This window comes from Manis javanica, chromosome 10 (assembly GCF_040802235.1).
Source record: "Manis javanica isolate MJ-LG chromosome 10, MJ_LKY, whole genome shotgun sequence".
NCBI classification, from domain to species: Eukaryota; Metazoa; Chordata; class Mammalia; order Pholidota; family Manidae; genus Manis; species Manis javanica.
The window spans coordinates 11,399,533-11,543,711 of NC_133165.1; the positions used below are offsets into that span (position 1 = coordinate 11,399,533).

General features: G+C 37.7%; 1 long non-coding RNA gene across 1 annotated transcript; it reads left to right on the forward strand.

The window, feature by feature from the left end:
- The first annotated feature begins 356 nt into the window (after positions 1-356).
- Positions 357-65,168, forward strand: LOC108398825 (uncharacterized). The gene is made up of 5 exons (XR_001853518.3): positions 357-544; positions 3,160-3,288; positions 59,384-59,567; positions 60,715-60,778; positions 61,636-65,168. It is a non-coding gene; the product is annotated as an uncharacterized lncRNA (long non-coding RNA).
- Positions 65,169-144,179: the final 79,011 nt, after the last annotated feature.

Sequence of the window (144,179 nt, forward strand, 5' to 3'; positions counted from 1 at the left end):
TCTTTCTATATCTCTTAGGGTTCCTTCAGGCTGATGACTTTATATCTGCTAAATGTTGAGATTTAAAGCTTTAAGCTAAAAGGATAAAGCTCCATTTAAGATAACTAAAATTAGTAGATGCTAAGTGTGGGATAAAACTGCAGTAGTTTCAGAATTTCTCACCTGGCTTTAGTCCATTTACATATTAATAGGTGTTTCTTCTGGCTGCCTCTGGCTCATGGGGTGGAGAGAGGCTGTTCTCTCCTCACCTCTGTTGCATAATTGGTCTGGCGCCTGTCCATCCCTGGGGATCTGTGGGAGGAGTTTCTCCCAGAAGGGGTGGGTGGGGAACTGGGCACTCTGTGGCTGGCGGGACAGGGAGCAAGAGTGGTGGCCAGAGGGGACGAATGAAGCTGGGCCTCATCATGAGCAATAAACCACCTAGCCTTTCCTTAGACTGATTTTGGACACACTGGTTTATTTGTCTCGGCTGGGAACATGCTTCCTGCCCCAGAGCTACGCTAAGAGCCAGGCAATGTGGGTCAAACTGTGTCTTCCAAAAAAGGTATGTTGAAGTCCTAACTCTCTGTACCTGTGAATGTGACCTTATTTGGAAATAAAGCCTTTTGGGGTATAATCAAGATGAAGTCCTAATAGAACAGCGGAGCCCCTAATCCAATGACTGGTATCCTCATAAAAAGAGGGAATTTTGGACACAGAGACATATACAGAAACAGGGAAAAAACTTATATAAGGACTGGAGCAAAGACTGAAATTATGGTGCCACAAACAAAGAAATACCAGATTGCTGGCAACCCCCAGGAGCTAGAGGAGCCAAGGAAATAGTCTTTCCTAGATCCACTGGAGGTAGCATGGCTTTACAGGCACTTTGATTTTGGACTTAAAGCCTCCAGAAGAGTGGGAGAAAAAATTTGTTGTTTAAAGCCACCCAGTTTGTAGTACTTAGCATTCATTAACTTCAAATAACAGAAACAGATAGTGACAAAATTTTGAGTCTTAGAAGTCTGCAATTTTAAATTAAAACAGTTTAGAAAGATACAAGATTTCTAAACAATTGACTTTAATTCTTATACATACTTCATTCTCTAGGTCATCTGTCAATCATGCTTAGATAATAAAAACAGAAAACCCTGTTTTCCTTAAATTTCAAATGTGTCATATAAACTTTTCACCCCCTCCCTAGAATTACTCAATTGAAATAATCAGATTTAAAAAAGAAATTAATTTTTATTGCAGTATTTCTTAATTTGTGACAAAAAATAAGGAACTAAATTTTGGAAATAACACTTCCACTAAATTTCTTGACCAAGCATATGCAGTTCTTTTTAAGCACTTCTATTTAAGTGATTTATGCTACTTTTAAATTCCTGTCTTAGACTTAAATAGTAGCATAAAATTCATAGAAGCGTGTGATTATGATTGATGATTTTAGAGAATTACATTCAAGGAAGTACTTCTCTTTTTTTTAAAGTAAAGTAAGTTTTTAAAGAAAACTTACAAGAATTGAGCAGGTCAGACTTCCTCAGAGTAATAGGATATTAAAAGCAAGGTATAAGCAAATCTAATTACTGTAGGAAGAAAAGCAATGCCATTGATATAAAAAATCTCCCAGTCAATTAGTGTTAAAAGTATCATAGTGAGTCATTATTATTCATGGTTACTGAGAGACTGAATATATAAATGGACAATGGCCATACCATATACAAAAACAGAATTCTACATTCTGCAGCCACAAGTCCGGGAAACCAACTGATTCTCTACAGTAAGCAGCTCGGGAAGCCAGGCTGTTGTCTATATGTCAGACTTGTAGGAAGTCAGACCGCTATCTCTAGTAACAACGTAGGAAGCTAAACAATAACTCCTGTAAAAGTTGGCCCCAAATGGCCAGGACTTGATTAATAACTGACAGCTTCCCTAATTTTTGCTCCTTCAAGTTAAAATCAATCAGAGAAAGCCAGATACGCATCTCTAAACTATCACACAGGATGCCCAGCCCTGGCTTGCCCACCTGCAGCTTCCCCACACCAACCCTCTAATCAAGGCATCCGCCTTCCCTTTTCTGTGAAACGTTCTCATTCCTCTGTCTGTCTTTGATCTGCCAAACAACAAGTGCCGGTGCTCACTGTCGCTGTAGCAAGCTCTGAAGAAATAAACTTCATGTGTTCTCAAATAAACCTTTTAGGTAGAAGAGCCAAATATAGAATGAACTCCTTAAAACTAGTGGCTGATTTTATGAATTTACTTCCAATAGCCAAGTCTAGGCAACCATTAGTGCTCAACATATATAATTGTCAAACAAGTTATTGACAATGCAATTCTAAACTTAGGTAGCCATCATTCACTTACATGTGGAGATAATGTAGATAGTATAGGGTATATTCAATGATGAGCAGTAACTGGGGTGTGTGAATATATTCAGTTTGGCACAGATTGAAGACATACAGATGATTATTCTCTAACGACAAAACAGAATAGCTGCAACATTTTATTCTAGTACATAAAAGGTATGCAAGTAACTGGTGAATAATTACAAGTGTGTAAGGTATGCTTTCAATCCACTGAGACTAAAGTTCACCTGCAAAATCAAGCAGGCAAACTTTATATTTCTCACTTGGTTTTCAGAGGCCCCGCCTTCTCTCTTCCCATCCAGGCCACCTCACCTGCAGCCCCACTCAGTGTTCCCCTGGGAGCCACACCCAGACTGGGCAGACATGGGGGAGAGGAGGGCAGCAAGAAGGGCACTAAGGTGCCCTTAAAAACTCACTTTTATCAAATCAATGATGATGAATAAATGAGTTAATGAATACATTTAAGAGTTATTAATGGTGGAGTTTTTAATGTTTGAGCAATTCAAAGTAATTACTTCTCTTCTAAATTTCAGTTTTTTGTGCTGCTTAGTTACCATTTTCATAAATATCAAGGACAATCAAGGACAAGAAAGGCAAATTAGATAATCATATGCTAGTAATTTAGTTTTCATTAATTGTTACCTGATTATATCAGAAGGACCCTGATAGTAATTTAGTGCCTATTTATTTACACAGTCTATGTAGAAATATTTTTGACTATAAGAAACTGACTGAATCATTTAAACTCACTTCAGGGGTTAAGTGAACAAGGACCATTAATAGATGCTTTTTTATTTTAATGATGTTTCAGAAATACTCTTTTACCAAACAAACCTCAAGCAACAACTTTGATGATTGCTTTTAAAAAAAATGAGCAGTTGATCCTAAAGAAAAAAGATGCTTGTAGTCATCAGGAAATAAACCAGTTGGGAATTTTCAGGTAAGATTGCTTCTCTACTTAATTAATTTAACAAATGGTTAGTGAATGTCACTGGCGTGAGGTGATACTCTCTGAAAAGAGACACGTAAACAGAGGACAATCCTTGATCTCGAAGACTAAGAATTTAGCAACTAGGATGGGTTATTATGTGCTTGGGTGAATTATAATACATGTGTTGTGTTTTTCCTTGCATAAATTCAAAGAATTTCCTTTCTCCCTGTGTATCAGTACTGAGTTCCTCGAAGTTCCAAATACTAGGAAACTGCAAACCCTTACCCCGGTAGGTAACAGTCCTTTGTTACAGGCCCATTTTGGAGGAAGAAAACTGTATGCTCTCAGAAGGTTAGAAAAAGAGGCTGGGCTTTGTGGTGAATGGTTGGAAATGCCTCTACCTGTGAGCTAAAATACGCAAGAGGGATAGAGTAGAGGAATCAAAACCCCATTTCCATGCTACACCTCCCCAAATGTGAGGTAGATAGGATTTGCTCCATTTACCCCACAACGACACAGACTCTAGAGAGAAAAGATGAGAAGTGGGTAGAAGAAGGAAGGGAAAAAAGGAGAAGACTGGGACCACTTCTCCTCCTCACAGGAACTGAGGTGAACTTTGTGTCCAGCCCAAGAGCTGCTGGGATTGAACCTGATTATTTCTGATTTGGAAAAACAAAGACATGCAACAGTGCTAACATCCAAGGCTGACAAAAAAAACTCACTCGGCCACAGGCTGATAACCAAGGCTGATAGTCAGCCGGTAGGCACTGCTGCCATCTGTTAATAAATAACTGCTGTTTCAAACCCACGAAGTTTTCTTTCCATTGCTTCAGCTACCCTGGCTCAGTCTCCACATCTCTGGAATCCCTGCATGCTTCTGAATCCAGCAACTTAAGAGGGAATGCTTGCCTCATCAGGAGCCCCAGGGCCCAACCCCAACATTAAAGCAGCCACCCTTTGATTGGCCTGTGCACATTCATTCACTCACGGTATTCATATTGTGACCTCTCCCTTTTTTTAACCCATTGAACTTGCCAAAAATTGGATTACCGAGAATTATTTAGACAATTTGACAAAAAAGTCTATTACTGTATTACATAAACATGTTGAATATTATCAATTACGCCCTCATTTTGAAAACTGTTCAAAATTCCTTTCATTTTTTTCATGTTTACTTGTGTTTAACTTATGTTGAAGTTTATGGGAGAGTTATACATTTAAAAGAGAGGGAAATAATAACTAAATACTATTCAAAGAAGTTGACAATTTGTGGGGTAATTACAACCACTGCATTATTACTACTCAGGGTTTTTGGTTTGTTTTTTCTATGACACACTAGTATGTGTAGTGGGAGAATTTTGTTATGTATTAACCCATTTATCCTTCCAATTCTTTTTATTATTCTTTTTACTGTTATTATTTTTTTACTATGACATGCTTTCCCTATTAAAATTAAACCTTTAGGGTAGAAAATGTAGAGCTCCTACAGGGTGGACATATAGACTATTCAAACTCTACCTTTGGGTGCCAACATGGGCTTTTAAAACTTACAGCAGAGACAGTAATCTTGAAGGCAGATTTCTCACTGGTAAGAGCTGGGTCTTTTGGAATTCAAAAGGTGAAGTCTTGAGGAGAGCAGAGCATAAATATTATGCCAAATACAACAAATTATAAAAGCAACAGTTAAAGAACCGAACCATTGTTGGTGGACCAAGGAAGGAAAAGAAGAGATGAGACCCAGGAGAGGGACTCAAGGTGAGGAGCCCAGACCTGAAAATCCTGAGTCAGCACTGAGACCACCAAGTCCCCCTCTCATGGCCCATGCCAAGGCGCTCCTCTGCAGGCTGAGCCTGCCTCTGGGCACCACCCTGTCATCATTCCCATGAGGACAGCCATCATCCCAGGTAAGGACACACAAATTCTGTACTTCTACGTGATGTGTACCATCGGCTAATCAGTTAAGCAGGAGTGATGTCTAACCCGTACCGTGTGGGAAACGTCCATGTGATAAACTGCCTCTGTCAATGTCCCAGGATATTATTGAACCCTCCCACCACACAGGGAGCCTCACTACCCAGAAGGGCAGTGATGCTATGAAGCCGAAGTGGTGGTGTGGGAGAACCGTCAGCACCTTTACTTGGTTGGGACAGAAAGGATCACGTTCACAGTTCTAACCTTTCTTCATTTGAATATAGACTGATTACATATAATTTCTGCTTTGAATACTTAAAAATAACTGAACTTTCAGCAAAAACATTTTTCCGTTCCTAAGTTTGCTTTATAAACTAAAGGTTTCTTAATATGAAAGATAAAGGAGTCACCAGATACAGTTAGAATCTTACTTCTCGTAGATATACCTAGGCAGTTTTTTTGTCTTTAAAGTTCTAGATTAGGTTTCTCATTAATCTCCTTATCATTGAAATATGGAGATGAAATTACTCAAAGCTCTTTTTTTAGCATGTTTTAACCGTTGGGGAATGTCTGTCACATTTTTTTAAATTAGAGTCACTTTTTAATACAAAAAGGTACTGTGAAGAGAGAAAAAAACAATTTTAGAATTTGATGATTAATGTACTGCCTAAAGGTGTATCCTCATCATCGTTCAGCAGGCCTGGAAAGGGAACAGATGATTCCGATCATGGGTTTCCTCTCAGTCTTCCGTTCGTTTTTTTGACAGGCTGAATTTGGGGTATTTATCACTGTTAGTGTGCTTAGTAATTGCTATTCTTCAGAGTCACAAAAATATCTTTTAAAGAGATCCAGCATCACTTTCACTATGGCTATCTATCATGACAACTTGTAGTCAAAATCTCAATCAAATAGGTTTATTGAATAAACTTTAATTTTCCACAATATATGCATGTTCAAATTAGCTATGCAGACCGATCTCAATTTTCCACATTCTTAAGATGCTTTACAACAGAAAGGATTTCAGGCATTTTCCAAGCATACATAAAAACAATAATAAAGCCTAAGTAAAAATAGTTGCATTTTAAAATAAATATAATTATTTCATCTGGAAGACATGCAATAATATTTTTTATGTTATTATAATAAAAATGGTCATGGTTGTAAAACACATGTTCATGTATTTTGTAATTTACTAAGAACTCATAAGTTTCACCCTTATCCCATCATTCTCTTGTGACAACCTGATGAGTTAAACAGAGTGGACATTAACAATCATATTTAATCAATGTCCAAAGAGACAAAGAAATGAAAAGATCTAGCCAGGATACACCACAAAAAGCTTCCTTATTTTTATGCTAATTGTTATTTTAATGTACTAGAATTATTGGTATTCTTCGATTTGAAGCAAACCGTGTCATTCTTATATATGCCACGATCTCAGAGAGATGGACATAGGGTGGGAGCCTTCATAGTACTGAGGAACCAGGAGAAATCACATTCTTGATACACTCGTATAGCACCTGATGCCACAGACACCTGGTAATTAGGATCCTGGCATTTATTTGTTTCTCAATTTCTCATTACCAGAATGACTCAGCCGTATTTTTAGCAGGAGATGTGATGGGTGCCTGGGGGAAACTGATCTTTGAGGTAAAACTGTGTTTTTTTGCTCTAAATAGTTTTTAAATGAAATCAATTATCCCATTGATGTTTACTTTCAACATTCAGGTCCTATTCTTTCCAAGTCTATCTAAAAGGGTACATTTTAAAATGAAGAGTGATCTCCCCTTAGTTTTTGATTATAAGAATTTCTTGAGGTATAGAGATATGGCAAAGTCAAGTTGGTATAGTCCTTGCATATATTCCTGGGTAAAAATAGTACATTATCCTGGGAGTGTACAGTCCTTATCATATGCGTTGATGAGAATCCCATGTTTAATCCATATTGATAATGTCCTTAATTCTACATAACTTCCCCCTATTACCCCTCTCAACCTTTACCTTTTCATCCTCCATAGAAGCAGGGGTCTTGTCAGTCTTGTGTACTATTGTATCCTCAGGATCTACAATAATGCCTGACACAGGACAGATGCTAAATTTTCTTTATTTAGTAAAAAAAGTGAGTGAATAATCCCTGAATTTGAGAAAAATATGCCCTGCAATGAATTCATCTGACTTTTAGGTGACAAGAACTATAGCCTTGCCTAGACAGGTATAAATTGAATCATGTATCCTCATTAAAATTTTAGCCATTTGAGCATCCTGGTTATTAGAATAATTATGATCCCACAACTACGCAGTCTCCACTTGTGCCTGAGTCTTGAGCATAGATATAATCACAAAAGTAGCTAATGAGGGAATCAAAAAAGGTATAGCAAAGAGAGAGAGGGAAAAAAAGGACCTTGGTTTGGGGTGGGAGGGGAGAAAACAGATGTATGTCTTAAAAACATGGGAAAGGTAGCGTTCAAAAGAAGGACTGACCAAACTATGAGTGCTCAGAGGAAAGTGCTCTTTGCCCTTAACAAAATGGAGATGGAGTCAGAGGCTAGACTGGGGGACTGAAGAGAGTGGGAGATGAGGAAATCAACTTGCCATTTGCAGACCCTGCTTTTTCAAGAAGCTAGATATTGAAGGGAGCAGAGAAATGATACAGTAACTGGAGGGAAACGTGGGGTCAAAAGAAACTTTTTTATGGGAGATAATTAGAGATTGAATATTAACAGGAATAACTGATTAGAGAAGGGTAGACTGAAGTCTCAGGAGAAAAAGGGTTAACTAATGGAAGGAGGTTCTAGAGAAGGTGAAGGCAGTGGGGGACTGTACACACTGGCTTTTCTACATTATTGGTTGTACCTCTTTTATTACCATTGCTTCCTTCTGACCTTTTGTTTACTATGAAGACATTTCAACAATTCTGGTAGATAATGAGTTTGTTGAAGATAAGAATATCACTTATCTTTCGGTCTGTTGTTTTGTATCCTTCAAAACTAAAGCAAACTTAGGGACCTCTACCAAAAATGCAAATAGTTTTTGAATGAGCAAATAAACCTCCTGATTATACAGATTTCAGGGACTCACCTGGCTGAATTCACCTTTTACAAGTATTACTCTTGTGATATTTTAAAACATCAATACAGGAAATGTAAGACTACTTATTCTATTTATGACTTACTATTTCTGAAAAGAAAGTGCACTGATGTCTGCACGGCATTTATATGTGACTAGGAAAATTGATTTCTCTCTTTGAGAAGGTGAATAAATTGAACAAACAGCTGTTTCTAGGGAACATCAAATCCAGGCTTACCATCTGAATAAACAAGAAAAATAGAATCTGCAAGATCAGCAGCTTATACCTGGGCTTATATCTGTGTATGGTGATCATTAAAATGTCCTTTCAATATTTTAAGGCTAGAGGACACAATATTCTAAAAATAAATATGGATTACAGTTTCCAAATCATTACCCATTTCCTTAAATACTCATCTAGGGAGTGACAGGTGTGCCACCCTGACTATATAGAGGGAAACAAACATATTCTTTAATTAGATAATTACTACATTATTTCAAAAGTTTGATTTTAAAATGTAATTGACATACACCATCATATAAGTTTAAGGTAGACAACATAATGACTTGACATATGCATTTATCACAATAAGTTTAGTTAATATCCATTCTATCCCAGTTACAATTTTTTCCCTTGTGATGAAACTTTTTAGATCTACTCTCTTAGCAGCTTTTAAATGTAACATACAGTATTGCTGACTACAGTCACCATGTTATACATTAAGTGCCCAGAACTTGTATATCTTATAACTGGAAGTTTGTACCTTTTGACCACCTGCATCCATTTGCCCTATCTCCCACCCTTTGCCTTTGACTATTGCAAATGTGACCTTTATGAGTTTCTGTGATCTCTGTTCCCATGATTTTTCTATGAGTTTCTATGAATTTTTTTTAAGATGTCACATGTAAATGAGATCATACCGTAGTTGTCTTTCTCTGATTTATTTCACTTAACATAAAGCTCTCAGGGTCTATCCATGTTGTTAAATAGCAGTATATCCTTTTTTTGATGGCTAGTGTTTCTTGTTTGTGTATTTTATATATATAAAATTTTATTTATCCATTAATCCATCAAGGGGCACTTAGGTTGTTTCCATGTCTTGACTAATATAAAAAATAAGCTGCAGTGAACATTGGGGTATCTCTTTGAGATAGTGCTTTGATTTTCTTTGGATACACACCCAGAACTGGAATTTCTGGATCATATAGTAGCTCCATGTTTCATTTTCCGAGGAACTTCCACACTGTTTTCCATAGTGGCTGTAACACTTTGCAGTCCCATGAGCAGCGCACAGGAGTACCTTTTCTGCACATCCTTGCTGGCGCTTGCTATCTAGTCTCTTTGATGATAGCCATTCTACCAGACTAAAGACATAATAAAATAGGGAAATGTCTTTGATCAACAATAAAAAAATGTTTTGCTCATATTATTTGTATAGCATCAGTTTTTCCTCTTCTTATGTTAATCATCTTTTATTTTAGAATTTATTTTATAAGACTGATACAGGTAATGTGTCCATTTTTTAAATTTAAACTCCCTAAGAGAAAGAATTTTGTCTTACTTATTATTATACGTCCAGCATCTAGTCTACATTCAAGTGATGCCATATAACATATAAAAGCATAAAATGTTCTTCCATGTCTCCTCTCCAGACTTTGTTTCCATACAGTTTATTTCTACATAGATAATACATCCTATATACTACATTTTTATTATTTTATTTAAATAAAGTATGTCTTAAGGAATTTTTGTAGTATAAAATACATTTACTACATAGTTATCACTTCTACTGCTCATTTTTCCTGTCTGAGGATTCATATCTCCATGTGCTACTTTCCTTTTGCCTGAAACATTTCTGTTCTCATTTCTTAGGCAGCCCTGCTGCTGATGCATTCTTTCATCTTTTGTGTATCTTAAAATGTCTGTATTTTGCTTTCATATTTGAAAGATATATTCTCTGGTAGAATTCTATATCGGTAGTTGTTTTCTGTTTTTCAAATTTCAGTACATTATAGTTGTTGCTTTATTGTCATTTTACTTTCATTGTTTCCTTATCTTTGTATCACTGATGGTGTTTTTTTTTTTCCCTTGGGTTGCTTTTAAGATTTTCTCTTTATCACTGGCTTTGAGTAAATTGATTAGGATGTACCTCAGCATAGCTTTTCCAAGTTTCTTGTACTTGAGCTTCATTGAGCTTCTTGTATATGAGGGTTTATAGTTGTCATTAAATTTGTAAAAAATTTTTGGCCACTATTTTAATAAAAAGATTGTTTTCTGTCTCCCTCCCTCGCTTATTCAACATGAACTCAAATTACATGTGTATCAGACAACTTTAAGTTGTCCCACAGCTTAGTGATGACACTTTGGTCTTTTATGTATTTTTTCTCTTTCATTTTACATAGGTTCAATTGCTACTTTCCAAATTCACTTATCTTTTCATCAACATCTCATTTACCTTTATTATCATTCAGTGTATTTTTCACTTTAGACATTATAGTTTTCATCCCTAGAGGTTGAGGTTTTTTTAAGTATCTTCCATATTTCTATTTAATATTTCCAACTCTCCTCTAGCTTTCTGAACATTTGGAATACAGTTATGATTGTTTTAATGCCTTTGTCTGTCCATTGCAAACATTGGTCTTAGTTCTGTGATGACTTTGATTGTTTTTTCTACTCGTTATGTGTTGCATTTTCCAGCTTCTATTTTTTATTGGATAACACATTTTGAGAATTTTACCTTGTTGGAAGCTTAACATTTTGTAGTCCTATAAAAATTCTTAAGCTTTGTTCTGGAATTAAATTAATTGGAAAAAGTTTGTTATTTTTAGTTTTACTTTTCAGATAATGCTAGACAGGACTGGAATTTTGGACTAAGTAAACGCACTGCTCAGTCGAGACCCTTCTGAGTATTTTTTGTAATGTCCTATAAATTATGAGGTTTCCCAGTCCGGCAGATGTGAAAAGGTGTTATGTTCTGCCCTGTGTGAGCATTGGGTAATGTTCCTTCTAGCCTTTCGGGTGAATTCCCCCCAGCTGTGTAGTTTCCTGCTTAGGAGTGTGAACAGCACTCCGCAGCCCTCATGGAAGGCCTCTGCAGTTCCTCAGGGGGCTCCGTGCACAACTCTCCTCGCTCAAAAGTCCAAGATAAAAGCACTGGAAAAGTCCGTTTCTGGTGAGCCCTCTCCTCCTGGCTTGCAGATGGCTGCCTTCTCCCGTCTTCATGTGGCCTTTTCTCTGCACACATGTGCATGGAAAGAGAGAGAGAGAATCCCTGGTATCTCTTCCTTTTCTTATAAGGACATCTATTCTATGGGATTAGGGTCCCATGCTTATGACCTTGTTTAACCTTAATTACCTTCTTAAAAACCTTATCTCCAAATATGTAGTTACATTGGGGTGTAGGACTTCAATATATAAATTTGGAGGGACACCAATTCAGTCCATAACAGCATATATAATTTTCTTATAAAGACTCAATTATTAACTATCTCAGGACACACACACACAATCAAAAAAACATGGACTTATGAATACCTTCAAAGATCAAAGAGTTTAGTCAGTCACGTACACATGTGTATGTTGTTCACATATCTCATGACTACACTTAAAGGAAAAATATGGGATTATTTAATTTACTTATGAAGTATCTTATTATTGAATCTATATATGAATTAAGATTATAAACTTTAAAATTCAAAGGTTGAGTTTGGTAAAACTTTTTATAAAGTGGCACATTTGTAATATATTGAGTTATATATTCTGTGAAACTCATAAGTCTTTCATCCCTTTGATCCTTTAACAACTGGAATTTTGTCATTAATTTTGCACTTGTGAGAAGAGTAGGGCTGATTTAATCATGGCGTAATTATAGTACTTGGCAATATAATTTTATTCTTTAACTGTTGGAATGCGATCACATTTATTTTAAAAATTTGACATGAAGTCTCTTAATGACATGACTGTTTTTTTTTCTTATCTTTCTCTAATTTTAGCTTCCTTTTCTATATTTCCTCTCTTCCACACTATTCTCTAACTCCCCTTATTCTCTGAACTTTTTTACATACTTAACATTTTTTTATTATATTTGAATATTATTTTTAATTTCTTTTTTTGTTCTTATGCTTTATCTTCCTATAATGGATAGGACTGTTAGCATACAGCTTGATGTGCCTGGTATTTTTAACTATCTTGCTCAAAGTATAATATTCAAGCTCTCCTGAGACTGTGGTAGCCATTGGCAACAATATCTGCATTTATCTACTTTCTCAGCCTTATCAACTCTGAAACAGCTGTCTACCTGATTTTAATAGCTACTTTAAAAGACCACGCTCAGGAAACATTTCCTAACCATGATAAACATAATGCACAAACACACACAGAGGCTCTTGTAAAAAAGTGTTGTACTCAAAAATTCTTGGCAATATTAAGACCACATAGCTTGGGGTGGATTTGGGGAAAATGTCATGACTCCACCAGGTTGAAAAGGGTTAATGGAAGTTATTATGAGCAAATCAGGAAGGCAAATTTTATTCTGTCCCAGAATGTAACAGGAACCGTTCTGGATGGCTAGCATTCTCTGTAAGTTGCAGGTGGCTATTGTTACTTCTGTTCTGTACGTCTATCACTTTTCTATTTTTACCTAGATGAGCAACTTTGCAGTTTTATATGGAGTAATGCATTATTTCCCCATCATTTCACCTCCGGACTCAAAAGGTGAACTATCCCAGTTTCACGAGGCAGGTATTGTGGCCTAACCTCTGCTTTCTCTATAAAACATGCAGATGTGAGTTTATTAATTTATTCATCCAACAAATGTTTATGAGCCAGGCACTGACTAGCTGTTAAAGCGGATACAGTCCCAACTCTCCTGTAGCTTTCTCTGTTGGAGGAAACAGACACTAAATAGATCATCAAACAAATGGCAAATTTCAACCCTAACAAATATTGCAAAGGAGAGGAACACAGTGCTAGAAAATCCTTAAAATGAGGGACTGACCTAGAACAGAAGTTCAGTGAAGCCTTCCCTGTGGAATTACCACCTGAGCCAAGATCTGAAGCTTGAGCAGCAGATAAGGTGAAGGAGGAGAAAAGCACTTTTAGTAAGCGCACCAGTTTATTATCTTAATGAAGCATGTCAACTATGAAGGAATAAAGTCATTCGTATGGCTGTAGTACAAGTTGAGAGCGGGCAGGGTGTGAAATCAGAGTGAAGAGGGAGATGGGAGCCAGCCTTCTCCTGAGAAAGGGAAGATACAGAGTAACAGTTGCATATTCCAAAGGTAAGTGATGTAGAAATTGATTGGCTGCAGTGGGATGTGAGTGCAGAAGCCAAAAAACCTGTTAGAAGTCTAAGAATTCAAGGGGATACTGTGATGAAGTAAGAGGCAATATTTAGACTGAAGGATTACTTAGGAATTAAAATCAACTAGATTTTATGATAAAGTACATATGAAAAGGGAGAGGAGGAAAGATGTCAATGCTTAGGGTTTCTGTGTTTTGCTCCTGGATAGGTGGGTGGTACCAGTTTTTAAGATGAGGAACATTAGCAAAGGACATATTTGGAGTGGGGGTTATATTACTTTGACATTAGACACAACTCTATGGAGATTTCAGTCCAGAGAAAGAAAGAGACACCAACAGATATCAATCATAATTACGTTGAGCACTATAAAGGAGAAGGATAAGATGTTCAAGAAGGAAAACAGGCAGACCAAATATAACCTAGGTGAATAGACATCTCAGTAGAATGAAATCAAGATCAAGGCCGAAAATAAAATGCACAATGAGACCATCACTACATTAATTGCTTCAGTTCCTTAATTAACACTTATTTTTTTTTAATTAAAAAATTTTCATTTCCATCATTATTCTTATGTGAATATTTCACATGGTACAATATAATGGCCTTATATTTTCTTTAACTTCAATTTCAAATCTACTCATGATCTTTTTACTAGATTATAACAAAATGCAGAAATCACCTGTTTGTTTATAGATTTAAACAAATCTCCTTTGTTTAAAATGTGCTTTACACTTGTCTGAGACATTTTAAAAGCTTTTTCTAATTTGGCTTCAGTTTCTCGTCTTCTCAATCACTCCTTTGATAGACGACAGACAGACAGACAGACAGATAGACAGACAGTAACACAAAAGCATTCAGTAGATCCCTTGACTATGCATATCCATGTCCCACCATGGATTTTGACTCTTTGATAACTGCAGTTTGGAATTTTGGACATTTCTATGCCTCACGAGAGAGTTGGCCTGCCCAGAATGATTATGTAGCAGAGCATCGCATAGAATAAACAGAAGAGTTGCAGTTTGGTTTAAAAACGGCCCACAAACAAAATCCAATCTGTGATATGAGACACATAAAAGATCCAAAACTTAAAAGCAAGCTAGATAGCCAGACAGTGGATAGCTTTTAAAATAAAAACATTGCCCTTGATTTTCAATATAACTGATTTTAAACAATTGGTTATTAAACATCCAGACAAAGTTAGCTGTGTTTTTTCTATGGTAATGCTGTCACTTCAAATGCTCTATCTGAATATTAAGATTAGTCAAAAATAGAGTAAACAAGTTACTCATCACCTACCTGTAAGCTTACAGTTTTATGCTTAAATTGACTGTGGATAGTTGCTAGGACGCAAGAAAATAAAATCTCTCAACATTGAACTTAGCATCATTTTAGTTGTACTTACAGATATGGGTTAGCACGTTAATATTTCACAATCATTTTCACTTTTCAAGAAGCCATCATCACTTATTAAAATGCCCTTTGAAATACTATTGAATCTTTTAAATTTTCTTGGAATTGTAATAACTATAAATGTATGTTTATTAGTAACCAAGCAAATTCTCTATAGCTCTCTTTTTTCCTCTACAGCCATTCAATCCCAAGTTTCTGATAATGTAAAAAGTATCTGAAAATTGTTAGATTTCTATAATGTGATCTGAATCTCTATCTGTATTTCCATGAATAGTATTCCGTTGTACATTATACTAGTCTGATTTTGCTTTTTTTAAAATCACTAATGTTTTAACAGGTGTAATGAGAAAAATGGCATACAATACTTTGAAGGAATGTACTTTCAAAAATTAATCTATTTAAGACAGACAATTTGCATATTTACTTTCTTACTTATGATTTAGTTTTGATAGCAAAAGTTCCTGTATTTATGAATAACTGGCTTGTTTTGTATTTGTTTTTTAGATGATGCCTAAGAACACAATTGTAGAAATTAGTTGAAGTAACAGTTATTTTCAGGTTGCTAACAAAGATTGGTAAATGCCAACAAAGAGGAATTGCCTAGAATAACTTCTTTCCTTTATTAAATACTTATTATCTACAAAAAGGGAGAAAGAAAGAAAATGGACATTCCTCACTATACCTTCTAACATCCTGAATCTCAGATCATAAGGCTACATTTTTAAAAAAAAAGCCTTTTCTACATGAGTGTAAGCATAACTAAGTTATAGAAGCTGACGAAAGAAACAAAAAGCAGAAATGCAACCTTAAAGAGACATTTCTCTACTAACTATTCAAGTTACATTATCATCAGCTGTATGGTGAGAAAACTCTAAAGTGAGTTACTCTAAAGATATTTGCATTCAAGATGGTCCTGTTAATTTGGACAGAATAGAAATGTTGACCAGTCCAAATCTTGGTATATTGAAAATAAAACTTCCTACGTGTGCTTTTGCAATTTTTTTTCTGTGATGTTTATTAGATATTTCAGGAAGTTCCTCCTTAATTTTTCCAGATTAGCCTATGTGCCATCATATAGTAATCATACAATTTGCTGTTCAAACTCTGACAATTTTAAGAGTGAAACAGACACCTCCTAATAATTAAGAAGTAAGGCAAGAAACAAAAAGTGAGTCTGTCCCAGGCATGTAAGGATAGTTACAGTAGCTATTTTGTAACTGTATGTACCTCATCATGAAATGACCTTCTAAGATTTATAACTTCCTGACTTACTGTTCATTTAATATACTCTGTCACATGGTTCCTATTGTATTTCCTTTATCTTATTGTCATTTCTATTAGTCTAATTTATTATTAATTAAAAGCTATAATGCCCACATTTATAATATATGTAAAAGTACTATATTTAATCTAGTCTAATCACTGGACTAAACTCCTTACATATATATCTATTACTTCACAGCAATGTTATGAAATAGGCATTAATCAAAAGAAGAGTTTCTGAAAAATTACATACCTTACCTAATGATCCTCTGTCCATAAGAGGACTCACATGCTAACCTGGGTCTTTCTCACATGGAAGACTGAACAGTTAGCCACCAGCTGCCTGTTTCATTCTTTCATTCATCTGGAATTTTAGATTTAGTTCTTCTGTGTGACCCTGTATGTCAATGAACTTCTCTGTATTTCAGATTTATTTTATCTGTTAAATAATCAGACTGGAAAACCAAACCATCTTGAAGACGATAGAATAATAACTGTCCTGAAGAGTTGGTTGGGTTAAGTGAAGGAAAGGAGTGCCCAGCTGAAATGATACCATCTCATTCACTCACCCACCCATTCAAGCAACATTGCAAAGCACAGAGATGTATTAACTAACTCAAATTACTGATAGGAGGTAGTGACTCTGCATCATAGAATAAAACATATACTTCCTGCCCTCAAAGAGCTCATTGTCAGTGTGGGACTACAATTCAGTTAAAATGTATTGATAGGATGTTACGAGAGAAGAGAGAAAAAGTAGTTGGGCGGGAAAGAGTGTGAGCAGTATGGCCAGTGGGAAAGACAGGTTAGGGAATAATTTCTGCAGGAGCTAATGCCTTGACTGAATCCTGGATACACTTGCTTTTACTTGCATATATGAGGAACTGGCACTCTTCACTCTAGTATACCGATTAAGGAGTCCCCTCGAGGTCACCTATAGGCACAGTCCGGTTTTCATCTCCCAAAAACTTTAGTTACAAAGTCAACAATAAATAATTCTACACACAATTTGTTTAAGTACTATTGGAATTCCTTTTGTTGGATTCTCCTGTTTTAAAGTGATGAATAAGGCATGCTCAGTGCCCTCAGGAAAGGTCTAATCAAATAAGTACAAAAATGAGTCAGAGGATAAGGTGATGACTTTACCATTCTTGCCAAACAAGCGATGCAACCCACTGCAGGTGGTGAAGGATGCTGTGAAAAGACTGATGGTTCAGGGATGCTGGGAGTTTCATCTGGCCCTGTCCATGGGGACTTACACCAATATTTCAGGCCAATGCAAAAATAAGAGCTATTTTACACACATCTGACATCTGAATTTGCTCAGAGGTTATGGGTATGGTATATATATATATATATTCTGCACTGACTTTCATGAAATAGATTGTGTCACAAAGAGATGGGGAAGGGAATAAGAACTCTATGAATTGTAAACTGTGTATTACCTGTTTTGTCTGTATAATGAAGAAACAAACCACCTTCAGAAAAAAAAATCTTATGTTTGCTTTCAAATAATTTTAAGAGATGAATTTAAAATGGGCAAAAGGTGTGTCCTGGAAGAGGAAAAAGGTTACATTAAATCACTTTGAGAAAAAGTCCAATGTCCAGAGGAAAGTTAATGCATTTCCAAAGCAATTGGTCCTTTCCATTTAATTACACCCACATATCCTAAGTCACCCAAAGGCAGGAAGTTTATTTCTTTCTTCTTGCTGTGATATTAGTATCAGACGTATTCCCAATACAAAGTCAGCACTCAATCAAAATTTAATGAATGGGCTAAACAAAATACAGTTATAAAGAGTCCCAAATTGCTTTCATATGTGTTTCTTAAGAAAAAAGATTTGCAAATGAAAGATACCGTTAACAAAGTATTTCTAAGCTTTAGAAATTTGAATCCAGCCTAATGTAATTAGTACCAATATCTGCCTAAATTGAGTATCAAAACCTTAGAAAGTGCACAGAGATAACAATTTTAATAAATGCTGCTTAGAATACAAATATTTTATATAAAACATTGTTATACCATTTTATTTTTGAAAAAGAAGCACTATGAAAATTAATACACTTATTCAAATGTTGGTAGATGTTTTTTTTTTAAGTATTTTAGTGAGTTAAACAATATTTGATCATTTTACATATAGAATTAAGTAGACATGCAAACAGAAAAATAATTAAGAGAAGTAAATGGAGAATATGATGTATACTAAGGCACTTTTGTAGGCATGCAAATAGAAAGATAAGAGAAGTACACAAAGAATAAGATGTATACTAAGATGGGTCTACGTCTAAAAATAGTTGGGTAAAAATAAACATTGCTATCAAGATAAATTTCAAATATTTTGTTTTATAATGTATGATATTTAAATATATAATTTATCTTGTTTTAAAAAAATTAATTCTATCTAGTTTGGGAAAGCAGAGTTTGGGGTGTTTTTCCAACCCACAGGAGACAGAATTTGACAGGGCAGGAAATGTGCTGGCACTCCCTATTGTGTAGAAATAATCCTCTTTATAAGGAATGATCTTGGTAACTGTGTTCAGGTAGCTGTGAAGACTGATATGTGTTTCCTTACCAAATCAGAACAAAAGAGAAGAAAACACATTTTAGCTATCAAGCTGCAGATAATTTAAATGAAAAATCACAAAGCTAATTGTTTTTGGCAAGACAGTTTCCTCCAGAGAACTGAATATCAAAATATGCTTTCCATTTTTCCACTAATATGTCACAAGTTCCACTCTAGGTGACGTCTGGGATCCTGATTCAGGATGTGGACTAGGGGGGCCCAGGTCATGGTGACAGTCACCAAAGTTAGATTTATTCATGTATTAGTCATCTTGCTAAAAAAGTTTATAGAAAATGGGTGTACAGCATTTCCTTAACTTCTATTTTATTATTCTCATTGAAGTCCAATTACATAGTCTAAGCTGATTGAATCCAAGAAAATACAATAATTGAAGAGTAGTTGTAATTTTCTCTGCCAGATAAATTGAAAAAAAAAATAAAAGATACCTGAAAGGCCAGTGGAAACTCAACTTTCAAAATTTAACCATCTTGAATTTAAATGAAGCTCTAAACTTTCCTTTATAGACAAAAATAGTGATGGCTAGAAGGTCATTAGGACTATGCTCTAGCTTCAAGTATCTCTGCCCTATACATTTCTTTACATTGAAGTTTACTTACATCCAACTTATTTATCTTTCAACTATCACTAGATTCAAATAGATTAGTAAAAGGGACAACTAGAGTCCAATGGGAGATTGCTTTAATCATGAGACAGTACACAAAGGCAAAAAACAAAAACAAGAAAAAAATTAAGGCTAACAGCCCTATATATCCAAGTTTATGTATCTTTAAACGACCAGCAGATTAAAGTAGGTTAATTAAAAAGCCATGTGGTGCCCAATGAGTGGTTACTTTAATCAGAAAACATTAGATGAAATGAAAAAATGTGAAAGTAATAACTTAAACTCATGCTAAAATAAACTTTAAGTAGATAAAGCTATTTTTTAAAGCACCACTTGTTTACAATGGTAGTTGGTATGCATCAATCAGTATGAGATAACCTTCATGTATGATGACTGAAACTAATACTGCTGCCAAAATGTTGAGGTTTTCTTTAAAAAATGATTACAATAAACTTCCAGTGGTGTTCACTGCAATTTTTGCAGTGCCATCAAAACACTATTTGGCTCAATGTAAACATGTAAATTATAGGAACATGTATAAAGTTGATGTCCTTATGGCACAGTAGTAGAGTGAAAATTTGGTTGAGACATATATTTTATGGTACAGATATCAAATTGGCTGTAAGGTCTTGGCATGGATTGAGAAGGCATAGAACATTGCAAGCCATTTGAAGGACTTCAATCTTTTATTGTTAGAAGAAGGGTGAATGTCGTAATATTTTTGAGCAGAGGAAAATCTACTTTGATGTGTGCTTTAATAGAATCAAACTGACTGCTGTGTTGAGACATCAAGCAGAGACACAAGCAATTTAGTAACCACAGGGTGGCAAGCTTGTATGTGGGGACGTGAAGAGAAATGGTTAGATGCTGCATTTACCTGTATTTTTAAATTATAGAAAAGATTTCCTAGCCAGTCATATATGTGTTGTGACAAAATGAAAGATGTCCAAGATAACAGAGGTATCTTGGCTGAGGACTGGAATCATGAGGTTGCCACTGACAGAGAGAAGGAAAACCATAGAGGGACAGGGTTGAGGAAAAGGGGAAGAGTTTGTGTTCATACCCTGAGGTTGAGATAATAATTTGTCGTTCAGTGTATGCATTACTTCCTAAAACCACTGTAGCAGGTGTTTCTTGTAGTTGTTTATTGTTTATTATATTTTTGGTGGTCTTGCTTTTCTGCTACACAATCTGCTTCACATTTGCCTGCTTGTTCTTTATTGTTTTCTATGTTCAATATGCAGATACGTGGAAAGAATTTAAGGTCTATGGGGATTTTGTTCCCTCTGAAGCAGATTTGTATTTGTGCGGGTGGCTAGGGTCTCAACAGACTAGATGACCTTAAACTATCAGGAATTGAAATTAGAAGTCTCACTTCAATCCCTGCTAATGTGTTTCCCCCTCATATTAAGGGGTTTTATGAATTTCTATTTTTTAATAAATTTTTTATTTTTATTCCTGTAAATTTTTCAGAATTTACATCGGCTTCTTTACCTCTCAGTCACTTCTTCTGTAACTGGCAGATCCCACTACAGGAACACTAGAACTAAGTGCCAGGCTTGCATCTCTAGGTTTCAGGTCTTTTCCTTTGGAATTTGGCCCTGTAGTTGCTTAGTTAGCATCCCAATGTGATAGCAAACACACACACACACACACACACACACACACACACACACACACACTTTCTTAATCTACCTCAGCATAAAGGTTGAACCATTACCACCACCACTCCAAAATTCCTGGTCTGTTATATTTTTAAAGAAATCTTAAATTTGTATTTTATACCTAATATTAGTAGGAAGGTGGAAAGATAGAAGTTTAACAAGTGCATAAACAGAAGTGTGTCTTTTATTTAAAAATACTGTTTTCAATCTGATTCTGGCTGGCGGGATGTAGCAGGACAGCCAATATACCTACCCTCCCAGAATTTATGTTCTACTGAAGAAAGACAGAAAAGGCCAACATGGCTGTCAGATATCACAGGGCAGGCAGTGGCCACTTCACATTTAATGGTCAGGGTAGGATTCTCTGTGGAGAGGACACTTAAGCTAAGAAAAGAAAGACAGGAAGAAACAAGTCATAGGACAATCTCAACCGAAGCACAGGGCAAAGTTGGATATGCTTGAGGAATACAACGGAGCAAGTGCAGGAGAGAATTATGGGAAAGAGTAGGAGGTCAAGTGAGGGCAAATCCACATAGAGTTTTAGACATCAAGATAAATAAAATGCATGTCTGACAAGTTTTATTTAAGACATCAAACTCCCAACTGAAAGAAGAGTATAAGAAATTTAAACTCTTGCCTGTTAGAAACTCATCAAATATACAATGGGAAAGGTTTGTTTAAAAAAATTTTTTAATTTAAAATATTTTTAAATTTTATTTTCAAACTGAGGAATATACCTGTTTCAGGTTCCTTCTCTTTAGAGACCTGGCCACCTCTTTCACAGCACATGTGGATCTGAACATCGGCTCAGGTCCACGAACTAAGCAGTGGATTGTGACTTTTTTTGTTAAAAAAGAGGGTTTTAAAAAATTTCCTTTCAACTTAAATGTCTCTTTTCATTCCTTCTCCTAATGACCTCTAAAATGTTCTGATATCAGGCTGAGCCAAGGGGTTCATGTTTAAATTTTTATAAATATCTGCTTGTTTATTTTATTTTTTCCTCCTGGAGCCAAAATAAAATGAGAGGAAATAGAAAAGCATAAACCTACAAATGGAAATCATCATTTGATAATCTCTAAAGTAACACTAAGTTAATTTAGGCAAGATCAGCAATGCATGTAAAAGTAAAATACTGCTGCAAAAAAGAAAAAAAGACTTTTATTGAAATTAACATAAGATTGTATAACAACTATACTTCAATTTTTAAAAAAGCACTTTTATTTTGGAGATATCTGGCAGCCATCCTCCGTTGGTGATCCATGATATAGCAGGAACAGAATTTTCCAGATCTGGAAAATACTACAATGCATGTGTTGTCGATGATAGTTCCATGTTCCATTGCGATGCTTGCAAATCATGAGAAACTACACTAAAACACACTACCTGCTCTTTTCCCATGTGCCACTGTACTTCAAAAGCACTTTTACTCTTGACAAATTGGACATTTATTTAATCTTGGTGTGTGTGTGTGTGTGTGTGATCATGTCCTCCCAAGCAGTTACATATCTAGAACACCCTTCAAGTAATACCACTTTTGGAATACATGGTTTTAGGAAGTGAAGGGGATACCAAAAAATCACAATATCACAATGGCAAGTGATGATTAAGGAAAAATGTTAAGTACAGGGTTGCAATATGACAAGGTTTATGAAATGACGAGGGCTAGGCTGCACATCTAGCGGGATGCGTGGTCCGGGAGTCCAACTGTGTAATCGTCACCTGTCCAGGGCATGGGTGAGGCTTGGTACCATCTAATGGCAGTTTTCTGCTCTAGCCAAATAGCAGCGGAGATGATTCTGGATCCTTGGGTTGGAGAAAACGGTACCTCATGTTCAGTGTGGAGCCCAAAGTGCTGCAGGGCTCTTCTGGAAGGTTTTTGCCCCTCTTTGCTCAGCTTTGAGCAAGACCTGTGTGGGCGTGACAGAGACAGGGACTCTGTGCTCCTGCTGGCCAGCCCTGCAGTTGCTAATTATTTGGTGCAAACTTCGTGGTTTGTGCTGGGAGGTTTCTCAGTTGGATTCCAGCCTCATTCACAGGTAAGCCTTGTGCACTTCACTTCGGGGTGAGGTTTACCAGTTTTCCTTCCATTTCGTCTGCTTTGTACCAATGGGGGGCCTCGGGCAAGTGAGTTTCCTGCCCCTCCGCCAGCACCTTTGCTTTGCACCGTGCATAGTATCTCCACGAGCATTCCTGCCTCTGCAGAGCAGTGGAGGGACTGTGGTTCCAGGGATGGAACGTGTGGAGTTCTTGCCTATCTTCCAGCAGCTGCCTCCTGGGTCCCCTTGCCTGGTCCTAATCTTTCTGTTATGCACCCAGACAGCAGCCGTGTTAAAAAGCTGGTGAGGAATTACAGATGAACTTCGTGTCTGGGGTCTCTAGAGATTCTAAATTCTCTTGATGACCCACACTTAACCTCTAAAAATTTATTGAAGTTTCGGTTGTCTCCTTGTGGATGTTTATGTCAGCTACGTCTTCCCCCCATACTCTGTCAAAGACAAAACAGTCTGTATGTTCGGGGCTCCTGGAGGCTGGTCTCCTTTGGAACTTGGTTGACCTAGTTGGCTCCCTAGTGGGTTCAAGAAAAGTTAATGGTTTTGTAGATTTTTTTTTCTTTTAATGTTAGAATAGAAGTTATATTTTCTTAAGATCTTTTACACCCTGAGTGGAAGTGGAAATTACAATAATTATATTGACCTATCATTATGTATATGTTAGTTTCACCTCTATAAATTCCTGCAGACAGGGCATTTTTATATTCTCAATGCCAGGTGGAAAATTTATGGTATTGTTGTAATAAATTGTTCAGAGGCTTTTCTCTCTAAGAAAATTATGAAAACTTTTGAGAGAGTGACTATTATATATCATTATAATAATACAAGGACCAATATCTATTGAGTGTTTTTATGAACCAGACCCTTTTGTAAGTTCACCTATATAACCTTATTTAGTACCACCACCAACCCTACAAAAGTAGGTGTTATTATTTTAATCTTTTAGTTTAGCAAGCAAACACAGGACAGGCGTTGAGCCTTTCTCTCAGAAGGGCCCTGTACTTGGTTTAGCGCTATGATGTGGCCCCCTGGAATTCTTAGTAATTTTACCTTGTAACTTCAGGTGAAGTCTCTGAGACAATGGAGCCTTTGGGTGAGCAGGAGAGAGAAACCTGGGGCTGTGAGTACAAGTTCCAGCTCATGATCGCGGGCCCCACCAGCACATGGGCTTTGAGCAGTTGCCCTGGTGGCCCAGAGCTCAGGCACAGGCCGCAGCATAGTTTGGGGCCCCTTGGGGCCCCAGAGTGGCCAGCTGGGAGCTGATGTGAGATGAGAGGTGAGGCCCCACATGTAGGCAGCACCGGGCCCCATGGGGGAATGGATGGCTTGACTGTCCAATCCCAGAGTCTATCCCCCTGGCACAGGCACCAATCTTAATCCTCCTATAAGAACTGCTGGTGGTCAGACCAATTGCAGTGTCAGTATATTATCACAAAATAAAGGGTGCACATGGACAGTGTACTCAACCTTATCAGGACGTGACCAGAATTCTTCAGAGGTTAGAATATCCAGCTTTGAAAACTGTTGTAATATTGGAAAACAAATATCCACAGCATTAAAAATAAGAATTAAATTTAAAGATCATCACACCGGCCAGAAAAGAACATGATCTCTATGTGATGCTTTAGATAAACCTATTATTAATGAGGAAAACAATTTTAAAATGAATTGTCCCTTCTAATCGAAGACTCAGACATAAAATGCATTAATGGGTATTCTGAATTACATATCCATCATGCATCCACTTCTAGTTTCTTAATTTGACTCTACAAATTATGGGCAGTATGAGAGGAAGCATTAAAATATTATGTTTATTTAAATTTAAAATTAGTGTGATGTGAATTTATTTGCGTTGAGTTAAATCTTTTTAGAAAAATGGGTCCATGAGAATCATGAACTCTAGATCCACTAACAATTATATTTCTAAATAATTTATCAGAAATTTATCCCAATGTTACCATGGTCTATAAAGTATTCTTACCAGCTCTCACAGTTATATCAGCAAAAAGATTCTTCTCAAAATGAAAAATAACCAAAAATTATTTGTGATCTTGAATTCGTTGATAGAAACTGGTACCACTTTCAAATATATTGCTGGAAAAATAAGTTGTTGCAAACATACTTTTTTTATGAAATAACAATAAATGAATCTGCGGAAGAGTGAGCTAGAATAATCTAATGGCCAATCAGTATAACATAGTAACAAAGTATTATTATTATTATTATTTGTTGCATTATATGAACATAAGATAACAAAATGTTATATTTTGCAGTTTGTGACTTTATATATTCACATATTACTATAACTCTCTTTGCATTTTATGTTATAAAATATTTTTAAAGAACAAAGTTTTCTATTTTACTATTTTTAACAGCACCTCTTTCCAGTCTAATTTACAAGGTGACCCACATTATCATTTTTCACTAGGCCCCATAAATTATGTAGCTAGTTATGAATACAGATAAAGTAAATTATATAAAACCATGCAGCTAGCAAATAATGGGATCAGAATTTAAACCCAGGGAGTTTGGCTACAAATCTGAGCTCTTAATTCCTCAGTTAATTCACTCTACATTATGGTATCAAAACTGAGGATGGTTGATGGAATGTAGGAGGTGATCGATATATGATCATAAAAGTAAAAGGTAAGACTACCCCTCACTGGCCAACACAAGCTTTGTCTCTTGTTGCTTCTGGTCCCACCCTAATGACTCATTGTCACTTGATTATTGCCAATAATCACCAGTCAATACTAAGAAGCATAAGACAACATAATTTTAAAGTACTTGTACAGTTTTCTAGGGATACATAACAAAGTACCACAAACCGAATGGCTTAAACAGTGGAAATTTATTGTCTCATAGAACTGGAGACTCGGACTGTGAGCTCAAGGTAGCAGGCTGGTTCCTGCTGAGGGCTACTGAGGGAAGGGTCTGCACCAGGCTTCTCTTCCTGGCTTGTCAGTAGCCATATTTTCCCTGTCTTTTCATATTATCTTTCTTTTATGCATGTCTCTGCATCCCAGTTTCCATTTTAAAAGGACACCACTCCTATTGGATTAGGGCCCACCCTAATGACTCATTGTCACTTGATTATTTCTGTAAAGACCCTGTCCCCAAATAAGGTCACACTGTAAGGTACTGAGAATTAAGACTTCAACATATAAAGTTATGGGGACACAATTTAATCTATAACAGTCCTATATGTTTTAAAGTGCTTTCACAGCCTGCTTTTACTTTTGCCCATAATAGGACCAAATGAAATACAGAAATATAGAAGAAAAGACAGTATTTTCTACATTTTGCAAAGAATTTTGCACATGGAATCCTGGTGAATATAGTCCTTGATATCCCTATTCTAAAGACAATTTTCAGTCTTTAGGGCTCTGTTTCTGTTATAGTTAAGTCTGTTTTTCAATATTCTGCTTATTATTTACTATTGCCAACATCAGTAAAATTCAGTGTTTTGTAACAATAGCATTTCTAAAAGAAGAAAAATAAACGGAAGCTCCAATTTCATTGCAAAGTGTTGCCTTAGGTGAAGAAGAGACCAACACTGAAAATTAGAAAAAAAAATTTACATATAGCCAGAAAACACTGGATTATCAAGAAAAAAGATGTCATTAAAAATAGATTGGCAGTAAATGAGATAGAAAAAAATTGAGGAGCAAGAAACATTCAAGTACAGCTATATTTTACTAATAACTACCCATGTGGTGAGAACTCACAGAAATCAAAGGTTTTCCTAGTGTACTTACATAAGGGGAAACCATCTTAAATGGCATTTTCCATGTAAAGAAGGTTTTTCCTTTTATTCTTTTCATCAAAGTAGGGAAAGGAAGAAAACCACTTATTTTCAGAATACTTTAAATCAGCTACTTTCTGGAACTGAAAACAGACCACCTTGGAATAGACTAAACTGTTCAGCTGTGTAACGTAAGGCCCAGAACGGGAGGTCCAGGAAATTGTACAAATCTGTACATGTAACCGTGAACTTCACCTTAGCGTCTTACATATTTTCTTTTGTGTTTGCACTGTAATACAATTTCTAGGGTTCTTCAGAGGGGTTGTAATAGTGACAAGGAATTATTTATCTGTACATGAAAAAGGCCCATTGTGGTTTATCCAAGTACTCAAACTATGTATTCAAGGGTGGAATGTTGTAGGTTTTTGGAAGAAAATCCTCTAAATCTAAGGATTTGCGTCGAAGGAGAAAATGTGCCAGTGCCCCAGAGGACAGTTGTTGGGGTACAGCTTTTATTTCTGCTCTGTATATTTGCAATTAAGGTTTTAGAGTGCCTGTCTTTAAAAAGAATGACTTTTCATAGTATACTGATAACCTCCAGTTAACAAGGTTAATTATTTTGTTTACTTAACTAGGGCCCAAACTGGTGTTAACAAACATATTTAAATACCAGTGAAAACTTTTATGAATTTTAAATAAAGCACATTTTTTTCCTGTACGTTTCTTAGGTCTTTGTAGAAAAGTAAGTCTGAGTCATTCATTAGAGTATCTCTGTAGAATATTTTGCTTATAGTACAGTTATTCATTTGAATTAATCAGTAGTTTAAGCTATAATGAATTTTACATAGTAATAGAAATTTAAACTAGAAAAAAATATCAGGGACTGAGAGTTTATATTTCATTTTAGAAGAAATCAGCGCTCAGCTATTGCTTTTTTCTGCCCTAATATACACAGCAGATAAGCAGAGTAAACAGGGTGATTTTGCATCAAAGCATAGAGAGGCAGGTCCGTTAGGCTGCGTGAATTTGTGTAAGTAAGCCAGATTCCAAGACGAGCCTCATGACTCCCACTGTGGTACACCTTTGTTTACTGCCCTTCCCTTAAGAGCAGACAAAAATTTTGCCTTGGGTTTGTTTTAGAGCAGTTTTAGGTTCACAGAAAAATTAAGGAAAGGTACAGAGATTTATCATACACCCTCTGCCTTCACACATGCATAACATACCCAGCATCAACACCCCTTTTGTTAAAATTGATGCGCATTTGTTAAAAATTGATGGACTACATTGATACATCATGATCACCCAGAGTCCATAGTTTATGTAGGGTTCTGTGTTGGTGTCATATAACCTATGGCTTTGGAAAAATGTATAAAGCCATGTACATATTAGTATGGTATTTAAAAGAGTATTTTCACTGCCCTAAAATGCCTCTGTGCTCCACCTATTCATTCCTCTGCTCACCCACACCCAACCTCTGACAACCACCGATCTTTTTACTGACTCCATGGTTTTACTTTTTCTAGAATCATATGGTTGGAAATATAGAGTGTATACAGCCTTTTCATGCTGCTTCCACTTAGTAATATGCATTTAAAGTCCCTCTGTATCTTCACACTTCATAAATCAGTTTTTAGTGTTGAATAATATTTCATTGTTTGGATGTACCAGAATTCTTCCATTCACCTACAGAAGGTCATCTTGGTTGTTTTTAAGGTTTGGCAGTTATGAATAAAGCTGTTATAAACATCTATGTGTAGCTTTTTGTGTGCAAATAAATTTTCAGCTCCCTTGATAAACTTCAAGGAGTGTGATTGCTGCATTGAAGGGTATCTTAGTTTTGTAAGAAACTGCCAAACTGTCTTCCAAAGTCGTTTTGTATTCCTACCAGCTATGAAATAGTTTCTTTTGCTCTACATCCTCGTAGCATTTAGTGTTGTCGATGTTCCAGGTTTTAGACATTCTAATAGGTATGTAGTGTGATATGTCATTTTATTTTCATCTGCATTGCCTAATGACATATGGTGTGGATGCATCTTTTCACATGTTTACTTGACATCTGTATCTTTTCTATGGTGAGTTGTCTGTTCAGGTCACTCTCCTATTTTTTAATTGATTTGTTTTCTTGTTGTTGAATTTTAGGAGGTCTTTGTATACTGTTGGCAGCCACGCTCAGAAAATAGCGCCCAATGCAGGGCAGCCGGAAGGCCCCGAACTTCCTAATGACAAATCATCCCACACCACTAAACTACATGCTAATTGCGCCTTGGCATAAGGACCAATGAGACCCACCAAATGGTTATGCTAATAAGGCATATGGAGCCGCACCAACCAGGTCAGAGCATGAGAACTATATAAGCAAGCCTCTCCTTCCCCTCTGGGTCCTGCCCAACTCATTTGTTTCACAAAGAGCTGAAGAATAAAGCTTTCTGCAGAAGAATCCTGCTGTTGTTGTGTGCTGTTCTTGCCGGCGAGGACAGGGCACGCGACAAGTGGTGCCGAATCCCGGGAACCAGAACATCACCGGCACAGGGAGGACCCTTCAGACATCTGGAGAGGATTCAGAACTGCAGGTCAGAAGAAAGCCCGGAGGGGTAAGTTCCGAGAGGCCCCTGCTTTTTAGGATGATGGTTGATGGTTCTCTGTAAATAAGGAGGCACCATGGGGAATGCACCGTCATTAGTCACGGCGCTGCAGACAGCTCTCAAAGAGCGAACCTTGAAGGTCTCCAGCAAAGTCTTAGGATCTTTTGTGAAGGAGATAGACCGTGTGGCCCCCTGGTTCATTTGTTCAGGGTCCCTCTCAATCCCGAGCTGGGACAAACTGGGGAAAGATCTTGATAGAGAGGAGGAGGAGGGTAGCCTGAGGGGAGGCACCAGGCCCCTCTGGAAACTGATTAGAGCTTGTCTGCAAGATGAGAGATGTGAAAAGGTAATAAAAGAAGGTCAGAGAGCATTGACAGATATCCAAGAGAGCATGTCAGAAACGGAACGGGATACAGAGAGCGCGCGCGGCCAAAAAAAGGCCACAAAAACGAAGGTAAAGAAACCTCAGAGTGAGGGAGAAAGCCCGCCTAGGGCAAAAGCGAAAGAGCCCCGAGAAGCGAGTGACGATCGCCTCGGAGAAAATAGTAAATACCCCTGGAAAGAGTTGAGGGACCTCCAACTCTCCAATAGGGAATCTGAGGAGGAATTAACGTCCGCAGAGGAAGGGGAAGAAAATAAAACCGCAGAGTGTAGAAGTAAGGGAACCAGCAAAGTTGAAAAGCGGACCAAGGAAAAAATGAAAGCAGGGTGTCCCCCGACGCCCTTTGCCCCGCCACCTTACGTGAGTGGCGCACTCTCCTTTTGCCACCCAGATACTCTTCAGGCAATTAGACAAATGTTTCCTGTATTTGAGGATAATGGCGTACGCTCTCACCAGCCCCTGAGCCATAAACAAGTTAAGGTGTTAGCAGAATCCGTTCGGGCTTATGGAGTCAGTGCTAACTATACCATAGCACAAGTTGAGAGATTAACAGAGACAGCCATGACACCCGCAGACTGGCAATATGTAACTAAGGCATGCCTTTCTAGTATGGGGCAATACATAGAATGGAAGGCATTGTGGCATGATATCAGCATGACCCAGGCACGCGCAAACGCGGCCGAAGGACAGCCTGCGTGGTCATATGATATGCTGACGGGCCAAGGACAGTGGGTAGCTGACCAGACCGCCTTCCCCTTACAGGTATACGCACAAATAAACACGTGCGCCGCCAAGGCATGGAAAGCCCTCACCAACAAAGGAGAAGTATCAGGCAATTTGACAAAAATTATTCAGGGGCTGAGCGAGCCATTTTCTGACTTTGTCGCTCGTATGATGGAGGCCGCAGGCAGAATATTTGGAGATCAGGAACAAGCAATGCCCCTAGTGGAGCAATTAGTATTTGAACAATGTACCAAGGAATGCAGACAGGCGATAACACCCTGGAAACAAAAAGGGATACATGCCTGGTTGAAAGCCTGTAGAGAAATAGGAGGGCCACTCACCAATGCGGGCCTAGCCGCGGCCATATTACAGAGCCACAAACAAGCCAGGATCACTAACAGAAGTATCAAATGCTTTCAATGCGGGAAATTAGGACATATAAAGAGAGAGTGTAGGAGCCCAGCTTCAGAACAAACAACCCAAAAGACCCCTGAGTTGTGCCCTAAGTGTAAGAAAGGCAGGCATTGGGCTAATGAGTGCCGGTCTATTAAAGATATAGAAGGGAAACCCTTAGAGTTGCCAAAAAACGCCCAGAGGGGCCCCCGTCACCAGGGCCCGCAAATATATGGGGCAACCAGCACGCAAGTGTCATTCGGGAACAACCAGGCCCCCCAAGGAGAGCCACTTCAGGTTCCGCGGGATTGGACATCCGTGCCACCACCAGAATAGTGTTGACTCCACAGATGGGAGTTCAGCCTATCCCTTCAGACTTTAAAGGCCCCCTACCACCAAATACCATTGGGTTACTCCTAGGGCGCTCTTCTGCTGCATTGAAAGGCCTGGTAGTTCATCCCGGAGTCATAGATCAAGATTATGAAGGACAGGTAAAAATCATGTGTTCGGCTCCCAGAGGAATCTATCCTATATCCCCGGGAGACCGCATAGCCCAGCTCTTAGTTTTACCTAGTCTCCACGCCAATTATCCTGCTACCAACACAGAGAGGGGAGAAAGGGGCTTCGGCTCCTCTGACTGGGATTCAGCCTTCATAGTATTAGATTTAGCAGACAGACCAAAATTAACTCTTCAAATAGAGGGAAAGAGCTTTGAGGGAATCCTAGACACTGGAGCAGATAAAAGTATTATCTCTGCAACCTGGTGGCCCTCCAAGTGGCCTGTGACCCAATCCTCACATTCATTACAAGGTTTAGGATATGAGTCAAGCCCTTCAATTAGTGCCAAACCATTGAAATGGCGAGCCCCTGAAGGACAAGAGGGTACAGTCACCCCTTATGTATTCCCTCTACCGGTCAATTTATGGGGGAGGGATGTCATGAGAGACTTAGGCCTCAAACTCATTAATGAATACTCCACCCCCGCCCAAGGCATGATGATGGACATGGGATACATCCCTGGCAAGGGGCTGGGGAAACACCAACAGGGACACATAGAGCCCATCTTGCCCAAAGTAAAGAATGACCGTCACGGCCTGGGTTTTTCATAGGGGCCATTGAAGATGCCATGCCCATACCTTGGCTCACAGAGGAGGCCGTATGGGTTCCTCAGTGGCCCCTATCCTCTGAAAAATTAGAAGCAGCTCATTGCTTAGTGCAAGAGCAGCTCCAAGTGGGACACCTAGAACCCTCTGTGTCCCCATGGAACACACCCATATTTGTAATCAGGAAAAAGTCAGGATCATGGAGGTTGCTTCATGATCTGAGAGCAGTAAATGCTCAAATGAGAATGCTTGGACCCATACAACGGGGACTGCCACTCCTCTCTGCCTTACCCAAAGAATGGAAAGTGCTCATAATAGATATTAAAGATTGTTTCTTTTCTATACCTCTAAGCTCCAAGGACAGGGAAAGATTTGCTTTTACTTTGCCAGCTATTAACCATGAACAACCCGATGCCAGATTTCAGTGGAAGGTCCTCCCTCAAGGAATGGCAAATAGCCCCACCATATGTCAACTGTACGTTCAGCGAGCGCTAGACCCAATTCGTAAGACCTATCCCACGCTAAAGATCATCCATTACATGGATGACATCCTTCTTTGCTCCCCACAACCAGCGGAAATAGAAGAAGCATATATAGATCTCACTAGATCCCTAGAAAATTGGAGACTGAATATAGCAAGCGAGAAGGTCCAAAAATCTAGTGTTAGCAAATTCCTAGGAGCAACCATTTACACAGATGTAATTTGCCCCCAAAAGCTTGAGATAAGACATAATCAATTGCGAAATTTGAATGACTTCCAAAAACTCCTAGGGGATATTAATTGGTTGCGCCCATACTTAAAGATACCCACCACTGAATTGACTCCACTATTTAAAACCCTAGAAGGAGACCCACAACTAACGTCACCGCGCTCCCTCACACCTGAGGCATTACAAGCCATTCGCAAAGTAGAACAGGCTTTGATGACAGCACAATTAAATAGAGTGCAATCGAATGAACCCTTTGAGTTGTGTGTCCTTCCCACCCCAGAGCTGCCAACAGCAGTCTTATGGCAGCACGGCCCACTGATCTGGATTCATCCCCAAGCCTCTCAGGCTAGGACAATAGAGTACTATCCAGCAGCCGTGGCCAAACTTGCTTTGAGAGGAGTAAAAACCTCCATGACACATTTCGGAGAGGCTCCAGCTAAAATTATAACCCCTTACAGCGTAGAACAGATACAAGTATTATGTGCTATGAACGATGATTGGGCCATACTTGCTTACAGTTTCTCAGGAACCTTTGATAATCATTTCCCTAAACATCCCCTCATCAACTTCGCCAAAAATCATCTCCTAGTATTCCCTCAGGTCACTAGCCTAACCCCGCTGCCTCATGGAAAAACAGTTTACACGGACGGGTCTAAGACAGGCACAGGTGCCTATGTCCATGATGGCAAAGTTGTGACAAAAGGCTACACGCCTGACACTCCACAAATAGTGGAATGTCGCATAGTCTTAGAGGTCCTACAAATCTTTCCTGAACCTTTAAATATTGTGTCTGACTCCTGTTATGTAGTTAATGCAGTCAAATCTCTAGAAGTGGCCGGGCTAATTAAAGCATCCAGCCCAGTAGCCACTTTGTTCAAACAGATACAATCAGCACTACTTCATAGGCAATCTCCTTTGTATATAACTCATATCAGAGCACATTCAGGCCTTCCCGGGCCTATGACCCAAGGCAACCACCTGGCAGACCTCGCAACCAGAAGCATAGCCTTTCCCCTGCTAGACCCTGTCACCACAGCTTCAAAATTCCACACACAGTTTCATGTCACGGCCGAAACGCTGCGCAGGCGGTTTAGCATAACCAGGGCCGAAGCTAGGAACATTGTCCTTAGCTGCCAACATTGCTGCAGCTTCCTTCCCACACCTCATGTTGGGATCAACCCCAGAGGTATTAGGCCTTTACAAGTTTGGCAAATGGATGTGACGCATATTTCGTCTTTTGGGAAACTGAAATATGTACATGTATCCGTGGATACTTGTTCAGGAGTCATCTTTGCCTCCCCATTGTCAGGAGAGAAAGCTTCCCATGTCATCCAGCACTGCCTTGAGGCTTGGAGCGCATGGGGGTTACCACAGATTCTGAAAACAGACAATGGCCCAGCCTATACCTCTACAAAATTTGCTCAATTTTGTCATCACATGGGGATAAAACATATCACTGGCCTTCCCTACAACCCACAGGGTCAAGGGATTGTGGAACGCGCGAACCGCATGCTCAAATCCTATTTACTTAAACAAAAAGGGGGAATTGAAGATATACCCCCCACACCAAAAACTGCCATAGCCCTAGCACTTTTCACTATAAATTTTTTGAATCTGGATGCTCAAGGCCATACAGCAGCGGATCGCCATAATCAGTGGCCAAAAGACCCACAAGAACTAGTAAAATGGAAGGACGTGTTATCTAACCAATGGAAGGGCCCGGATCCAATCATAATCAGATCCAGGGGAGCTGTGTGTGTTTTCCCCCAGGGTGAAGAAAATCCCTTCTGGATCCCGGAGCGCCTAACGAGGAAAGTCCTAAACAAAGGAGATGACTTCGCTGTACCTCCTGACCCTGCTCCTGACACTGGAGACCCCGACTCAGGGAGTATTGAGATGGGGAATCCTGTCTGCCTTTCCTAAGCCTATGCCTGTCCGTTTCAATGCAGCCGTTTTTCCACGCTTTTTCACTACCAATGCTAGTATGAACTTGCCCTACTTAGTTAAAGACACCCTAGTAGCTCCCCTGGGAGAAAACCGATCCTTCGTAACTAATGGGTCATTATGCTTCACCACTCAGAATCTAGCTGGCTGTATCTCCCTGAAACGGAGGAAATACGGATGGTTCAGTGACATAATTCTAGAGGCCAGTAGCCTCCCCGTTATGTCAGCTAAATTTGAAGGGCCTAATAAGGAAGGGAGCCCGTCCTATAAGAACATGACTATCCACCAGATGGTTCTCTGGATCAATGGCACATTTGTACACTCTCCCAGGAACAATTCCACCGACAGGCCTCGTCAACCCAAATATGCCTCCCATTGTGTGGGCGACTATGAGGGAGAGCTGTGGCCCTGGACTGACTGTCAGTCAACTGTAGTAATGTGGGCAACTGAGAGGCAGGAGTTTACCATCTCCCCAGATATGGAGGGACGGCCAGCCAATGAGGCTTGGTGGCCAGTAAAGGTGCTCGAAGGCGAGTTTCGTCAGCAGCTGAGCATGAACCCCTTCCATAAATGGATGCTGTGTGGAGTCAATGGCTCGTGTACCGACCTCTCCCCCTTTTCCGCCCTCCAGGGTGGGGGAATCGGTGTAAAAAATATCACCTTTTGGTGCGAGAATAACCACATGCGCGCACACTGGAACATGATCATGACCCATAACAATGAGAACTACACGTGTTCAGCAAAATCAGGTCCAGAGTCACCTAATTCCCTTTTTCCACCTTCTCCAGTATGCATATACCCCCCATTTCTGTTTATCTTATCCAATAGTAGCTTTGACTCCTGCTCCAATGAAACCTGCTTTCTGTCTCAGTGTTGGGATGCGCGTAACTTTACCAATGCTTTGGTAGTCCGCATCCCCCGTTGGGTCCCTGTTCCCGTAGACGCCCCTAACACCATGACTCTGTTTCGAGAAAGGCGCGATTTCGGCGTTACAGCCGCCATAGTGCTCCTGATCTCCGCGACCGCGGTCGCAGCCACCGCCGCTGGTATAGCTTTAGACACCTCCATCAAATCGGCTACAGAGCTCAATAACCTTGCAGCCTCAGTAGCTTCTGCCCTGGACCAACAGTCCACACTTGATGGCAAACTGAAAGGAGGAATAATGATCCTCAATCAACGCATAGATCTCGTGGAGGAACAAATAGAGGTGCTCTGGCAAATGGCCCAATTGGGATGTGAGCGGAAATATCGTGCCCTCTGCATCACTAGCATTCAATATAAAAATTTTACACGGGCAGCTAATCTGTCACGAGACCTGTCCCAGTATCTTTCAGGAAACTGGTCCCAAGACTTCGATGGGACACTAGAAGAGCTGCGGCGAGAAATTATCCACATCAACTCCACCCATCTAGATATCTCCGTAGCGGAAGGACTCTCTTCCTGGTTCCTCAGAGCTCTCTCCCACGTCAAGGAGTGGGCGGGCATGGCTGGGATGGGCGTGTTCCTGCTTGGAGGTCTCATGCTCTTACTCTGGTTGTTATGCAGACTCTGCAACCAACATAAGCAGGACAAGGTGATCCTTGCTCAAGCCCTAATGGCGATAGACGTTGGCGCCTCTCCCCAAGTGTGGCTCAACATGCTTAAGAAGGAAGCTCGGCTTTAGCTTGAGGTAGCTCTTGCACCCTGAGCCCATGTGGCACTGCACCAGGCCCGAGTACCTCAATGCTTAATCACAGCTTTCTTTAAGAAGCTCATGGTGCAAGAGGGTTGAGAAAAAGGGTCCAAACCCTTTGTACCAAGCGGTCCCAACGCCAGCCAGAGGATGCGAGGCAAAGCACTGCAAGAGGTCTTGGACCCCTCTGAGAGGCATGCCTGACTGCATAGGGGTAGATGCCCAGAACCCCTCTCCAAAAAGGGGGCATCAAGAAGTATGATGGAGGTCAGGCCTCTGTCTCCGCCTCTGCTGGCAAGTTCCGCCTTGAGCTTCTGTTAGACAAAAAAGGGGGAGATGTTGGCAGCCGCGCTCAGAAAATAGCGCCCAATGCAGGGCAGCCGGAAGGCCCCGAACTTCCTAATGACAAATCATCCCACACCACTAAACTACATGCTAATTGCGCCTTGGCATAAGGACCAATGAGACCCACCAAATGGTTATGCTAATAAGGCATATAGAGCCGCACCAACCAGGTCAGAGCATGAGAACTATATAAGCAAGCCTCTCCTTCCCCTCTGGGTCCTGCCCAACTCATTTGTTTCACAAAGAGCTGAAGAATAAAGCTTTCTGCAGAAGAATCCTGCTGTTGTTGTGTGCTGTTCTTGCTGGCGAGGACAGGGCACGCGACAGTATACCTTGGATAACAGACCTTCCTTTATTAGATGTGTCTTTGGCAAATACTTTTTCCCAGTCTGTGGCTTGTCTTCTCATTCTTTCAACATTGTATTTTGCAGAGCAGACTTTTTTACTTTTAATGAAGTTTCAGCTTATTAATTATTTATTTCATGGATCATACCTTTGGTGTTGTATCTAAAAAGTCATCATCAGTCACCATACCTGCCATACCCAAGATCATCTAGGTTTTCTCCATGCTATCTTCTAGGAGTTTTAGAGTTTTGTGTTTTCCATGTAGGTCTGTGATGCACTAAAATATGATTACAATGAGGTCATTATAAAAATGATATTGGCCACAGCTTTTATATAGAATTTACAATCTAAATATTCAAATACTTACTTTCAGTTGCTTATGATGTTTATCAAGTTACAAAATCCAACATAGCTTGGCTGCAAGTCAGGTTTATCCCAAAATTTATACGTATTACAACTTGTAGCCACTTGCTCATTTAAAAAAAAATGACTGTAACAGCATGCCCCCTGTTTTACCTTCCCCACTGTCAACATCACATTGGAAAGGTGCATGTATTGACTCAGTGAACCTGCACTGAAACATCCTTATCACCTACAGTCCATAGTTTACCCTAGGGTGCATTCTTGGTGGTATATATTCTATGGATTTTTACAAATGAATAGACATACATGTACCATACAGAGTAACGTACACATACAGATAACAGAGTATCATATGGAGTAGTTTCAAAGTCCTAAAATTCCTCTGTGCTCCGCCTATTCATCTTTCCCTCCTGCCCTAACCCCTGGCAACCACCGATCTTTTCACTCTTCCCATAGTTTTGCCTTTTCCAGAAAGTCACATAGTTGAATTATACAATATGTCATCTTTCAGTTTGGCTTCTTTCACTTAGTCATATGCATTTCAGGTTCCTTTGTGTTTTTAGTGGTTTCATAGTTTTTTGATTTTTGTTTTTTTGTGTGCTGAATAATATTCCATTATCCATTCACCTACTGAAGGTCATCTTGGTTGTTTCTAAATTTTGGCCATCATGAAAAAAACTGCTATACACATTCATATGTAGGTTTTTGTGTGGATGTTTGTTTTTTATATGCTTATTTGCCATCCATATATCTTCCTTGGTGAGGTGTCTGTTCAGGTCATGCATCCATTTTTAACTGGGTTGTTTGTTTTCTTGAGCTTTAAGATTATCATTGAGCTTTAAGAGTTCTTTGTATAGTTTGGTAACAGTTCTTATCAGATATGCCTCTTGTAAATATTTTCTCCCAGTCTGTTGCTCTATGAAAGAGCAAACATTTTCATTTTAATGAAGTCTCGCTTCATTAGTTCCTTCTCTTATGGATCCGGCTTTGGTGTATCTAAAACCCATCATCATATTCAAGGTCATCTAGGGTGTTCTCCTATATTATCTTCTAGGAGATTTAGAGTTTAACATTTAGGTCTGTGATCCACTTTGACATAATGTTTATGCAGGGTGAAAAGTTTGTGTCTAGATTCATTTTTTTGCATTTGATTGCTCAAGTGGTCCAGCATCATTTGTTGAAAAAATAGTCTTTTCTTCATTGTATTCTTTGCTCCTTTTTCAAAGATCAGTTGACTCTATTTATATGGTTCTATTTCTGGGCTCTCCTTTACAGGAGGAGAAAAAATATATCAGATTCTTTTTTAAGGAATTTTTCTCCCTTGTACCCATTTGTTCATTCAATCAATTATTTCTGTATATAAACGTGTGTTCATACCTATTTATTTTATACTTTGAGATATAATCCAGTACGACAGTGCTAATTTATGTTTGGTACAAATATCCCAGTTTTGGCTATTGATTTTGTTCTTTCAAACTGACGTCTGTGTTGCCTTGACATGCCCCCATCCTTTTTTTTTTCGTTTTTCAGCTTTTCCTTACTTTCTGACTTCATGTGAATGATATGCCTTAGTGCTAGAATCAGCCAGTTCTTTAAGAAGCTCTGGTCTCTTTATTGGAAAATAGTATTCATTGCCTTTTGGACATTGGTAGTTTGTTTTCTCAATGGAAATTCAAATTAAGCAACTCAAAGCCATTTCTGCTCCCTATGACTCACCCTGAAACTCTGGTCATAGAGGTCTGTTCCTCTGCATTTTATCACAGTGACGGGCATGGAAATCTATACTGTTGCCCAAATTAAAACCTTGACTTCCTCACTGAGGTTCATACTACTCTAGGACACATATAAAACAAATTTTCTCTATCATAATTCACTGTAAAGTCATCTTGTATTGTTACTCTGCCTCACGACTTGCCCAATTCCAATCTATTTGCACATTACAACACAATATGGTAACCTCTAGTATCAAGTGATGGGTGAGACCCAGAATAGTCGGTCCCACTTACTTACCACTCCCACCGGCCTTTACCTCCCACCTTCCACCCACCCAGCCAGCAGCACTGAATTGCTTTAGGTCCCCCAGCTGCCCCAGTTATCATGCTCTCTCACCTCAAGTTTTACCCATGCTGTTCCCTCTGCTTGACACTCTTTACAGAACCTGACTTAGCTAAATAGCATTCACCTTCGAAGTTATAAATATAACATTTTATGTTAAATTTCATTTTCATACCTACCGTATATATTACTGTAGCAATCCAAAAAGAAAAGCAATAATTAAAAACCATTTGAAATGTGTATTTTCATCTTCCATTAGAACTTACAGTTAAAAAAATGATATGTATATCAGAGACCAAGAAGACTCAAATTTTTTTAAAAACAAGAGCCCTTTATGTACTTATGACCCTTTAAATATTATGTACATATTAATTGACTATGAAATCTAGTTATAATATGAGGTAGAACTAATATTACTTTTAATTTCTTTCTGGGAGTCATATTATATTCTCTGATATAACACAATAAATGAGAACATACTATCTTATTAGTAATAACTGATTATTTCTGGCAAATGACAGCAGTTCTCTGAATAAAACCTCAGCATCATACAATATATCATTATCTAGGGAGTGAGAAATCAACTTAGTCATTCTTCATGAACATGTATAATCTTGTGATTTGAAAATTAGAAAAAAGACACCTCTATTTTCTTCAGAAGTCAGTTGAGGTACACTGATAGGACAGGCACATGGTTATTATTGTGCTGAACTTTCCTTTTAGTTGGATGTTTAGGTAAATAATATATACATACATATTTATTCCAGGGTATGTACATAATCCAATGATATATATTCCAATTCTCAAGTTTCAGTAGGCATCCAAGAAACAATAACATAGTACAGTTGACAGTAAGCAAAGACTTTTCTGAAAAATGTAATTTCTGCATCAAACTTCCGTAATATCCAAGATTTTTTCCACTATCATGATCTTTAAGTCTTAATAAGAAGACACATGTCTTATAAATATGTTCAAGGCATAATGTCCCATTGAAAAGTAGCTTCTTAGGTAAGAGGAAAGTATCATGATCCAATGGCCAACCAACCAACAAGTTCCTGAGGGCACGGGCTTGGGGTGTGACATTTCTGTACATTTGTGAGTGAATATGTGTGTGTGGAGAGAGAGGACAGAGAGGAAGAATTAGAATGTATGTTTATATAAAAGCTATCACCAAAAAAAAGAGAGGTTAACAGGAGCAGACTGAAGGGTTGGCTAAACCCACTAGGGTTAAAATAGTTTTCCAGTAAATAACTCTTAGTATTTTATCATCCAAATACCAGTACAGAACAACTAAAGACAAATAGAAAGTTAATCAGTCTTGCAATATATGTGTGCCTGGAAGGGTGAGTAAACAGACAGAGAGGGCCAGAGGGGAAAGAGAAAGATATTTATATGAAAATAAAAGCATACAGAAAGGCATACAAAGAGAACTTTAAACGTGGCAAGTTTATAGAATGTGAAACTTAACTTGAAACAGCCTTGTAAAGCTTGCCAAGGCCAAAATAGAGTTACACTAAACTTTGTGTAATTTATCCATAAATTCCAGTGTTCTTTGGAGACATTGCTTGCCTACTTCAGATTCTAGTATCAAACTCTTCTAATTATTAACTCTAAGTGGTCATTTACTACACCTAAGCTTAACAATTTGCACTGAAAATTGCAATATAAATATTTCCTGCTAGTCTGGCAAGATAACTTGTGAAAGTTATATAAGACTACATCTAAGATGTTCTGTATGCCGTAATTTAAGTGTATAACACTAAAACAGTGAGCTATTATTTATTAATTCTAACTGATCCTTTCATATATACATATTCAATCTTTCAAATATGGAAATCAAAATAATGTGCAAAGATACAATTAAAAAGTAATAGAACATTTTATGAAAGCATAAGTGAAGTAACTAGTATTTCTGGGGTTTTTCTTCCTCACTCATGGGTTGCTGTCAATCTCCAGGTCTAGAACTGAATTTGCACAGCCTACAAAAGTGCCTTTGCAAGTGGCTATAATGAAGATTAAATCATGTCTGGGTAAAAATTAGTTTTGCTTGATCCAAAAACCATCATGGAGAATTTTAGAGATTGTAAAAGCATGTTTGAAATTAATATACCTTTAATAAGTGATTCAACATAATGATGCTCTGTATCTACAATATTTTAGTTTCTTGAAATGTAGAGATTTCCATCTGAAAATTTAAAACTATGATATTAGCTTTAATTGAATTTCAGTCTGCTAAAAATATGATCATATCATTTCAAATACATTTCTTTCATCTCAAAAAACAGTTTGTCCAGAATTTGAATTCGTTTAGTGGTAAATAGTTTTTGCAGAGAGATTGTACATTAATTAATTTCAATTGTGTCTTATGTTGGCTAATTTATCTTAGTAAAAAGTTACTTCTCTTTATGCCAAGTATTCCAATTGCTCAACAAGATTGCATAATTTTTTGCCTGAACCAGAGCAGAATAATCAATCTGTATAATACAAAAATAGTGTATTCTACGATATCTGACTAAAGTTTTCTCTGAGGTGAGCTCTGAGACAATTGTTTCTTGGAAGAAGAGTTTTTGAGAATTTCTTTCTCCAATTTCTAATCATTTTCCTTTTCCCTTTGCACAGGAATTCTTATAAATTTTGTGCCTCTTTTATTTTTATTGTTCTCTCATTTTTGTACAGATATCCTCTAACTGTCTACTTGAAGGCTAACCTTTTATGCACAAAAGAAAAATAAATTCTCAAAAGTAACTGCATTAAATCAAATGCACATGGCAAAATTTCATATGGCAGAATTCCTTGTATCTTGATCTAGACTGATGTAGTTGTTATACTTCACGTTCATTAATTCCATTGTATTTACCTACTAAATATTTCCCATAAATATGGTATATATCCTTATCATCCGGTTAGATAATGATGCTAATTAATAAATGAAGCAAATATATGTAAGTAAAACAATATGGACACACCTGTGATTTAGGACAACTTATATTGCATAGTGATTCTCAGCTAGGAACATTTTGTCCCCTATGTGACATTTGCCAATGTTTGGAGACATTTGGTGGTCACAACTGATGGTCACTACTGGAATATAGTGAACAGAGTCCAGTAAATATCCTGCAGTGCTTGGCAGAGTCCTGTACAACAAAAATTATCCACTCCAAAATATTAATAATAATGACAAAATTGAGAAATCCTGATACAGGGGGAAATTTATGGCTCTCATAATTCATCAGACTTCTATTTTTTTCTTGATGAGGAAGGAGTCTCACATTTGATTTTCAGTTCCAATAGCTCCTTTATGCATTAGTCTAAATTGAGGTGGACAGTTTTCCACTCAGCCACATCATCCACTGCATGAAACATACGGAACAAGAAAGCTGTCTGTTACCTAATGACACGGGTCACTCTAATGTGTCTACAGAGAAGAGGGTTGGGAGCATTTCCTGGCATCACATCTCTGGTAAATGATGGCTATTACTGCTCTATAAATTGTATTAGTGGGCAGAAAAGAGAGATGAGTGTATTCCATATAATTTATACATTAATGTAGTGCTTAGCATCCAACAGATTCAGTTTCAATTTTAATGGCAAAAAAAGAACGATGGTTATTTTCCTCCTACTGAGTCTAAGTAAATATTCTTGTTTCTGTGGGAAAATCTTGGTTTAAGCTGATCTTTCATAACACATGACAACATAAGCATGGCAGATACTATATCATCATTATGTCATATGTGTACTATACTTAGATGTTAACTATAGACTTTGAATTAGGTGCTCCCACAAATGATCAAAATAACTATGACTAATCATGATTTGGGTTGAGGAAGTCTATTAGGTATACTAACTAATTTGGGAAAATTCATGAACAATATATGAAAGTTCCCACAAATACATTAGAATTTCATAGAATCTGAACTGATAACCTTTAAGTAGATTTACGGGGATTATATTATATTTAGAATCATCTGTTTGTTTCACTTGCTAGAATTGTTTAAAAGAGTCGACAACCTATATTACTATGGAAAAGACAATTAGAAAAATTGCCATCTACAGATGAGATTTTACCTGATTTTTCTCCCCTGAATTCAACCTAGAAGGAAACTATTTTGCATATTATACTGAGTTCAATCTGTGTAGTAATTAAGAGTGTTGTTTCTGGAAACCAACAAATCTTACACTTGAATCACATATTTGCCATTTACAACTTTAATAAGTTTGGCATGTTATGTGATCCATAAACTCTTCAGCGTCTTATTAATAATATAGCAATAATAATAATAGTAATAATAATAATATCCTGTGGGTTTTGCAAAGATGATTTAAAGATAGACTAAAAGCTCTCGGTAAAATGCTTGACACATAACATGTTCTTAGCAAATTTAATCACAATGAATTTCTAAAACACTGTGTCATATGGAAAATTCAGTAATCCTGATCTCTTCTCTGGCATATCCAAAAGCCTATTTGTTATGTTTACCTGAAAGTCTAAACGCACATGAGACTCAGTATGTCAAGACCAAACTTTTCCTACCAAACCTGCTTCTCTTCTTCCTGTTCCCTATGTCCTGAAGACAGCCACAGAACTTGTTCCGATCAGAAACCCAGGAGTCACCCTTGCCTCAATCCTCACAAGTACTTTCCAAATCCAGTATATCGCTAGGGGCTTTCTAATCTACGTACGCTGCAATTCTAGGGGTGAGTCATTTTCTATTCCCACTGTACCTCCTTTGTTTCAGGCCATTATCGTCTCTCCAGTGGAAAGTGATAGCAGCAGTCCCTGAAGTCATATCCACGTGGACATCAAAGTGGTTTTTAAAAAATGAAGGTCAGATTATGTGTTCTACATGCTTAAAGGCTTTCAGTGGCTCCCTTTTGCCCTTAAATTGAAATCTAAAACACTTAACCTAAGTTACAAATTGGCCTAAATTAAAATTTTAGGGACACCGATTTTTTTAAATCTTCTTGTCCATACAAATTTAAAACAAATAGCATATAAAATGAAAACATAAAATCTTAGGAAATATAATAACATGCATTTTATTCTTATAATGATTAATTTAATTATTAACAGCTTTCCTTGAAAGGTAGTCTCCTCTACTCTTTACTCCGCAATTGCCTGTCCTTACCGGTACAATAAGCACATATGCAATACACCTACATGGTAACTAGACACCAAGGCCATTCTTAAGGGTCCAGCTTTATTTTCTACCCCGTCTTCCAAGTACACTTGACCCTTGAAAAACACAGGTTTTATGTGCGTGGGTCCACTTAAATGCAGACTTTTATTCAGTAAGTAAATTTGAAAATTTTTTGGAGATTTATGACAGTTTGAATAAATTCACGGATGACGCCTATAGCCTAGAAATACCCTCCAAAAATGGAAAGTTAGGTATGTCATGAATACATAAAATATATGTACATACTAGTCTATTTTATCATTTTCTACCATAAAATCAATAGTAGGTTATTAGTAGTTAAGTTTTTTGAGGAGTCGAAAGTTATACATGGATTTTCGACTGTGTAGGGGGTCAGCTCCTCTAACCCTGACATTGTTCAAGGGTTAACGGTACTTCCTTCACACTTTCCAGTATATGTACCCAGCCATTTTAGGTTGAAATTATCTGCCTTTCCTTTGAACATTAGTAATTGCTATTCCCTCTGATCTGAATGTGCCCTTATCTCCTTTTTGTTTAGGTTATTCCTGCTCTGCTCTCAAAGTACAGGTTAATGTATCTCCTCCATAAACTCCTGCCCAATTCTTTCTTCCTTCAAATACTGAGTTAGGATATCCCTCTACAATGCCATGCTATCTTGTATTTACTATGAAGACAGCCCTCCTTAACCAATTTTTACCACTTAACTCTACTGCTTACAAGTAACTGTTTTTCTGTGTTCTTTTCCATACAGAAATCTGGTCCATTGCCTATTTCTGTATGGCTCACAAGCTAAGCATGTTTCTTAACTTTTAAAAGATAGTTGACAAAATCAAAAGAAAATTATTTTCAGACATAGGAAAATTTTATGAAGTACACATTTCGGTGTCTCTAAATAAAGTTTTGTTGTAACACAACAACTCCCATTCAGTCACATATTGTCTGTTACGGCTTTTGTACCATACCTTCAGAGCAGCTGGAACAGAGATGGCCCACAAAGCCTAAATTATTTACTACCCATTATATTACAAAGAAGTTTGTCAGCTGCTGGTCTGTCTCATCAGATGTCAGATTCCATAAAGGAAGCGCTCAGTTGCATTTCGGACATCTGCTGTTCGAATGAGTGAATCAATGAAAGAAACAGTGAATGGGGTAGTGATGAATGAACATAATGGAGAAAAAAGTTAAATTGCTCTAGTTGAAAGTGAAGAAATTCAACTCTCTAGCTAAATTCAACAGTAGGAAGAAGGAAATTATTGAAAGGAAATAAGTTATGTCACAAAATTAAAGAAGAAATTGAGGAACTCGGTCTTAGAAACAGGAATGAGGACAGCTATGGAGGTCTTGGTAGCAGAAACCACTGGATAATCTCACGGAAACAAAATAGCCAACCTTGCACCTATACTTGACTCAAAGTTCATATTCTCAGAAGAGATTATTTGATCACACTTTCCCTAGGGAAGTGATCTCTGTTTGCCAGTATCATTCAGATATACCACCTTAGAGAAAACATTCTCGAAAACTGACAGGATACGCTCTATAATAGAGAAAAAAATGGGAGTCAAAAGATCATTTTAAATGGAAATACCTGGAAATTAGACAATAGCAGCCTGTTCTAGGACATCTTCCTTTCTATCAGATTGAAACACAATTTAGTCATGACTGTCTTCCTCAACTCTTGTGGATTAACTAGCTGGGTTTCACTATAATGGGTGAAAGTAAAACTATAAATGGTATGCCTCATAGTTATACTGAACATAATATGACCACCTGCTAGTTTAATAAGAGAAGATAAAACATTACTCAAAACGGCTTCCATAATGCCTAAAAAAAAACAAGGGCTGGATTGTGACTTAATTTATAATGATAAACATACTGACTAGCTCTTAAATATGAAATTCTCCAAATCACAAACATTTTGGTGATAGACATTAATGTAGCACACCACATTAGTAGCATTATGGTAGATGAGATGTTGATAATAATGAGAAAAATACAAAGGACAGGCACAAAGAAATAGATATTAATAATCACAGTGTTGCTTATCTTCTAGTATTGCTCTTTTAATTCATCCAGGGAGCACTATTTGTTCTCTGGGCTCAGGATGACCCATCTCACATTAAGTGACTGTGTTATAAGCCGCTAAGCTTGAAGTTCTTCTCCAGATGAGGCTGTACTGACAGCATTCTGGGATCATTTAGGCCATCATCTCAATTATGTAATCCTCACTCCAATGGGGTATTACATATTTGAATCTGTCAGCTTTTACATCTCCAGTTCATGTGTCCTGAGTTCTGGAAGTGTATACTTTGAAAAATCCCCAAAGAATTCATATGTAGCTCCAACTGCCATTGTGTTCACTATTATTGAAATTTCCCAGATAAATTACTATAAATTTTACGCTCTCTTCTCACAATGACTTCACAAGAATGTATCTTGTGCAAAAGCTTCTCCCTTTATGAGAAAAATACAGCCATTTAAACAACTTATGTAAGGAGAGGAAAAAAGATGGTAGAGTGAGAAGTGAGGCAGAAATCTCCTCCCATAACTACATACAATATGAAAATACAGCAAATACAACTATTCCTAAAAAATTGACCAGGAACAAGATTGTACCAGTCAGTCTACATCTGGGAAAAAAGAACACCTCACGGAAAAGGGTAAAGTAATAAAACTGTGACCCGGCGGGACCCAAGCCCTTCCCCCAACCTCAGCTCCCTGGAGGGAGGAAGAGAATCAGAGCAGGGAAGGAGTGGAAGCCCAGGACTGCTAAATACTCAGCCCTAGAAAACTGCCCTGGAAGCACAGACACACACTGCATGGTGTTCTGGAGATTAGAGGGGCTGAAAACCAAAGTCAGAGACTGAGATTGTGAACAGGTTCCCACAACCAGCTGTCCTGGGACATTATGTTGGCACTTTGAAAGACTTCCCAACAGTAAGAGGGCTGCTAAAGGGATAAGGATTCAGGAGAAGCAACAGGTGTATAAAATCGTCCTGGCGCACTCAGCCCAGCAGGTTGGGAACTTTCAGGAGCTTCAGGCACTCCATACCCCTGGCTGGCAACACAGCCCAGAGGACACCCACTACCATAAGCACCTGCTGCTTTTTCCTTCATGCTGGTACCTGTACACAAAACTGCTGTCCCTGCCATCGCTCAGAACAGCCAGAGAGCAGCCCCACCTACAGCAACTACAAGGCTTAACACAGAGGCTGTCCCCTGTGCACAGCTCACTGACTCTGACAGCAGAGGCAGGCACTGTGGCAGGGAAGTTGGAAAGGGCTCTTTGCTCCCAGCAGACACTGGCACCTCTCACCAGTGATTGTGTCATCACTCCAGGCCAGCCAGGGGGCAATCCCGCCTATAGCAGGTACATCAATTAATGTAGAGGATGTCTCCTGCCATGCTCACTGGCCCCAACAGTGAAGGCAGGCACTGAGGCCAGGAAGCAGGAAAGGGCTTTGTCCTCCTGAACAGGAAAGGTTTCTATCCTCCTGATAGGCATCAGTGCCACTTACATGCAACCCCTGCCATTGCTCCAGGCCATCTAGAAGGCAGCTTAGGGCCTTAACACAGAGGTTGCTCCCTGTGTGAACAGCTCAATGGCCCTGACAGCAGAGTCAGGCACTGCAGCCAGGAAAACAGGAAAGGGCTCAGACTTTAGGGTAGGCACTGGCACCACTTGCCTTTGATCACAACCATCACTCCAGGTACTGGGCAGCTCTGAAGAGCAGAGCTTCTGGGCACTAGAGCTTTCTGCCTACACAAACCTATTATTTCTCACTATCCAATAGGATTATGAAAAGTCAGAAGAACCTTATTCAATCCCAAAATTCCTCAAATACAAGAAAGAGGGCTCAGTGAGACTGAAATGACCAATCTGTCTGAAAAAGAATTCAAAATAAAAGTCATAAGCATGCTAACGAAGCTACAGAAAAATACTCAAGAGCTAAGGGATGAATTCAGCAAGGAGATAGACACCTTCAATAATACAGTCGCTGAAATGAAACATACAATGGAGGGATTTAAAAGCAGATTAGATGTGGTAGAAGAGACAGTAAATGGAATAGAAGTTAGAGAAAAGGAATACAAAGAAGCTGAGGCAGAGAGACAAAAAGGGCCTCTAGGGATGAAAGAATATTAAGAGAACTGTGTGTCCAATCCAAATGCAACAATATTCACATTATAGGGGTACCAGAAGAAGAACAGAGAGAAAAGGGGTTAGAAAGTATCTTTGAAGAAATAATTGCTGAAAACTTTCCCAATCTGGGGAAGGAAATAGTGCCTCAGGCCATGGAAATGCACTGATCTCCCAACACAAGGGACCCAAGGAAGACAAAACCAAGACATATAATAATGACAATGGCAAAGATCAAGGACAAGGATAGAGTATTAAAAGAAGCCAGACAGAGAAAAAAGATCACCTACAAAGGAAAACTCATCAGGCTATCATCAGACTTCTCAGCAGAAACCTTACAGGCAAGAAAGGAGTGGCATGATGTATTCAATGCAAGGAAACAGAAGGGCCTTGAACCAAGAATACTCTACTCAAAAAGATTGTCATTTAAATTTGAAGGAGGGATTAAACCATTCCCAGATAAGCAAACGTTGAGGGAATTTACCTCCCACAAACTATCTCTACAGTGTATTTTAAAGGGAGTGGTCTAGATGGAAGTGCTCCTAAGGAAATATGGATGTCACCAGAGAAAAAACACAGTAAAGGAAGTAAACCAATTAATTACTAATCAAATGCAAAATTAAATCAGCTACCCACAAAGTCAGTCAAGGAATACACAAAGAGTACAGAATACGACACATAACATATAAAGAGTAGAGGAAGAAGAAAAAGAAGGGAGAAAAAAAAAGAATCTTCAAATTGTGTTTATAACAGCATAGTAAGTGAGTTAAGTTAGACTGTTAGATAGTAAAGAAGCTACCCTTGAACCTTTGGTAAGCATGAATCCAAAGCCTGCAAGGGCAATAAGTACACACCTAGTAATAATTATCCTAAATGTAAATGGACTGAATGCACCAGTCAAAAGACATAGAGTTACAGAATGGATAAAAAAGCAAGGCCCATCTATATGCTGCCTACACTTCAAACCCAAAGACATACACAGACTAAAAGTGAAGGGATGGAAAAAGATATTTCATGCAACTAGTAGGGAGAAAAAAGCAGGAGTTGCAGTACTTGTGTGAGACAAAATAGACTTCAAAACAAAGAAAGTAACAAGAGATGAAGAATAACATTATGTAATGATAAAGGAGGTAGTCCAACAAGAAGATATGAGCATTATAAATATCTATGCACCCAACAAAGGAGCACCCAAATATGTGCAACAGATACTAACAGAGTTAAAGGGGGAAATAGAATACAATGCATTCATTTTAGGAGACTTCAACACTCCACTCACTCTGAAGGACAGATCAACCAGACAGAAATTAAGTAAGGAGACAGAGGCATTGAACAGCACATTAGAACAGATGGATCTAACAGACATCTACAGAATACTCCATCCAAAAGCAACAGGATACACATTCTTCTCAAGTGCATATGGAATATTTTCCAGAATAGACCACATACTAGGCCACAAAAGGAACTTCAGCAAATTCAAATAGACTGAAACTGTATCAACCATCTTCTCAGAGCACAAAGGTATGAAACTAGAAATAAATTGTACAAAGAAAACAAAAAGGCTCACAAACACATGGAGGCTTAACAATATGCTCCTAAACAATCAACAGACTAATTACCAGCAATGAACCTGAATCAGAAAACAAAAAATTACCCAAGAAAAAAACCTCCATTCCAGATAGCTTTACTGCTGAATTTTATCGAACATTTAGAGAAGACCTAATATCGTCCTCCTTAAAGTTTTCCAAAAAGTAGAAGAGGAAGGAATACTTCCAAACACATTCTATGAAGTCAGCATTACTCTAACACTAAAGCCAGGCAAATACACCACAAAAAAAGATAATTACAGACCAATATCCCTGATGAACATACATGGAAAAATACTTAACAAAATATTAGCAAACTGATTTCAGAAATACATCAAAAACATCATACATCATGATCAAGTGTGATTCATTCTATGGATGCAAGGATGGTACAACATTCAAAACTCCATCAACATCATCCACTACATCAATGAAAAGAAGGATAAAAAATCACATAATCATCTCCGTAGGTGCTGAAAAAGCATTTGACAAATTCAACACTCATTCATGATAAAAACTCTCAACAAAATGGGTATAAAGGCCAACTACCTCAGTATAATAAAGGCCATATACAACGAATCGACAGCCAACATTGAAGATCGGGAACAAGACAAGGATGCCCACTCTCTCCACTTTTATTCAACATAGTTCTGCAGGTCCTAGCCATGGCAGTCAGACAACACAAAGAAATAAAAGGCATCCAGATTGGTAAGGAAGAAGTTAAACTGTCACTGTTTGCAGATGACATGATATAGCACATAAAAACCCCTAAAGACTCCACTCCAAAACTACTAGAACTAATATTGGAATTCAGCAATGTTGCAGGATGCAAATTTAATACACAGAAATGTGTTGCATTCCTATACACTAATGATGAACTAGCAGAAAGAGGAATCAGGAAAATAATTCCATTCGCAATTGCATCAAAAAGAATAAAATACCTAGGAATAAACCTAACCAAGGAGGTGATAGACCCATACCCTGAAAACTACAAGACACTCCTGAGAGAAATTAAAGAGAACATTAATAAATGTAAATACATCCCACGCTCTTGGGTAGGAAGAAGTAATATTGTCAACATGGCCATCCTGCTTAAAGCAATCTATAAATTCAATGCAATCCTTATAAAAATACTGACAGCATTCTTCAACAAACTAGAATGAATAGTCTGAAAATTTATATGGAACCACAAAAGACCCTGAATACCCAAAACAATCCTTAGAAGGAAGAATAAAGTGGGTGGAGATTATGCACCCCAACTTCAAGCTCTAATACAAAGCCACAGCAATTAAGAAAATTTGGTACCTGCACAAGAATAGACCCATAGATCAATTGAATAGAATAGAGAGCCCATATATAAACCCACACATATATGGCAAATTAATATATGATAAAGGAGGCATGGACATACAATGGGGAAATGACAGCCTCTTCAACAGCTGGTGTTGGCAAAACTGGACAGCTACATGCAAGAGAATGAAACTGGATCACTGTTTAACCCCATACACAAAAGTAAACTTGAAATGGATCAAAAACCTGAATATAAGTCATGAAACCATAAAACTCTTAGAAGAAAACATAGGCAAAACTCTTGAATATAACCATGAGCAACTTTTTTCTGAATGCATCTCCTTCTGCAAAGGAAACAAAAGCAAAAATGAACAAGTGAGACTACATCAAACAAAAAAACTTCTGTACAGTAAAGGACACCATCAGTAAACAAAAGGGCATTGTACAATATGGGAAAATATATTCATACACGACCTATTCGATAAGTGGTTGACATCCAAAATACATTAAGAGCTCACACACCTTAACACCCAAAAAGCAAACAACCTGAGAAAAAAATGCGCAGAGGATCTGAACAGACACTTCTCCAAAGAAGAAATTCAGATGGCCAACAGGCACATCAAATGATGCTCCACATCACTAATCAGAGAAATGCAAATTAAAACCACAATGAGGTATCACCTCACACCAGTTAGGATGGCCAACATCCAAAAGACAAGCAACAACAAATGCCGGTGAGGATGCAGAGAAAGGGGAACCCTCCTAAACTGCTGGTGGGAATGTAAATTAGTTCAACCATTGTGGAAAGCAGTATTGGGGTTTCTTAAAAAACTAAAAATAGAAATATAATTTGATCCAGGTATTCCACTCCTAGGAATTTACCCTAAGAATGCAGCAGCCCAGTTTGAAAAAGACATGTGCACCCCTATGTTTATTGCAGCACTATCTACAATAGCCAAGAAATGGAAGCAACCTAAGTGTCCATCAGTAGATGAATGGATAAAGAAGATGTGGTGCATATACACAATTGAATATTATTCAGCCATAAGAAGAAAACAAATCCTTCCATTTTCAGCAACATGGATGGAGCTAGAGGGTATTATGCTCAGTGAAATAAGCCAGGCGGAGAAAGACAAGTGCCAAATGATTTCACTCATCTGTGGAGTATAAGAACAAAGAAAAACCTGAAGGAACAAAACAGCAGCAGACTCACAGAACCCAAGAATAGACTAGTGATTACCAAAGGGAAAGGGTTTGGGGAGGGTGGGTGTGAAGGGGGGGTTAAGGGGACTGTGGAGTATTATGATTAGTGCACATAGTATAGGGGGGGCACATGGAAGGAACTACAGCACCAAGAAGACAAGTAGTGACTCTATAGCATCTTACTATGCTGGCGGACAGCGACTGTGATGTGGCGGGACTTGATAACAGGGGGAATGTAGTAACCACAATGTTGCTTATGTGAAACCTGAGCATAAGATTGTATATCAATGCTACCTTAATAAAAAAGAAACATTATGTAAAAACCAAGCATTTTATAGTCTTTCTATTATCATGAACCATATATACTAAAAAAAAAACTTACACAATATATTTGCTAATGATTTTTGGTCTCTAAGAATGGAAGACACTCTGCTCAACTTTATACACCCACTTAGCTGCTATAGTAAATAAAATCAAGTTATCTTCATGAGGCATAACACTTTGCCATGTATAGATTGTACATACAATACTCTCTAGCTGATAAAAGATAACAAACAGATCATTTCATTTTTCTGTGACTACTTTCTTCATAATAGTGTCACTATTTATTTCTTTATGTTTTGAACTTCTTCACTAATTTGTAGTTTAAATTAGAAAAACTGCTAGACAATTACTGAACATTTAAAGCAAATGACACCCTCACTAGTCAAAAATTTTATAATTTTCATGAAATACCTCATAGCACACTATACAGATCACGCTGTGTCTCCCAATGCCTTTGCTATTTATGTTGACTTTTCTGTTCATATGTTATTAGCACCCACAAATAAAATAGTTATAATGTCACCCAATTCCATTATTAGATTTTTATCCAGAGAAAAAATATTTTCATTGAAATTATAAACATCATATGCTTTTAAAAATATTCTTGGAGACTTGTTTTCTTTTCTTTGACCTCAGTATAATTATAATTTTATTCAATAATTTTACTTGACTTAAATTTTGTGGCACAGCAATATTTTATTTTGATGAAGAATCTTTCCTGAGTGTGAAGTGTTAGGGTAATCCTTACATGATCTTGTGATTTTATTCACCAGATGGAATTTTCATATTTACTTCTGATTTACTGTGAATCTTATCTTGATATTTTGATATAGTTTTAATATGTTATGTATTATACAAGAAAGAGCATTGTGATCTTTCTTTAAATACTTTCCAGGATGCCTAAGTGCAGATATAGGAGATATATCATTATGGCATTTTATTTATTTGGGGTATTTATTCAGTAGCACTTTAAATTCCATAAAAACAGATCACACATTAAATATATGTTCTTACAAAACTCTTAATTAGTAATGTAATTGTGTTTTATTTTCATAAACAAAAAAGCTTTTTAAAAATTAAAGGAGATTCACAAAGCCTCAATATATCCTATTAAAAATGTGTTTATCTGTGTTCAATAAAATGAAAATATTTTCTGTTGTTTGTACATTTCATATGAAAAATATTCTATGATAGAATAGTGAAGTGTGTTATGTATATAAAAACAATGTTTACTATTAAGGGAAAATCACAATGTTTCAAGTAACTAGTTAAATAATGTGTTTGTGTTCAATAACGAGTAATTTTTCTTCTGATTGTACATTTCATATGAAAAACATTCTATGATAGAAAGATAGTGATGTGTTTTGCGGAATATAAGAATGATGTTTACTGCAACCCTGCATGCAGTACCTGCCTTGAGAAATTTTGAGATTAACTTCCCTGAGCTAATTGGAAAAACTTACATTAATTCAAATTTTTTTTATCTTATCCCAAAGCATGCTTTTAGCATTTTTAGAGAATATTATACAACTATGTATTTCATCATGGAAAATGTATTAATAATTTCTTCTCAAATGGTGGATTAGAAAAGCCAACCAGGTGTGAATATAAAAAGACATCTTTCAGTCAAGTCTGTCATTTGTATCACAAACAAGCTATATAACAGCAGTAATTAATATCTCATCTATTTGCACTTGGTTTCCTCATTTTTGAAAAATCAGAGGATCAGTCTAGGTACCTCTGGTCACTTTTAGCCTTAAAATCATAGTTTTAAAATTATATCCCTCAAAAATTAGGAAAAGGGAAAAATGACAATGTTTCTTAAAACTTTTTGCTATAGAGTATATTTGAAGTATTTTAAAATGGTAATATGTCATTTCATATAATAGATTTCTTTGTAAGGACAAGGGTGAGTTATTGTAAGATATCTTAATCATTTTGCTTTTATAACTTAGTATGGGTTAAGAATGAAGAAATAGCAAAGAATACAAGTTAATGAAAAGACAGAAAAGACAGCGAGTTACTAATAGCAGCTTATAGGTGATACCAACATAGATGCCTTCCACCTGACTGCACAATTCCCCTTACTGTACCAAGCATAAGAGGGTGGGGGGATATGAAACTCTAAAATTTTATCAATTTGTTATGTACAGAAGGCAAACATTTTTTAAGGAAAGTACAATTTTAGAGACTTATAGTTGATACTAATGCATGTAGTGAAGTGCTTAAGAAAACTTCTAATAAAATTCTAAAAGTATTCAAAAAGCTAAAAAGAAAAAAAAGCTTATGAACCACATTGTCTCCAACAGATGTTTCACATTATAGATACTTGACTGATTTACTCATTTAAAGAAAACACTTTAAAGAAAACCCACTTTTATGGCTTTTAATATTGATTGGTAATGCAATAAAGCGCACATCCTCAAGTCTTTAAAGTAATAAAAATAGGTTGTTAAAAGAGGGTATAATATCTTAGGGATCAATAATATGAAATTGAAAAGTTACTAAAAGAAAATAGTATCGTGTAAATATGTTTACTACATTTTTCAAGCCTTATTTGACATTTTGAGTTAGAAAATAAAATACATTGACTCCGAGGTTGATCTTGTGTGCCACTGTGATGTTAGGAATGTTAATAATTGTATACACCTACCTTCAACCAAGTCCTCCCACGCCACCTCCCAAAAATGGTCTGTGGTGCAACCACTTCAGAAGTTAACTATTGTTGGTTGCATATTAAATCCGATGCATGGAATGTGGGAGAGATAGATACTATGCTCTAATAGTGAAAAGCACGTTGAACTGCTGAGGTTAATATGACAGGTCTGCCACTTTCTCCACAATTTTGAACAAGTTACTACACTTGTTTTTTTGTCACAATTTTCTCATCTGTAAAACTGGAATCGTCATCATAGACATATCAAAAGGTTCTTGTGAAAATAAACATGATTTAATATATGTGAACTAATTTAACAGTAATCAGCACATAACTATGACTGAATACTTACTAGTTCTTACAACATGAAATTGAGGAAACTATTGAGAAACTATTGGATGCCATTCCTGCAAGTCCGAGTCAAGCTCTGGTTGGCAAAGATGGTCCGTGATGCCATATGAAGGGTCAGTTTCTAAGCATAAACTCAGCAATATAGATGCGTTCCACCTGACTGCACAATTCCCCTTGCTACATCTCCACCACTTCGGACTTTTTCTAAAATCCCAAGCATAAGAGGGGATCTGAAACTCTAAAACTTGAACTCCTATATATAGAAGGGAAAACTTTGTTAAGGAGAGTACAATTTTGGTGACTCCTTCATTTAAGAAAATTAAGTAGGTGACGAGTTTAGTGTTCCCACCTGATAAGAAATGCCTGTCTACTTACTTTTGATCACATGTTTTATGATGGAGAGAGAATCATTAATTAACTATACTTGGTAGACACCAATGTTGGAATATTATCAGGCAAAAAAAATGTAGCTATTTAGTAATTATTTACCCTTTAATTACTCATCATTAGTCCGAATCTGTTACATCCGAATCTGAAGCAGCAGCAAATAAAGGGGAGTCATGAAAGCAAATGAAAAATGAGTATGGAGAGCTCAATAAGGTTCAGTAACGGGCCTCATTATCTCAACACTAGTTTTATCCATACTGGTTATTTGTATTAAATGTCAATTTACTTTGTAAACATATATATGTAATTACTGACAGTGTTTTAATGTACTTTGTAGCTATCAAGTAATTTAATTCCTAATCAATCCCATATGCTAGGTGCTACTGTTATTCTCATATTTACATACAAAGCAGCTAAGGCATGAAAAGGCTGTGACACGCCTAGGCTTCTACAGCCTACGTGGAGGAACCGGGGCTTGAACAGTGGGACCTGGTCCAGGTGTGCAGGCCCTTTGCTGCCACATTATTCTGCTCAGTAGGAGGATTTGCTTCTCATTATTCATCCACAATTATTTAAATTATCTGCTTTATAAAATAGGGATAAAGAATTGGTCAAGTTAAAGTCTGTACTTTAACCAGTCTTCGATTTGGCCTAGACACCCAGTTACCAACTTTACCATTCAAACCATCATTGCCATCGTCATCATTTTTCATAATACCATAAGTGTATTTCACTTGGTCACACTGAAGTAAGAGTTTTCAAACATTCACTAGCTGCCCGGCATTACTGAAATTATTTTGACATACATCTTCACCACTTTGGACTTTTTCTAAAATCACAGAGGAAATTCAAATAGAGAAGGAACTCTGCAACTCAACCCAAAGAGCTGGTGGTTCCAAAGAAACTTATGCCAGATGTTGAAATGCATTATATGATTATATAAAACAAAATTGGCTCCCTCTCGTGCTCTATTTGATAGACTTGAAATAAAAATGACACCACCGCCCACCTGACCAATAGGTAATAAGAGAAGAAAGTTATTTTCCCTAATGCAGGAGTCGGCCTGACATGGAAAAGTTGATATTGATAAGAAAGCTTCAGTGACATTAATCCAGAATATAAACCAGTTACTTAACTGTCCCTCTGTTTGATTTCATTTTTAATTAATTCAACTATTGAATGCTGATAACTGATTACATAGTAGTTACCAATCTTAATATGACTCATAATACACAAAAGCCATTAGAAGTAGCAATAATGAGACTATAGGAAGGCATAAGAGTAGAAACATTTGGAGTTACACTGATTAAGTAATTCATTGACTGAAATATTTTTCATTTCTTCCTAGAGATTCTTATATATCTTACTTGTTTCAAAGATAGTTATCAGGATATTAATATAACCCACAAATTGAGAATAAATTTAATTATACAAGTAAAGCTATTTTTTTATCATGTTGGCTGGATATGCTTATGCAGAGGAAAATTACTGAACATTTAAGATAATATTTAATTTATTATCAGCAAACGACTTTATAGAATCAAATGTGATTGAGATTTTCCCTCTACTCCATCCTTGCCCCTCTATCCCAATTAAGATATTAAGCATTGTCAGTTTTATCAGTTAATCGAATATGATTTCAGTTGAATGGGGCTGATTATTAATAAAAAGGTCAATGAATTTTAACTTTATATAAGCTGTTGAGAAAATAGTCCACTGACAATTAACTTCAAGTGGATTACTGTACAAAACATTGTTTAGAAAGGTGATAGAAGTAACAAAAAATGCAAGTGACTGTAAAGAAAATCTAAACACTAACCTCTCAACAGGCATCTTTATTGCCTCTCTTACCCTGACACTCCCACTCAATCCATCCTGTATAGTAGGTCCAACTTATTATATTATTACTTTTCAAGTATAACTTTCATTATATCACTCTCAGTTTTGGAATTATAAACTAATTCTTGACTATAAATATAGATGACAGTATAAATAAACAGGTATCTACCACCTAACTGAAGAAAAAATATTTACTGACAAAATGCAAGCCCCAGTATATGCTTGTTGACAGAAGTATTTATTCTTCTGAATTTGGCATATGACATCCCATGTAGATTTATACACTGACTATATGTGCATGCATTCACAATTAATATACAGAATTTCTTTATGCATTTATATTAATAAGAATACATCATATTGTATGTATTAACATTTTACACATGCAACAGATCATATGTTTAATATTTTGTTTTTGAGGATTATCCATGCTAATGTATGTATCATTAGTTCATTTTAACTAAAAATTTATTCAATGGAATCCCACAGAGAATTTATTCATTTTCTTATTGCTAAATATATGATATATAATTATTACAACACTATAATGAAATTTTCTTGTGCAGCTCTCAATGGGCACACTCATGAGAGTTCCTCTGGGGAATATGCCTGGGAGTAGAATTCCTGATCTTAAAATATGGGCTTATTTGTTTCCTAGATATTGCCAAATCTTTCCAAAGTTTTATACGAACTTACACTTCTACCAGCGGTGTATGGAAGTTTCCATTTTTCCATATTCTCTCTAAAACTTGAGGACATGGGCTTTTACATTTTTGACAATTGTTATTTCTGAAATATAAACTCATTCTGTTTTACATTTCACATTTTAAATCTGAGGACTATGGAGTTTAAGAGACATTACGGCCTATTAGCATTTATAAGATTCAGTCCATGCTCCTGATTTCAAGACTGAAAACCTTTCATTAGCTGGTCCTACATTGCTAAGTTTTTTTTTCTATGCCAGGGGGTCTTGGCACAGGTCCTGGACCAGCAGCATCAGCATCCCTTGGGAATGTCTTCAACATGCAGATGTGAGGGACATACCCTGGCCTTCTAAATCAGAAACTCTGGGGTGCTAGCCCAGCAGTGTGTTTAAACAAGCCGACTTTGATGTGCACTAGGATCTGGGACCCACCGATCTTGCCATGGTAACGTCTCCTCCCACCTGATGCCTCCATTTCCCACCCCTCTCCGCTCCTCATCATGACCACGTGAATGCTAAATCAGTTGTTCCTTGGGATGAAAGTCTGCACTTGTTTTACTTCTTTACATGCCCCATCAATTTGAAAGGAACACCTTGCTGAACACAGAAACCTTTGAGCTCATTCTGAAATACAGTAAACTTGATCAATACCCCTGTCATATCGAGTTATTTACATCCCTGAAATACACCTGTGGGACTTTTAAGTTTTTGTGAAATTCCCTGCTTCTTACACTCCAGGAGGAATCCTGCCATCTCACAAAAATCTCCTTGGAGAGACTACGCAGAAGAAGTGTTCATTTTCTTCTTCGTGCTACCAATATTCCTCATACACACCACCGCTTTGCAAGCATTTACCCAGGTCAGCCACACTATTTGTTTTCATGTCTCTCTTCCCATCTGGATTGCAACTCTTGTGTCTTGGCATCTCCATCACTTAATTCATTCCAGTGATTCAATTTGCATGTGTTCAGAGGGTGACAATACATTCCATTTAACATTTCCTGAGTGTGTTTATGGATCTGATTCTCTTCTAAGTACAAGGGAGATACAAAAGGGATGAAAACATTAGCCCAACTGTGAGTTGCTTGGAGGATTTATCCCTCAGACAAGTCTTCCTTGAAATTTCTTATAATGATCATTTTTTATTGCATACCTATTTCGGAGTTTATAATTTAGTGAAGTTTGTTTACTGTCACAACATGAAATGCTGTATCTTGGTTGTTTCATATATGTTCAGTCTATTTCTTCCAAACGGACTAACACTATCTAAAAATAAAATGTGTGCTTCAATTTACTCAAACATCTCCCCACAAGGTCTTAGCATAGTTCTGGATCCAACTGCTGGTTCTGCTTTGATTTTTATGAGATATGCCTTCATTGTGAAGGAAAAGAAAAAAGGAATTGTATTAAATTTTCTTTTGATATAATCGAAGAGTGAAGACGTACTTATTACAATTTATTTGATGAATCTTAGGCAGTTTCATATTATGCAATATGACATTTGGAAATAAAGAGCAACATAACTTTGTTACTATTATCTGCCATTATAAACCGTAATTTAACTCATACAAGCTGTTTTTTATATTTTCTAGGATTGAAAGAAGAAAATCGTTTTTTCACATTAGATTTTTTTCCACAGTCTCTACTATAAAAGAGGTACAATTTTCTCTAAATTTCATACTTTTTTTTGTGCCTACCTCACTACGTTTATTGATTGATGGTTGCTACCTGGAGGATTACACTGAGAAGGATTCTGAGATTTCATTCTCAGCTCAGCAGAAAACAGGGCTTGGTGGACGAGTCACGATTGCCATGGACAGGAGGGGAGAACATGGGGAAGTGCATGTTCTTCTTCCAAACAGGGCATCTACTGGGATAGGCTCAGGCAGGGATTCAAGGGCACCCACTCAGCACCCTCCCCAGAACCTGCCTGCCGACCCTTCCCTTCCTTTGGGAAAGCTATCCTTGCCATTTACCCTTGGATGCAAAAATATCTTACTAGGTATCTCCATTAAAACACATAGTGGCTTCTTTTCCTGATTATAAAAGTAATGCCTGTTTATTCCAGATGATTTAAAAATATCGAGAAGCATTAAAAAAAAAAGACTTAAACTCTGCCAGTCAGAGATAACAACCATGAACATTTTGGTGGACACGTTTACAGTTTATTTTCTCTCTGATTAAGAATGCATACATCGGGAGCATATACATGCATATAGCTTTAAAATGGAAATGGAATCTGTATGATTATATTTGACAAGATTATCGGTACTGCTTCTTGACTACTTAGCTGGTTTTGACTTGCACTCCAGGCTGTGCCAACAATGTTTGATAAAAGTATAATGTCTTATGATTAACATAGTGGTTTTCACTTTGGATCAGTGTTTTGCTTTTATTGTTATACCCCTTAGTAAACCAGTTCTTGAGAAGTGTTGGCTGAGTGGCTCATTGAATAGATAGATGGCAGAATCATTCATTCTTCGTACTAACCCAATTTTTCCCTTATTTTACAGACCAGAGCACAGAAGCTTTGCCAAATTAGAAAGCTTAGATAACATCACACTGAAAGCACCTGACCAAGCTATTACTGTTCTTGGTCTTCTGACTCTCAATATCCTGTTTGAACTACTGCTGTCTTACTATCGCCTGTGTAAACTGAGATGAGAGGAGAAAGATGAGATGCAGCAAGAGAGGCTGTATCTGGAGTGTTCTTCTGAAAGCTGAGAAATGGCTTCTGGTCTGTGTTTATGTAATGCAGTTGCGTTAAATGCATGGGAATGACTCATGGTCTACCTGTTAATGGTCGAGAATATCAGGGGATTCACAATGAGAAGAAAATTAAGCAGAAATATTGCATTACAGTGCCTCCTTCCAAATGAGTTTCTGGAAAACGATTTGTAGCAAGCAAATGGAACCGGGAGATAAGCCCCTAACTGCAGCATATAGCAGGAGCAGTTGTGCTCATTTAGGCATATGGCAGGATGGTTACACCTGCAGGCTTCCCGGCAGGTTGTGGGGAATGTGACACCCTGCATTACCAGTTTGGGATTGCACATTTGAATTTGCTCCATTAAAGAAGTGAATCCCTGTCACTTTTCAAACCTTAGAAGCTTCACAGTTCCTTTGCAACAGCATGTTTGAGGCTCAAAAAACATTCAAAGAACTGCTGCAAATCAGGAAGTGAGCTTTAAAGTTTTGATCTGTAGTTTGCAAAGGTTTGTGTGAAACAGTGAGAGTGAAGGTGATTTCCCAGCATCACGTCTATGGAGTCAGTGCAGTATAGCGTATTTCAGCAAAAGTGAAGTCAGCATGGTACCTGTTTTCCAGACAATATAATATGCTTTCAAAGTGATAAAAAATAAAAACCCATTGAATCCAAATGGTCAAAAGGAAAGGAGAGAATGAAAGATCTGAGTTGTGGCAACAGTGGGAGGCTGTAGGGTGGTGAGTGCTTCTTTAAAAAGGCTGCTGTTAAAAATTTCTATAGTGGGTGAAATGTGAGGCCAAAACAAAGTAGAACCAGATCCTCCTATTAAGTCAAGTACAGGGAAGGGAAGGCATTATTAGGGAAGACTGGTGCACTTGCTCCCATGTGCCAAGAATCCAGTGTTTTATCTTGTAAAGTTATTATCACAGAAAGACACTGAAATCATTATAACAAGATTTTTACCATGAGATCTGTTTTCCATCTTTTTAAATGTAGTTTGAACTACAAGTACATGATAAGGTTACCTACATGCAATATACAACCTAGTTAACTGTGATCGGATTTATTCATATAACAGGTGCTCCGATTACTTTTTTACTACAGGTAATAGAATGGCTTCAAGGATAGAAATAAGTATTTGTTTTGTTCTCTGCACTGTCATTAGTTCTCTGTCATAGGCTTGGGAGGGACCTTTAGACATTAGGTCATCACTTCTGGTGGAGGAGGACAGATTTTTCACTATACCAGACTGCAAGGCGTCTGTCAACAACCTCCAGGAAAGGTGATCTCCAAGCCTCCCTTGGAAACCTGTCACAGTAATCCCACATCAGTGCATTGTCACATGTCTCCTGCCCACAGACCCATACACCAGGAGTGTCCCATCAATATTAATAGCAATGATCAGGAACATCCTAAATCTGGCCAGATAAATGTAAAGTCATCTCTGGACAACTGGCAGCTTAACAGCATCCTTGGTATAATAACGCCTTATATATTTAGGACCTTTAATTGTCCTTTGCAAAGGATATACAATGTGATGCTCAACTCTGGATGCGGGCATCTAAGAGCAATATAGCAGGTATTGGACTTTGTTTTAATGATTGTGGTTGTGCTCTCATCCATCATAATCTGTGTTATGACTAACAGACTAGAGATAACTAGTTGGGGTTCAGGTATGGCCTTTGTCTTTGGAAGTGACTTCATCTTAATGGGCATGGTGGCCGTTCAACTACCCAAGTTGAAGAGACAAACAGATGTAGGAGCAAAGTATCTCCACAGTTTATTTTTAGTCAGTGTTAACAATTAGAATAGGCATTTAGGCAGCAAGATGTGGAAGAAAAACTAAAGCCATGGTTTGAAGCTCTGTGGCTTCTGCTCCTGACTATGTGTTGATGTTATTTGTAGCACATCAGAGACAATTAAGCTTCGTAGGCCTGGTACTAGATGAGAAGGCGACACTTACTAAGTATGTCCACACTGAGCACCAGAACTTCAACTCTAATCATCAGAATGTATTCACTCAGCCCTTGCATGTGCCTATATCTAGTCTTTTCTTTTTTAATGTGACGGTTTATGAAGGTGAAGGAAGTGTCTTTTGAGAGTGACTGAAGTTGATATTTGGAATTAAAGTGTAATTGTGATAGACCATAAGGGATATACAGAGGGATTATGGTATCAATCTTACTTCCATCAGATAAAAAACTATTTATAATTCTTTCTGTGAACTTTGCGATTTTCTTATTAATGAACACAAAATGATCCTCTACAGAGGATCCGACGTTATCTTGCCCCAAACTACCTTGTTTGGAGATGTGTTTATTATTTCAGGACTCTTTTGTTAACTACTGAAAAGTTTTCTGCATTCTCTCATGCAGTCTTTGTTCCTGAATGCTTTTCAGTTGATTTCTACAGTAGATTTTGCTTCCTAATGTGCTCTTCAAAATATCAGTCTTCCATCTTGCTTGCTAATAGAAATGGCAAAATTTTGTGGGAGCTCATTGTTTCTCCTTTTAAACTGAGCTTGATCTTTCTGTAAAGTATTTGCATTTTTCTTCCCTCTCTTTGTTAGGCACTGTGGCAATGATTAGGGATGTTTTAAAGCTGTCTTTTTGGAAAAGATCATGTTTTTATGGGAGTATAAGATGAAAATAGCTTCCACAATTGTATAAATATTAACCCATATTCTGTACCCATTAAGAATTCTTCACCACACCTGTACCAGGAGTAAGTTTGATGTCCTGTGCACCTAGAGAGTATTAAATAAATGCTAGTCTGTTTCTTTTGGTAAATGTAGGTAATCTCTCCAGGTCTGGATTTTTTATTTGTTTCTGGCAGCAATTTTATTAGGTTTATTATCATGTGAGAGAATGCGGCACACAAAATCTGTGTCCTATGAACCCAATAACTCTTATTAGAATAATTCACGTTTCCTGGAATTGGTAACCATGGTCCTGCACATTGCAACAGGATGCTACTAACCAATAAACTCAATTATACTTCCTTCTCCACATTACCATCCCCATTTTCATTCAACATTGCACCCAAGGAAAGTAGTTCGGGAATATCCGTTGACAAGAAAACTATTAATAAAGCATGCTATGTAAACACAACTAAATATTACACAACCACAAAAACAAACAAGTAGAACAAAAAAACCCAATGTAGATTAATCTTGGGTACACAATTTTTCAAAAAGTATCCAGAGACTATGTCCAGCATGATATTATTTTTACCAACCAGAAAGATAGAAGAATAGGATAGAGGAGGAACACATGTATAGATTCTTAATACTGAAAATGTTCTAGCACAAGCATTGGGAAGGGGGTTCCAAGAATATATTATACTGCTATGCATATACTCTCCCTGTATATGAAATATTCATTTTATTTGTATACAAAATTATATTAATAAAATAAAATAAGAATATAAGTAGAAAAAAGAATAAGAAGTGTTTCTCCAATAATTCTTGCAAGAAAACTCTCTATCAGGGTACTAATTTGATAATACCCAATGTCCCATCTACTGAATTAAAATTGGTACTTAAGAGTAGACACCAGGATAATTCCAAATAATGACCACAGTATTAGTAGGGTTCTCTCAGTATCAGGTAGTCCTATCTTTCAATTTTTCTCAACTGCTATTTTAATAACTCTGAAATTTTAAAGGGTAATACATACAATGAGCAACATGCACGTTACGTCAGTCAGCTGCACAATATTGCTGTATAACAAACCACTGCAGAATCCAGTGGCTTCAAAAAGCAATACCTTATGTCTAACCCATACACAAAGTAAATTGGATCAAAGATCTGAATGTAAGTCATGAAACCATAAAACCCTTAGAAAAAAACATAGGCAAAAATCTCCTGGACATAAACATGAGCAACTTCTTCATGAACATATCTCCCCAGGCAAGGGAAACAAAAGAAAAAATGAATGAGTGGGACTATATCAAGCTGAAAAACTTCTGTACAGCAAAGGACACCACCAATAGAACAAAAAGGCATCCTACAGTATGGGAGAATATATTCATAAACAACAGATCCGATAAAGGGTTGATATCCAAGATACATAACCTCAACAAACAAAAAGCAAATAATCCAATTAAAAAGTGGTCAGAGGAGCTGAACAGACAGTTCTCCAAAGAAGAAATTCAGATGGCCAACAGACACATGAAAAGATGCTCCACATCACTAGTCATCAGAGAAATGCAAATTAAAACCACAATGAAATATCATCCCACACCAGTAAGGATGGCTACCATCCAAAAGACAAACAACAACAACTGTTGGTGAGGTTGTGGAGAAAGGGGAACCCTCCTACACTGCTGGTGGGAATGTAAATTAGTTCAACCATTGTGGAAAGCAGTATGGAGGTTCCTCAAAAAACTCAAAATAGAAATACCATTTGACCCAGGAATTCCACTCCTAGGAATTTACCCTAAGAATGCAGGAGCCCAGTTTGAAAACGACATATGTACCCCTATGTTTATCACAGTACTATTTACAATAGCCAAGATATGGAAGCAACCTAAGTATCCATCAGTAGATGAATGGAAAAAGAAGATGTGGTACATATACACAATGGAATATTATTTAGCCATAAGAAGAAAACAAATCCTACCATTTGCAACAACATGGATGGAGCTAGAAGGTATTATGCTCAGTGAAATAAGCCAGGCAGAGGAAGACAAGTACCAAATGATTTCACTCATCTGTGGAGTATAAGAACAAAGAAAAACTGAAGGAACAAAACAGCAGCAGAATCACAGAACCCAAGAATGGACTTACTGTTACCAAAGGGAGAGGGACTGGGGAGATGCGTGGGAAGGGAGGGATAAGAGTTGGGGGGAAAGAAAGGGGCCATTACGATTAGCATGTATAATGTGGGGAGGGGGCACCTCGACGGCTGTACAACACAGAGAGGACAAGTAGTGATTCTACAGCATCTTATCTTACTACACTAACGGACAGTGACTGTAATGGGGTATGTGCGGGGGACTTGGTGATGCGGGGAGTCTAGTGAACATAATGTTCCTCATGTAATTATAGATTAATGATACCAAAATTAAAAAAAGTAATAGTTTATTTTCATACTCACAGGTCAACTGGAAACACTCTGCCTCTGGCTGCAGTTCTGTGGGGTTGGTTGGGGGACTCTGCCCCATGGGGTAGGGTGGGAGAGGGCCCTCGCTGAAGGGGTACTGGAGTGTACTCTTCTGACAACAGTAGATGTGCAAGAAGACAAGCCACACGGAGCAAGAAAGTTTAAGCCTCTATTGTATCACATCTGCTAATATTAGCCAAGCAAATCACATGATAAAGTTCAAGGTCAAAAGATGGGAAGGTGACCTTGAATGTGGGTTTATAAGACTACTACAGAGGAATGTAAAATCAAAGCCAATAATTCAACCTATCACACAAATTTTTTAAGTCAAATAAGTTGTGTATTGTACTAGGTATTTCCCCTACTCAGATCCATTATTCTCCTCTCTCTGATATGCTCTGTGCCCAGGTTGCTGAATTCTAAGGACTACCTGTATGGATTGGGCTTATCTGCTGGTTTATCAGCTTCATGGAACCAGCCAAGAGGAAAGACTGCAGCATATGGGAGAAAAAACTTGGGACATTGCTTCCCTGATTTTATAGCACATCATAGGCAATAGGTCTGTCCTTTGGTTGGTGTTCCCTTCATTAGCTGTGCCTGTATTGTTTTAGTTACCACTGCGGATGGCAGCAGCTGCCACCATTGTCGCTGGTCTCTGAGTATCTCATCGTTTTTTGTTTATTTCCTTAACTGAAACTCACACTGATTTAGATAGTCCTCTCTCACAGTCTTTTCATTTTAACCATCTGAAGTAAATTCTGTTTTCTGCTAGGATTCTAACTGCTACATATATATAATTAATTTCAGTATGTATAGCACAGATCCTTCTCAATTACCAATCACAAATGCTTCTCAAAATGATGTGGCGACTTTTGCTAAAGATAAAGAATCAAGTAGAGTAAAATTTTGTTTATCATGCTATAAGCTAACCGTTTTTATAACTGTTTGACTACAACACAGGTTTTAGCTATTTGGCTAGAAATCTTAGATTCCATACTATTTGCTCAGTATGATACATGACACACTTTTTAAAGTGTAAGATGTTTCTCTACTTCAGTTATACTGCATTTTGTACATTTATTCTGGGTTCTCTCTCCTAAATTCTCTTTTGTGGGGAGGTTACTCTTTTTTTTTCCTTAAGGCTGAATTTGGCTACCTACTCTTATATTTGCAAATACAACTCTTTGATTTAACTATGAAAATGACCACATGTCCCAACATTTTCAGCTGCAACTAGTGACCACTCCAATCTTCCCTAAAGCCAGTGACATTACAGGATGTTATGTCACAGGGTCTTCTCTGGCTTGGTAAAGACTTAACTCACCCACTGGTAAATATAGCCTAGTGCCCAGCACCCACACCACAGTAATAGCTCCATCTTACATATGTCCTATAAAAATTGTTTTTCTTTTTTTAAAATTATATCCTACTATGAAGAATCCCTTGGGTCTCTTTTCTCACCACATCTCTGTTTGAAAGAGCAGTTTTCTGATGGAACACAATACAATCTTCCTCCAGGAAAAAAAATTCTAATTTCTCTTTTCAACTATTCATCTTTGCTACTCATCATTAGAGATGTAAGTTGAAACGAGGGTCTACTGAGGTTGAGTGCTAGTTGGGTATGTTGAGAAAAGCATGAGAAAGATGGGAAATCAAATTTTAAAGAGATAATTAAATCAAAGCACAAAGCATATAGGAGAGAAGTTACCATAGCAGAAAAGTAATTCAGTTATTAAACAGAGATAAGCCCAGGACAAAAAAAGGTAAAAACCATGTACCATACTGAAAACATGAAGCCTGGGCCATATGACTACACTGGACTTGCATGACTCCTATATAGGAATGAATTTCAAGGCTTGGAGATAAAACAACCCTATTTCTGTGATAACCAAGAGGATTAAGAAAAATATATCAGCATTCACCATGTTTGAAAGTGTAAGGAGAACCAGAAAGAAGCCTGGTGTCTTAAACTATATTACAAGAGGATTTTTTTTTAACTGGAAGGTTAAAAATGACCTGAAAAAAAGTGAACAATTTTTGTGTGAATTCGAGCGCTGCTATATTCCACAGACACAATGCAGTCTGCATATATTTTACATCCCAATTTGCATTCAAAGCATTGTTTTCTTTACAACTGCCTGCAAGCCTTGTGAGGCGGTGGGTACCAACTGGTGTCACAAAAGTAACAAGCAAATGCCCATTATCAACATCTTCCTCAACAATGACTATCAAAGAAAGTTCCCCAGGAGTTCTGCATTCACAGTCCAGAAAGAAAAAAGACTTCCTGATATTTTTAGTTGGTAGTTGCAGGAATTTATCTTTAGACATGTGTTTTCAACGTTGGGATTCAAAGACATGCTGTTTTCAGTCTGGCCTGCAAAGATCATGGAAGCACAGCTTATAATCAATTTCCACTGAGCAATAAAACACTCTAGTTACTATTTTGGAGTTTAGTTGCTTCTGTCTGGTTGCTATGACTTGTTGTTCCAAGCGCATTTTCTCATTCCTGCACATTCAGTCCAATCCCCAGGGTTATTGTCTAAATTCTATTTTGTCATCTTATTCAATCCCAGTCTATTTCGTGATTCAATTCTTCTTTAAAATCTTGTCTATTTCCAAACTATGTGGTTTCATAATTCTTTTCTATTCTTTTCTTGCTTTTACACATTAATGGGTTTGCCATGCTGTGGCTCTTTCTTCTTCACAGGGTCTGGTTGGTGAAAAATCCTGTAAAAAAAATGATTGCTCTTCTGCTGTTTTCAGTTTTATTAAAATCAATATTATTTGTATCTCAGGTTTATTTCTAAGTTTATAAGGTTGTGTAGCTATTTGTCTTATGTATGTGTTTTATTTCCATATATATATGACTATGTATGTGCATATATGAAATGTGTATACAAATGTATATATATATATATATATAAAATATGTGTGTGGATATATATACATACGGAAGCCATTGTTGTTACTATTAACAGTAAATGGAAAAAGATCCTGATTTTACTATCTAAATCCATTTTGTAGTTATTTATCTTAAATGGAAAATTTCTAGGTCCTTGTGTTTTCTAATTTGTAAACTCAATAAATTTCCTACTGCTCTCAGAATTTCGTGACAGTGGCGATAGTACTGCTTAAGGAATGGAACTCTTCTTAGGTTTTTTTGCACTGTAGATTGTTAGAAGTTCATGGACTTTGCTTTCCTCTCTTTTACTGTGACATAGAAGACTACACATTCAGTAAAATAATTTGTCCTCAGGGTGCATATGTGAGTTTTATGGAACCTACTGTCTAGAACCCATCCATCAAGGCAGATCACGATGCTGCAATAATTTGACTTTCCAAGACTATCTTGTTATGCCTTGAGAAATAAATCCCTAGTTTCTGAATTTAAGTCATTAAAAGAATCCTTTTTCAAGATGCGGAGCTGGAAGGAGATTTTTTTCTTCTCAGTCTTTTCAGAAAGTTCTGATATTGAATGCTGTCTCTTATCTTCAGAATAAAGTAGGGGGAAGAAAAGGTGTGTGTCGGGAATGGACAGGTAGCAACAGCTAAAGCTGGAGTTAAGTTTCATGGTGTCCTCCAGGTATAAAAGAGCACATGCTACCAGTAGAGGAGGAGAAGGTGGGGCCGCTTAAATAAATAAATAAATAAAAAGCCTGTGGGTTGCAAAAACTAAAGAAAAGATCTTTGTACAAAAAGGAGACACATACAGTTTCTATTGCCTCAGGCTGTCCTGGAGTGATGACCACGAGGGACTACATGTCTGTTCCCCTCAGGCTGAGTATGAACTCAGGTGGTGGGTTGTTCAGGTGCAAAATAACCCTTCAGTCACACATCTACATTTATAGTACCGATGCCTCCATTGAATGCCTACTTTGTCATCTGCCTTTAAGTTTAATGTCCATAGGTTTCACCTAAATTGGTGTCTAGGTTTCAACTAATTTTGTCTGGCAATCAAAGAAATCTTGTTAGAGTGTTATTTGCCAGGGTGATGTGGAAGTAGGTAGTTCCAAGCCCCAGCAGTTCCCCGAAAGCTCCTAAATTATGCTACTGAAGACCTTGAAGCAGCAAGGAGACATGTAGAGCATCGTGTTTGAGGTTTATACTCTCTGTTTATCCTTGTGTGAAAAGGTGACCTTGCTTTACCTTCTCCAGTGACTCCTCTAAGGATTGTAAGGAGAGGATTAGGTAGCAGCAAGCCTCCTTAGGAAGAAACATGAGAATGACTTGAATTAATTTTTAAACTATGCATGGCTCACTTCCCGGGAGATGTTTACATTATTCTGCAAAAGTCTACCACCACCTAGGGTAATCGTCTTAGTTTCTTATTGTTTCTGTAATAAATTTCTACAAACTTAGTAGCTTGAAACAACATAAATTTACTATCTTACTGCTCTGAAGCCCAAAGTCCAAAATCAGCCTCAGTGAACTAAAGGTTTTGGCAGATCTGGCTCCTTCTAGAAAGTCCAGGAGAGAATCCATTCTTTACCTTTTCCAGTTGGCATAAGTACCCAGATTCCTTGGTTCACGGTTACCTTCCAGCAATTTCATGACTCTGATGTCTGTTTCTTTACGATGCCTTCACATGTCCACCAGGCAGAATCAGATTAGTAAACCCTCTACACTCCAACAAAATAACTCTTTACATATGCCACTATTTCAGCACTCATTCCATGGTGTGACAACTATGTAGTAATGGTCTTTTCTTCTGCAATAAATTCTTGGCATCAGAAACTATGCTTCAGTTTTTTCTGAATCATCAATGCCTAGCAAAATCTCTAAGATGTAGTAGGTGCTTACTTAGTAAATGTTTATTGATGATTTTAAAAACCTAAAATCGTATGTATTTGCCAGAATAAATTTTGTAGCTCTCTGTGAAGGAAAGGTAAATGTTAAGGGGGATCAGTTCAAACTCCCTGGCAAATTTGTTTTAGATTTTGATGATTCAAGATACATTGTTCTTCCATAATGCAGTTTATCAAAAATGACTAAAACACAGTAGGTACCTAACTGTTCATTTCCCTTTGTCTCACATATAATTTCATCCATTAACCAAAACAACAACAATTTTAAAAATATTTCTATTTAAAAATACTATTTCTATTGCCTCAGGCTATCCTGGAGTGATGACCACAAGGGACCAGCTAAGTATTTCATTCTTAGCTAGTAGACCAAATATAGGAATTTTTTATTTGATCAGACATAGTTAGTCTACATTTATTCACCAGTGAAATATGATTTTTATATGTAGCTAGAGATTCATATATTAATCCTTGGGATGTTTTATCCTAGCATTTGTCTAAAAGAAAGAAGCAATAAAGAAATATCATATACATGACCAACATTGAGTATTTGTCATAAAAATGTACTTTTAATGGTATTTCAAAGAATGAAATCTGTCTTCAGAACAAGTGCTGGGCTCTCCAGAGAATTAAAGCAACAGAGATAACAAGTTGTAGCAATCATTTTGGGACTATCTCCACAATGTAACAGTTTCTTAATTTATAGCTGGATTCTAGCATTTTCCTTCAGTTTGAAAAATGCCTCGTTGGCTCATTCATGCAAGAAAACAAAGTGGCAAGTTGAATCTTCTTTGACGTTTATTGAAAGTTCTCAGCTCAAATTTGCAGAATGTGGGAGTTAGTAAAAGGAAAGAGCTTTGTGAAACTCCACTGCAATTTGATGAAGAAGTCAGGAGAAAGTGGAAATTTATCTCAGTCCCTTTATCTTTTTCATCTATTCATGTCAAAATACCACTTCTCTGTCTAACCAAGGAAACCTTGTCATATGTCTTTTGTAATTCACTGAATTTGAAATTTAACAGAAAATCTTGACATAACATAGTTTAAATTCCACAGTTCTCTCCTGGGTACAATTTTATCTAATCAAAATGAATCCATGAGTTTGTCTCAGAATTAACAAGAAAGATTGATTGCCAATTGGTAACACTTAGAAAACATTGAGACTGCTTTCTTTCTGAATTAACCTGGATGTGGGGCAGCAACATGAAGCACTTAGGAAGAGCATAATTTTTTAAAAGTTTAAAACCTGCACACTATGGTCTTGAGAAATTTAAAAAATCTCTTTATACACTGCCTTTTTTTCCCATCTGAAAATAGAGAGGTTAATTGTTTAAGTTCCTAAATCATCCCCAACCTCTCATTTAGGAAGCTAAGGGATTTCTGTACCATGATAGTTGCAAAACAAGACCCAAAGCATCACTAATGCTCACTTCTAATAGATTTTCCCTCAAACAAAATACAGTATTCTTCCATTAGCAAATCTTCATCAATCACCCACCCTGTCTGTAGCCTTCTGATTTACTTCAGAATTGACAAGACAGTAGATTCTTAATTCATAGAAAATAATGTTCTGCTTTTGACAATGAGACATTGTGGAGATACTACCAAAATGATGTACAGGTGATGTGAAAGTTCTTCATGGAAACCGTAGCCTACATATAATTTTCTGAAACTTGGAAATATAAAAGATTGATTTATCTGGCTACAAATACCTGTAAGATATTTATTTTTCAAGATATATATAACACTGTAAATGACAAAAAAATAAGAACACTTGAGGAGAGAGAAAAATTACCATCAATGCTACATGCAGAAAAAAAAATTTCTCCTTAAATCTCGAGGATTTAGCAAATTTCAGGCAACAGAAGGCATTCCAGGGTACAGAATATTTACACTTCATCCACTATCTCAGTATCGTATGAAACTGTGATGCTAATTAAGAATAAAAACAACGAACCAACAGGAAATTGAGCAACACAAAGCTTACAACCTGAAGATACATTGATAGACTGAGAAAGTTTGCATTATTGCTTAAATGAGTGACCAGTGGGTCAAACAATTTTGACTTCCTACTATTTGTCAGTCACTCTATTAATTGCTGGAACACTATAAATAGTGAGCAAAAATCCATGCAGTCATTTTGTCATCAGCAAAGTGTTCAGAGGTGCTAAACAAATATAATTCAAATAAATCTGATTCTTTAAAAGCATATAACAAAGGAATGGGATTGGAGCTCTTGTGGTAGAGTGGGCTTCCCTATAGCTGAGATCTGAAGAATGGCTGTGACTGAATAGGCCAAGGGTAGGTTGCAGGAAGGTAGTTACACTAAGTGGAAGAAAGAACAAGTGAGCAGGGTCTATGTGAGTTTTTAAAAGGAAAGGCAACCAGAGAACAGAGAGTAAATATATGACCAGCAACACGGCCTCATTCACCTCCTTAAGACAATAAAAACTGAATCTGAAAGTGCAGCCTAAACCACCTAATCCCAGGCACCTGACATCCCCACACCTCACGTGATTCACAAACAAAAGTTAAACTTCTGCAATGACTGTGGCTGACGACTCTTATTCAAGGTATCAAATGGCAACTTTTGGTCATTACCCACTGACACAAATTTTGAATACATAATGTATTAGAGGAAAATACTGAAGGATAATTACCCATCTACTAAGCCATAAAATCCCATCAAGCTTAATTTATAAGTGTAGAGTATGATTTTGACTCAGTGATGTTATTACAGTCAATCATTCTACTAATCGATTTTAGTATTTTTGCAACAACTTATATGATGAGTCAACTTGACATGAATATTCATTTTCTAGTTATATGGAATTTGCTGACTTCAAGATATAGAAAGAAAAGAAAGTGAAACCAGACATAGAATTTTTTAAAACCCCTCATTGATTAGGATGCTGCATTGTGTATTCCTTCCAAAGTAAGCATGTGTTATTTATTTCATTATTACATGGAATTTGACTAAAAGTAAAGCTAAATGCACAAGAGTGATAATCAAAAAGTTATTCACTGTAAAATCCACCAGTCCTGTTGTTTCTAGTGATGTTTCCTATACCCTACAAATCATAAATTGATTTAATCATGAATTGAAGTACAGGACCTAAAATACTTCAACATTTAAGCATAGCAGAGAATGGTGTCTCATCAACCCCAGAACTAGGAAAACTAAAAAAATCTCTAGGACGTCCTCAAGGAAATTAGGGTGTCCTCAAGGAAACAGAGCATCAGAATTTTGTAGTAGTTGTATAGATATATTTTATACACGAAGTAATGTTAAGACTGCAGATGTGAAAGAAGAAATTAGAAAATACAAACTGTAAACTTTCTTATTTCTAATAAAGCAAAGTGATGATTTGTCTAGATTGATTTGTGAAAGTAGCTCAGCCTTAATTAATCATGGATTTTCATTATGCCTCATAGTAACTCACAACTCTAAAAGGAAATTCTTCGATTAGATTTAACTTTACTATCAAAATTCTTTAATCACTCAGCCATCTTTCTCAAATATTTAATCATTTAATGTAAGATATAAATCAAGCTTTTGTCTTGAGACAATTGTGTGGAGAAAAGTTTGGTGTTTGAGGTAGATCTGTAAGTCAAAAGAAGAAATATGATTTGGAAGAGGAAATTTGAATTTAATTAAATTCCTTTGTTTTGTGTCCCTTATTCCCTATCATCCACTCTTATTTCCCATTCTCCCATGTTCAGACTCTCAAGTTCATAATGACTGGGGCTTCATGGGTCAAAGTGGAGAAAATAAGAAGAAATGATCAATATGGGAATAGAAATCAACTCACTCAGTACATTCAACATATATTTGCCAGCTACTATGTGTTAGGTGGTGTTCTAAGGGATAAGGGATCAAAAGTAAACAACATACAAGATTCTCCTGGAACTTACATTCTAGTAAAAGACCTGAAGAAGGACAGGGGATGAGATATACTGTTATCTTGGCGAACGGTGCTCTAGTCCAAGGGAACTGCAAGGCAGGAGTCTTAATAAGAAAGGAGCCCACTTGGTGTTTATGATGTGAAGTGAAGAAGCTATTCCAGAATAACAGAGTGAGTAAAACGAGGGTAGTAAGAGATGATGTCACAGAGGCCACTGGCTAGGCAAGGAGGACAGACCACGTAAGATGGAATTGTTATTTTTTAAAAGTTTGTAAGTTCTTTGACATTTTTCCATTTACAGGTCAGCTCTATGTCCTCTCCCACTGAATTTAGGCATTAACTCTTGACCAAGATCGTATGGTGGAAATGATGAAGTCATAAAAGGCATGGAGCTTCCTTCTGGTTCTCTTGAAATATTTGTTTTCTAGATTTCTACTTTGTGGATCCCAACTGCCTTGCCGTAAGAAGCTCAACCCACACAGAAAGACCACAGAAAGAGGCACCAGTTGACAATCCTATCTACGTCCAGCTCAGCATCTTCTCTGCCCTAGTGGCAGACATATTGGCAAAAAAGTACCCAGATGATTCCAGCTTCCTACCACTCAAGTCACCCTGCTCCAAATGAGGCCCCACATATGTTAGAACAGAGATAAGCCATCACCATTACATCACTAGGTTTTGGGGTGGTCTCTGTGCAGTAGTAGATAATGGAATAGTTTGGTACTCTGAGAGGGATGCTGCTATACTGAAATATTTGGCTTTGGTTCAGGGATAAGTGACCACTGGAAGCTGACATGGCCTTGAGAAGACAGTATGTGGACGGTTGACAGGCTTTGAGGAAGCTGTCAGTAGTATAAAGTAAAATAAGGAAAGTGTAATTAAATGCTGCAGAAAAGTTGATCTTGTTATGTCATAGTAGAAAGTTTAGAAAAACTGTCAGCTACTATGTCATGGAAAATAGGAGATTATGTAGAAAACCGACTTTAGTGTAGTCGATGTGGCTAAAGATAATTATGGCAGATGGTTAACAGCGTCAACTGGTTCCTTTTAACTATGTGCTCTGAACTGGATTCGTCTTCCTCAAATTCTTATGCTGAAACTCTAATCCCCAGTGCATCTATTTTTGGAGATAGGGCATTTAGGAGGTAATTAATGTTGAATGAGGTCATAAAAGGTGGGATTCTAAACCTATAGGATTGGTGGCCTTATAAAGAAAGGTCAATCTCTCTTTCTCCCCTAACACTCACTCAGAGGAAAGGACATATGAGAATATCTGTCTGCAAACCAGGAGAAGGCCCTCACCAGAAACCAAGCCTTGCTGGGCCTTGATCTGGGACTTCCAGCCTCCAAAACTATGAGAAAGTAAATTTCTGTTTAAAGCCGAGCAGTCCATGGCATTCTGTATGGCAGCGCCAGCAGACTAAGACACTGTGTTTTACAATGTATGGATATAAAGAGGTAAACAAAAGAATGACTTACTCAGTTCTCAAGCACAATTTAAAGAAAATGTAAAAGAGTTAGGAATTTCTGAGTTTCAAAATAAAAAGATTCCTCATTCCCTGGTCTCCAGGTAAAGATGAAACCAAGGATATGACTCTGAATATTTCATTAAGACCAGGATGGCTTCGTGTGGAACCTCATAGATCCATTCAGTCATACAAAAAGGCTTCTAAGGATATTAACGATGTGCCTCACAGATTCTCTCCGTTCAGTAATGAAGATTTCTAGAATTGTAAAGAGTGTGGTCCCACCACATCAGGGCCACAAGAAACCCAAGAAGAGAAGAACTCATCTCAAGGAGACTTGCGGGAGTGGCTGTTGCCTAGTTCAGTGGATTACAAATTGACGGATACTGAAACACACAAAAGCTATGAAGTTATTACATGCCAGCTTGGCCTGAAAAAGTCAACAGCACGAAATGAAAAGAGGCATTTGGATTCCTAAATTCTCTGGGTAGGAGCAAATTGAGAAAACTCCATAGCTAAAAACAAGGGCTAAGGAGGAATGACTTAGAAGAAAGACTGTCTCAAGGGATCCAGCCCGGAGCTGGGACCATCAGTCCCAGAGAACAGCGCAGGGCTATGAGGAAAGAAACGACATGTACCTCACTGGATTTCAGAAATACTATGAATCCATGTTTGCTGAGTGGCTCCCTTCTCCTTTTTGAGTGGGACTTTCTTTTGCACCTGTCCTGTGCCTATTCAACCACAGTTATGGGCTGTTTTGGGGGTAGCTAGTAGGTCTTCAGTTTGACCACAGAAAAAAAAATGTACCCAAGGAATTAAACCTAATGTGTTTCGTCTGCTTCCAAATCTGGTTTAAATGAGAAGATTCTGGACTTCAAGTCAGATGCCCAAATGGAATGAGGCTTTTCCTGGATTTTTGGAGATGATTAATGTATTTTGCACCTACAAAGAAAATAAATAGTTTGAAGCCAGGGCACAAATTGTGGAATTATTAAAAAAAAAAAAGGTTTACACAAGTTAATATTTCCTCCTATTGAGAGATACTGTCTCTTCTGCTTGAATAGCGGCAGCCTTGTATCTGGCCAATAGAGTATGAAGGAGATGATATTCTATTACTTCCAAGGCTAACTCACAAAGGACCAGGCAACTTCCCCTGTGTCATGTGTTATTCACTTTCCAGAGGCTTCCGTGTAAGACACTCCCTCTTGGAAACTAGTCACCATACTCCAGGGAGCTCAAGCCACACAGAGGCTACATGTGGGGCTCTGATTGACAAGCCACCCTACACCCAGCTTTAAAGTCATCCTGTCTGAGACACTACAAATGTGGGTAAAAATGCCTCTAAATGATTCCAGAGAGCTTCAGGGCCCCAGCTGTTCCAACCTTCCTGGCTAAGGTCCAGGTCATTGAGGAACAGAAGTGACTCATTCCCACTGGGTCCTGAGAGAATTCCTTACCTGAAGAATATTTAGTTATTATTTTAACTGGTAAGCTTTGGGTTAGTGAATATAGTATATACATTGAGCAAAACTACAGGATTGGCTTGAAAAATACCTGGGTGCTATCAGATGGATATTACATCTTGCCAATGATGTGAACAAGATTTATAAAATATAAATCTGTATTTCATAACTAAGTCTTGGATTAAGCAAAAGAAAGAAAAAGTATTGAGCATAGTTCTTAAGGAACAATCAGCACCAGGTTGTGAACATTAGACAGATCAGGCCATTGAATTATATAGGGACCCAACCCACTCATCTAGGCCCCATTGCTCTGGAAGGAGATGTCCGAGTGGATACAATCATTCATTATGGCAATCAGAGGATTTGGTGGTGGTGTGTCCATCAGAGGTGGCAGCAGAGCTGGCTGACCATGAGGAGGAGAGCTGGGAAGTCTAGTGAGCGTGTCCCAGAGGCACCACCAGACAGCTGTCCAGCTAGCTATGGGGCAGGTGGACAGGCCCGATTGGCCCCTACTTTGGTCTCTTACTACATCAGTATATTTTTTGGAGGCCTCCTGAGATTTGTGCTACTGGTAACTTTGGTAAAAATAGGCCTGAAGAGGTGTGTAGGCCCCCCAGACCCAAGGGGATAAGCCTTGGACCACAACCACATGAGTTACTGTAAATAAGGTTGGTATGGGGCTGTAGAAAGGGGTGGAGTAGAGGGATTTTTATGGGTTCAGCAGGGACAGCAAACTATTCTTCTGTTTTCCGTGGACAAAAAAAGAATCAGGTTTTTAACAAGTGAATGAAATATTAGAAATGATTGTTGAGAAAGAGGTTCCATACACCTGAGACAATTTTTAAGGCAATAGACTGTCAATTGATCTTTCTTCAAAGGTACTGACATTAGAAATAGGGAGAAGATAATGTGAGAGCAAGCTAGCTGTAATGAAATATCAAACGCTGATATATGAGACAGTGGATGATTTCAGATACTTAAACCACTTTAATTGGAACTTTAGAAGGGAGAAGTAATTCAGCAAAGTGTTTTCACTTTAGGGAAACTTCAAACTTAAGCAATCAAAATCCATATAAAAGACTAAGTAAAATACAATTTATTTTTCTTGTTCCTGGAAACTAAAAGGTACTTCTGTTTAATCTCCATCTTCTGAGTTTAATAGCATCAGACTGTTGTCTCTTCTCTATCATGTACTAATCCAGGAAAGAATATTACTTCTTGGTCATTCAGCACAGATGAAAAATAAACCCAGCCTTACAGTAATGGCAGCCCATTTACTTAAGTTTCTTATGTATTGGACAATTATGTATCGATTTTTAATCTCAACTATGTTCACTTCTTCAGAAACTTTCCCCAAATAAGATCTCTCATCTTCAGGCTTCATTACGCTCAATATTATCCATGCTTGATTGTAATATGAGTAGCAAGTATTTATAGAGCCTTTTCTATATAGTAACAGAACACTAACTGAATTACATGTAATATTTCATTTGTGTCTGCCTAATAATTCTCTTAAAGTGGTAATATTATTGTCTATTTTATAGATGAGGAAAGTGTGCACAGAGAGATTGAGTAACTTTTCCAAACACTTGAAGGCAGAAAACCTATCTCCCTTACCTTACTGCCCACTTACTACCCTCCTAACGTCTCCTCTGTACAGCTGACAGTTCACAGTGCTTATGTATAGATGTTCCTCCACTGTACACACAAGATTGATCATATGTGCATGAAGTACGGCCACTGAAGGATTTTATTTATTCAAAACATTTAGCAAGAATAAAGCCCTAAATACAGTATTATATAACATAATCAGAGTTAGAACCCATGAACGAATCATTTCAAACACAAAATAGAAATATGAGAAAATGGCAAAGAGTATATGGTATTGCATTTTATCGAGTCCATATTAGAATGTTTTTTTTTTCTCTTTTAAAAGGACAGTCCCCAGAGGAGAGTGGATTTTATGTGTGCATCTGAAATGAATTTCAAGGAGGAGACAAGAAAAGCAGTAGAAGGTAAGAGCATGTTTCCACACAATGCCCTGGGCTTCTTAGATGTGAGGCCAGGGCTGCCACTAGAGAGCCAGCAGATGCTGTGAGTAGGCTGAGAACTCTGAGCTTGCCCCTACCCTTTGGATCACATAGTTCTCTTTTGTCTATTTTATATTTTCAGGGAAAATGGCCCTCTACCTAAGGCAGAAACTGCTGTAAGTATGAAGGTGTAAGTCTATTAGCTACTCTGAAAGCACATAGCATTCAGGTCCAGAACTGCAACTTATAAAAGCATAGACCATCCCTTAATCTGAAAGGATGCTCTCACAGCCTCTTTTGGGAGAATCTGAGAAAGGATCAATAGATATCAGGCTACAATTTGATAAGAGATCGGGGATTCTGACAACTTGAAACTCCTCTTAATCAGGAACCCTCTTAGAGAAAAATTTTAGGGACCCATTCCTCATTCTGAAAGGGAGTAAAAGTGGTTAAATGATCCCTAGTTTCACCTTTACTGAAAAGCTTAGTTCTTAGCATCTGACAATTTCTCAGGGTCCAAGTCCACAATTAAGTTATCTTTCAGGAAGCTAAGCAATAAAAGGCTTGAACTTTTTTAAGAAAGTATTTTTAAAAATATAATTGTAGTCCTGGTGACAGCGAAAAAAAAAGAGGAAAGTATTTCCTCTTCCTTATCAGTAGTGAGGTCAAATTATCAACAAAAGGATTTTATTATACACACTGCTCGTCATACATTGTTTTTTCAGTTCACTTGGATGGAAAATGCACGATTAAGGTTATTTCCAGAGTCATTTAAAGGCAAGCCTGCAGTATAATGTTAAACTAATTAGTCAGATTTGAAAATGAGCGGTTTAATGATGATCCTAAATGTTTCTCATTCTTTTTTGGGAGGTAAGTGGGCGTTAAATTATACATAAAAGTTGCTTCTCATAAAAGAAACATTTTATTAAAAATCTTTTTACAAGTGGGATACAGCCTCATAATCAAATTTCATCAAAGGAAAATCTGACAAAGAATGATTTAAAATTTCTAGTTGTTGGAAAGAAGAAAATTTTATCAATTAAGTTTTACCAGGCACAAAATCCAAACAAAATATTTTAGATAATCCTGGGGAAAGTGATTTTATTCATTTGAGAGAAAAACAATTTTTGTCTTTAAAAAGTGATTACACAGAAATGGTAATTATAAAGAAAGGCAGGTTCTTTTCACACAAACTTTCAAATAGCCAGAGGAAAATATGAAATTTTAAGGCGAATGATTCTTGGGATTGAGAGGATGTGGGGAGGAAACTGGACACATTTTCAAGCCAAATCTTGTTCACAGGGTATATCATGAAAATCCTAATATCTCAGAATTTGCAATTCAGTTTTCTCCTTTAATCACAATTATTCCTACACCATTCTTTTCTTTTTTAAGCCTAAACATCTAGGCTAATAAGCACTAACTTTACAAGGGCTACTTTCTGAAAAATTAAATTTCTACTCAATTAACTGAGCTCCCTTATCCAAGTTTTGCTTGGAGGTTGAGAATTTAATGGGGCAATAAATAACTGGAATTCATGAAGTAATAAATAAATACGTATTTTATTAAGTGCACTACTAGAGATCAGACCTTACCTTATTTTACTTGCTTTACACAAATGCATTTCCTCTTTTTTTAAATTAAAATATAGTTGATATACAATTTTACACTGGTTTCAAATATACACAATAGTGATTTGGCAGTTATTTACATTATTAAATGTTCACCCCAATGTTTTAAGGGAAAAAAGTCTTGCTCCTCTGTTATTAACTAAAATATGGATTGGAGAGAGAAATATTATTCTATAATGCAATATAAGGAAGGTACTAGATGCTTTATGTCCATTATTGCTAATTGCACAAAAACTCTGATACATTATATGACTGGATTATATTTTGCAATTGAGAAACATGATGACATTGGAGAGTGTGAGGAAATTGCTTAAAATCATTCCGCTTTGGTGGAAAAGCTCTCACTTGAACCAAGGTGGACCCCCCCTACTCATGCTGCTATCCTGCGCTTCTCTTCCTTTGAAGCTGCATGTGATCAAATCCCTGTCAACCTGGCTCCAGAGACAGGGGCTAAGCCTGCACCCCTCAGCGGACTAGGCGCAGAAGTTCCAAGTGTTAGACATGGGGGTTGGTTGAAATTTAGAATATTACACCTGGCTTAAATTTGTTTATTTTTTTAATTGTGGGAGTAAGATAATAACAGAGCTTTATCTCAACAGTCTGATGAATGTCAAAGGAATATGAATTTGATTTTTTGTGCATGTATGTGACAAAAAAAATTTCATAGGAGCACATGTAAGAACATGTTTTAATCCAGACTGCTTTACGGACCAATGAGTTTTGGTTCTCTCAGAGATGATACGAAGATGATACGAAGATCACACCTTCACATTAACATTACTTACTCATAGAAGAATGACACAGGAAACTTATTTTAACATTGTCTCTATAAAAAAATCAATAAAAATGTAGGTTGTTGTGGGATATCATGACTAAGGGCCTAGGCTTTGTAGTCAGGTGTACCAGAGTTCAAATCACAGTTATTAAATGATCAGTAATTTACTTCTTTAACAATTAACTGCCTTGTACCCGTTTTCTCATTTGCATAATTGAGGAATTAATAGCCATTCTACAGTGTGGTTTTGGTGCAGATTTAATGATATATAAAAGTCTTAGTGCATGCCTGGAAGATGTATTAATAAACTATTTTTATTGTTATTTTATTGCTACTATTATTTTTTTACAGTTACTATTTTTGTTGTCATGAATACTCTACCACATGCAGTATTTGTTGTACAGACCAGTTTTAATTATGAACCTGGATAAAATGAAAAAGAGAGTTTATCCTGAAAATTTATAAAAGAATATAGGAGTTAAATGGGGTTGAAAATCCACTTAAACATTAACTTTTTAATTGCCTTTTATTACAAATTGTGACACATTATCGAGAAACTATTAATATAAAAATTTTGAATCTATTGATTTACAAGGTTAAAGCCAGCTATCTACTTCAGACATAATTAGAACTCAGAACATTAAGCATGTTGGCAAAATTCATAAGACACTCATAATAACATAACCTGGAGACTTGGTCAGGGAAACTCAGTATCAGGTTGAGGAGCAAAGAAAGCCAGGCTGAGGTTTATTGTTATTTGTGCATCCTTTTTTTGACCCCCACTTCACTACTAGTTATTGCACTATTTCTCTACAAGCCAAACAAACAACCCTCTCAAAAGTCAGTCTATACTACCTATATTCATCATTGCTTTTCCTGCGGTAAGCAGAATTCTAAGGTGACCTCCAAGATTCCCTGCCCTCTCAGTGACCACAATCTCCATAATCTCTGGAACTATGTATGATGGAATTACTTTTCTTGCTTAGTTGATGTTATATAGTACAGTTAATATCAAGATAGAGGGATTGTCCAAGTGAGTCAAAACTGATCACATGAGGTCTTTAAACGCAGAGATTTTCTCCAGCTGCTCACAGAAGTGGAAGTCAGATCAAAGTGTGGGAGAGATTTGACATGAGACATATTCCGCACTGCTGGCTTTGAGGATAGACCCTGCCACATGGCCAGGAATGAGGGCAGCTTCTAGGAGCTGAGAAAAGTTCTCAGCTGACATTTAGCAAGGAAACAGGGACCTCAATCTTATTACTATAAGGAATTGAACACTGCCACTACCAGTTGAGTGATCTTAAAAGTGAACCTTGGGTTTGTCATATATGGCCTTTATTACATTGAGGTACATACTCCTTATACCCATTTTGTTGAGTTTTTATCATGAATGGATGTTGAATTTTGTCAAATGCTTTTTCATCATCTATTGAGATGATCATGTGTTTTTAATCCTTCTTTTTGTTAATGTGGTATATGATATTGACTGATTTATGAATATTGTACCAGCCTTGCATTCCTGGAATGAATCCCACTTGATCATAAAGGATGATCTTTCTGAAGTATTTTTTGATTCAGTTTGCTAATATTTTGTTGAGGATGCTTGCATTTATGTTCATCAGGGATAGTCCTGTAATTTTCTTTCTTTTGTGATATTTTTGGTTTTTGAATTAGAATGATGCTGGCCTCATAGAATGAGTTCTGAAGTATTCCGTCTTCTACTTTTGGAATGCTTTAAGAAGCTCAGATATTAGCTCTTCTTTTAATGTTTGGTAGAATTAAGACACCTGTGAAGGTGTCTTAATCTGGAGTTTTGTTTTGGGGGAATTTTTGATTACCAATGTGATTCCATTGCTGGTAATCGGTATGTTCAAATTTTCTGTTCTTTCTTGGGTCAGGCTTGGAAGACTATATTTTTCTAGAAAGTTTTCCATTTCCTCTAAGTTATCCAGTTTATTGAAATACAATTTTTCATAATATTCTCTAATAATTATCTGTATTTCTGAGGTATCCATTGTGATTATTCCTTCTTTGTTTCTGATTCTGCTATTGTGTGTACACTCTCTTTTAATCTTAGTAAGTCTGGCTAGCAATTTATCTATTTTTTTTCTCAAAGAACCAACTCCTGGTTTCACTGATTTTTTTCTATTGTTTTATTCTTCTCTATTTTATTTATTTCTGCTCTGATCTCCATTATGTCCCTCCTACTGATTTTGAGTTTCATTTATTCTTCTTTTTCTAGTTTATTTAATTGTGAATTTTAGGTTGTTTATTTGGAATTGTTCCTGTTTCTTGAGGTAAGCCTGTCTTGCTATATACTTTCCTCTTAGAACTGCCTTTGCCATGTCTCACAGATTTTGGGCTGTTGTATTTTGTTTCCATTTGCCTCCATATATTGCTTAATTTCTGTTTTAATTTGTTCATTGATCTATTGATTATTTAGAAGCATGTTGTTAGGCCTCCATGTGCTTGTAAGACTGTTTTCTTTGTGTAATTTATTTCTAGTTTCATACCATTGTGGTCTGAGAAGCTGCTTGATACAATTTCAGTCTTTCTAAACTTACTGAGACTCTTCTTGTGGCCCAGTATGAAATCTATTCTGGAGAGCATTCCATGTACACTGGAGAAAAATATGTATCCTGCTGTTTTTGGATGGAGTATTCTGTAGATATCAGTTAAGTCCATTTGATCTAATGTATTGTTCAGTGCTTCTGTTTACTTATTTATTTTCTGTCTGGTTGATTATTGACAAGAGTGGTGTGTTAAAATGTCCTAACCAACATTATACTTCATAGAAAACAAAAAGCTGAAAGCTTTTCCTCTAAGATTGGGAACAAGACAAGGATGGCCAACTATCACCATTTTTATTCAACATAGTACTGGAAGTTGTAGCCACAGCAATCAGACAACATAAAGAAACAGAAGGCATCCAAATTGGTAAGAAAGAAGTTAAACTGTCTTTTTGTGTGTTGAGGTATTTGAGTTCTTTATATAGTTTGAATGTTAACCCCTTAGCAGGTGAGTCATTTACAAATATTCTCTCCCATATTGTAGGATGTCTTTTTGTTCTGCTGATGGTGTCCTGTGCTGTAGAGAAGTTTTTAGTTTGATGTAGTCCCACATGTTCATTTTTTTCTTTTGTTTCTCTTACCTGAGGAGATGTGTCCAGGAAAAAATTGCTCATGCTCACTGCAGATGGCATAATACTCTACATAGGAAACCCTAAAAAATTCACCATAAAACTACTAGAACTAATAACTGAATTCAGCAAAATTGCAGGAAACAAAAATAATACATGGAAATCTGTTGCATTCCTATATACTAATAATGAACTAGCAGAAAGAAAAATCAGGAAAACAATTCCATTTACAACTACGTTGAAAATAATAAAATACCTATGAATAAACCTAAACAAGGAGGTAAAAGACCTAAACTCTGAAAACTACAAAACACACATGGAAGAAATTAAGAAGACACCAAAAATGGAAATCTATCCCATGTTCATAGATAGGAAGAATTAATATTGTCAAAATAGACATTCTACTCAAAACAATTTACAGATTCAATGCAATCCCTATAAAAATACCAACAGCATTCTTCAATAGATAAGAACAGATTCTAAAATTCCTATGGAACCACAAAAGACCCCAAATAGCCAAAGCAATCCTGCGAAGAAGAACAAAGCTGGAGGGATTATGCTCCCCAACTTCAAGCACTACTACAAAGCCACAGTAATCAACACAATTTGGTACTGGCACAAGAACAGACACTTCTGCACAGATCAATGAAACAGAATACAGAGCCTAGATATAAACCCATGCATATATGATCAATTAATATATGGTGAAGGAACAATGAATATACAATGGGGAAAAGACAACCTCTTCAACAACTGATTTTAGCAAAAATAGACAGCTACATGCAAGAGAATGCAACTGGATTTTTTTCTAACTATGAACAAAAATAAATTCAAAATGGATCAAAGACCTGAATGTAAGTCATGAAACCATAAATCTCTTAGAAGAAAACATAGGCAAAAATATTTTGAATGTAAGCATGAGCAATTTTTTACCTGGACACATCTCCTCAGGTAAGAGAAACAAAAGAAAAAAATGAACATGTGGGACTACATCAAACTAAAAACTTCTCTACAGCACAGGACACCATCAACAGAACAAAAAGACATCCTACAATATGGGAGAGTATATTTGTAAATGACTCACCTGATAAGGGGTTAACATCCAAAATATATAAAGAACTCAAATACTTCAACACACAAAAAATGAATAACCTGATCAAAAAATGGACAGAGGACCTGATCAGAAACTTCTCCAAAGAATAAATACAAATGGCCAACAGGCACATGAAAAGATGCTCCACATCACTAATCATCAGGGAAATGCAAATTAAAACCACAATGAGATATATCACCTTTTACCAATTAGAATGGCCACAATCCAAAAGACAAGAAACAGCAAATGCTGGTGAGGATGCGGAGAGATGGGAACCCTCCTGCACTGTTGATGGGACTGCAAATTGGTGCAACTGCTGTGGAAAGTAGTATGGAGTTTCCTAACAAAACTGAAAATAGAAATACAATTTAACCCAGTAATTCCACTCCTAGGAATTTACGGAAGAAAACAAAATCCCCGATTCAAAAGATATATGCACCTCTATATTTACTGCCACAGTGCTTACAATAGCCAAGATATGGAAGCAACCTAAGTGTCCATCAATAGAAGAATGAAAGAGAAGATGTGGTACATATACACAATAGAATATTATTTAGCCATAAAAGGAAAAGAAATCTTGCCATTTGCAACAACATGGATGGAGCCAGAGGGTATTATGCTCAGTGAAATAAGCCAGGCGGAAGAGGACAAATACTATATGATTTCACTTATTTGTGGAATATAAAAACAAAGCAAAACAGAAGAAACAAAACAGCATTAGACTCACAGACAGTGAGATGTGACTAGTGGTTACCAAAGGGAAGGGGAGTGGGAGGGGTGCGGAGGAGCAGGAGAGGGACTGTTGAATCACCGTGATGTACATTTGATACTAAAAAAAAAAAGTGAACCCTGAGCTTGTGACACCTTGATATCAGCCTGGTATAACCCTGAACAGAGTAATCTAGAGATAAGTTTGGGCTAATAAATGGGTGTTGTTTTAAGCCAGTAAGTTTGTGGTAATTCATTACACAGTACTAGAACTAATATCCTTCCCATTCTCCTTTGAACCTACCTCAAACAATCCTCAGAATCACTATCTCAACAAAACAGGCCCTCAATGACCTCTAAGTTGATAAATTCAATGGACAATATTTGATGCATCTTTCCTGACCATCCATCAGAAGCATTTTACTAACTTGATTCCTTCCCTTCTTCCCTCTGAGCCTCTGTAGTACCTCATGCTTTCAGCTTTCCTTTTACCTCACAGGCCTCTCCTGGCTCCCTCACACCTTCTCAACCTGGTTTCTGAGACCCCATTCTGCTCCCTCCAGTCTTACCTTCTGATTCCCTTTGCTCATTCTTGATCTCTCAAATGGAATGTTCCAGGTTTCCTCCTTGGAACTCTCCTCTAATTCTTCCTTCTTTTTTGAGCACCTTCATCCATTTCTCCCACCCACCATTCCTCATGGCTGGCAACCACCAATCTGTTGTCTGTTTCCATGAATTTGGCTATTTTTAGATTCCACACATAAGCGAGTTCATACAAAACTTACCTTTCTCCTTCTCTGTCCTGATAGTCTTCTTACAATACCTGATTCTTCACAGACATCCTCATCTTAATAAATCCCAACTTTATCCTTCCAAGTGCCTAAATCCAAAAGCCTAGAAGTTTGGCTTAAATCTTTCCCTCATGCTTCCTCTCACATATCCAATCTCTCAGTAAACTCCAGATGATACCTTCAAAATATATCCAGAATCCGACTATCTCTTAGGACCCCTACCACTAAGCACCTGGTCCCAGCCACTGAATTCTCTTTCTAAGACACTCTAGCTATTTCCAGCCTCCGTGATCAGTACCCCAGGAAAGATAATCAGCAATGAAAGCTTTTAACAGCACCAAAAATGAAATAACTCACAGCATTGCTTTGACAAAGCCCTTCACTGGCTTTTCATCTTACTCAGGCTTAAAGTGTTCACAATGGTATAAAATTTATTACCATTTGACAGATTTTATATATATTAAAAAAATAATAATTTAAGATTCCACATGAGAATGTAATCTCCATAAGGGTAAGGAGCTTGGTTCACTCTTGGTTCCCCTATACCTCAAAAATTGTCAACTATACTGATATTGACACTCATATTCATTGAGTAAGAAGGAGTGAGTGAATGGGTTCTAACAGATGATATCCAAGCCAAAACAATGATTCACAAATGTCTGTAAATTTCATACAGCTGATGCCAAAGAGTTCTACTGATTTATTCCTTAGCACACTGAGCTCCCTCACACTCCAACCTGCTTCCCTCTCCAGCCACTTGAGCAGTTCCTCAGGAGCGTTGGTACATTTACAAAGTGTAGCACATTTTAGGAAATAAGCCATTGTTATTCTCCCAGAGTCACATTCATCTTCAAAGTGAGCACTGCTTTATCTGTCTCCCAAGACTGTGGTGTGTTTCAAAAGAGATGATACATGCAAACGTTAAATTCCATACAAATCTAAGTTGTAATTTATTGTACAGTGATTTTTTTTGCTAAGCATTTATGCTTGGCAATGGATGAGAAAAAGGGCAAAACATTAACAAATCAAATGCAATGATCCACATTTTGTTATATAAAATATCTAAGAGGAATTTTCCTTTTTCTTTACTTCTTATAAGCTGAAAATAATGTCTAAAGACTTAATTGGACTCCAATTAAATATTATTTGACAAGAATCTCATGCCTAGATGATGCTACGTACCATAATTTGCACCACAACAGGAAGCACATGATGCCTGCCTGGATTATCATTGGTGATATTAAGACTTAATCCAGTAAATACGCTGTCAATCAGATCTCCACAATGTAATCTCTGCTAAATGAACAATGGCTAGAAAAAGGTGACAAGGTTTATCCTCCTTGAAATTTGTTTGAGTCCCAATTGAACAATCACAATTGCTGTCGTTCACTGCTGAGCCACAACAATAGCAAAAGAAAAAAAAAGAAAAATGTATGAATCTCTCAGGTATCTTCATTATGCAAATGACTAGTTACATTAACTTAAAAGCTTTGGGGAATAGTAAAAGGTTTATAATTGAAATTTTGATAAAAGAGTTCATGAAATGAAATAAAAGCAGGAAATCATGTACTTGAAAATGTTGAAAATTATATTTCTGAAGGCAATGGTTTTTCATCTAAAGTTAAGATTCTTTATATAATTTAATGCATGTTGTTTTGTCTCTTTCAATGAAATGATAAATCCAACTAAGGTAACTATCAGTTTTCTGTTAAGTCAAGGTCATGCGTACATTATCACTTATTTTTAACATGTAACTTGTAATTCAAAGAGACAAATATCTTAGTTTTCTTTGTCTTGCTCATCAACATATAAATATAAAACCCCAGAAAATATAAGTCAACTTAAAAACTGATATGATAAATTAACAATATGAATGAGGATTTTTTTTTTACTATTAAGCACTATATGTCTTAAATAAAGCAGAATGTAATTTAACTGTATCACCTCTTAGATATCTATGCTTGACCAATGTGATTTCAAATCTCCACTTAAATAAAGCTCTGTATGCCTCACTAGAAGCATATACAGAATATCTCAAATAAAGCAGAATACAATTTAACTGCAGTACCCATTAATCACCTATGCTTGACTGACCTGATTTCAAATTTCCACTTAATTAAAGCATTAATAAAGAAATCAGGATTCAGAGAATGAGTATACATTATCATTTGGCTTAGTAAGGATTTCAATGAGTGTTCTGTTTGAATATATTCATCCTTGTTAGCCAATTACTTTTACAGAAGTTGGCAAAGGAATCAAATATTTTTCCCCATACAGATACAAAATAACCTTAGCTACATTTGCTATTATCTTTAGTTAAGGATTAGATAGATAATACTCAATTTGGAATTAGTCTTCAAATGAAGTTATATTAAAGGAGTTATATATCTGTCATTAATTTCAAATAGAATGCTTTTTCCCTCTATACGTCATTACATCTCTATATTCTAAGTGTATAAATATTAAAGAAGTAGTTGGAAAATTATTTATCTTTCAAAAAAAAATCTCAAATTAATAAAAATTGGAGGTACCATTTAAACCTACTAAATTAACAACTTAAAAACGTCTTGTGAAGTTACACTAAAATCACAAACTCTTACGCTACCTGTGGCATTATAAATTATGTATAGGTATTTGGTCAAAGATTTTACAGGATACATAGTTCTTACATTTTGATCTAATTGGTTCATTCAAAGGAATTTCTATTAAGAAAAAATTTAGAAGGAGTAAAAACTTGTATATTAAAGATACTGATTGCAGTAACATTTTAATAGCACACAGGTGGAAATTAGATTTCCCATACTAAGCAAATGGCCAGCAAATTTTTGTCACCCTAGACCAAATAAATTTGCTTTTTGAAGACTTCATTTATACATGGAGAGTGTTTGAAACAAGATATATTGAAAAAATGTTAAATGACATATACACCTTGATTAAATTCTCATAAAATTATATATGTATTTGACGTGGATAAAAGGTAATACATGAATTAGAAGAACATTTAAATAGCACACAGGTGGAAATTAAATTTCCAGTACTAAGAAAATGACCAGTAAATTTTTCTCACCGAGACCAAATAAATTTGCTATGAAATAGGTTATTTTGGAGACTTTGTACATGAAAAGTGTTTGATACAATATATATATAGAAAAAAGAATTAAAATGACAGAGACATCTTGGTTAAATTCTTGTCAAATTACATGTGCATTTGATGGATGAAAAAATAATATATGAATTGAAAGAGCTATAAAGAGATAGTTATAAAAGAAACAGAGCAAAATTTTGGATTTTGTACCCATAATAAACAGTCTTTAAAAAGGAAGGAAAACTGTTTGCCAAGGCCAAGTCCATTCACTTCTTCGATGGACAAAATCACTTCTCCATTACATCTGTTTTGTGAACACACATACATCACCATTGTATAAAATATTCTTGTATCTCCTATAGTTACAATAGTACCACAAAGTCACAAATGAACATGGTTAGAAAAATAAATCCACAAAAACACTACAATACATAAAACTTAACAAAATTTCCTTGTTTGGTGTAAAATATGTAATACTCTCCAATATGCTTATAAAAATTACAGAATTAATAAATCATAAAAAAATTATTCACTGGGTAATCAGTAGGCTTTGACATTACACAATGCTATCCCCTATGCAGAGAAAGGAAAATCCTGGCAAAAGCATGAAATTGTAGACTCCTTCCATTTTTTAAAAGTATGGTTCTTTTAGAGTCCAGTATATCACACATAGAAATTCCACACAGAATATCACTTTAAGAAACATGTCTAATTTCTAGCCTCCTGAAAAATGGCTCTTTCATGGTGGTATTTTTAGTTATTTTCAATTAAAAGGTCATGAAATTATATAACCCACAAACAATTTCATTTCCCAAATGGAATATAGCCTTTATTTTTTTAGTACACTTTCTACTCCAACTTCTGTGTGTTACACATTAGGATACCTTTGCTTTCTTCACACTGCTTACCTAATTTTGTGTTAATAACTGTTAAGTATAACTTAATAGAGGCTTGAATTAAAAGTTTACATTCTATTTCTTATTCTGTTACTGAATCAATAGGTAGTGGTCATATTCTGGTAAAGAAATATTTGCAAATTAATGTTGCTCTTCAGATGATGGGCTTTACTCAACTAATGGCCATTACCAGCACGACCTTCTGCATTTACCACCCAGCCAGATTTTCAACAAAGAATATTGCCCTAAAACTGGACAGCTACATGTAAGAGAATGAAACTAGATCACTGTCTAGCCCCATACACAAAAGCAAATTCAAAATGGATCAAAGACCTGAATGTAAGTCATGAAATCATAAAACTCTTAGAAGAAAACATAGGCAAAAATCTCTTGGACATAAACATGAGCAACTTCTTCATGAACATATCTCCCCAGGCAAGGGAAACAAAAGCAAAAATGAACAAGTGGGACTATATCAAGCTGAAAAACTTCTGTACAGCAAAGGACATCATCAATAGAATGAAAAGGTACTCTACAGTATGGGAGAATATATTCATAAATGACAGATCTGATAAAGAGTTGACATCCAAAATATACAAAGAGCTCATGCATCTCAACAGACAAAAAGCAAATAATCCAATTAAAAAATGGGCAGAGGAGCTGAACAGACACTTCTCCAAAGAAGAAATTCAGATGGCCAACAGACACATGAAAAGATGCTCCACATCACTAGTCATCAGAGAAATGCAAATTAAAACCACAATGAGATATCACCTCACACCAGTAAGGATCGCCACCACCCAAAAGACAAACAACAACAAATGTTGGCGAGGTTGTGGGGAAAGGGGAACCCTCCTACACTGCTGGTGGGAATGTAAATTAGTTCAACCACTATGGAGAGCAATATGGAGGTTCCTCAAAAAGCTCAAAATAGAAATACCATTTGACCCAGGAATTCCACTTCTAGGAATTTACGCTAAGAATGCAGCAGCCCAGTTTGAAAAAGAGAGATGCACCCCTATGTTTATCACAGCACTATTTACAATAGCCAAGAAATGGAAGCAACGTAAGTGTCCATCAGTAGATGAATGGATAAAGAAGATGTGATACATATACACAAAGGAATATTATTCAGCCACAAGAAGAAAATAAATCCTACCACTTGCAACAACATGGATGGAGCTAGAGGGTGTAATGCTCAGTGAAATGAGTCAGACAGAGAAAGACAAGTGCCAAATGATTTCACTCATATGCGGGAATATAACAAAGGAAAAAACAGAAGGAACAAAACAGCAGCAGACTCACAGAACTCAAGAATGGACTAACAGTTACCAAAGGGAAAGGGACTGGGGAGGATGGGTGGGAAGGGAGGGATAAGGGGGAGAAAAAGAAAGGGAGCACTACGATTAGCATGTATAATGTGGGGGGAGGCACAGGGAGGGCTGGGCAACAGAGAGAAGATAAATAGTGACTCTACAGCATCTTACTACGCTGATGGACAGTTACTGTAATGGGGTTTGTGGAGGGGACTTGGTGAAGGGGGGAGCCTAGTAAACATAAGATTCCTCATGTAATTGTAGATTAATGATATCAAAAGAAAATTTTAAAAAAAGACAAACAGACAAAAAAAGAATATTGCCCTAGTCACTGGTGATATGGGGTTTAGTCAAATGGACTTGGACCTAAAATAATGAGTGTGCAGCAATACCATCTAATGGTTTTCTGGCCAAGTCTTCATGTCAATAGATGCAATCTATTTACCACTTCTTTTCATTTTTTCACTTTTCTCATCTCTGTTCCTTTCAGAGCTTCATCTCTCTTCTCATTTGTGAGAAGGTCAGTTTTAGCTGATAAATCTTTCACGTATTTCCTTATAGCTAACATATCATTTATGGTCCAAACCAAGACACTTCTTGAAAGTGAAAGGCAGAGCCATTGATAACTAATTACCTGAGGACAGCTGGTGTGAGCAGGACTGGCCCCAACAAGCTGAGCTCCACATGGTTGCCCTACACGTTGCCAGCTGGGCTTTAAACTCTCCAGTGGAGCCCCTGATAATGTTTCAACATCAAAAGCAAACAAACCACAAACACCTACAAGCACTTGGGAGCATTCTGAGCCTCTCAAGGTTAAATACCTCATTAGATACTATTGCCACAGAAGGATGGCTAGGCTAGAATTATGGCTTATACTGACTTTTTAATCAGAAAAAAAACCCCACAAATTGTGTTTCTTGGATTTTTTTAGTTTATTAGGTTACATAAATCCATATTTAATAGATGCTATGCTTCACTCCAGATGACAGCAATACCAATAGAAATTTTTTTTAAGGATACCATGCCTCTATGCTCTTTTTTAATACGATTTTTTTATTAAGGTATTATTGACATACACTATTATGAAGGTTTCACATGAAAAACAACGCGGTTACTACATCCACCCACAGTATCGAGTCGCTCCCTGTACCCCATTGCAGTCACTGTCCATGAGTGTAGTAAGATGCCACAGACTCACTACGTAATACCAATAGAAATGTAATGTTCTTCTTCATTTCATTTTCTTTTCAAAGAAGATGGTCATTTCACTTAAATGACTCTGTTTAAGAGTACTGCATCTGAGGTATTTGATATCACAGGTTTCTTGCTAGACTTTACATCATCCCATATAATAAAATGAAGGTATTTGCTGGTGTTCTGTGATTTAATAAACTCATCTTGATCTTTTTTCCCCTTATTCGATTTCAGAACTTAGGATAACCAGCTGAAGAGGGGGCTAATTATAAGAGACCAACCCTGTGTTGAAATTGGTAAGAGTGCATGGGGGAGATTAATGGTGTTCTCATGTCAAAGAGATTAAGTGTTTAGCTGTGATGACCTGGAGCAGGTGTAGGTTGACATGACCGAGCAAGCCACTGGCATTTCAGTGACTTCGTGGAGTGCCCTGGCGAGAGTCTCTCGATTGTTCCGTTATAATAGTTCCATAAAAGAATCAGAAAACAACTTTAAACTTATAAAAAGTGATGGTATAAAGGACTTGAAAAGGCTGAGAATATGGGGACTCCAAGAGGAAAAAAAAAAGTATATTGCTAGCTCCTAAGTAAAACCTTCTAGTATCTGCAAGTTTTAGAGGGAGTGAAGTATTGTGAGTCAAAACTTAGGATGAACAAAGAAGACTAAGCAGTATGCAAAGTATGGAAGGATAGAACATAGTAACTTATGACCCCATGCGCTTCATTGTGAGACAGAAGAAGTGCTTCTAGAGAACACTCCCCTTCAGTTTAGCCACTGTAAACAATGAGATTGTAAAAAACAAAACCTCGAAAGATTGGAAATAGGAGACTTAAATGGAGGAGGGCTGTCTGCCAGTTTCACATCACACCACTCAATGCTACCAAATGCATTTTTGATAATCACTCAGATTCTTCACAGGTCACGATTAAGTTTACTTACATAATACAGTGGAATATGGGAACAAATCATTCATGGTTGATATCCCCAGGTTTAATACATATATATGAAACACAATGAGAATATTAATAAAGTTTTTAATTGGGATCTTTTGCAACCATAACAGTTGGTACAACAATGATCCGCTATATTTAGGGGCTTCACAAAAAGGGAACACAGACAGGATGAGTACAAGATAATTCCACTGAGGGCTTCCTCTTTTGAACCATGGTATATCGTTCAAAATCAGCACTAAGCTAGGTTAGGATCTTATCCATATCTAAGTCTTAGAAAAGTCCAAACTGTATGTCTCCTTAAATATGCCTTTCTTTCAATTCCTAGTGCTCTTAACAGTTTCAGCCATGCATCACACCTCACCTGAACGATTTCAGCCATCTACTGTCTATTGTCCTACCTCAGGTTACATTGCAGTTCTGTCAAAACTCCTAATCATGGTGTATTGGTCATTCAAAGCAGAGTTCTTACAATTTCCATGGTTAAAAACATTTAGTGACTCTCTGTTTCCTAATAAATAGAGTATAATTTCTCAGCCTGGAATGGAAGACTTAGCACAGTAACACCCAAACCTTTCTTCTAACCTTATTTACCACATGAGCCTAACCAACACAATCTCAATTTTCCGATCTATGCAATAGCGTCTAACATCTGTTGCCTTTTTTCATGTTCTAGTTTCTCATCTTTACTGACAAATTACTTACACATCCTAAGATATCTTCAAAACCATTTAGCTACTTCCTTAAAGATATCTTTCTCTTGTTAAAAACAAGATTAACAGGTCCAAAATGGAGTCACTTATGCTACATCCCACATAACCAAACTGAGATTTCACTGAATTACAGCTTTAGCTCCTCCAGAAATGGAATCTAAAAGCTGTCAATCAGCAATCACCTATCAGCACCAGGTAATCTGCTTGATAGACGCCTGGAAGTCCCTCAAGGAAAGGAACCTTATGAGAACCAACCTACATTTTTACCTAGTATAAGTTTATTGCTAGTAAAAGTCTTTCATTTTGTACAGCTCTTTTCTATATGCTAGACTGATTTGATTAATTTGGATTAATTGTTGCTCAAATAAACTAAAAGTATTTTAATATGCCTCAGTTTATCTTTTAACACTCTCAAGGCAATTGATAGCTTCCTGATTTGAACATGTGTGCTACTTATTCCTAACTCCTTGTAATATACTTTGATTTATAACTAGCTATACTTTAATCTTACCTTTCTCTCAGTAGCATATTCTTGAAGTAAGGTGTGTGCCTTATCCTAAGCCTGGGATGAACATACTGTTCTCCATAATTTTTTAGAAACTGTGTGGTTTCTTTAGTTAAATGACTATTTCCCCATTTGCCTTAGAAATGATTAGAATATGGACACAAACTGTTACTTACATAGGTAGAAAAAGGCTGACTTACTATGTTCATATTTTAGTATGTTTCTTGTTTATTATTAATGAAATAGTCCCATAATTTTTTGAAGAGAACTGTTAGATGTTGTGATTAAACACAGCCTTAAAATCTAACCTTCTGTGGCAGAAGATATTAAATGGTTATTTGTTAAAAGTCAGTGATTTGACAAGTACTGTTCTATATAATGATGACATTCCACTAAACAGGAAGGAGAAGGTCCACTGCTCACAAGTGCTATATTTTAGTGAGGCATACAGACAATAAGCCAATAAATAAGATAGTTTCAGAGTGAAATAAGTGTTATAAAGGAAATAAAGTAGAAATTAGAAAAATAAATGATATGAAATGAAAGGGCAAAACATATACCTGCTTAGGTAGTCTGTTGCAATTAATGCCTTTTGTTTCCAGAATAATCAGGATATAATTACTGAGAGAGAATTTTATTTCTCTTAATAGCTATGTGATATATAGCTATAACAATAGTGTACATACATGATGATGACAATTAAGTAGCCAAACTGGAATTCAATCTAGTCAAGTTATTTGAGTTGAGTGATTGCAAAATTTAAAAAACTATATATCTCCATGCAATTATGGGATATGAGTTTGGAATGTACAGTGAAAGATCAGACTAAAGGCCATTTTATAAATTATCTGAAAACCCATAGAACTCATTAAATTTCATGCATCATTAGTGAAAAATAGCAATATGCTGTAAGCTTCTTAATGTAGAGCAATACATATTATGAGGGAGTGGATGCTTCAAAAGATCATTAGTAAACACCTCCAAGCTGAGTCAAGTCTCAACTCCAGTTCCTTGAGGAACAAATATTATTATAAGACAACGACTATTTGGATAAAACGTAGTGAAATGTTCTTGGCTCTGCAGCTAATAAACCGTCATTTATACATTAGGACTAATTGCAAAACTTGTGTTTATTTGAAGACCTTCAGAAGAAAACATCTACACATAAAAAGAAAATTGAAAAGGTATAAAGATTATAAGGTGTTTTCCTTCCAGTAAATTCAAAGGTGTTATTATATAAGGCAGCAATAATAGTGATATACCATCAAGTATTTTAACAGATTTACATTTACAGATGAAGGATGAAATTTCACTCAGAAAAACCAGTGAAGGTGCCTGGAGCTGATTTCCAATCCAGTAACTATTTCCTCACGAAGTATTTTTTCTCAAGGGAGACATGAGTTTTAAATCATTTATAAACGATTATTTTTTGATGTCATTAATATACAATTACATGAGCAACATTATGGTTGTTAGACTCCCCCCTTTATCACATCCCCACCACATACCCCATATTTATAAATGACTTTTATTTGAGTCATTTGTCAAAGGAAAATGCAGAAAAAAATCTTAATTTTAAATTCATGATCATGCTATTCATGTACTATCTTCACAAAACATAATACTTCTATGAGCAAATGTTGAAAATACTTAGCACATTGAGAGAAACACAAAGCTAGCTTTAGACAGCTACATATACAGTTCTAATTACTGTTTGGTATTATTCTAAAATATAGAATATTTTACACACACACACACACACACATATGTATTATACATAATCTTCAAACTCTTCTCATCTCTTGCCCATCATTGCCTTTCAAAATAGTTGACAGCAATAACTTACTTGAGCTGTTCCTAATCAACTTAAAAACTGAACTTGTATTCTTATGTTTTTTTAGATGCATTTATCTATTCATTTAAAAAATTTTACAGTTTATTGTCCTTATTTCTATTCTGTGCTTTTCTACCCTCCACATTTTTTTAATTGTCCCTTTTATGTAAGATTTATGAATGGAACAATAATTTTCAAGAGACATCATTATTGGTGAGCAGGACATTTAAGAGTCAATAGCATTTAGGAAATCCCTAACCCTCAACCTTACCTGTAGCAAACACCTTTGGGGCACATATTGGCATGATCTTCCTTAGCTTTTTGGCCCTGGTTCACTGTTGCCACTGAAGTCCTGGATGCCACTTACCATGATAAATGACACAATGATGAGAGATACTTACGAAGATTAATTACATAGTATACAGCAAGGACTGGGGAAGAGAGAAATTCCTGGGTGTGTGTTAGGGGAGTACTGTTAAGAGAACTTACCACAATACACATAGAATTTGGTACTGATGATGGCCATTCTTCACAAAGCATTGGAGAGAAATAGCCAATCTCAGAGACATTTTATTGAACTAGTAATAGGTTCTGGAGACCACGCAGAACCTTGCTAGCTCAAAGCCTGCAAAAGCCGTCTTGTCGATGACCTCATGGCAAATGATTGCCCAATTTGTCCTACTTGCTGCCCCATGTCTTGTGACTCACAATATGAATCCACAACTGCACTTATATTTACACCCTCACCACCCATCTCCACTCACCTTACCAGTTGTCTCCCCCACATTGATGCATATTTACACCCAGTGTTCCTTTCTCTCCTCCACTTATCTTTTTTATTTAGTCTTTCTTGATGATGCAAATTCTACTTTCCCCAAATTCTACTTTCCCCGCAATCATGTGCCCAACAGCTACACTGATCTCTCCTCTTTCTTAACTCAAAGTTCATATTGAGTCTGTATCAGTACCTGTACAGATCTGTCATGTCTGCCTTGATGTAACAGCCTCTGCCTTCCCTTATTCCCTGTCACAGACTTCTGCATTTCTTCCCCCAAACTGAATCTCCAATTTATTCTTTCCACTGCCACCACTCTGATCTCCCCATTCTCTGGCATATCGTTACCTTATGCCTGCATGACTACAAGAGCTGATGAGCAGAGCTCCTAGGTCCTAAAATAAAAAGAACTACCACTTACCGAAAGGCATATTGTGTTAAACTCTGGGTATAACCCCTTGAAATCCTCATATCAAGCCTGTTGATACTAAATCAGGAACCATTATCCTTTCAAGCTATCTTGCACATCACTTTCCAGTAAATTTGCAAAACTCCTGGCTGTCATATGTTACAGGCAGGATTAAAAAAACAAAAGCAATCAAGTATGGTGATATATGCCCTCTAGGAAAGGGATACAAGTCAACTTTTGAGTTGACTGACCTTTTGTATGAATGAAAGAAAGAAAAGAACCTCTGCACAGAGGAGGGAAGCACAGAGAGCACGCCTTTGCTCCGCAGAATGGGAAGAACAATTGTTCTGCATTTCAGCAAGCCACCTGAGCCACCAAGAGGGGAGGAAGTGGGGGAAGGGGAGCACAGAGCACTGTGAGAAGGGTTTGTGAGAAAGTGCGGAGGTCCTATAGCAAGGAAATCCCCCCTATGAAACTGTGGTGAGCCAACGGTCAATTTCCATAAAATGGCATTTCTTGCCTCTTTTATAATTCTATCATTTCCCCCCAAAACTTACTGCAAAACAGTATTACATACTACAACCTTGACTTGGTAGTAATGTGCAGAAATTATCATAGATCTGGTCCTGCAGTGCAGTGGGGGGTGGGGGGTGGGGCTGAAGCCCCGAGCGGTGCCCGAAGAGAAATGAGAAGCGTGCTCACGGTGACCGCTTCCTCCCGCCAGACACGACTAGAGGACAGGCGCCTGCGCGTTGCCGAGGAGCACGAATACAAAAGCGAAAGGGCCTCCCAGGCCTGGAGGAATTAGGTTTGTCTAATTAAAGTGCTACCATGCATAGATCTCTCACGCTCAAAAATCGACAAAAACTCCCTCCTTCATACATCAAATCCAATTTATTGGGCTATAATCTATTTAACACCCTATTTCAATAAACCTTCTGCTGTTTTTCATGCAGATATTCAATAACTGCCTACTTCTATACCTGCCAGTATAGAAGGAACCAGACCCCTTCATGCGTGTTTTCACCCTCCATTCTAAACCCAGTTCCACAAACTGTCTGCTCATGATCTTTTTTACCTTTCCTGTCCTCACGCATTTTCCCAAGTTTCTTCCAAATGATTTCTTCAGTCTTTAAACAAATAATTGTGCTTGCTGTTGGCCTCATCCTACACAGACTAAGTTGTTCTTTACTTCATAGAGGCTCCTTTGTGCCCCCATTTTATTAAAAACCCATAGAGGACCTACCTCTTAGTTTTTTTACTGTAATATAGAACAGATCTGGTGTGTCTGGCTGAATAACGGCCCCAAGATATCCATATTAAACTGCAGAATCTGTGAATATTATACTTCATGAAGCAAAAAATGACTGTGTAGATGTTATTAAGTTGAGGATCTTGAGATGGGGAGATTATCCTGGAATATCTGGGTGGGCCTGAGTGTAATCGCACATGACCTTAGAAGAGGCAGGTCGAGAGAGAGTTGGGTTCAGTAGAGAAGAAGGAAGCAGAGAATGGAGTGATGTGGTCAGGAGCCGAGGATTCTGGGAGCCGCTGGAAGGGGAAGAAGCTAAGAACCTCTTCGCCGCTGGGGTCTCCAAAAGGCCCAGCCATACTGATCCCTGATTTTAGCCCATTAGTCTCATTTTGGACTTCACACCTCCAGAACAACAGAGAAAAAATTTGTGTCCTTTTGAGCCTCCAAATTTGTGGTAATTTGTCACAATGGCAAAAGCAAACAAATACAACTGAGTATGTGGTCCCTATTTAATAATTACTTAATTGACCTTTGGACTTTGGGCCAAGGTAGGGACTTTGGGCAAGCACTCTTCTACAACTCTGTAAATAAAGTAAATTCTTCATCGTTATCAGTTTAACTTGAAATGACAGGAATACATCCTACTTAGTTAAAATGCAATGCAATTTATATTAGAAAGGAAAATTTTCTTAAATCATTTTCCCATTTTTGTTCTGATTGATGGTATTTATACAGATCCTAGACTCAATTTATGTTGTTTGTTACTAGAAACTGATGCTTAATATTAGAAATATGGAAAAAGGGAGATAATAGACTACAGTTGGCTCGTCTTGCAGTTCTTCAACCTCTAATGTTTACTTACCTTTGCTTTTACTTTGTTTCGTAGATTAGCATATTATCTTTCTATCATAAAAAATAATTTTCTTGGAATGATAGTTTTTAATTCATGTTTCAGGAAATACATATTTTGTCTCTTATGAAAACTGGGACAATTTACATATGAGTAAATCTTTTATATGAACATAGAGATAAGTGGTACAATCTAAAAATCTTGTTTGAGAAATGTACATCCCACATGTCATTTTTTCATCTTGCTGGACACAGAATAGCCTAACAATTTTTCACGTGTGATAGATCATCTCACTATTCTGATAACTGCAGGGCTCAGTGCATTATGCTTATTAAAACTCAAGGGGCTTATAATACATTTTATTCAGAATCTCTTACTGGCTGAATGGTGTGCCCGCCCCCACCAGCCCATCATTCATATTAACACCTTAACCCTTGGTATCTCAAAATGTGACTGCATTTGGAGATAAGGTCTATAAAGAGGGGACGAAGTTAAAATGAGGCCCTTTGGGCGGACCTTAATGCAATGTTAATGGTGTCTTTATAAGAGATTAGGACACAGAGAGATGCCAGGGACGTTCATGGCAAGGACGAAGACAGTGTAAAGAGGGAGCAAAACTGGCTACTGCAAGCCAAGGAGAGGGGCCTCAGAGGCAACGCACCTCGGTTCTGGACTTCCAGCCTCTAGAACCAAGAGAAAATAAGCTTCTCTTTTTAAAGCCATCCAGTCTGTGGTATTTTTGTTTTGGTGACCCTAACAAACTAATACAGAATCTTCAAATACGTTATGGGTCAATCCATCAGTGGTAGTTTTCACTTACACATCTATTCTTTTCTTATATCTCTAATCATTCTCAGTTCATACGGCTAGATGTCAGCATATTTTAATATGAATATTGATGTAAAATACTACCAGTACTTCAGATACATATATGAGCATATATTTAAAAATATCAAACATACATACAAATGGGGAGAGATATTATTCATTTCTAGCAAGTCTAAAAATGTTAGGATCCCAAGAGTTATCAGGCTATGGCTACATGGAATCATCAGAAAAGATAAGCAAAAAAATCCTCAATCACTCATGTGGAAAAAAAAAAAGTATGCCTTGAAATTGAGAAGTGACCTTTTCTACTTGGGGAATTCTAAAATTTCTCCAAGATTCTCAGCCCCTGATGTATATGCCCTGAATCATTCTCAAGACAGTGGATTTCAGTCCCATGATTAAAGTATGTTATATGGCACAATATGAGCCATAAGAAAACTGGCCAGATGGTCCCAATCTAATCACATGAGCCCTTTAAAAGGAGAAAGTTCTCTCTGGCTGATTGCAGAAGTGGAAGTGAGGGATTTAAAACAGGAGAAAGATTTGAATGCGACTGTTGGCAGAGGATGGATGAAGCTGTGCTGCAGGGACCTGACAGAGGTCTTTAGAAATTGCTTAAAGAAAAGAAAAATCAGGAGGATCTCAGTACTGCAACTGCAAGGAGCTGGATTCTACCAACTGCCTGAATGAGCTTCTAAGCCAATTCTTCCCCACCTCTTGCTAATGAGAACTCAGCCTGATGTCATCTTGATTTCAGCCTTGTGACGGAGCAGTCCAGCCCCATCTTGCCACAGTTCTAACATAGAAAACTATGAACTAATAAATGAGTGTTGCTTTAAGTGTCTAAATTTGTGCTAATTTGTTATCCAGCAATAAAAAATATATATATAAGGACTTTTAAGGAGCTACAATAGCACATTCAGGCTTCTTTAGATTCAAAAATTAATTCCAAGATTACGAAATAGGTAATGTTCTTTTATGCCCAACATCTTTTAACCTGAACTTAATGGCTTTTTAATATTCATTAAAATGTTACATTATTCTATAGCAACATAACTTTGAGAGCCATTAAATGACTCCATGATGTGTTTATTGGTGTAAGAAAACTGATTCACCTTCAGTTAGATAGGAACCACTATCTGTGCATAACCATTAGGAACCAACCTTATCAATATAAAATCAAGGATCATTGCTGTTCAATCAGTGAGTCCATGTGAATAGAAAAGATGTAATCAAAAAATAGATATGTAATATATGAGAAAGAAGTGTTAACAACGTTAATTGAGGTGTAACAGTGAACAGAAAAAGCACTTTTCAACCAACTGGGCTGAACACAGAAGGGAAGATAGTTGTTCTTTTGAGATGGAAACACTTGTGGAACAATTAGAAAAGAACCATATTGGAGAAACAAATTTTGAACAATGTGGAAAATCATGGAAGATTACTTTTTCCTTACCCAAACCACAAAGATCTGTACCACCCACTAGCTTAATTATTACAGAAGCCTTATTTACACTTGAAAGATGATCACATTTCTGGAGTTCCTACCCTACACAGCTTTGTGCAATAGCAATTGGGAACAGAAATTGAAAAGACAGTTGAAGATTAGGCCTGAAAATCTACATAGTTGTAACCAAGATCCTATTCTTGAAAAAGCAGTTTCAGGGAGAAAGCATACACAGTTTTCAGAAAGCTTATTGACTTTGAATCAATCAAACGATTGCTAAGCAGACAACATAGGTTGTAGATGCTGACCCAAAATGAAGAAAAATGATCAGGATAGGGTAGGGACTTCACCAGCTGAATTCGTCATCAAACTACGTAAAATTGTTTATAACCTCCCTCACTTGACATTCTAGAAGATTAAACGTGTTAACTTCATAGTCTAGATTTTTATTTCAGTTCATCTTTAACAGCAGCATCCAAGGTAGATAAAGCCTAAAATTGCTTTATGTATCTGTGCCTCAGTTTCCTCATCTGTAAAGCTTTATCTAGTTTACAGTGAGAGCATGGTAGTTCACAGGATGTGGTAAGGGTGTGATCAACCAATACTTGTGGAGCACTTAGAACAGCACCTGGCCCAGCACATGCATGACATGCATGTGTGCATGTGAGCTGTAAAAATCTTTAAGACCCTGGGCAAAAAGAATCTTTTGATTAATGCATGAGTGCATTAACAAATGCATCCACAAACATTCTGATTATCTAGGAGGTGGTAGGTACCCTATCAGCTGCTGTGAATGAATCAGTGCTGCACACAGGCCATGTCTTCAAAGAGCTTACTGTCTAGAATGGATTCGATGGGCAAGTAACTCATGCGAGAAGGGACCAGGGGAATATATAAGGTGGGAACAATGACACCACCTCCTTCTAAGATTGGCATGAAGTTTCAATGTGATAATTCCTGAAAAGGTTTTAGTACAATATTTGGCATAAAGGTAGAATAAGTTAGCTTTACCCTTGTGTTACAGTCTCCTTTGCTTGTTTTTCCATTAGAAAATGAGTTCCTCTAGGAGGAAAAAAATACTCATCTTCGATCAATATTCAACATTTTTTGAACATATGCATAATATATGCCTAATACTCTACCAAGTACTAGGCACATAAAGAATAGCAATACAGCGTCCTTTATCTAGAAAGACACACTTGTATACTTTTGAGGTGCACCATAATATGGTGTAGCTCCACGAATGAGGGGGTTCCCTGTCTGGGGATAAAACTGAAGGAAGACAAGGGAAACAGCAAGTTGGAAAGAGGGGTTTACTGTTCACGACTTAGTCTCTCACTTGGTGCTTTCTGCATCTTTCTCCCTCAGCTCTGCTGGCCAGCCCCCAAGTCCTTCCTCTCTGGCCCCCATAGCAAGGCCCCTCAGTCTGACCCTCTGGCCATAGCATGCACTCACTCCCCTCCCTGCCCCTTCTGGGAGGAACTCCACGGATGGGTCTCTGGTGACTGGCGGGCACCAGACCAGTCACACACCAGGAACAGAGGGGAGGAGAGAATGCTTCCACTTTCCATCCCCCCTCCCAGGATGGACCAGAGGCTTTGCTATGGCCAACATCCTCTGGTATGCACATAAGCCAAGGCCAGGCAGGAAATTCTGGGTGAAAACTTCCATTTCCCCCACATATGGTAAACACAAATGCAGTGACATGAGCAATAAATTGGAAATTTAGAGAATGGGGCAATGTTCCCTGAGGAACTAAGTGGTTTCAAAGGACATATTACCTACTACAGCTAATGGTTGGGATAGAATAAATCATGTAATGAAAGATCTGTTCAGTTTAGAGGTTTAGGGAAGATTCTTGAAGGCCCTAGAGAAGAAAAAGGAGGGAGGGTAGGTAGATATTGGAAAGCAGACATGCAGACATCTGGGTAATTGGAACAACAGGATCTGGAGTTACCTATACTTGAAGGTAAGAAATTTAGATTGTGCAGAAAGAGCACCATGGAGCGATGGGTCAGTGTCCTGGACTTTGCAAACTAGAATTCCCTATGTGCTTAAGCTTCTAGGGATTGTGACCTTCATAGAGTAAGCTTTGCTTTAAGGATCACAGGTTGGTGAACTCTAGGTTGATACTTGAATCTGATTTAATCTCCAGTGTTGTGTTTAAGAAACACTGCGTGCTCTATAAACATTTGTGGAATTAAATTGTGAAAATATGGGGTTAGCCCCAAACTCTTTCTTAATTCACAATAAAAAATATTTTTGCTAAAACAGGCCAGAATTGAATATATTTAAATTTGTATTCCAACAAAAAAGGCCTCTTATCCTACAACTTGAATGTTCTAACTAGGAAGGTGATTCTCAAGCTATTTACTGTCTTGGGAAGGACTGAGATGAGATCTTGAGAAGACGGGGGATTTTCCAATCCAGTGCATGAACACTTCCCATCACAAGCTTTCCTTGTTTAAAGTATTGAGGAGTAAAATTACTTTGCTCCAGAAGATAATGATCAGATATATGCATTTGTTGAACCTGAGGGAGTCAGGATATGCTGTCATAAGTTTCTATTTGTGTTCTAAAAGCCATTCGTGCAAAATGGTTCTGAACTAATCAAACTAGAAAAATAGGAGTCTAGAAAATTAAGATTGAAATTTGAAAAATGGTTTTCTTGTCATCACAACTAGCTTGAAAATCTTTCCTAAAATATTTTCTCAAAATCTGATAAAAGAATTTATTAACCAGTCTTGCATGACCACACTGTATTTGTAATCCATTATTTGGCCAACATGAGTCTGAATTTTGTAATGGGTGTGCCTTGGTAATACAGTAATTAAGTTATGATTAAGCCAAGTTAGATGAATATCTCCTAGTGTTTAGGTTTAATTTGAAGGCAACAACAGTGTTACTCATAGCACGTTAGGCACACCAAATTACCTAATGAGTTGTACTTATTAACATATGAACCTTGAGAACTATAATTTAGTAAAATTCAAATCTAGCAAATATGTATATCAAGTCATGATCTCTCCAAATGGAGACCATTTTTTGTGCTATGTGTGAGGGTCTTTTTCTTACAAAAGATACGTGTTTCAGGTAATAGTGTATATTTCTTCTACTTTCTACGGCTTAAATTACCATAGACTAAATTCTGATCCCCAATACATTGAGCTCATTCATGCCCATGGGTGAGGTGAGTAGGGGAGAAGCAAAGGTCTATTTCCTGGCATCTATTTAATAAGTTGATTTTAAGTAGAGTGTATCGCATTGTCTACTTTCTAAATGAATGGTTTCTCATCTCTTATCCAATATACTTTTGTTGCACATGCTCATACTCAACTGGGAGGTGTTTTATAGCTGCCATGGGAGATGTCCCAGCATGCCCACTCAACCACCACGATTTTAAAATATTCTTAAATGATACAGTTATTATATATCCATGTATTTACACAGTTCATCATTTTTTAAATGCATTGGCAATTAGGAATGGGGAACCCCTCATAACAAAATGTGCTTTTCATCGATTTAATCCAGGGCAGTCTGTGTCTGATCATGTCCATTTAGAACTAGAGCTTTCATTACCTTTAATTTTCACCAGCCTGGAATAAAGTTAAATAAAGGCAGCCATTATCTTCTTTTTATCCTCTGAAGAAAACCATTTCATATGATTTATAGTTTTGTCATCAAGTGGTTAGTTCTGTAAGCTAAACAACACAAACAACGTCCTCTACGCTTACAAGAGCATTTGCTGTGCAAGGCAGCTGGGAAATAGAACTGCTTTTTAAACTCTACAAGAAATAAAATTTGATCTTATGTCCTGTTCTCCAAATGATCATAGACTGATGTCCAGTAATTTGTCTCCTCAGGGCTCCTTTCAAGACTTTTCTAGAAAACAACAAACAAACATGTTTCTCTGGGCTTAAAGCCATTTTTAAAAATTATATTCAGCTGTTCCTTTGATAACCATACTGAACTGTGCTATGTTGAGTAGAGCTCCTCAGCAGGGTTCCAGTCATTTGTATTTCGGTCATACAAGGGAGAAATGATAGTTTTTGTTTAAGAAAATTCTTCACATGATAGCAGATTGACTTCTAGTCCAGGCTTTCCAGAATACTAAGAGCAATACTCCAAAGGAAAAAAAAATCAATTTGCTAATCCTGACGACCACATTAAGAATGTCTTTATTCTAATCAAAATGTTATAAATACGATGAACAACTGAGGAAATACAATGATCTCAACAGGACCTCTTATTTCATTAATCTGGACACGTGCATAGTGTTGTTTGCACAGCTTACTTTAATTAAGGTGCTGCATTCATCAGCCTTGATTTTTAGCCTCTCAGATACGGTGCACTGACTTTACAGGGATCCAAACGAGAAAAAAAGATGTTCTATATTTTATTTACGGAGTTCCTTTTCTTGGAGCTCAAAAATAGATAATACCATAGAGGAAGCACAAGATGACTAGAAATATACTCTTGTTCAATCATCCTCAAAGGTTATCTCACAGAAGCAGGACAAATTTAAGAACATGATCAATGGCTCAGAAATGGCTGGCATGCAGCCGTGCTGAGTTTTGATGAGGACCTAGCCCTAGAGGAAATCCTATAGGCTCTTCTACTACCAATGGAGCATGCCCCAGATACTCTAATTCCCCTCCAGGTCCTGGATAGGGAGACAGATGAGAGAGAAGACGGCCCCAAACAGGGACCCAGCACACCTGCTTGAAATAAGGTCCTGGGAGGAACATGACTCACGATCACACTCTGGCTCTTTAAGTCTACTCGGAGTTCTATTACATATTTTTACTGTTCTTTATACTACGGTGACTGTAACCTTTTAAAAGCCCCACCTTTTAAAATCTGATGTACAGTTTTAGGAAATAATGCATAGCATGTTTCTATAATGCACTCACATTACGTATTAATGTTTTCTCACATGACCTCATTCATTTTCCTAAATTCTGGGATAAAACCCCAAAAGGAAATGTCAAAGGCTTATCGTGTTTCCTGTTTGGTAATTTTCCAATACTGAGAACATACATAACCCGATAAAGAGTTTTCTTCAAAGTGCAGCACAACATTAAGAAGACGCAGTCAAAATGAAATGTTTTCTGTGAGTTAGGTTCTTATTAAGCAATTGCCTTTCAAAAGGAATCACTGTATTTACAATTAAGTTTTGTGACAATCACTGAAGTTTCTCGACCTGGACTTTGCCAGAAATCTTCCTCTTAAAGGCAAAAGAAAAGGAGGATAATTCATTTTAGACTTTTATACAAATTAGGAAAAACAGATATTTTTAAACTATTTTTACCCTTCAAAGATTTTACACACAGCACACACAGGATTGAAGGGAAGGAATATTCAGAGAGAAAAGGAAGGGAACAGGGTGACTGTCCCTAAGGATTCTTTGAAGATCACACTAAGAGAAGCATTCATATTTCTTAGGGCTTTCAGAAAAACAAACATGCAATTTTGGGGAGAAAAATGGAAATACAGGAGAAGGTGTCCTTCCTTTTCCTAAAATGTTAGCTCCCCAGGAAGGAAGGTGAAGGAAAGAGTTGGTTATACATAGACCCCCTTCCCTCTTATTTCAGTTTTCTCAAGAAGGTAATGGTTGAGTGGCATTAAGTTTAAGGATTCTAAGGTGGCCACGATGCCCTCGGCTTGAGTAGCACCTGGATATGCCTTATTTTAAGATACCCTTTGCAGGCTGGGAGGTGCCTGGGTAAAGTCCAGAGGGTGCACAGGCACAGAGTTGCTTGGTTCTGACTCTCCTATTATTTTCAACTGTAAAGGGTTAAAAACCTCTGGGTCTGGGGGGCTTAAGCAATAAGACTTCTCTCTTCTATGTCAGAGTTTAGAAACAAAGAGTGAAAGAGTCAGGGACCAAAATTGGAGGTTTCTTATAGACAAAAGTGAGGCTGGAGGCGTGTGGCCAGATGGGCTTGTGTTAACACTCCCCTCCCACGCACACTCGGTCGGGACGCTGGAACACCACCCCACCTCCGGGACAAGTGAAGACCTGTAGAGAGGACACAGTGCATCCCTGTGGAGGGGCCTGACTAGGACGAAGATCCAGGAGGAGGGGTGTCATTCTAAGGGAGACTCCTTCCAGGACACAGAGGCTGGGAAACATCAGGTAGTGTTCCTCAAGAATACGTTACACTTGAGTTTCCGTGCTTCCCAACTTATACCAATAGCACAGGACAGTTGCATGAAATCTGGGGAGGCGTACTACCAAGCAAGAGAGAGTAGGCATTTTGCTTATGTTTTAACTTTGTTGTATTTCCTAGAGACCTAAAATTTGAGAAGCCATTTATATAAACTTGGATTTATCCATTAAATTCTGAATGCATTAGTACTTTGCAGTGAGTCCTAACACCACGGTATGCGCTATATTATAATACCATAACATGGAAAAGGGGGATTTCTTTATGTCAAGCAATTTAGGGAACCAATAGATATTCTATTTACCTCTTGGAGATTCACAATGCTTCTCAAATGGTGAAGTCTCTATGATAGTCTACAACAGAGTTTAATGTTGTTTAATTCATCATTTTCCAAATTTATTGGAGCATGGGATATTTTGTTTTTTCTATGAAGCTTTTGTTGTTTCTTAGATATATCCATTTAAAGTCAGCATTGAGTTCCATGAAACACTCCATAGAAAATGCTGGGCTGGGGAACTACTGTAATATTTGGCTCTCACATACCCTTGTGAGAAAGACACACCATAGTTCCCTTTTTTCCCACGTTTAAGAGGGACATTTCTCCTGCAATCACAATGTGTTTTACAAATTTTAGCTTGTCCCAGCTTAACTGGCAGCACCTTTTCTTCTCTAGTTGTGCATAAAACAATGGTATGTCTTACAGCAATGGTGTCTTATTCAATAAAATATCCATGGAAAGATGGGGCAAAGAAAGTCATTCCAAGTCAATGCTGTCCCTGCCATCAAGCTTCGTACCTGGTACATAGTAAATCCTCAAGTTTTGGTAAAATAAAGTAAGAAATAAAGACAGGCATGTGACTTCTCTTCCATTTTACAAAGAATTAAAATCTCGTAGGTTTCCTGACTGGAATGGAAACACATGCTGTCTCTGGAATTGGGTAAGGTTTCCATGGTAAATTATTTCTTTCTGGCCTCTGTAAAGAAAGTATTTGGCATTTGTTCTGTTGACATGAAACAATGTCACTTTTCCATTTCTATGCAGAAGTTCACTGTTGCCAGTTTAGAACAGTTTTGCATTTTAAAGGGTTTTTTAGTTCCCATTCACTTCGCCTGTATACTTTAGTCTCCATTAAACAGGGTGCAATGTGTTTTAATCCTGAGATCCCATTTAATTTTGACGGCTTCAAATTATATTGAATAAGCAAGAAAATAGCATTGCAATTTTCATTTTTCTTTTTAGCTGAATAGCTGATTGGTTTCATTATTAATCTGATCCCTTAGCCATATAAGATTAGTATTATTAAGCACTTTCTGTTGTCAAACAGCTGTTACAATGATGGCTTCCCAAATAATGGCAGATTTTCTACCATTTAACACAAGCTATGTTTACATTTCACAACAAAAAAATGATCAAATTATCTCACTAGTAAATTACCTCAGATCCCTTGCCAGAGATGTAGTGCTTAGCCATCACTCTGATATTTCAGATAAGCAGATTGTTTTAGAAATTGGGAGGAGTGCCAAACCGTAATTTCATTATTTTGGAAAAAATTAATGAATTACACAAGCAATATGAAAGGTTATCTGCTAACTCTCTGTCTATAGAAACAAGTATTCATAAGATCTCTAAAACTCTGAATCAAGATGTTTAGGTTTAATATGTGACCTGTAAATCCCACTGGAATAAGTCCCACGCCATTCCGTTTTTTTTCCTTATCGTTATTCTTTATTTCCCACATTGGAGATTTTGGGTTATTCAGATTCTCTCTAAAATGAATCTTCAGTTCTCTTATTACAGGTTGATTATTTTACCTTCCGATGTAGGAACTCAATCATTTCATCTCCCATAGTTGCATTGTCACAGAGGGGAGTTCGGGAAGAGGAAAGAAAGGGTCCTCCATCTAAACAACCAGCATCTCAAACTCAATTTCTTTTTCTCCTCTGTTGAAAAAACGCAGGAGTCAAGTGGTTGAAAGTGTAAGTTTTCATGTGCTTTTCTAAGATATTCATTCCAAGAGCAGTTCTTTTGTTGCACAATATTGCGTTGCAAAGTGTGGTTACTTAGATAACTCACCGAGATTCTGAGAAGAATGGCTTCCCCGCAAGAATACTTGTGTTTGAGGGACTAACAACACAAGGCAAATGAGTAAGGGAGAGCTTGTTGCAGCCTCCTAGGACAGCGCGTGCGTGGCTCATTATCAGAAATACACCAAGCCGAGGGCATCGTGGCCAGCTTAGAATCCTTAAACCTACTGTACCTCAATGATCCATGGTTAATGGGTAAATGAATAGTTGGTCTTCTTTAAGACAATTTGGCAAGTATTTGGAGGGTATACACGAGACGAAGAGAGTCTGAATTTTGTTCTGATTTATTTTTATTCCAGTTCAAAGTGCCAGCATAGTCAGCTTTTTCACTAATATAAAATATAAAACGTATATCTGTATTCTCCTTCCCTGCCTATAGTTGAAATTATCCCTTTCTTTCTGTATAATAATGAAAAGGACATTGGTGGTTTTGAAGCCAGACAGACCAAATATTTTATTAGACTTCAGTACTGGACTCTACGCCAAGCATTAAGATGAGCAAAATCAAGTTCTGCAAGCCTGTTTTACTATCATTTCCCTTCTTACTGTTCCTTTCTATTTCCCTTTCCCAAATCTCCATCTTATCTAACTTTCCCTTATCATCCAGGAATTGAAAAAACCCAATCCTTCCATCAAAAGCCTCCCCTAAATGCTCTGAGGGCACATGGTATCTTCCTGGCACACTTAGGAAGCTGCTGGCTCAGCTGCCGCCACCACCAGTGCGGCCTCTAATACCAGTAGGCTTCTGTCAACAGACAAAAAACAAGGCATTTCTAACTGGTAAGTGCATTTTTTTAAAATTAAATCATCACCATGTCGTATACGATAAGAGACCTGCAGAGCTGTCCATGTCCCTGTCGCTCTCTGCTCTGGATTCCCAGAGCCCACACAGAAAACAAAAACCTATGTCCCTGTTGATTACCTTCTCAACCCCATTCCAATTCTTCCCATATAGTCCCAAAGAACTTCCACAAAATTTTTAATTTTCTCTCTTCCTATCTTATCATTGAACATATGGGAATTTGTAAGAATCAAGACATTGTGACTTTATGAGAAAAGCATCTCAGATTTAAAGGTTATAGCCTCCTGGGCCCACCAAGAATCAAAGTTAACAAAAACCATCAGGAAAGCAACCACCTTAGAACTCTACGTCCAGGCTAGGATTTCAACAGAGAGAGCATGATGACTAAGTCACACATTAAATATTTATCAAGTATTTATTTCTCTATATTTTAAATCTCACTTATCTTTATACCCATATTCAATTCAGTGCAACCTTAGTCCCTCCTTGAATACTTCTTTTATCACTACTGTCTATAAACATGCTTCTAGAGCCTAGTCACACATCCCCTTCTCTGTAAAGCATTTTACTACCAATCTGGCACCTTTTGTCAATTCCTCTTGCCAGTTTTGATGTGCTCTCATGGTGCCTTCCACAAAAGAGGCCCTCAGCGATACCACCGCTGGGATGGGTGAACAGATGAATCAGTGTTTAGCTGGGTAGGACTTTTTTTTTTTCTGCTGGGCTGTCATGTCATGGGCTTAATTATTTGACTGAGCAAGGCAAGGTAACTCTGCTCCGTAAGTATTTTCTGAATTAAGACAGGTTTGCTCAGTACCAGAATCTTAACCATAAAGACCAATTTATTCACTAGCTCTTTCTAGTAAGTTACATTGTATGCGAACTACTAAGGACAAAGATCAACATGCATGTCTCTATCTCACTGCACGGCTCTTGAGAACAAGGTATCCTGTTGCTCATAATTGTGCTGATTGCCTGTTTATGCTTTAATAGAAGACCCCATAAAACATCCTCATCCATCTTCTTATACCCCAGACACAAGTTCTATGGAACCACAAGTTTTCAGACTGTATCTGAAAACAGGGTTAATCCAAGAGCCAGTGAAAAATTGTCCAAAATTTGTTAGTGTTTAAACATTCCCATCTAATCTTACTCCCAGATGGATTAGTCGACCTTTAGAAAATTTTATCAGACATTTAGTTAATATTTCAAAGTTTAATTTTTTTATTATTTCTAAAAGAATATATAAGGGAAAGACGTATGTATATGTTTTTCCTCATCCAAGTCTTTGGTTTAAGAGGTAGATAACTTCCTAACAAGGAGCTCCATCTAGTGGTACAATTAGAAATGTATTAAAAGCTTGCATTTTCTATAGGAAAAAAATATTACTGCTAAAACTCCTTTATCTGTGCTACATATTCTCAATTTCTGTGTGTTTGTGTGTGTGTGTGTGCGTATTCATACAGGCATCTAGTTAGGAAGTGAAATTCAACTTCCCATATGATAATATTGTGGCTATATTTTGCAAAAATGGATGGAGAAAATATTTAAACATCATTTACTAAGTTTAATACATTATTCACTTGCTTAACTGATTTTCAATTTGTTCTTATGACCACTTGTATATAACATATATATGAACACCAAAGGTATGGGGGAAAAATATTTTTTCAATCCCAAGAGGTATCTCATTTTCTTTTTAAGTTGAGCCAATTGAGATAATAGTTCACAATGAGTTTGGCCTTCTAAAGTAGGTCCAGAAGTGACCCAAGTACTGTGGCCCTCCTTTCTTCCTTGCTTTCGGTTCCCATAAAGATCATAACACAGAACATTAGACAAAGGCAAAATTAATGGGACGATGAAACATGAGAAAAATGGACACGTGCCACTTCCTGTTGTCTGTCAAATCAAAACTGAAGTGGTATGTTTAATATCTCTGGCTGGAAATGTGAGTCAAATTGCACATGGCCATAGAAACAGATGAGAACGTTTCCTTTTTCGAGATGATTTACGCTCAGATGGATGTGTAAGGATGCACAATAAATGAAAGCATATGTCTTATTACAAATGTACCATTTGATTTTGGTTTCTGTTGAGAATCTCAAAATTAAGTAGCTTAAAATAATAAAGTATTGTATCTCACGGTTTCGTGAGAATTTGGACAGAACTTGACTGGTGTTTCTTCTGTTCTGTTTGGCAAAGATTGCGGACACTCATTGAGATTCGGCTGGTCTGCAAGTGCTTTTGTGCGGAGGGCAGGAAGGTGGAGCTCGGCTGGGGGTGCTGACTGGACGCCCTGCCGGGCAGCCTCAGGGTCACCGGCCTTACGTGGTGGACCAGAGATTGGGCAGCACAAGGGGGAAACTGCGGGGCTTTCAATGACCTAACTTTGCACTTCATGTAGCGTCACCACATTTGCAGTCTCAGTCACAAGCCCACACAGATCCACACAGATCCACTTCACCTCTGCAAGGATAAAGTGTCAAAGGGTTGTCATCATATTTTCAAGCCACCAGAAATGTAAAGCGAATAGTTGAAAGCACTAAGAATGTTTCATCCACAGAGAAGAAAACCCAAAGAAATTCTGATGACTGTCTTCAACTAGCTGAAGGGTCACCAATAAAATAAAGATAAAGTCCATATTATTCAAGAAAGTTGATGTCAGTACTAGTAAGTGAAACTGTAGAGACAAACATTTCAGTTTAACATCCGAAAGAAGAGTTTCATAATGGCTAAATCTTCCTATTAATATAAGCAGCTGCCGTGTGAAGCAGTGAACTCTCAGTGTGCAAGAAGATGTCATAAACACTATAGATATGATACCTATGCAGTGTGAGAGGACAGGCTAAGGGGACCCCAAGTTTCAATGATACAACTGGATTTAAAGAGATTAGCTTATGCCTCCACGATTTGGAGGGAAGATGAGATCTTTGGAGTAAGATTTATACAATTTACAACATGACAAAATACTCACCTACTTCCCATATTGCCTTCATGTTGTAATACCTTAGCTAGTTAACCCTTTGAATGAAATCAGTAATTTAATTGAAACCCACTTTGAGGTAGGAAATGTCTATAAGGGTGTTCCTTATAGACTTCTGCTGCATATCAACATCATTGTAGGGAATTTTAAAATAAACAGACAGTGATTCTCTAGCTCTGCCCCCAGAGATTTTGGTTTACTTAATCCAGAGCAGGTGTTAGGTGTTGGTATTTCTAAGCATTCTAGGTTATTTTAAAGGGCTGTGGGGTTGAGGACCGAAGGCTATAGCATGGGTGATGCTCAGGTTCTTTGTCAGGTGTCCCTGTGGGAAAGCTATACAGCTGAGCCGGTCCCCTGAAAAGTCTGGTAAAACAATCTAGTCATAACTTTAAAGTAACACCATGTACCAAGAACAAGAAGAAAATTAAAATACTTCTTTTTTTTTCAATGCCAATAACTTGGTCTACCCAAAGAGCATATAAAGCCTAGGAAATTTCACCTTGACTTTTCAGAGCTGTTAAGCATGTACATTTGTGATCATGTGTGATCCATCCACATAGGAAGTCCTTGTTTAATATTGGTTTCAAGAGACAGATCCGTCCCTCTTAATAAATTCAGATAGACTGTGACCAAGTTGAGGATGGGAACCAGATCGGTCAGTCTGGGGACCTCAGTGCCTAGCACTCTGCCTTGGTAACTGTTTATCAAGTTGGATAACTATATACTACAGAAATTCAATAGTGTATTTTAGGGGATAAGTACTAAGAGGTCACTTTACAGAGGGTCTACAGAAGAAAACAGGGATTTATAAACACTAACTTTTCTAGAGATAAGTATGTACTGTAGACCATTTTCATCTGAACCCAAGCAACATTTTTTAATATCAGTCCCAGTTTTATCTTAAATATTTCCTGAACCACTGGTTTTTTTTTTTTTTTTTTTTTTTCTCCTCGGCCCCCGCGCGGCCCAAGAACCACTGGTTTTTGTTGAAATTAAATATCTGAAGAGTTCAAAGAGACCAAAAGCTGTGATTTCTAATATATTTCCAATTAAGCCTTCCTTGTGTTATTCAATGTGAAATTCTTTCAGATTTAATTGAAGGGTAAAATTAAGTCTGCCATTTAAAAACTAGTCAACTGAAAATTTCAAACCTCTCAGGAACCGTGTAGTGTCTAAATTTCTGCTCTGGTTTGGGGGTGAGGGTAAGAGAGAGGAGCCCCCTGTGAGCTCTGAAGTGAGGAATAAAATCATTCTTCATTTTTACTTGAAAGCCTGAAATTTCCAGTTATACCACCATAGTGAATCATTAGTCCCAAGCATCAGGGTAAAACTAAAATACCTCATTTCATCCACTCTAAGTCATCACAGTGTGAGATTCTAACACTTAAAAACACGGTTTTCTGAAAAGGATGTTTGACATCTTTAAAAATTCCTCACAACTCTAAATAGGAATTATTTCACACTGTGATCCGTAAGGAATTGCTAGACCACTGTGCCAAAATCACCTGGAACAACACTGCACAGACAACTTTCTGGCATTTTACTTTCTATTTATGAGGGAAAAAAAAGCCTGGATGTAAACCACCTTAAATTATGTTTATGAGTTGCTTATTTTTCCTTTTTGATATGTTTTAATAACTAAAGACATTTTATACCTCCTCATAATCTCATTAAAATAAAATTGCTGTTTTTGCTCCCCCACCCCCACCTCCACCCTGTGGTCTTTTCTGTGTGCATTTTGGGAAAAGATACATTCACCAAAGGTAATGGCTGGCGATCCAATGACCTCGCCCTGCCAATCAAAGAGTTGCCTCCCAGCAAAGACACCATAAAGAGGCCCTCGCCTAAAAGTTCCCGGCCTTTGCCTTTGTCTGACTTGGGCCTTCCTCTCCCTCGCAGTGTATTCAAATAAAATTTGGGCTTGCCTTTCAGTTCTTTGTTAGAGTGGCGACAAGAACCAAGGAGAGCAAACCCCACAGGTAACGCTCACAGGAGGGACACGCATGCAGAAAGAGAAACTAGAAAAGCAGGAGAAGATAGACCTGTGTGGGTAAACTGCATGTCAAAACCTATCATTTTTTTGTTTCCAGAGTGTACTTAGCACTGACTGTTACCTCCTGGGAGGCAGGTAGTACAACCTTTTTCAGAATTGGACTCCCAGCACTGAGCATAGGACCTAACCTAGAATAGGAATTTAAGAACTTTTTAAAATAAATAAATGAATTCATGAACCAATGATTCTAATTATCACAAATTGTCCTTTTCTAGTAATCACAAATTACGGCTAGGGCAGAATTAATCTTAATTAATAGTGTTTTTTTTTTGCACACAAGTGCATATGTCAATGTATTTTTATGTTTTCCTATTTCTATAAAATACCTTTTTTTCCTGTCATTGTCAATTTTAAATTGTGAAATAGAAGCAGATCAACTGGGTACTGCAAGATGTTAATGCATCCATTTTTAGTCTGACAAAAAAGCATTCCCAAATATCTTCATTCCGTTCTAGCTGATGACTTAAGAAAAACAAAAAAGAGTACACACACACGGTGAAGGCTGAGAACCGTGATCTCCCTCTCGCCTTCTTCAAATAAGCAACAGTTCCATTCACCTCTTCCCTGGACAGATAAGAAACAAAGTCTTAAGTTTAAGAGTGGAATTAGGTCTTAAATGATCATCTCTTTTCCAGTTTGACACACTCTACTCCCACCCGCAACCCGCTTTCTTCTTTCCCAGGAAACCTTTCTTTTTCTTCTGCCTTGTGTTTCCGATCATCACAACCCCTTTGAGTTTTTTCTATCTCTGTTCCTGGGATATTTTACAAGAGAACAGGATGAATTAAGAAGGTTAGCTTCCACTCACTGCGCTTGGTTTAACCGCAGGACAACCCAGTCAGGTACAGATGGGAAATTCGAGGGTGATTCAGGAGTACGCTGAACATTATTCAGTAATTCGCAAAGTTAGATTTGAAAACAGGGTTGTCGAAGTTACTGTACCAAACCTCCTGTTTACTGATGATAGGTCTTTGGGGGGCTAGCAACCCTGTCTATTGTATTCTCTAAGGAATTGTGAGTTTGGACAGCCTACTGACATTGGAAAAGGAACACAATACTAGCTCTTTAGTAAGCAGTGGTGCATTCAGCTCTTGGGAAGGACAACTATTGTTCAAGGAAAGCTGCTTGAACCTAAGTAACCTCACTGTCTTGGACCTAAGGAAAGGGGCCCACCTGTGCTTCCAAGGAGGGGGCAGATTTGGGGCTTAGAACCATCAGATGTTGGAAAACCCTAAGCTCCGATACTCATTGTTGTTTTTATTCTCGTATCTGTCATCGTCCCTTTGTCCCAATATTACAAATGGGAAATAGATGGAGTTATAAATTATGTTTGTAAATTAGATATATTAACTATAAATTTAATTTTAGGACATTTGTCATAAAAAGGAATTGGATCTGAAGGGGATGAGAATTTCTACTAGTTCATGCTCTCCTGAATGTGGAAACTTTTCTTCTGAAAACCTGAGCTGGAGAGAAACATATTTAGAGGAGGGCCAACAGGGTGTGTAACCTGGCCGCCACTCAAGGATTCAGGAACATCTCCAGTGCTCCCAGGCAGCTGTCTCCTCCACAACGGTACCGGGTGCGCGGTGGGGCATGTCGGTCCCCTGGGCCCGTCCTTTTCTCCAAGAGCATTCCCTGCAGGACCCACGATGTATCCTATGCCCATGAATTTATTTACAGATGCATTTGAAGTAGCCACTGCTCAGAAGGACATGTGCCTCATGTTCGAGGCTTCCTGATGGACTAGTTAATGTAGACTTAAGAAATCACCTCATTAGGAGATTTATACAAACCAGCAGCATCTAAATATTATGGTTTCATTACACTTGTAATTCATGGACACAACACTCTTGTGAATCAGCTCCCACAGGGGGTCCCACCGCTGAGGTACCTGTTACAGTGGAGGACAGACTGATGCGTCCAGGCCTCATGGAGGCCCCCTTTCTGCGCTCAGACACAGAGAGGAGAGAGAGAGAGAAGGAAGGAAGAGGTGACAACAGCCGGGGGTCAATGTGTTCTTCCTTCGCTCCTGTAACTCCGGGGAGAAAATGTGTTCCCAGACTGGGGCAAATAAACCACAAACCACTTACACTGAAATCAGTGAGGGAAAAACTGGACGGGGAGAAAGACTTTTGCCGCCTCCTAGAACCCTGGCCCCGGCTGTCTATTCCCCGCAACTCAATTTAACAGCTTGAATGTCTAGAATGTTCTCTGCGCTCTGCCCTGCCGGCTTCTCTCCCGCTTTGGCAGGGAAGCCAAAAGCCTCTCCAGTCTCGGGGTGCGCTCACCTCTTCCCCTGCCCCTTAGAAACACCTCCTGATAGCAAGATGCACTAAAGAGAGAACAGCTCCTCCCCTGCCCCTAGCAAACCCCTATTGATAATAGAGATAGACTAAAGCCAGACGAGAGATTCTGGAAATATTGGAATTTTACCCACACCTCCCTTCCTTTGTTCCTTTTTCTCATTCTTTCCTTTCTTATTCACTCATTTTTTTCCCCTTCTCTCTCTACTTCCAAGCAGATGACTATGGAAAATTAATAATAAGTAGTACAAATGACACCGTGAAGTCTAAAGCGATAGATCCAGACCTGAGTAAAAAAGCCCTAAAGGTCTTTAGATTAAAAGTAAAGATTCAAGCACCTTTGCAGAATTTAGCACTTCATTCAGGCTCGAAATGAAAACTAGCACATTAGTAGATATTGGTAAAGTGAAGAATATGGAGAAAGATAGCAAATGTATTTTGTTTATATTTCTTCAAAATTTTTATTTAAATTGTGGCTTACATTTAAGTGACTCATTAATAACCATGCATAGATTTTTATGTCATCTCTAAAATTGCAAAGAAAATTAGAAAATTCTCTGCACTATCACTCATTCCTATAGGTAGTCCAGCCTTTGAGAACAGGGCTCTAAGGAATGTGAATTACTGGTAGTTATTGGCAAAGTTTCCAGAGAAAAGAAATATCAATATTAATTTTGTACTCAGCAAAAATTACAGCTATCTCTTGGATTAGTGAAATGAATAAAGCCAATTCTTTCTGGCTTTATTAAGCACGGCCTTTTATTATTGCCTTAACTCTGACATTTAAGAAATATGGAAAGTGTTCCCTTAAGCCACACCAGTCACATAATTTTAATATTTTTCGTATCTCTGAAAAACTTCATTCAAAAAATTAAAGTTTAGTTTATTTTTCTGCATTTTCTCCATTCTGTTGACTTCTTGATTGTAGAAGATTTACAAAGATTAGAACTTTGAATGTACCCAGTGTAAGTGCTTTCTTATCTTGACTCCAATAAATGATTTTAAAATTTTACTTAGCATATATAATTTAGTTACAAAGAATTTCATTTCCATAAACTGTCATTAACAAGCCATTGTCAACTTGCGGCATGTGTTCACGGGATTCCTGAGCCCAACATTTTAGAGAGTTATCTTTTCGGGATCTGAATTATTGAATACAGACTATTGTTAGGAAAGTTATAGACATTATCAATTGCCTGGTTTTAGGGGTGGCGGGAATTCAGAATGCCACTGTAAGACACAAAAGAGATGAGAAACAAAGAAAGGGATGTAAGTTCACATCATGGCAATACCGGTGTTACTGGAATATCCATACTGCATAGTATTGCTTTAGTGTGTTATTCAGGACACTCTACAAACAGCGTTTTTTGAAGTGATAATATAAATCTAACTTTCAACAAAACCAAAGCTTCACTCTGACAAAGAAAATTATAGCAGGCCATATTTCCAAATGTATTTGGTAGTTCCTAATGTTTTAAAAATAAAAATGAAACCAAAAACCAGTCTGTTGGAGGGTATGATTAAGAAAATGACTGATCCACATTTATTCTCTGATAATATGACTTCCTGTAAATGACGAAACCTATGAAGCTGCTTCAGACTATGTATATACATTCAAAAGGGTGAGATGAAGTGGAAAACACTTATTCAATTTTAAAAAACGGAAAGAAGAAAACTGGCTAGTTTTAGTACCTTTGACATTGATGAGTGACATTCAAAGAGACGTCAGTTTGAAACAGAGTCAACACATTCACTCATTTAACAACTTGAATGTCTAGAATGATCTCTATAGTTTATACATTTTTATTGTATATATATATATACATATATATTTTTTATTTTTATCATCAAAGTTTCAGTGAAGAATTTAGCACAAATTTAAAACACAACATCAGACAAGGTGGATTAAAGAGTAACTCATACTTCGTTAATTTACTAAAACAGTTTTTCAATTGTTCTTCCACAAGCAGAAGGCCACTAACCCCCACTCACTTGTAGGTGTGGATTCCAAACCCTCCTTTTTTTATCACTCTTTACCATTTGGAGGCATTAAGATTCATTTGATGCTCCAATGCCGCCTCCACCCCAGCTCTGCCATCAAGATTTCGTCTGCAAGTGTGAAAACAAGACAGCTCTTTCACAGATAAATTCTGTGCAGGTAATTGGAGTTTCCTTGTTAAGAGTGTTAAGGTATAAAATTAAAGTGATCTAGCCCATGTTTATTAACAACTACTTAACGAGAACTAATTGTAAAAATATCAATGCCTCCCTTCATTGCGATCCTACTATACTAATAGACAGTATATTCTGATAACCAACCGCAGGCTTTACTCTTATGCTTTACGCGTATTGTCTAACTGAAACTTCACCAACACTTCGCAAGACCAAATGCTGTGGTCACACTTCCACAGATAAGTGAGACTTGTGGAGGTTAAGCAATTTGCTCAAGACACACAGGTAGGCAGCTCCAGAGAATGTTTACAGCACAATCCAAATGAGGACAAATGAGATGTAAGAAGGCCCCTCTGCCTTCTAGAGTTTACCATTATCTAAATAATGCCATAGATAGCATCGCTTTAGTTGCGTTAAATACAGCCCTTGTATCATCATTATCCTCATAATTTATCTCACTGTAGTCTAATTGGAGCTGTGTAAAACTAGGGATTTCCTTCTATATCTTGCTACAATACAGTTCTACTTACGTATGTTCATACATTTTCACCACTTCCTTAAAAGGGACAATCCAACTTAAAACCTTTTTATTTTTTATACCTTTAATTCTACCTGTATATGGTTATTACTCCTGATATTTTTTAGGCTTTCATTTTCCCCCTCCCCCTGTAAATTCTCATACTTACTAAATGTCCTTTTATTAATCTGGCAGGGCGTTTAAAATTTTAAATCATCTTCTTGCAAAATCCTGGGCATATCTTTTTCCATAAATATATCTATTTTTTATTTAAGTAATCATGAACTGGAATAATAAATATAAAGCAAAACCAGAATCCTTGTTAAAATTAAGTTTGTGTGAGTAGAGAGGGTCCGTCAAGAGAGAAGCTAGATCCTGTTGTGTTGTTTAATTAGGAGTTGGAAGAGAAGAGGCTACTGTAGAAACAGTGCTGACCCAGTGAGAGATGCAGTAGGCACAACTCCATCTCTGTGCACGGAGGCATCTTTCTGAGCTTCTGGTCTATTCGACAAATATGTGGGAAGCCCACTGAAAACACCCGCCAACTTATTGTTCGCCTGTATTATAACATGTCCCCCCCCCATATCACCATATGATTTAAGATTCAAAAGTACAACACGCACCTAAATTCTTGAAATAATGTAAGCATTTTAGTCCTTGTAATCAGCCAAGTAAATCGTGAAACATAAATCACGGCTGTTCTCGCTTCAAGGCAAACATCAATCCACGGCATGGATGGAAACTGAAAACAAAGCTAGTCTCAGAGCGCCATCTAGTGGACACTTCCATAATGACCGCAACAGGCTAGTCAATTCCAACAGCTTTTTCTTAAAACAATGAAAAAATAAATTGGTGAGAGCATGCTGTCTTGCAAAAGAAAGTCCTAGCTAATATCTAGCATTTAAGGGAAGAAGTTGAACCCTAGAGACGGAGATAATGGTTAGCATTGCCTCTTTCCTCCGCTTGTAGATAAACCTACTACCCAGCTTAGAGGCAGTGAAGGAAGAAGAGAAGTGGGGCAAGAGGTGTTGTGTCTCAGAGAGTTGAACATACTGGGCCTGACCCAAGGTGAGAGGAACCAACACAGCATGCTCACATCCAGCACGGGAGAGAGCTCTCACTGGGGTAACTACTGTGAGGCAGAAGAAATGACAAAGAAAATAACCGGAAGCTGGAAAAAAAAAATGCAGCTTTCTGCCTCAAGAGGATTTGACTACATAGATATGACGGTAGTATAGTGAATTTTAATAATGGCTGTTACGGAATGTACAAGAGAAAGGAGGGTCCGATGGGGGCTTGGATGCCTGATGATGGCCCTGGGGTGCGGGGGATGGGGAGGCATGGGCACGGAGACAAAGATGTTTGGAATCCCATTTATACAGCAACATTCCTGTACGGGGGGAGAGTTTGGCAAACTCCTGAGATGCAAGTATAATTTGGGGCTTTATTTTATGTTTCCTAAATAAAGTTGAGTGCACTGAAAAATAAGTGTGAGGCTTCTAAAAAACACTCTAAGTCCTTAACCTTGATCCAGACAGGTGGGAAAAGGGGCTGTCTCTTGCCACTCTATAAACTGCCTCCACAAGGAAAGAGAGCTCAAATTTGACAGCTCCAAATTTCACCATAGCATAGTTATTAGAAATGTGGGAGTCCAGGCCCATCTGCTGAGATTTGGGGGTTCATCTGGGGTGGAATCCTAGGATTTGCATTTTAAAAATCAGCCCAATTCTGATGCAGGTGACATGCAGCCATAATTTGAGAGCCAAGCACGGGACAGCTGAGACTTACTGCCTAAAGCCATGTTCTGTGCCCTCCTCCAGTAGGTAGATGACCTCCTCCTTGCCAGTGACACCAAGAAAACTGTCCAGAGGGCACGAAGGCCCTCCTGCAACTCCTGTCAGACCCAGGATACTGAGTCTCTGGAAAAAGGCACAAATCTGCCAGCAGTGAGTCTGGTACTTAGGCTTCCTCCTCACCCAGGGAGAGAGGGAACTAGGGCCAGAGAGGAAAAAGGTCATTACCTCCGTACCCAGCCCCAGACAAAGAAGGGCCTACGAGAGTTCCTGGGGACTGCAGGGTTCTGCCGAATCTGGTTCCCAGATTCTCGGCAATGGCAAGACCGAGAGCCCCCTGTCTGGACAGAAGAGGCAAAGGCCACCTTCCTGGAAATAAAGGCTGCTTTAGGACAGGCACCAGCCCTAGGCCTGCCACATACAGAAAAACCCTTCAATCTCTTCGTACATGAAAAGGAAAAGGTGGCCCTCGGGGTTCTCACACAGACTGTTGACCCCTGGCAGCGGCTGGTCACATACTTGTCAAAGAAACCAGACCCAGTTGCAGCAGGATGGCCACCTGCCTCTGGGCACTGGCAGCCGCAGTTCTACTCATTAAGGAAGCAGATTAACTCACCCTGGGACAAGAACTGAATGTCAAGGTCCCCATGCGGTTGTGTTCCTCATGAACACACAGGGTCACCACTTCCTCTCCAATTCTTGGCTAGCACAATACCAAGGGCTCCCCCGTGAAAATCTGCAGGTCACTCTTGAAACAGTACAGACACTGAATCCAGCAACTTTCCTCCCACCAAAGAGAGAAAACCAGATCATGACTGTTCGAGGTAGCTGACAAAGTCTACGCGAGTCGTCCGGATCTGCGGATCAAGCAATACAGAATCCAGAACTCATGCTATTCAGTGATGGCAGCAATTACTTACAAGGTCTCTAGAGAGCAGGTTATGCAGTAACCACTTCCACTGAGGTCTTAGAAGCTAAAGTCGTACCAGCCAGATGATCAGCGCAACAGGCCGAATTACATGCCTTCATCCAAGCCCTCGCCATCAGCGAGAGCGAGTGAGTCAGTATCTACACCAACTCCCAATATGCCTTTACCACTGTACATACACACAGGGCAATCGGCAAGGAAAGAGGTCTCCTTACTGCAGCAGGAAAAGCAGTCAAGAACAAGGAAGAGATACTGAAACATCTCCTCAAGGCCATCTGGCTCCCAAAGGAAGTAGCAATTCTACATTGCAAAGGACACCAAAAGGGAAACAACCCTATAACACAGGGGAATTACCTGGCAGATGAAGCAGGTAAAGCAGCAGCCAGTGAGGAAACAGGTAACACTCCTTCCCTCACCATGGCCCTAATGCCCCCAGTGGAGGCCCTTCCACCCAAGTACACTGAAAAGGAAAAAGACTGGGACATGACTGAAGGAGCCACCCAAACCAAGAAAGGGTGGTGGATGCTGCCCTACAGATGCATCTTTGTCCCAGCTGTAACCGGAAGGCATCTAGTCAGAAAGTGCCATCAGCTCACCCACCTAGGAAAGAGTGCACTGGAAGCCCTGCTCAAGAAGCAGTTCTACATCAGCCAGTTGCCAGCACTGTGTTGGGCAACAAGTGAGCAGTGCATGACTTGGTGCATGAATAATGCTTGGTCTGTGCCGCGACACCCATCAGGTGTCCAAAGGGCAGGAGTTGCCCCCTTTGAAGACCTAGAAATAGACTTCGCAGATGTCCAGCCAAGCAGAGGACTCAGATACCTCCTAGTGACAGTGTGTACACACTCTGGGTAGGTCAAAGCCTTCCTGACCAGGACAGAATGAAGTCGAGAAGTAGCCAAAGTTCTCCTGAGGGAGATCGTACCCCAGTTTGGCCTACCATCTACAATCCACAGTGATAACAGACCTGCATTTGTAGCAGATGCAGTTCAGATTTTAACCAAATCTCTCAATGTCACCTGAAAACTCCACACTGCACACAGGCCCCAGAGTTCAGGAAAAGTGGAGTGAATGAAGCATACCCTCAAGGGAACCCTAGCCAAGTTCTGTCAGGAAACTGGCCTCCCATGGCCGGAGCTACTCTACCTGGCCCTTCTGCATGCCCATTGCACACTCAGAGCACAAGGGTTTTCACCTTTTGAACTAGTGTATGGACAGCACAATAGCCCCCTCCATGTCTGGGAAGCCTTCACAGAACCTACACCAAATAGGAGATAAGGGAGTAAGGGAACCGCTCCAAGCCTTAGGAGCCACCCTAAATGAGCTACAACAGTACACCATGGAAAGAGCCCGATCTCCTTGGGGACCCCACTACATTCCTTCCAGGTAGGGGACTCAGTCTGGGTCAAAGATTGGAGAAAAGGCCCCTCAAGCTTCAGTGGACTGGCCCCCACATTGTTGTTCTAACCACCCCTACTGCCCTCAAGGTTTCAGGCATCACTCCGTGGGTCCATCACTCCCGAGTGAAGAAGTCCCGTCACCCTGATGAAGAAATAAATCAGTGGAGAGCCCAGCCAGACCACAAGAAGCCCCTCCACCTCCATGTCCGACGAGAACCCACTGACTGACGGACATCTGCCCACTGTGGTTCCTGGCCCTCACCGGAGTGGGATCCCTCATTCTGGGGACTGGACGCTCCCCCTTCTGACTGGACTGTCCCTGACAGTGTTGCCACTGTCATTACTTATTGGTGCCTGTAGGATGCGTTGTTGCGTTTACTTGTTTACATACCTTCTTTCCCATCCCTTCCTCCCCCTCACTCCCAGGGAGCTTCAGTGAGCTTGCATAAAGTCAGACAAATGGGGGACCAGGTTCAGTGCCTATACCTACATGCCTGCCAAACGTTATAATAAGAACAGGGCCACCCATTGCCTTAAAGACGGGAAAAAGTACTGAACTGGAACAATAATTAAACAGGACTCAAACTGTGCAATCAGGAGAAGAAAGGGATCCACTGTCTGCTAGGCCTACCTCACCCACATTGGAATGTCTGATGGGGGGAAGTCCAGGATCAGGCATGAAGGGACAGGGATGAAAAGGTCAAGCAGGCCCTAAAGGCACTGACTGAAGGGTCAGCCTACCACAATATTGACCTCTCAGGATTCCAACAACTAACTCAGGCCCTAGCCCCTACCCACCAGGTCAACCAGGTCATCGCAGCAGCCTATCAGTTGATTCAAAACATCAGCAGCCAGATACAAGCCTGCTGGCTTTGCTTGCCCTTAATCCACAGTGCCTATATTGGAACCCCAGTGCCCCCATACTGGAGCTCCACTCAGGCAACCAAAAATAATACAGCCCAGAACCAGACCAAACTAATTGGTCCGGTAGCCTACAGCATCCAGCTCCAACCCACTGCAGACAGCATAATGTGCCTGGCCAACTCAAAGGCAGGGAACATTAGCGATGCTCCATCCCAACCCAGTTCTTCCAAAAGCTACACCACCAATCAGCCAGAAACATATTGTGCCCCCCTGGGAATTTTTCTGCTGTGTGGAAGTACCGCCTTCCGATGCCTCCAGATAAACTGGACAGGTTTATGCATGCTGGTCTTCCTCAGCCCCGACAGGTCTGCTTGGTCTGGCCAAGAGGTTGAACAAGCTCTCTGCCCCTTTCCAAGAAGTGGGCGGCTCTAAGCATGGTTTTGTTGAGTGTGGGAACACTTGCAGGAATTGGAGCTGGGGCAGCTAGCTTAGACTCTTCACTCCACTTTGATCACAAACTTTCTCAAGAACTAAACGAGGACATGGAGAAGGTTGCAGACTCCCTCCTTTCCCTGCGAGGTCAAATTAATTCGCTTGCAGCAGTCACACTCCAAAACCAACGAGCCTCAGACCTGCTCACAGCTGAAAAAGGGTTACATCCCAGGCACAGTATAACTTTTTATCCCAGTTTTGCACTATCACTCTTCCCAAATGAAAGAATAAAAATATCTCATTAGCAAAGATGGTGAGTTTTGAGAACCAAAAGCTCAAGCTGGTTCTACAGATCTTATATTTTTTTTACTTACCCCTACAACTATCAGTAAAAGATGGGATAGAAGAAGACAGGCTCACATAGGGAGAGAGGAGGTTGACTTTTTCCAAACATAGAAAATATGGTGACAAACTTTGTGAAGTCTGCTATAAATTGTATGTTTGAAGACATACATGTTTGACATCAATGGCACTAGTTTCACTGAGAGGTCAGGTCTACTTTCCTGAATTAAAAGCCAGGAAATTGCCAGGTGGATCTCCTTTCGGAACACCAGAGTTTTCTTAAGATTGTCCAAGGATAAAGTTTCCTTGCACCAATGGAGATTGAATGGGTGTGGCAGAAATAACCAGCTGCTCACCCAAATCCATGAGCATCTCTTCTACTGGACACAGAGCACCACCGTGTTTCCCTGTCTCTCTTCTACTTAAGATTGGCTGTGTGAACTGAGTTTTAGCCGTAGAAGGAAAGCAGAAATGATGCACACTACTACAAGACTGGTTTGTGAAAATCTACCCACACATTCTTTCAATGTCTATTTCCCTTGAAGCTAACAAGGTGGTGGCCCACAGGGCATCCTTGGAGACATTTGTTGAAGGTGACAGAAACTCCATCCACCTGGGAGCCTGAATAAGCCCTGAGGAAGAAAATCCTGTTCAGTTCTTCATCTGGCAGGTAATTTATGTGAGCAAATTAATAAAAAAAAGTCTATTGTTCAAGAGCTATTATATGCTTTAATGAGTATTATTAGCAAAGTTAGCCTACTTTCACTGATCTAAACAAAGCCCTAGGACAGGCTGTTTTATACAGCTGTTGCTCGTTGGGCTTGCTGTGAACGATGATACCCAGGGGATGAGTGTGTGCTGGCAAGCGGCACCCTCTTCTATGGGCTGAGGTCCTCGCGGTGCCAAAGTGCACCCTATAAGACAGATCATTTCCCAACAGAGAGTGTCCTTGAGTGTGAAGGGATAACCACAGCAGGCAAGTCAGGTTTTTCTTTAATTCATTTTTGCTAAAGTTAATAAACATTATGGTCTTGTGGTTAAAAACAAAAATGTTTTAATTAAATCACAGGTGAAAAGTAATGCGTCATGCTGCTATTTAACATTTATTTTATTTCCCCACACTGGAATTCTGATTAAATGTAAGTTTTAAATTATAAGTCATTTGAGAGGCTTCTGTATGTCATTCCAGATTTAAGAAGTACATGTTTCTCCTAAGGACCCATAAAGGAGAGAAAGGGTTGCATGTGCCAACAGTTTAAGAAAAGGAAACCCCTTAAGTGAGAGAAGTGTTGCTAATAAGTGGAAAGGTTACCTTTTATGGAGTACATGCATTTATGGTCGCAGTTTTAAGTTTCGTTCAAGTAGCATTGCCAAGATTAAAGTTTATAATGAAATCCCCATTTTACAAAGATGTCAGTTAGTTTATTCAGTGGTTTTATGATTTAATTAATGACTAAGACATTTTAAGCATGAGTAGTTTTAATAGTAAAGTATAGTTTGGATTACTAACTTGATGGTCCAGAGAGACTGCTGCCTCGTGAAAGGGCAATTCACTGTAAGACCCCCTCGTGTTCAAACCTGTTCTCTCTCCATGCAGCGTATTTTATGACTCAGTCGTGTGGTTTCCACACAGCTACCTTAATAGCGGCTGCTTCCCAACCTGCCCCCTGTCAAACACACACATTTTGTCTTGAAGATTCTGTAGTCGTGGTGAGACTGTTAGGAGAGACGGAACCCCTACACGTGTATAGACATAGATATCCTACCTACTGAGCACAGCGTCCACAACTTGTAAAAATTTTGCAAAACATGCAAACCTAAATTAATAAGAATGATGTCATGGGCAAGGGACACAAGGAGGCAGATCCTAAAAGATATGCAAAAAGCTTTGTCGCACTGAGCTCTGGGCTTTGCGGTGCCCGTAGATATTTGTTTTAGTGGACTGGCCGTGGGAGGGCTTGTCACACGCAGATGACTGTCATCGCCTACTGCCGAGGAAGAAAACGGAAGGAGGATGGGCCTGATTAGTAAGAATTCATGGGGGCAGAAGTAGAGAGTCAGACAGTCACCCAATACATTGTTTTGATTTAATATTTGGCCAGAACTAAACATGTATAAAAGATCACACAATTACTTAACAGAGCTTATATTGGATATACAAAGATTAAAATCTCTTAAAGACATTCCATCAAGAGTGAACCCTAAAGTCCTAATGCAAACTATAAACTTCAGATGACTCTGATGTGCCAATGTAGGGTTCATTAACTGTAACAAATGTACAACTGTGGGGGTGTTGATACTGGGGGAAGCTAAGCATGTGTAGGTACAGAGGTAAATGAGAAATTTCTGTACCTTCTCAATTTTTCTGTGAGAAAAAAACTGCCCTAAAAATAAAGTCTTTAATTAAAAAATAAATAACAGACATCTGCTAAGTCTATAATTAATGCTAGAGTACCATTCACACAGACACACACACACACACACACACACACCACATATGACAGCTCTATGGCTCAGACTGGGCTACACACTTGGAGGATATACAAGTATGATCCTGACTTGCCATGAGCCTCTACCAAAAGGGAAATAAGGCTCAAACAATGAGACAACAAAATAACACCAGAAAGTAGTATGTGATTAAATATCAAAACAAAACCGCATAGGAAACAATACTGCTGTGTGATATAAAACGAGGAGATACACATTCTAATCTCAGAGCCACAGTTGCTTATCAGCTGACATTGATGCGTTCACTTAAATTCTTTCAACCTCCCCAAAAGACTGAACTGCCTGATCTCTGGAAGTTCACAAAGTTCTTCCACCTCTAAGTTCTAAGTTAAAGGTAATTAGACTAGAATGAGAGCAACTGTGTTCTCTGAGGAAATTTAGAGAAAATAGGAGTTGAAAGGGGCCTTACAGCAGACGTGGGTTTCAGGAAGTGTCCAGGAAGGACAAGGAAGGCATCCAAACATGGAAAAAAGTAACCTAAAATAAAAACTTAATACGTAAAGGTGTGGCATGTCCTCTTCACCATGAATGTTCACCTCAGGGAAATGGGACATCCACGTCAGAGGCAGCAGCCAGATGAGAGACCATGAGGTGCTGTGATAATTGGTTTTGAGAATTTTGGTAAGCATCTTTAAAACACTGTCGGAGAGACCCAGTTAGAGGATAATAGAGAAGAACCAAATACTGAGGAAGTAGTTGTGGGAATTAAATGGAAGAGAATTATAAGGGAATCAAAATGATACCTAAATCAACTAGGGCTATTGGCTAAAAGAGTAGCTGGTCAAATTGTATGTTTTGAAAAAAAATACGACTGTGCCAAATGAGGTGGAGATAAATTGATTTTAAGCTGCTCCCAAGGAGGGTAGGAAAAAGGAAATTTCTGTATTTGTAATTTTGTAAATAAAGATTAGACTCTTGTAATCAGTTGTACCTCTGTTTCCCATATCTTGTGTCCATACACTGAAGCACACAATGGGACAGCCACTGGTATTCCCAATACCATGGGGAAATAATGAAATAAAATATTTGCATTTTCTCAATGTTTACAATTAATGCACATTTTTGTAACAGAAAATAAAATTGTGTTAAACATAGACACCAAGTATGAAACTACCAGTAGCCATATTATGATGGTGAAATGCTTTGTTCTATAGCCAATAGTCTCATTTTTACAATCTTCAAATTGCCTATAGCTTTGAGTATGAAAGGATAACTTTGTGCACCTGGGAATGGACGAGAGGTAGGTTCTCAGCATTATGCTGCGGAAATTGATAAAATTTGCCCTACTCAGAGTTGGCTGCATGAAAAATATGTTCCTCTACAACATGGGGAAACAAAAGGAAACAAGCAAAAGAGAGAACAAAATTAATCTTACAGGGGCTAAGAGGAAATTTAAGAATTCAGCACTTCTCCATATATGAAAAACTACTAAGACAAAACTGATTAGTAGCAGCTGTATTCTGTAAAAAAGAAGGCAACTGTACATTTAAATTGTTGCATGCTATTAAGTTAAATATAAGAAAGGGTTCATTTCCTCTATGGATTGCTTCTGAACGCAGAAAATAAATACAAAACATGGGAAAGTTCTGCAGTACGTTTTCATAGTCATATTTAGAGATGGCAAAGTAGGCAATCTCTGAGATGTGTGTTTGTCAAAAGTAAAATGAGGGAATAATAGTGCTCAGAGGTTTGGATAAGGAATATGTCAGAAGTCTTTCTAAAGTAAAGGAAAATCATAAAGAATTAGAAATGAACATTGAATACATCATTACCTTCAAAATTCTTTCAAGAAACTACGATAGTTGGTGTTAATATGTCTTTATTTATTAGACAATTTATGTAGGTAATTGTCCCAAACCCTGTGACAAATGAATCAGGCACTACCACCGATCATGACACTGGAGACAGACAGTAAGCACCAATTGCCACTAAGAGAAGACTTGAAAAGCTCAACACCAACCCATAGGCTGAGCTGGACTTCCGGTTTTAGAGAACAAGTAAAACTCTGAGGAATCCTAGGATGTCAGCAGGGTACATGCACATAGCTCTAAAAATATCCAATAGAAATGTTGGGGGTAGAGGGTAAGGAGAGGTTTATGTAAGTTTAGGCCTAATTTGAGAGCTAAAGAATAAAGTTATTATATTTCTTTATGACTCCATTCCTTTAGGGTCCATTTTTCTCACCTATTGAACCACAGAGAGATTGGATTTTTCTATGATGTTAGCTTATTCAAATTATTTGACACAGAGAGAAAGAAAGGAATTGTGCCTATTAGGTTTTGGCCTATTGTGCTAGTGTGTTACAGCTCGGTGAATTTTTTGTTGTTGCAAGAATTCAGTTTCTTCTCGGTGGAAGAAAATTGTTCACTGTGTTCAAAGTAATTGAGAGGCAATTATGTTATTTAAAACACTTTCGGAAGGTACTTTCCTGAACAACTTAACAATTTAGGAAAAGAGCCTTATTTCAAACTCCAGGTTAAATTGTTAAAGTTCTAAATGACTTCAATCAGATCCAGAGAGATAGCATAATTCTTTATTTGCAATAGAGATCTTTGTAGAAAAGTTGATTTTGTATACTGATCTCCCTGTGTTCTGTAGAATGAATGAACTTGACATGTTGAGTCAGGACCAAGCCCAGCTTCTCAGGGGCCATTTGAATTTCTGTATTTAAAGACATAATACTGGAAGTGTATGTGCTATAAATAAAGGTAATTTTGACTACCAAAATGGAAAGAAAAAAAGTACTTTGAATATTTCAAAGAGGGGGAAAATTATTTTAATTTTTCTTTATATATAATACTCTTGTTTAATAAATAGTCCATTCAATAATTAATTTAATCACTCAAGTATCTTTGAACCCTTAGTACATGATCGATCACCTCTAATATTTTGTATTCTGGTCAGCAATGGGACAAAACAAACAATATCCATGAACAATATGCTGAAATCCAGTCACTTACAAAGTACAGCTTTGAAGATGGAGGCGTGAAGTCTTTCTAATAAAAGAAATGGTGTCTAAGGAAAGATTAATTTGATTTTGGTCTAATTAGAAAAATTAGTCATTCCGATATAAAAGAGGGGAGTTATAATACATTCAATTCATTAAAACCACATATAGTATGAAAACATAGTTAATGCAACTAACCATAAAACAGCAACAGGAAAGAAGGCTACACCAGACTGCACACACCTGTAGAACAGAGCAGACCTCATGAAACAGGGTAACGTACCAAAGCCCTGATCCGGCGGGACCCAGGCTCACTGGTGAGAGGAAGAGAAATGGAGCAGGGGAGGGGGTGGAAGCCTAGAATTGCTGAACTCCCAGGCCTGGAGGTCTGCTTTGGAACACAAACCTGCACTGTGTGGTGCTCTGGAGGTTGGTGGGTTTAGGGAGCTGGGACAGGCAGAATGCTTGAGAGACTGAGATTCCGGCCATTTGTGGAGGACAGGGATCCACATCTGGCCACCCTGGGACAAAGGAAAGGCAAGCGGTCTGAGAGGCTTCCTAGCAGCCAGACGGCTGCTGAAGGTGGGGTTTGCATGGAGCTTTCTATGCAGGAGAAGGAATAGATGGACAAGGTTGTCTGGGTGTACTCTGCCCAGCAGGTTGGGAACCTTGAGGAGCTTCAGGCGCTCCATCCCCCTGGCTGCCTACTCAGCTCCGAGGCCCCCACTGTGACACGCAGCCTGCTGCGCCTTCCTCCTAGCCTGCCAGCACCTTTGTCCGAAGGAGAAAAGGGAACCCTCCTACACTGCTGCTGGGAATGTAAACTAGTTCAGCCTTGTGGAAAGCAGTATGGAGGTTCCTCAATAAAGTAAAAATAGAAATATCATTTGACCCAGGAATTCCACTCCTAGGAATTTACCCTAAGAATGCAGTTTCCCAGTCTCAAAAAGACATATGCACCCCTATGTTTATCACAGCAATATTCACAATAGCCAAGAAATGGAAGCAACCTAAGTGTCCATCAGTAGATGAATGGATAAAGAAGATGTGGTACATATACACAAGGGAACATTATTCAGCCATAAGAAGAAAACAAATCCTACCATTTGCAACAACATGGATGGAGCTAGAGGGTATTATGCTCAGTGAAATAAGCCAGGAGGAGAAAGACAAATGCCAAATGATTCCACTCATCTGTGGAGTATAAGAACAAAGAAAAACTGAAGGAACAAAACAGCAGCAGAATCACAGAACCCAAGAATGGATTAACAGTTGCCAAATGGAGAGGGACTTGTGGGGCGTGGGAAGGGAGGGAGAAGGGGAATAAGGGGCATTAGGATCAGCATACATAATGTAGCCAGGGGGCACAGGGAAGACAGTGTAGCACAGAGAAGACAAGTAGTGATTCTATAGCATCTTACTATACTGGTGGACAGTGACTCTAATGGGGTATGTGGTGGGGACTTGATAAGGGGGGAATCTAGAAACCACAATGTTGCTCATGTAATTGTATATTAATGATACCAAAAGAAAAAAAAAAGAAAAAAAGAAAAGTTTGGAATGCATTTCTATCTAAACATATGATTAAAACACACATAATTATGGATTTACGGAACACCTGAAAATAGAACAACTCTATGGAAAGAGGAAGCACAGATGTCCTAATTTAATTTTTGCTCCAACAGCAAGACAAAATGACTTGCTTTCCCAGACAGCATTTTTTAAGCAGCTTCAAGAGGGGGAACCCTGGGTGACAGGTGGAGAGATGAGGATCTCATAATCTATAGGGCAGGGTAAGTGAGACTACAATATAGGCAGCTTAATAAAATATTTCTTTCCCACTTAGCTGTATTAATAGGGTCATTTCATTTATTTTATATAAATTTATCCAGCACAATGCTATTTATAGCTGATGTTGCAAAAATTCAAAGTGAACAAACTAAACTATATTAGATATATTAAATTTTATTAAATATATTTATCATACTGATATAATAGAGGATACTCTGTTAAGTATAGCTATATAAAATATAGATACATCTCTAATATGACTTTTAAGCCTATCTAATACACACATACACACACAATTTCACTTAATCCCTCGTATCAACCAAGAACTTTATTTTCTGATTTTTGTTTCATCAATGTTAATTTGAGCTATATTTGTATATACTGATAAAATTTTGCACTGGAATCTAGCCAACATAGTCCCATAAATCACAGTGCTTTCACCGAGTCCACAAAATCACCCCAATTAAGATAACCTCGATTTATTACACCAAAACATCATTGTGTCCATTCTGTATTGCATTTGTGGTATGTTTCTCCTTATTTACATCTACCTTTTCCCTCCTTATATCATTTTTCAATGTTTTCTCTGTTAAAAGTAAGGTGGAATGTAAGGCAGATTTGCTGGATTTAATTAATGCAAAGGAAATAGTTATACTAGCAAGAAAAACAAAGTAAAAACTTTCAGAATTCCCTCAACTAGTGAATGAGACTTTCATTGCAAGGTGTAGATAGAGGCTGGGAATGAGGAAGGAGTGAAGAAATCCATTCATAGACAAAAGACTTGAAAGTAACTTTTAAATTATTGATTTAAATAAAATAGAAATTTATAATTCCAATGATAGAATTATTTTATTTTTGAAATTCCAATTTAGAAAATATAACAAGGCTTAAATTTCTGGAATGATTATGATTTGGATAAATTGAATGATTGAATCTCTATCAAATAACCAGAACATAACATCTTTTATGTATATATATATATATATATATATATGTACACACACATAACATCTGATCTTATTTTTCTGTACCTGAGATGAAGAATATAAAATCCATAAAAACCTAAACTCTTAGAATTATTTGAAGGCTGAACTTTCACTTAATTCAAACCTCTTATTTTATAGACTAAAAGTGCCTTCAAGTTCATAATGTCAAAAAAATCAATTAAAGTCAGAAGTTAAAGTTACAAGGGAGTTGTGATCAGGAGATTAAAGAAACATAATCAGTATTCCTCAAGCTAGTTTCACAACTGTTATCAGGTATTCTGTGAAGGCAACACCTTAATGTGGTAAGAAGAAAGGATTTACCGTCAAGTCTGGGTCTCCATCACACTGTGACTTTGAGAGTTTGGGTAAATAACATTTTTTGAACATTGGTTTCAATTAACACTGTATTTTTATAGCTTGTTTTATTTTTCTTTAAATGGAGTCATTTAGGAAAATGTAACAAGTAAGAGCATTTTCCCCCTAATTTCTTCAGTTGGAAAATGTTCCAACCTATAGAAAAACTGAGAGTATCCCCACGTGCCTTTAATCTAGATCGCCAATTGCTAATAATTTGTTTCACTGACAGATAATAAATGTCAGTAACATACAAGTACACATATTGACATTGGTGGTTACAGATACAGACACAGACACAGATATAGGTTTGTTTTTTTTCCCACAAAAATTTGAGAGTAACTTGCAGACACAATGAGACTTTATCAAATTACTTAAGCATCATAACAGTTTATCCTTATCTCCTAAGAACAAGGACACTGTAGTACAGAACACAATAACACTATCACACCCAGGGGATTTAACACCAATGCAATAATAATCTTATGTAAGAAATCTTCCAAGTAGCTCAACAGTGTAGTATATACCTCAAAGATCTCTCATCAGAAATCAAGTAAAAAATTAAATATTACACCCAGTTGTCTCTTTAGATGATTTCATCTTGAACAGCTCTTATAGTTTACGACATTCACATTTTTATAGTCTATAATATTATAGAAACTCTTGTAAATTTAATTTTTTTCATTATTAGATTCAGGCGAAATATATAGGTCAGCAATACTATTTTCCAGTGATGGTGTGTCCTTCTTACTGCGTCATCTCAGGAGGCATATCATTTAGATTTGTCCTGTTACTAATGATACTAAGCTTGATCCCTTGGTAAAGGTGATGTCTACTAGATTTCTCCATTGTCAAGGCGTTTTATTCTCTTTGTGATTCCTGTTATCAGCGGACAGATTTTCTCACTATGTGAACGTCATGTTCCAAAATAACCCTAAAATAAAGGGTTTTAATATGCATTTACTTGTTTCAATTTTTAAAGATATCCATATTACTATAAACATTATGTTAGATGTATGTAATGTGGTAAATATACACATATTTGCACTGTTTAAAAACAATATAACTTAATTAAAATGAATAGATGAGAATAAATTGTTATAAAATTTATATCCTAATATTTTAAATATTTCATATGCCCATTTATATGACAAAGCAAACGTTCTTTGCACATCACTCTATCTTTTGATAAAATATTATGGAACCCCTGATGTAACTCCAATTTGAAAATCAATGGCCTAAACAAATATTTTTTCATACAAAAATAGTTACTCTCTACTTGTTATTTTATTGTTATCATTTACCACTTTTAATGTTCCTTAAATTTTCACCTCATAGGCTCCCCTAGGTAGTAAATTGCTTCAGGAAAGGTTGATTTATGTCTTTGGTTTCTCAGTGAGCCTGGTATAATTGTGCCTCTACAGAAAAGACTACTAAATATATCTGAGGAATGAATAAGTGCTTTAAGAAATTTCTAGAAAGAAGTCTGTCAAAGGCAGCAAAACTTACATTATTGAATAAATTAGGTGCCTATGAACGTATAATTACCTCATCTTCTATTTTAAAAGTTACTAATTAATTACATTAAAGTTTACATAACTACTCAGTGTCAGATTTGGTGAGATAATTATTGAATCGATATTTGTTTGAATTATTTTGTTACAGATGGACTTACTGGTTTTGTTATTTTGGCATCCAATAGACACAGCCTTATACAAATGCACTCAGAAATATGTAAACTTCCAAAGTATTAGTAAATTATTTCAGAATTCAATTCCTGTAGAATGCAGAAAAATACACATTTCCACATTCACTTTCAAAAGATAATTGTATACTATTACCCACAAGATGGTGCTGTTTTCCCACCAGCAAGCCTATAAATAGTCATGTGGGGGATATTTATAGAGAGAGATATAGATAGAAAGTGCAATATATAGAACAGAGAGGATAATAGTTTCATTTTTTTACAGAAATTATATCAATATCTCTAAAAATCTTCTTAATGTCTGCCAATATTATTATTTTTAGAATTAAAATTAGAATTTAAGTCTATTTCCTAATGCTTCAGATCCATATATCCAAATAATTTGATGTTCCACATAAGCATACAAGTCATCGCAAACTCAACATGTCCAAAACTAAACTCCTTATCTTGATCATCATCTCCACCCAAACCTCCGTCATCAAACACCTGCATCTTAGCCATTGCTCGGGCCAAAGATCTTGTGAATCATATTCACCCCGTTGTGTCTTGGTCTCTATGCCCATGTTAAAATTTGTCAGGACATCCTGTTGACGCTACTCTCAAAATACTTCCAGGATCCAGTCACTTCTCATCTGCCAGCTGCTATTAGACTGTTGTGAGCTACTCTCACCTCACAATTGATCTCCTCGCCTCAGTCCTAGCTTCCCTTTCTTACGATTCTTTTACTCACCATTCAGATCATCACTGCCCTGCTCAAAACTTACAAAGGCTCCCCATTTCACTAAGAGAAACAGTCAAAGCCCTGGTTCCCTGTTACCCCCAGGGCTTCAGCTCTTAACCACTTTCCTCTGCTCACTAGTCTCGACCCGTACCAGCCTCTTTGCTTGTCTGCAGACGCAGGAGACACGCGCCAGACATCGACCTCTGCTTTAGTCCTCCCCTTTACTGGGAAGTTGTTCTGCAAATTATTGCTTGCTGGCTGCCACAACATTTTCAATTTTATGCACAAATGGCACCTTCTAAACAAGATCTAACCTGCCCCATCTGCTGCAGTTCTTCCAGCCCTTATCTTGCAGCACACTATATAGATCTCTTAATTGTTTATACCTGTTTGCCCACTCTATGAGGCCAGAGGTCTTGTTGTTTAATGGATTAAAGCCAAAGGTCTAGAAAAGTGGCATTAGCAGGGACTCAGTAAATACTTGAATGAATTATACCCTGAGCATTAATAATTAGTGATTAATTACACCTAATTTAATTGGCAGTTTACAGAGAACTTGCATATAAAAAATGAATAAAACTAAGTAAGATGTCGATTAGATTCCATAATTGGTATCAACCTTAATTCAAAAGATATTTACTTACAACCCATAACACAAAACATATTTTCAATAAATGGCTAAACAATAAGCAAAATAGGCCTCTGTAAAGTTTGCCAAAACTCACTTAACATTACATGCTGTAATTTGATGTAATGCTTCCTCCTGTAAAGAAGGAATTAGGATGATGTATGAGCCAAAGTAGGTTTCCTAGAATGTGTAATTCTGTAACATAAATGTATTTGTTGCATAAATGCATACACACTTTTATATTTGATTTCAGGTTTTGGTTTAACGTGAGAGCATTTTAATATGACTTTTATGCCTGGTCTGTATATGTGTAATTGTGGTGGAATCACACGTGGCTAGACGAGTAGGTTTGTCTGATTCAGTAAGATGCTCCCGTGAGAAGTCAATCCAGGATATGTGGATTTCTAATATTTCCATCAAAATGGGGTCAGGGATTCCAAACCAAAACAACTTTCGGTCACAGTCATTTCTGTCACAGTCTTTTAGACATGATTTACAGCTAAAACTATATGTTCCCTCAGATTAACTATTTTTCTTAGTACAAACTACTTTGGCCAAACACACTTGTTATTAGCAAGTTACTTGACTAAATTGAAAAATAAGGAGTAAGCTTTAAAATTAGTTAAAATGTCAAAACTGATTATGGAGACTTGGTGCAAGGCTCTTTATAAAAATCTATGTTCCCATTTCTATGAATAGTCACTTAGGGTCCCATAACGTGAAACTTTGCCTGGAACGCTGTCCCTGTGCTCCAGGATTCTGGTCACAGTCTTCCCAGGATCACTGCCACGTTCTGTCCCCAATATTTCCAAAAGCAGAGTGATCGAATGATTTTATCAAGTATTGCTAGTTCGTCATTTTTATACATATGTTACTTATGTTTTTAACCTTTGAAAGTTATTTAAAGAAGGATCAGATTTTATTCAATTAAAATCTAGTTCTGCTCTCTAATGACCTATGCCCCGAGTTTATAAATTTCAATCTTTCACATTTATTGTAAGAGAGAGAGAGAGAGAGAGAGGAAAGAATGATGGAAGGAAGGGACTTAAATAATTTAGTATTGTTACTGCTTAATGATGGCGGGGACTCAGCTAATAAAGTTAATTCAAGGCACTTTGCCTTTTTGATGATATTCTCTGATGGAGTCTTGTTAAGTTTACAGGAATGAGCTACCTACTCAACTATTTATTATCATATATGTAATTCCTCATTTTAATACCTGACATGAATGGGACCTAGTATTTTACTTAGTGATAGAAGTTTTAGTTCTCACACCTGCTTTGCCCTCTTTTCTTTGCATAAAAGACTTTCAAAACCCCTGCATTTATCCAAGGTCATCGGACAAGTGTTGGCCAAATAGCTGTGAGAAGTGTCCCTTGTCATTTCCAGGCCAGACCTTTTAAGAGTGGCTATGAGTCCCTATGCCTTCTCTTTCTCTGGGGCAGGGACCCTGGAAGCCATCCTTTGAGATGACTCTGTCCCCACATAGTGGGGTCCCTGAGAACTTTCTGGAACAGTTACTCCCAATGATCTCACTAGACAAGTGTTAACATTTAGGAAACAGATTTTTTAATGCAGCGTAGTCTAGCCAGTAATTAAACTAGTAAAATGTAATTGTAAATTTATGTTTTATTTCTAATAAACTCAAGATAAAATTTGCTACTTCATCATTATTCATCCAATGGCTATTAATATCTTCCATATATTATCTTCTTCCAAAAAATTTTAGTACAACAGTCCCGCTTGAAGCAGGCATTTTAGTTTTAATTATTCAATGACCAAATGCACAGAACCTCCTATTTGCCCAGTAATATGGTAGGATTGGGAGAACAAACAGGCACGGTCTCTACTACAACTGAGTTTAGAATTCATGGGAGAAACAGCTGATAAACAAAAGCATCAACCTAATCATGGCAGATGTCTGGAGGAAGAGAGGGGAGCGCAGTAAAGGCATGTGATCTAATCTGGGAATCGAGGGAAGGCTAGAAAGGGAGATTTCAGGAAGAGCTGATACTTGATGTTTGAGACTGGGATCAAGAGCAATTATGGAGGACTTAACCTTTGCAAAGATGGCCATCTTCCTGAAGAAATATAGGTAAAATTGCATGTCTGGATCATAAGAACATGGGTAAATTTGTAAGCAACATTTTAATTGCCAACAACTTGGTCCAGGGAATGAGTACTTAAACTTAATATTTTAAGGGGAGAAACGCTTATTTTCATGCTTGTAAATAGAAGTCTAAAGTTGGAAACAAGCATGAGCACAGAAAATTAATTCTCTCCCACCAACTGAAAAAAAGTCAAGAAACTGCACATTTGGCAGGAAATTCTAAACAGCCTACAAGTGCCAATATCAGAAGAACAATCTTTACACTATGTAGAAAATTGCTCGTTAATCCTGCTCCAAAAATCTAATTTTATAAAATGAAAGCATGTTCTATGTTTTAGCTATAGTGAACGAGTATATAGTTCTCTCAGACTGTTGGAAAATGTCAGCAAGATTTCAAACATACTATTTCAAACAGATTTAAACTGCAATCTTCCTAATATATTACTTAATCTCTTGCATTTATAGAGTGATTGAGGCTTTCTAAAGCATATTTATATACATTATCTCATTTGATTCTAATAGATGAAATACATACATAATTATGTACAAAAATGTAAAGCTTATGACAATCCCACAACCCTCAAAATTAAATGTGAATTGAAAATAAACCCAGTCTGTCTGGGGCCAGAGTAAGTAAAATGAAATCAGATTTAAGATAGTATTAAATGGCAAAAGACAATGTACAAAGAAAAAATTAGAAAGAGCCTTTGGCGATCATCTCGTTCGAACTCAATGATCATAATGATCATACTAACTTCACATAGTTTATTAGGTACTTTTTTAAT